At 57.9% G+C, this 137,406-nt stretch overlaps 3 protein-coding genes and 1 long non-coding RNA gene across 7 annotated transcripts; 2 read left to right on the forward strand and 2 right to left on the reverse strand.

Annotated features, from left to right (window-relative positions):
- Positions 1-5,501: 5,501 nt before the first annotated feature.
- On the forward strand, positions 5,502-21,002 carry BGN (biglycan). The gene is made up of 8 exons (XM_074358908.1): positions 5,502-5,660; positions 15,754-16,005; positions 16,280-16,392; positions 16,974-17,187; positions 17,697-17,807; positions 18,054-18,147; positions 18,269-18,407; positions 19,778-21,002. Exons 2-8 carry the CDS (start codon positions 15,765-15,767, stop codon positions 19,973-19,975), a joined length of 1,110 nt encoding a protein of 369 aa, XP_074215009.1. The 5' UTR covers positions 5,502-5,660; positions 15,754-15,764; the 3' UTR covers positions 19,976-21,002.
- Positions 21,003-24,735: 3,733 nt separating this feature from the next.
- Positions 24,736-92,564, forward strand: ATP2B3 (ATPase plasma membrane Ca2+ transporting 3). 3 transcript variants are annotated; one of them, XM_074360071.1, is made up of 24 exons: positions 24,736-25,443; positions 25,534-28,405; positions 47,183-47,369; positions 47,840-48,184; positions 51,781-51,978; positions 52,156-52,413; positions 52,790-52,915; positions 53,068-53,193; positions 56,541-56,582; positions 57,788-57,952; positions 58,318-58,532; positions 59,256-59,498; positions 59,874-60,115; positions 62,233-62,467; positions 66,795-66,974; positions 67,109-67,196; positions 67,773-67,879; positions 68,645-68,836; positions 70,400-70,613; positions 71,333-71,544; positions 72,743-72,850; positions 74,454-74,636; positions 79,573-79,659; positions 89,826-92,564. In XM_074360071.1, the coding sequence occupies exons 4-24, from the start codon at positions 47,977-47,979 to the stop codon at positions 90,150-90,152; spliced, it is 3,756 nt and encodes a 1,251-aa protein (XP_074216172.1). In that variant the 5' UTR covers positions 24,736-25,443; positions 25,534-28,405; positions 47,183-47,369; positions 47,840-47,976; the 3' UTR covers positions 90,153-92,564. The 3 variants fall into 3 exon arrangements, with proteins under 3 accessions (XP_074216172.1, XP_074216173.1, XP_074216174.1); XM_074360073.1 differs by having other exon boundaries at positions 24,737-25,443; positions 25,538-28,405; positions 79,573-79,726; positions 89,826-90,001; XM_074360072.1 differs by lacking the exon at positions 79,573-79,659 and having other exon boundaries at positions 25,538-28,405.
- Positions 92,565-94,366: 1,802 nt separating this feature from the next.
- Positions 94,367-105,240, reverse strand: CCNQ (cyclin Q). Of its 2 annotated transcripts, none has more exons than XM_010964103.3 (5): positions 104,924-105,240; positions 102,218-102,401; positions 100,665-100,797; positions 98,553-98,780; positions 94,367-94,917 (listed from the first exon to the last, which is right to left on the reverse strand). In XM_010964103.3, exons 1-5 carry the CDS (start codon positions 105,039-105,041, stop codon positions 94,828-94,830), a joined length of 753 nt encoding a protein of 250 aa, XP_010962405.1. In that variant the 5' UTR covers positions 105,042-105,240; the 3' UTR covers positions 94,367-94,827. The 2 variants fall into 2 exon arrangements, with proteins under 2 accessions (XP_010962405.1, XP_010962406.1); XM_010964104.3 differs by having other exon boundaries at positions 94,367-94,857; positions 104,924-105,237.
- An 11,436-nt stretch (positions 105,241-116,676) lies between these two features.
- LOC105076088 (uncharacterized) lies at positions 116,677-121,804 on the reverse strand. The gene is made up of 3 exons (XR_006728081.2): positions 121,669-121,804; positions 117,355-117,607; positions 116,677-117,007 (listed from the first exon to the last, which is right to left on the reverse strand). It is a non-coding gene; the product is annotated as an uncharacterized LOC105076088 (long non-coding RNA).
- Between the last annotated feature and the right edge of the window lie 15,602 nt (positions 121,805-137,406).

The following is a 137,406-nucleotide window of genomic DNA, read 5'->3' on the forward strand; positions in this document are numbered from 1 at the left end:
AGGAAGGAGTGTGTGTTAGCAGAGGAGGGCAAAGGATGTGTCAGGCGTGGTGTGCCTCCCTCCGGCCTGTCAGCAGGGCCACCTCAGTGGCACGCAGGGCCAGTCCCGGAGACGCTGGCTGCCTGGCCCCCTCCCCTGCACCTGCTCTCACCCACTGCCCCCACCAGAGGCTCCTGGTCCTGCAGGCAGCAGGAAAATCAGACACTGCTCCTGGGGGCTGACCTCCCCCAGGGGAAGCCCGTGGGGACCCCAGGGTACATCCTGGCCTCCCTGTGTCTCGCTGGCTTTGCAGGCAGCCCACAGACACCTCCCTGCGGCACAACCCCCTGCCCACCTTCCCTCATCGGGCCGCACCCCAGACCGTGCCTCTCTAAAGATAGCTAGACGCAGGCCGGCCTCCGCGGAGCCCCCTTCAAGCCCTGAAATTACAGCCCTCACGGCCCGGGGCAGAGAGCCGCTGTGTGATTATGTCCTGAGGGGGAGGTCAAAAAAAGCTCTGGCGTAAAGAGTGCCAGCTTTCACCAGCCACGCCTCAGCCATCAGCACTGGGAAACTTCCAGATAGCAGAGGGTCGGCCCGATCCGCAGTAGCTCAGCTCCATCTTAGGCCCATTAGCATGAGCCTCTTCCAGAATGACCCCCTCGATCCTAAGGGTCACCTGAGCACAAGTTAAACCTGCCGCCTCTAGGGGCTCCAGGATGTCAGGGCTCTGGCCTCAAGGGATCAGTGAAGTGGGCGGGGCTGCCCCCTAGTGACTGTAGGCCTGGCCCTGGCCCTGCCCCCCCGCCCAGCTCCTGACTGTGCGATGAAACCAGTAGGCTATGAGTAGGGCCATGCAAGGCTGTGAATCTGGGGGTACCGGCTCGGGTTCAGCTGCTGCAGTGCCTGGGAGCTCCGAGGGCCCTCTCCCAGCTTTTGGTTGAGTTCTGTCTGTATGTGATGTGTCCCTGCCTGGGAATTCATCCTGGAGGCCTAAGGGGGCTCCTGTGGGTGAGATGCCTCGCTCTGGGCTGGCTCTAGAGATCCGTGTGTGAGCGCCCCAGGGAAGGGCTGGAAGGCAGCCCCAGGGCGCCTCCTCCAGAAGTCCTCCCCTGCGCCACACCACACTGGGTCACCACTCTGCTTCTTCACATGCATGTGCTCCAAGGGGGGCTGGAAGTTGTGGCTGACTGATTCAGTGCCCAGGGAAGGGACAGAGATGCAGAGGGGAGATCTGAGAAAGGAGTGGAGAGCCCAGAAGAACAGATAGGGGAGCACAGAGGCAGAGAGGAGCGAGCAGGGGACCAGCCAGACACAGCAGGGCAGGGGGGCCAGAAAGGCCTCAGAAGGGGACTGAGAGAGGGCCCCTGAAGGTCAAGGCCAGGCTGCTCTTTCCAGGCCCCAGACATTCATGGGACTAGCTGCTGGGTGACCTGGAGCTTGGGGTTGGAGGGGAGCTCTCAGCTGCTGCCACCTCTGTAGGGGCTCCCTCTCAGCTTCTGGAGCCCTGCCCAAGGGGCCACCTCCAGGCTGCCAGGCTCTGCCCTTGAGGAACCCGCACCCAAGGCGAGATTTTTTGCCCAAAGGGGAATCAGAGACTTGAGGTCTGCCTTTTGGGTGCCCTGCTTCTCTCCTGGGCCTCCCCCTCTAGCTGTGAAGCCAGGGCACTGACAGCTGCAAGCCAGCTGTGGGGACGGGCCACAGCTGACTCCAGGCCCTTCTTCACACACAGGCCTACAGGATGGCAACAGGCTTAGACCGCCTTGCCCAGGGTGGCCCCCACATCTGCTCACCAGCCCGGCCTCCCCTCCTCTCAGCTCCCTTCCCTCCTACACACTCTTCTCCTTGGGTCTTCTGAATGCCCCCCACCCCCGCCCGCTACCTGCCAGCACCTGCCCTGGGCTCTGGGGCTCTGGGCGGAGCACTGGGGAGTTGGCAGGGGCAGCAGTGACCCAACAAGTGCTAGGTGAGGACTGGCTGCTCCATGGCCAGGGGACCTGAACAGGGGCAGGGGTGGGGGCCCAGGGCAGGACACTTTCCCGGGAAGCCTGAGCCACCACCAGGCTCCTTCTCAGGTCCAGAGGGACACGTTCTTGGCTCCTTCAGCGCCTGCTGGGGTTTCCAGGTTGAGGGGTGGGCTGGTGCTTCCAGGATCACCCAGCACTCCGCAGTCCCTTGGGGCAAGTGTCCAGGCTGGGGCTTCGGGCGCCTGTCCAGTGGTGTCCCAGATGCGCAGGGCATGCTGGGAGAGGGCACTAGCGCTCCTGCTGGTGGAGGCAGGCTTCTGCCTCCCACACCCCCCTGCACCTCCAATCACTCGGCCAGCTCCATCTGCCACTCTTGTGGAGCTGAGACAGCTGTGCATCAACCTCCTCCAGAGCCTGGGGGCCTCAGGAAATGCCTGCTCTTCCTTCCTGCCTTGCCCCTCGTGCCTGTCCTCCCCTGCCTCCTGCTGCCTCCTCCCAGCCCTGAGAGGCCAGAGGGCAGGAGGTCTCTGGCTCTGCTAGCCGGCAGGGACATGCTGTCCCCAGCGCTGCTTGAGCTGGGGTCCAGGTTTTCCCCGCACCACCACAGAGAGAGCTGAGGCCTGGGAAGAGGGAGGGGCGAGGGGGAGGCTCAGGACTGAGGTACTGCCCAGCTGGTCTGGGAGTGGCTCCCAAATTAGAGGGCCAGACCAAGTGACTCAGTGGGCCTTGGGCCGGGCACACAGTTATGGCTTATTGCAGACTGCAGACCACAGACACAAGAGCCTTTCAGGCGCGAGAACCATATTTATGGAAATATTGCCTTAGATGCAGCCCGTCAACTGCGGGGAAGAACTCCAAGGTGCATATGTGCCCTGTGCAGGGTGTCACCTCACTGCCACCCCCAAGCCACCTCCAGGAACTCGCTGTGCAGGGGAGACTGAGACAGGCCCACCTCATTGCAGGAGACTCGCTCCTCCCTGCTCCCCACATCCTTCACACCTGGCCCTGTACTCTTCCTTCCACCACAAATGTCCCTGTTCCCTACTTGTCTGTTCCAAGTCACCTCCTCCAGGAAGTCTTCCTGAGCCTCTTGTGCTGTTTATGGCCCTGGGGAATCCAGAAACCAGAGTGCCCCACTTCCCTTGCCACAGAGCTCAGAGCCCAGCCCCTGAGCTCCTAAAGTGTGTTTTCTCCAGCTAAGCCATGACCACTGAATCTACAGTTCTTTTACCCCCGCTGGGACTCCTGGAGGCCAAGGCCCCTGAGTGATGGTTCCTAGGGTCCCAGCCCTCAGAGCAGTGCCAGGCGTAGTGGAGGGCTGGCTGCGAGCATGAGACCAGGTGGGGCCTTATTCAGTAAGCAACTTGGTTAAAGTCTCTTTGGATAACGGGCATGCCTTATGTGCTTCTTTTTTTCCATTTTTTAAACAGCTTTGTTTGTTTGAAAACATAATTTACATACCATACAATTAGCCTATTTAAAATGTACAACTCAATGGGTTTTATTGATACATTCACAGAGGGCGCAGCATCATCACAGTCATTTTGAGAACATTTTCATCACCTTGAAAAGGAAACTCATACCTGTAGGTGTCACCACTCTATCCCCAATGCCCTAGGAAACCACTGGTCTACTTTTTGGCCTATAGATTTACCTGTTCTAGACGTTTCATGCCCAATCACACACTATGTGGTCTTTTTCAACTGGCTTCTTTTGTGGAGCACAATGTTTTATACATGTTTTGGATCCTCTTTCTCCTGCTCCCGGGGCTTCACTATATTAGTCTTTCTCCTGCCAGACGGGTTTGAATATGTCTCCAATAAACAGGAAAAAAAAACCCACAAACAAACAAGTAGACAAATTGACCCCCTTTGTCTGGAAGGGCAAATGTTCTCTCCAATCTCCTGGTCCCAACCATGTGGAACTGCCTCATCCACGAAAACAAGAGGAAGCCAGAACTCCCAAACTGGACTCTGCTTTTCCCATGCCTCTCTCATCTTTGGCCCACACTGGAAACTTCTCGCAGGCAGGCCCCACAGTTTGGGCAGGCCACCATTGTGTCCCAGGTCTGACTGGGGGGTCCTTGAACTGACACAGGTGCCCAGACAAGGAGTCCAGTCCCAGCCACTCCCCACGTCCTTCTAGACCCCACCTGCACGCCAGGCCTCAGCTGAGCATGAAATGCTGACCCACAGCTGGCTGAGTGGGCAGGAGCCTCAGGCATCACCCCTGTTCGCCTTGTGTCGGACCTGCCTCTCCCTGGCCTGGCCCCACCCCTGCCCTATTGAGCTTTTCCTCTCTCTATGCAGTTTTCTTTTGGTCTCAGTGGAGTTCTGTCCTGTCTGGCATTGCCTGCCATCATTTCTCCCCCTCTCAGTCTCCTATTCTCCCTGCCTCAATTTCTCGCCTCGTCTAAACCCTCCCCTTTGTCTCCTCAAAGTTGCTCCTGCAGGAATCTCCCTATGACCGAGGCTGGGCACACGGGCCAGGGGAGGAATGGGACCACAATGGACAGGGAAGAGGTGTCGTGCTATGGCCCTGGGCCCCTGCGCATGTAGGGCTGGGCTGCTCTGGACCCTCAGGAAGTGGCCAGGCTTCCAGTGGTTCTGTGGGTGTCATGGCTGATGATGGCCTCTTCCTGGGATGCTTGGTGGGCTGACCCAGTGAACCCCTGTAAGTGGCCAGCCCTGGGCTCAGCCCCGGAAATGCCCACCCACAGAACAGTTATTGCATCCTTGGGGACCTGCACAGATGGACCAAGAAGGATGACTCGCTAGGCTCCTCCTCTCTGAATCAGCTTCTCCAGACCTCAGCTCAGAGCAGACGCGCTAGGGAGGCCCCTCAGAATCTGTGCTGCCTCACGCCAGCTTCTAGTTGAGTCCCATCCTGAGATCGCACAGACAGGACCGGCTCCTCTACTTTTAGGGAAAAAAGGCTGGAGTAGGGTGGGAGGTGGAGCGTCCAGAGTGCCTGGGAGCCTAGATCAAGCCTTTCCAGAAATCCACAACAGCTGCCTCCCTGACCCCAGAGAAACACTTCCTTTTTCAGGCCCCGGCTGCCACAGGTTCTGGGAAGACTGGATACAGAATTCCAGGGGCCACTCACTGGACTGGCCCCTCCTTTGTCTCCCCTTCCATTTCTGCCCTCTCCCCTTCCTCTGCCCGGCCTAGTGCCAGCAAGCCAACTCCCGCCCCTCTTTGGCCCTCAGTGTCCCCATCTGGACAGTGGAAAGTTTGAATTTCTGAGTCTGTGCCTGCCAGAGACGCCAAGGGTCCTCGTATGAGTTAGTTTGTGTCCCTTCACTTTGTGCCCCAGGATGAGGGGGTTGGGGGAAAGTCCTGGGGGGATGCAAGGGGGAGGGGTGCAGCTAACCCAGCTGTCTACAAGAAAATTGCTCCCTTTGAAGCTGCCAGGGGGGCCGGGAAGCCTGCCCCCTCCCTCCCTCCCTCCCTGCCTCCCTCCCTCTCCCCCCCACTGGCCCCCTCCCTCCTTTCCTCCCTCCCCGCCCTCTCCCAGCCGTCCCCTCCTTGTCAGCCGCCCGCCCAGTCTTTAGCCTCCCTCCCACCACCGCCTCTGTCTCTCTCTCTCCGCGAACTGCCCAGGAGTGAGCAGCTGCTCTCAGACGGACAGCCTGACGGAAGACGGACGCACAGACTGCCCGACCCCCAAGCCTGCCAACTAGCCAGCCCGCGCCCAGCTGCTTCCCCTCCCCAGGTAGGGCCCCCACGCCAGCCCCACACCATCCCCGCTGTTCCTGTGCTGTCTGGAGCTGCCTTCGCTGTTTCATCCCCCTGTCAACTGCCCCCTCGCTGTCCTCAAGATGCCCCCGACCCTGCTCCTCCCACGCTCACCCTCCACGTCCCTACCGCTGTTCCTCGCTGCCCCCCTTGCTGCCCTCTCCTGCCCCTAGGCTGCTTGCAGATCCCCACGAAACAACTGCTTCTCCCAGTCAGTGCCCCTTCGTAGCCACCTTGTGGCCCCCTTGGTCCTTGTCCCATTTCTGCCTCTTCTCCCTTCCCTCTTCCAGGCACCTTCTCCAGCCCCTTCCCTCTCCCCTCTCCACGGCTGCCCTCTCTGCCTCCCTCTCCGGGTACTTCTGAAAGCATCGTCAAGGCATGGCTGGGTGGCTGGCACCGTGGTTCGGCCAAAGGCCCTCTCCCCTCACTGCAAGTCCTGGGTATGCCCTGCTCTCCCACTGGCCCCACTCTGCGCTTTGCACTTGGCCCTGGTTTGAAGGACCTCTGGGCACCCACTCGAGCTCAGCACCGGGGAGCAGTGCGCCCTGCCCAGGGCTAGTCCTTGGAGTGGGCTCAGAGGCTTGGTTTCCCAGGCACGCCCCAGGCACCCTGCCCAGATGTTCCTCACTCACCCACAGGCGAATGCCCTGCCTCCACCTCCTCCTGGCCGAGGTGTGGGTCCACAGAGCCCTGGCTGTGGGGGCCCTGGGTGGGGCTGCCTGGGTGGTTCAGCCCTCTTGGATTGGGGCTCCAACAGAGAGGGGTGTGTTGCAGAGACAAACTCAGGCAACTGTAGGGTGTTAGCCAGGCAGGCCTGGCCTGGGGCCCAGAAGGCTTCAGGGAACCGTGGGTAGATGTGAGGACACCGTCGTCCCAGGATGGGTACCTTTAGGGAAGGCTGAGGTTCAAGAGCTCCAGACTAGATGCTCTGTCCCCAAAAGGCAGCCCCCCACTGCATTGAGGGCATCTCTGGAATGGAGAGAGCCCAGGTCTGAAGCAAAGTGTAGCTGCAAGGTTGCCCCCCAGGGCCCTTTTGGAGGGGACGCGTGGCTCCTGCTGGTCCTATCCCCACCTCATCCATTGTACAGAAGGGGCGGCGAGACCCAGGGAGGGGCAGGAAGCTGCCCACGGTAGCACTGCCAGTCAGGGACAGAACTGGGGTCAAGACCCCGGGCTCCTGATGGGCAAACCCTGGCTATTGACCCCATAGCTCCCAGGGAGCCCTCCAAGTCACCTGAGTGGTGATGATGATAGCTTATGGTCAACTACAGTGTGTGGGGATTGGAGTGGGAGGTGGCCGGGTCACTGGCCCCTGTCCTACAAGCTACCGAAATGGCTGGCATGCCGAGGGGTCCACCAAGAGACCCAGGAGTGGAGCAAGGAAGAGCGGAGCTGGCTGGGTGTGCCACCAAGTGCCTTGGCAGGCTGGGGGATGGGAGCACCACCCTCACTGCTCCAGGGGCGGGGCTGGGGCCTGGGCACTGGTTGGTGAGTGCTTCCTGAGTTGGTTCTGCTGAGTGGAGCAGACGGCCCAGGGTCCTCCAGGGCAGAGCGGTGGGTGGGTGGGGGGAACCTCACTCAGGCCAGGGAGATTGTTCCCAAACGGGGGAACAGTCTTCAAAAGGGCCACTCAGGTCACCAATCGGGTGGCCAGTTTTGTCCTCCTGCTTCTGCGCACTGGGCCATCCCTGGCCGGCCAGCTCTCTGCCCTATTAGGACTGATTGGGATTGGGACAAGCTGGGGATGCTCAAGCACACTCCCCCACCCCTGCCCTCAGGGCCAGGAAGGAGGGTTCCCTAGCATCTGCATCCAGGGCTGCGGTTCTGCAAAGAGGCAGACTACATAAGCGCAGGTGAGCGCCTCCTGGCGACACACAGCTGCCTGTGCCCATCCACACCCTGGGAGGGCCGGTGGCCAGGCAGAGGCGCCTTTGTGAGGAATCTGCCCATGTCCGGCTGCCTTGGGCCAGCAGGGGTGAGCCTTTCAGGGCAGGACTCTGTGAGTACACCGAAGGGAAGGCACAGGGTTGCCTCGAAGGCACGGGGCCGGGCAGTGGGAACAGGCTGGGAGCAGGGAGGGCTCTCATAGCAAGCCAGCCAGCAGCTGAGTGGCTGCCCTGGCCACCTCGGCTGGCTCACCCACTGACCCACTTTCAAGCCCCAAGGACCCAGGTCATGGGAGCATTAACCATCCTACTGCTTCTGTCTGCCCCAGAGCAGGCACCAGGGACCCCACTGTACATGTACAGGGGGAGTCCAGGGCCCAGCCCCTTCACTGGTGGGTCTGGTGGCAGTCTGTGCCAGCTCATTTCAGGGACCCAGAAAAGTGAGTTGTTGGCCTTCTGACCGTCGTGCAGGGTGAAACTTACAAGCATCGACCAGAATTTCTCCCCAATCCCACCAGTGGCCCTGGCCCACTGGAAAACCATGAACAGAAAGGACAGGAGAGAGGGTGTCTGTAAGACAAGGAAGAGTTTCCCTTCTTTAGCAACACTACGTAGGCACTCAAGATCACAGAGTGTCCCAGTGCCAGCAAAGTCCCAGAGGAGGGATCTCTATTGAGCCTGTGTGCAAGAGTCTGCAGTGGTGCCTTCCAACAAGGCATCCCATCCTTCTGCTCCCCTGCATCCTGGGCCCACCCACCACCATCCCTCCTGCACTCCCCGGAGAAGCCCACGGAGACAGTGCAGCTCAAGCCTGTCCCAGCAATCACTTGTCTTTGGCCACCTGGAGACACAGCTTGAGGGAGTGGTCAGCCCCCAGGGCCACCCTGGGGGACATGCATGTGAGCAGCAGGCAGCAGCCCAGTGCACAGACCCACAGCATGGCCGGGTGCTGTCACCCAGCCCCAGGTCCCAGGCCTCTGAAGCCCCATCTGCTAAGCCACTGGGCAGTTTGTTCTTTCGGTGGCCCATCTGGGGCCCCTCTCCTTCTTTGCTTATCTGCCAACACCCTGGATTGTTAGAAGGATCTTCGCACGCCCACGATGACTCCTCCCCAGTCTTCCTCATCCGCTACCCCAGGGCGGGGGGGCTGGGTCCCTGCTCTGAGCTGGCCACCCCTTCCCAGGCCTGTCCACCCTGCTGGTGGGAGGGGACACACCAGCCCAAGGGCTTAGTTCCAAACGAGGAGCCAGAGGGTGGGGGTGGCTCTCCTGGGCTCCCTCTGAAGGCAGGCACACAGGGGTCCTGCCAGCTCTGCCCCTCCTGCCGGCTGGTGCCTGGAGCGGTCAGAGCCCCTCCTGTCCGCTCTGTTCTCTCTGCTCAGACACTGGGGCCTGCACTTCGGTCACCCACAAAATCTTTTCTGTGAATCTCATTTTAGTGGGATGGGTGGGCAGAGGGGACTGAGCTGGGGGATGGGGGGGTGTCTGTTCAGTCCTGCCCCAGGCCGGAGGCCGGCTGAGGCTAATTGGCAGCCCTCTAGCCAGGACCCCTTCTCCAGCCTTCCAGAACCAGCTTCCCAGTGCTCTCTGGGACTGTGGTTCATATCCCCATCTTCCAGATGGGAGGTCCTGGGGTAAAGGCCCTCCCGCCTACCTAGAGCCCCCAGTCCAAGGGTCCGTGGGACTTCCTTCACTCCCTCCAGGACCCCAGGCTCCTGGGAGCACCATAGCTCTGCCTTGTTTGGCTTGTCACCCATCCTCTCTGCTCTGGGGCAGGGCAGCTCCTGGGGTGGCCGTGGAAGCCACCTGCTTGCCCAGAGGCCACCAGCCTCGGCTCTTCCGGGTGCTGCTTGGCCCCCATCACAGCCTGCAGAGCAGTGGCAGCTCATGCTCATTGGCCCACCAGCGTCACTGACATTCCCAAGCCCACTGAAGGTGCCAGGGCCTCAGATGACTCACTCTCGTCCCCCGCCTGTGATGAGAGAGAGCGCTGAATCCTAGACAACCAGGGGTCCCCTGCCTGTGGTGACACATCCCTCAGGTTTAGGGGCCTGGAGGCTCTACCCAGCCTCCTCGGACCCAACCCTCCTGGTCTGGGGCATCTGAAAGCCAAATTCAGCAGAAACAGCAGCCTGGCGCTGAGCTGCAGGACAAGAGGCTGCGGGCTGGGGGAGGTCCCAGACTCTGTATGACTCTGAACTCGCCCCTGCGTCCCCCCAACCAGCTGCCTCTAGACCAAGAGGGACACAGCCATCAGAGGCCCGAGTGGCCGAAGGACTGGGGATTGGGGGAACAGAGGTCGGACTTGAAGGAGAAGGGCAGAAGGCAGAGAGAGGCTGGGGAAGTCTGGGAGGCGGGTGCTACTTCCATCGTCTCACAGTCTGAGTTCTAGCTTGGCTCTAATTTTGGTCCTATAGGCCTTACAGTCCGCCTGGCTGCAAGGAGGTGTGCATTGCCGGAGCCCTGGGAGAAGCTGATGGTGAACAGGTCCCGTTACCTCCCAGGCTGGCCACAGAGGGCTAAGTCCCACCCCAGCCAGAGCCCCTGGCAGAGAGAGGAGGACCCGGTTCAGGAAAGGGTCTACAGGAAACCTTGGGCACAGGAAGGGAGAGGGCTACAGGGCCTCCCTCCTGGGTGTCTGGCTGCTCTCCAGCCCAAGCAGTGGGGCCAAGCCCCCTTGCCTGGGCCAGGCTCATGGAGAGAGCAAGGCAGACAGGGCCTCAAGCTCTGGGAGCCAGGCTGAGAGCATCTCCCTGGGGGGTCTGGTGCCTGCTGGGACCTGAAATGCTTGGGGGAAACCCCTGGCCAGGCTAGGATGATGGCTTTTCCAGGCAACTTTTCTGCTGCTGGAGGCGGAGGCAGTAGGGCTGGGGCTGCCCTGGTGGTGCGCTGGGGCCGAAGAGGGGCATCTGGCCCTGTGGGCTGAGGGGAGCTATTGACAGTGAAAGCTAGACAGAGACGCTATGTTTCCAGAGGATTCAGGCTGCAAGTTGGGGAGGAGGTGCAGGACGCACAGAGCAGGGTCTTGCGCACCACCAGTGTTACCTCCCAGCCACAGTGAGGGAGCTGGCAAGGAACCATCTCCATGGACCCTGGGACTGGCCCAGCCCCCTGTGCAACCCAGGGAGTGGGGGATCCCGCGGCTTTGGAGTCTGTGGCAAAGTCTGCATTAGTGGAGGATGGAGCCAGACACATGGGCAGGTAGACAGACAGATGCTGGAGTCCCAGCTCTGCCATTTCCTCACTACGCGGCCTTGGGCAAGAGTTTCAGACAGACTCTGGGCCTCACTTTACCAATTCATCAAGCGTAGAAACAGCACTCTTCCCCTGGCCATCAGCTGTGTTAAGAAATCACTTGAGTGCCCCCTCCCACCCCTGGGAAGGGAAGGCATCCTCCTCTTCAGTCAGGATTTCTTCTGTGAGTGGGAGAAGGAGGAAGGGCAAACAGCTCAGGTGCGGAAAAACCAGGAAATCCAGGACCCCCAGCCGACCTAGGTCCTGGCTGCCTGCCTCCTGGTGGGGCGGAAAGCCAGCAGAGGGACCCTCCTGCTTTCCAGAGGTTTCCCAGCGGGGTTGAGGGGGTGTGCGGAGGTGGATGGCTCTCCTCAGTGCTGTGGGGAGAGAAGTCTGGCCTGGCCAGCACCAGCCCCCTCACCACCTCCCCAGTGCCAACACTTTGCAGCTGATGGGCTGGCTCCCTGCTGGTCCCCTGCAGTCTCCAACACCCACCTCCAGGTCAGTTCTGTCCCCCAAAGCCTGCGGGAGCACAGGACCCAGCTCCGTCCAGTCATCCCAGCAGCGCCAGGGCTGCGGCAGGAGGGAGCCGCCCTGGCCAGCCAGGCTTGGGGCTGGAGGGCGTGTGAAGGCAATGGCGGTGGGCTCAGGGGGGCGGGGGGGGGGGGCGGCACAGATGGGGCAGGGCTCAGGTCCATCCCCTCCCCACTCCAGCCACCAGCCCCTCACACAGTCACTGCCAAACGCACGCACGCACACACGGAAGTTCAGGAGACACATGGATAGCACACGTCCCATCTCTCTGAGTGACACCCAAGTGCAGACTAGAGCTGTCGGGCAGGGGTGGGGGATGCTGGTGGGCTGGGGCCTGGGGGTGGGCAGTGGGGAGTAGCCAGCATCAGCCTGTGGGGCGGAGCTCTGGGCCGCGCCCCTGCCTCCAGCCTGCTAGTCAAAGCTGGGACTGGAAAGCTTTGGTGGACAGAGGGGAGGGAGGAAGGGCACCCTGCAGTCCTGGGGACTGGCAGGGCTGGGTGGAAGATGGCATGTGTGTCCGAGTTCAGGTAGGGTTGCTCCGTGGGGCCAGACACCCAGGCTGAGACTGCCGGACAGCATCCGGCGTCTGCGACTTGGCAGCTGCAGGCCACACATCAGCAGGCGAGCGCCCAGGGCCTGCCAGACCTCAAGTCCCGCCGCCCTTGGCCTGGCCTGAATGCCTGGCCCCTCCGCGTTCTCAGGGGCTGCCAGGGTGTCTTGTTTGGCTGTGCCCTGGAGCCATCCCACTCAGAGGACTGGCTGGTTTTCAAAGGGCTAGACAAGGAGGGCCCTATTGGGTGTGCGGTGCAGGCTCCAGGAAGCCCAGCCTCTTCTCTCCCTCACACCTGTGGGCGCCAGCCTGAGGCCTCACCGCCATGACCACTTCTTTCCTTTGCTCTGAGGAGGTGGGGCCCATCGAACTCAGAGAACGCTTTGTGGGGCTCGAGGCTCTCCTTGAAGCCCTTGGGGCCACGCCCAGGGAGGCTGATGAAGGGAAACAGGCTCACTGGCTTGGGGAGCGTGGGGAGGAGGGCCTCGGGGGGCGTGCCATGGGTCTCACAGCACCCGTCTCTGGAGGGCTCCTACATGTGTGTGCAGGGCGGGGCCCCAGTGCGAGGAGGTGGGGGGAGGCCGGGCTGCGCTATCTGCAGCCCCTACCCCAACCACCAGCCACCTCAGATTCCTCCCCCAGGCTCCCTGTGCTGCCCACGCTCAGTCAACCAGCCAGCCACCTCGAGACCCCCATCGCCCCCTGCTGGGTCAGGAGCTCCGTGGCTGAGGCCTGAAAGCCCAGGGCCTGGAGTCGCCTGAGCTGGGCTCCAAGTCTCAGGCTGAGTGACTCGGGGAAAGTTGGTTCTTCTCTCTAGGCATCCCTTTTCTCTTCCATAAAATGGAGATAACTAATTGTGTGGAAGCAGAGAGACTTCCTCCAGAGCGCCCTTTCATGGCCCCTCCCTGGCTCCTTCCGGCTCTGTGGCGCCTTGCCGCCTCCTGTGTGCTGGGTGTCAAGCCACCAGTACCCCTGTCCTCCCCCACCCAGCTCTGGCCGCTGAGTCCAGTGCCAGCTCTCCAAGGGCAAGCAGGGGCTATGCTGGAAAGCCCGCCAGCCTGCACAGCTCCTGCGCCCAGCCAGGAGCCAGGGAGAACCAGCCAGACCTTGTCCTCTGCTCTGTCACGGGGCCCTGGTAGAGGGCTGCCAAGCCCTCCGCCTCCTTCCCCCTCAGACTGAGCTGGCACTGGAGCCCGCCCTTCCCAGCGCCCCTTCCTCAGCTTCTGCAGGGGCCCCAGATGCAGCGATGCAGCAACAGCAGGCACAGCTGCTTTGAGCTGGTTCACCTCCTCTAGAGAGCCTCCATCCCCCCAGGGAGGGTCCCGTGAGCCTCTGGGGGCCCTAGTGCCTAGTCCTGCTGTGGCTGCCCTTCCCAGCACCTATCCACCCTCTCCCATGCTGGAGGGGCCAGAGGCCCGGCGGAGGTTCCTGGCGGAGGCCCACAGCCCTCCCCAGTCACACCAGGCTGGAAGAGGCCTGTTTGCACCCGTGTCTCCCCACACCCTCCCCTGAGCCTGGCCAGACCACCCCACCCCACCCCTACCTGCCCAGGTGGACAGTGGCTCCCAGAACCTTCCAAGGCTCCCACTTGGCGTTCCAGGCCTGACTCATTCCCGCTGTGAGGCAGCGGCTTTGGCAGAGGTGCCGGCAAGGGGGCGCAGTCTCCTCCCTCTCCTGCTCCATCTCACCCTCCTGCCTTCGTCCTCCCCTTCCTGTTCTCCCTGCTGCTCTTCCTCCTCCCAGCCCTGGGTGTCCAGTGGCACCTGGGCAAGGGGCGTGCGCAGCAGCAGCGAGCTTGGGAGGCCTAGGCCCGCCCTGCTTTGCCTTGGGGTTTGCAAACTCGTGGGAAGAAGGAGGTGCCCTCAGTCCAGGTAGGCAAGCCTTCTCCCCAGTCTGTGCCATGGCCCTCTGGGGGCTCCCCAGGGTCCTGCCCAAGGTCCAGCTGGGGCTGGCAGGACCTGGTGTGTGATCATAGGGTCTTAACACTGGAAGGAGCCAGGGAAGCTGGGTGCTCCCCCAGCCTGAGGGCTCCCTACTTGGCTTTGTCACCTGGGGCAGGCAGGCAGCTTTTCTGAGCCTGTCCCTGGGAGCTCTGGGGCTGACTCCACAGCCGAGACGGCTGAACCACATCCTGGGCTCCCCGGGCTCGGCCTGCCAAGCACACAGAAGCCCCGGTGACCAGAAAGGCTGCTCTGGTCCCTCACGCTGGCAGCTGCAGCTCCGTCCTCAGGTGGGTGGGAGCTAGGACAGGCCACGTGACCGGCTTAGGGGTGCCTGAGCGGGGCAAGAAGGGGCAGCGAGGGGGGATCAATGGAAACCCGAGGCACAGAGCTGTGGTGCCCAGGTCTGGAGGTGGCAACAGGCCCCCAGCCTGCTGGTGGAAGGACCCCAGAGTAGCAGCCCCCACCCTCAGCCTCTATGCGGGGGCTCCAGATGGCAGCCAGCCCAGTCCCAAGTCAGCGGGGCCTGCCCAGGAAAGCAGCAGTCCAGGCCAAGCTGCTCAGAAGGTACTCCTCTAGGGGGACAGAGCCTCCACCCCTAACCAGGGCATCCTTCCACCTTCGCAGCCAGCCCCACCGAAGCCCCCAACAGCCCCTCCCCCGGCCAAGATGGGCTCGGAGTGAGGACTTCCCAGAGGTGGGGCCGGTTCAGGTCTGCACCCAGGGTGACCCCAGACACCTCATGCCTGGGAGAAGAGCAGGACAGGCACTCTGATTCCTTTTTAATGCATGGGAAAATGAGGCTGGGCTTTCCTAGGAAATCTGGGGAGGTGGGGATGGTGGGAGAGGCAGGAGCCTCTGGATGAGGGGCAGACTCTGCCAGAGGAGGAAGGAGGCAAACTGATGTGGGCACTGAGGACAGGTTCGGGCAGGGCAGCTTTCCCCCCAGCCCCACCCCGCTGCCCGGCCTGGGGGGCCTCCAGACAAGCCTGACCCTGCCTGCCACCCTGGCAGCAGCCTGCTCCCCTCCGGTGGCCTCTCCAGGGGGCCAGGCCGTGGGCAGGAGGAAGGGTGGAAGCAGATGTGGAAGCCCTGGGGCTCCACTGCCTGAGCCAGGGAAAGGTTTGTGGGCCATGGGAGGAAGCCAAGGCCTCGGCGAGCAGCAGGGAGGGCAGGAGGGCAGGCGGGCAGGCGGCTGCGCCCCCGCCATCTCTGCAATCTCACCCGCAGCCTGGGAGGACGCTCCTCTCCTCCACTTTACCTCCAGGGCTGGCCCAGCTCTCCACCCAGCATGCCCAGCCCTGTGCCTTGGCCCCTCAACTTTCTTAGAAAAATGTAGGTGCGTTGCAAGGGGGACTCAGGCAGGAAAGGAAGTGACTCGTGGTCGCCTAACTCCACCCTGAGTGTACCCACGTTGCCCTGAGCATGTGGACTTGTCCCGGACCTCAGTGGTATCTTTAAAACTGAATTATTCAAAGCATGTGGGGGGTAAATGGTTGAGCTTCCCTCTCCACCTCCTCCATTGGCCTCATCGACCCCCGAGGCAGGCTGCCAGCTGACTTGGTGGCTTGTGTGTATGTGTGTGTGTGTGTGTGTGTGTGTGTGTGTGTGTGTGTTTCTGTGTGTGTGTTTCAGGGTTGCGGACTCACTAACTGGGAAGACACTGCATTGCCCACTGGGGCCAAGTCCTGCCTGGGAATGGAGGGGGGTGGAGAAAGCCAACAGCACCCCCATCCTGCCTGGGGCTTCCGCCTGCACCTCCATCCCTGCCGCTCCCACCCCAGGGTCTGGCTGCCCCCCTCCCCGTGAGGAATGAGGGGCACGAGGCCCACACATGCAGAACCCCAGCCCCTGGGGCTGGGTGGGTAGATGGGAAAGGGCCCAGTGGCCCGGCCCTCCTGACAGCCCCTCTGCACTGGCCTCGCAGGCACGCCCACCATGTGGCCCCTGTGGCTCCTCGCATCCCTGCTGGCCCTGAGCCAGGCCCTGCCCTTTGAGCAAAAAGGCTTCTGGGACTTCACCCTGGATGACGGGCTACCCATGCTGAACGATGAGGAGGCTTCGGGCGCGGAAACGACCTCAGGCATCCCGGACCTGGACTCTCTTCCTCCCACCTACAGTGCCATGTGCCCTTTCGGCTGCCACTGCCACCTGCGGGTCGTTCAGTGCTCCGACCTGGGTCAGTCCTGGGGGATGGGCACGGAAGGCTGAGGGTGGGTGTGGAGTGATCCCAAGCTGGCTGGGGGAGCCTGATTTCAGTGGGAGGGTGTCCATCTGTCTGGTTGCAAGCAAGCAGGGAGCAAGAAGCACCTCCTGCTGCCGGCTCCAGAGCTGGCGCCCATCAGTGGCCGAGTCCTCGGGCGTGGATCTGTGTGTGAGTGTGTCTCTGTGCCCCACACCACTCTGGGGCCGTGGCCGTAGCTCACACTGGTGACAGTGGCACCGGCCCCCAGGTCTGAAGGCTGTGCCCAAGGAGATCTCGCCCGACACTACTCTGCTGGACCTGCAGAACAACGACATCTCCGAGCTCCGGAAGGACGACTTCAAAGGCCTCCAGCATCTCTATGTAAGCTCGCCCCAGCCCTTCCAAGCCGCTGCCAGAAGGTGGCAGGCCTGTAGCCGGGGGGGGGGGGGGGGGGGGGGGGGGGGGGGGGATTGGGCCCAGATGGGTGTGGGCACGTCCGGGTGGAGTGCGAGAGAGAGAGGACTGGGGAGCTGCGGGAAGAGCTGAGAAGTCTGAAGGCGGCTGAAGCATGAGCACCCAGGGTCACTGTCACGTGTGTGGGTGTCAGAGACCATAAGCACAGTGCAGAATCATTCAGCCTAACTCCCTCTTTGGCTGAAAACTTTTCATCTTATTGGTTCCTCCCAGTAACACGGGAAGAAAAGATTTCACCATGCAAGAAAAGCTTTCAAGGTGCAAGTGGGAAAACAGAGGTGCAGAGAAGTGATGGGATGGACTAGGCAGAGGCTTTGCTGGGCCTGAGTGCCAGCCACCTGCTCCGCACTCTGCCCGCCAGCACAGAGCTCCTTGAGGCCAAGCTGGGGCTCAGACATCCAGCTCAGGGGGCAGGAGAGGGAGGGAAGGGGGAAGGCGGACAGGATGGAGAGCTAGGACCCTCACTTCCGGCCCCTGCCCTGCCTCAGGCCCTGGTCCTGGTGAACAACAAGATCTCTAAGATCCACGAGAAGGCCTTCAGCCCCCTGCGGAAGCTACAGAAGCTCTACATCTCCAAGAACCACTTAGTGGAGATCCCTCCCAACCTGCCCAGCTCCCTGGTGGAGCTCCGCATCCATGACAACCGCATCCGCAAGGTGCCCAAGGGCGTGTTCAGCGGGCTGCGAAACATGAACTGCATCGGTGAGTGAGGCCCTGCCCCCGGTGGTCCTCACCTGCGCTTAAGTGTGGGGTTCTACCAGCCAGAGCCGCTGGGTGCTGGGTTGTCTGCGACAGCCATAGACAAGCTGGATGGGCCTCCTGGGACTTTCCAGAGGCTGGGCTGGTCTGAGAACTTTCCAAGAGCTGCCAAGGCCACGTGAAGAGAAACCAAGGGCCTGTAAAGAAAGGGAAAGGAAAAGGCCAGTGCAGCCAAGCAGCCAGAGGGGCTGGACTGGGCGGGGGAGGTCTTGCCTTGATTTCTGGCTCCTCTCCCTTTCTCTCTGCTGCCTGCCCCCTGAGGCCGATGCTAGGGGTCTTGAACCATGAGGAGTCCATGAGGAGTAAATTAGTGACACTGCCTTCAGGGGAAGATGGACTGGGTGATGAGCAGGGCCCATCAGGCCAGCCCAAGCCAGGAAGCTGATGGGCCCTCGGGTGTGTGGGCAGATGCCCAGCCTCAGCTCCAGGACTGAGGGGTGTCTCTTTCCTAGAGATGGGTGGGAACCCCCTGGAGAACAGTGGCTTTGAACCTGGAGCCTTCGATGGCCTGAAGCTCAACTACCTGCGCATCTCCGAGGCCAAGCTCACCGGCATCCCTAAAGGTATGAAGGTGGCCCTTGCTTCCCACACTACCTGACCTTCAGGGCACAGATGGGCAGAGGTGGGGGGCTGGCTGCTGGAGCCATCCGGAGCCAGCCAGTCTACTCAGGGAGGTCTCTGGTGGCCCTTCTCCATCCTGCCCCAGGGCAGAGCTAGGGTCTCTGCTCCCATGGATGAATGCCAGCACCAGCCCACACACATGGCTTCCTCTCTTGAGCTGAGCTGAGAGCATCCTCTTTTCCTGGCAGACCTCCCCGAGACCCTGAATGAACTCCATCTGGACCACAACAAAATCCAGGCTATCGAGCTGGAGGATCTGCTCCGCTACTCCAAGCTGTACAGGTGGGCTGGGAATCTGAGGGGGGTGCCTGTGTCCCCCCCAGGGCCATGTGGCCTGTGGGCCCCACCCCACTGTCCTTTTCTCCTCTGGCCTTTCAGTATATCTCACCCATCCCCTTCACAGGCTGGGCCTGGGCCACAACCAGATCCGCATGATTGAGAATGGAAGCCTGAGTTTTCTGCCTACCCTGCGGGAGCTGCACTTGGATAATAACAAGCTGTCCAGGGTGCCTGCTGGCCTCCCGGACCTCAAGCTCCTCCAGGTGAGAGCCGGGGGGAGGGGCAGCCCCTGGTGCCAAGTTCTCTAAGACAAGGGGAGGGGAGCAGCCTATGGCCTCAGGGCGGTTCCACAGCCCGTGCCCCTCCTTGCTCTGGCCCAGCACGTGCAGGGTTAAGGTCCAGGCTGGAATTGAACCTCGCTGTGCAGCTAGCCAGATGCGTGGTCTGGCCAGTTACTCCTGCTTTCTCAGCCTCTGTCTCCTCACCTGGAAAGGAGCGGTCACAAGGATCCCTCCCTCAGTGCCGAAGATCCGTGCTGAGGAAGAAGAGAGGGAGGGCAGGGCAGAGAGAGAGAGGGAGAGGCAGTGAGGGCTGAGCAGGAGTTGGCCTTGTAGATATTGGATCTCTCAGGTGGGGTGCGACACCATGAAGGTGTGTGGCAGGGCCTGAGAGCTCAGGGGACAGTCTGGGCCTGAGGGTACAGAGATCTGTGGCAAGAGAGAGACAGCCTAGGGCAGGAAGTGGGCTGATGAGGGGCTGTCAGTCACACAGGTGAACTCGGCCTTACTCACCCTTGCTCTGGGCCTCAGTCTCTTCCTCAGACGCATTCTCACATGCCAGGAGCCCGGCTATTCTCACGAGTCCACTCGAGAGCCCTGTATGGGGACAGCCCAACTGCAGCGGCAGCGCCACCCTTGCCGGGCTGAGCGCGCCCTCTAGCGGCTGCGTGCTCTCCGCCTCTAGAGGGCGCTGCTGCAGTCTGAGCGCCTTCCGGCGGACTACGGGTTACTTACCCGCCCACCTGTCCCCTCTGCTTCTCCCACAGAGCCAGACTTCAGGGAGCTGGGGCGGGGTGGGGCGGGGCTGGGGTGGGTGGCGCTGCTGGAGGACAAGTGCCCCTGAGGACTGGGAGGAAGAGGAGGCTCTGTCTCCACTTAGGCTTCTGGGGTCTCTGGAGTAAGAGGCTGCTTCCCTGGGGGGCGGGCCCAGAGCCCAGGGAACCCAGATGGAGAGCCAGGGACTTTATGTGAGCCCAAGGTGCCAACTTTTCTGCATCGACACCCACCACACACCCACCCCCACCAGAGGTCCTCATCCTGGCCCCTGGTCACACATCTGCGCCTTAATGCTGGCCAACACCCACTCCCACCCTGAAAACCATACCCAAGCCTTGGTTTGCTCCTCCTGACAATGGGAGAATCATCTGCAGTCCCTCAAAGGGCCGTGCAGATGCCAGGCAATGAAATGACACCACCAAAGCAGTTGTGTGGGACTCAGCCAAGAGGGAAGGCACAAGCCTCTGTGTTCTGCCCTCTGCTCTGCCTGCCCAGGCAGAACAGACTAAGGGAGGGTGGTCGTGGGGAGGCAACTGGGCCACTGACATTGAACCTGAGCCACGCCCCTCTGCCCCCAGGTGGTCTATCTGCACACCAACAACATCACCAAGGTGGGAGTCAACGACTTCTGCCCCGTGGGCTTCGGCATCAAGCGGGCCTACTACAATGGCATCAGCCTCTTCAACAACCCAGTACCCTACTGGGAGGTGCAGCCGGCCACCTTCCGCTGCGTCACTGACCGCCTGGCCATTCAGTTCGGCAACTACAAAAAGTAGAGGTGGCGGCAGCTGCCAAGGTGGCTTGGGCGGGGTCTCTGGGGAGCACAGAAGATGCCCTGAAGGGGGATACAGAGCAAGGGAGTGAAGCCAGTGCCCAGCCACGCCCAACCCAGCCCCACCCTTGATGCCCAACCCCCACTCACTGCCCCCTGATGCCTTCACCCTGGCTCCCAAGTGGGCAGTGGGGCATGAGGCCTGACCCCCATCACTGCTCCTTGGCTTCAGAGCTGCCCCTGCCCCTCCATCATAGCCACTCAGAGCCCCACCCCCTCCACCAAGCTTTCTTCCCATTCACTCCAAAACCAAATTGTCTGAGGCTCCAGTCCAAGGAAAATGGTCCCCGGATCTGGCGGGCAGGAGGGAGGTAGGGGAGATGGAGATAGCGGATCCCCCTGAGCCCACCCCACCTGCCTGGCACAATCCCTCCTTCTCGTGTACTTCCAGCTTCCAACCCTCCTTGGCCTGGCCTGCTACCCAAGTCCTCCCTGTCCCCTGCCATCCTTCTGCAAGTTCAAGGCCCATCCATCCGATCCTCCTTGTTCTACTAGTCCCTGGACCAGTCCTCTTTCCCTCTCTCTCTCTCTCTCTCTCTCTCTCTCTCTCTCTCTCTGTCTCTTTGTCTGTCTCTCCCTCATCCTCCCTCTCCTCTCTCACATCCTTGGGCTGGATCTGGACCCATTCTCACTGGGCCTCTGCCCAGCCCCTACCCAGGTAAGCTGCCCCCTCAAGCCTGGATGATCCTCGAAGATGTTGGTAGGTGGAGGCACTGCACCCCCCATATGCTCCACAGTCAGGAGGGGAGCGCTGGACTCAGACCCTGGGAGTCTGCCCCTTGGGAGGGACCCAGCATCCCGCCGGAGTCTCCAGTATGCTTTTCATTGTCCCCCCCATGATGGCTAAGTCTCCCCTCCCCTTGCCTTCCAGCCCCCAGTGACGTGGGGGTTTCGAGCAATCACACCCAGCTTGAGGAGGGGCTGCTTCTGAGGTCGGTTGTGTCTTTCAATTAAAGAAACACTGTGCAATACGGCTCTCTGTGCCACCATTCTCAGGGTGGCCTGGGGACCCAGAAGAAAAGACAGCCACCGGGGCCACCGCAGCAGGCTCCCAGATTCTGCCTCTCCATGCCCACTCTGAGCCTTGGGCTGCCTATTTGCTGCCTTCCCTGCCTTAAAATGAGGGTCCTCAGCACCCCCGGGTTTGGGACTGGGTAAGGAGGCCCCAGGCAACCAGGCAGAAGGCCTTAGGCTGAGCCCTTCCCCCCTCTTCTAGGCACTTCTGTTGCCCCCGCTAGCCTTAGACTGGGCTCCTGGAGCTGGCCCAGCCAAGGTAGCACCTGCCATCCCAGAAAGGAGCATTTGCCGAGCACCTGCCCGCTGCAGAGGACCAGGCTAGTGCCCCTCCACAGAAAGAGGAGCCCATGAAGCCTAGGGGTCAGGGCCTGCCTGTCTTGATGGGGTTTGGGGGCTCAGAACAATCTCCGCTGTGGTCAGAGCTGTGTGCTACACCCACGTCAGCACCAGGGGGTGCACCCCCAGGAGGGCCAGGTCTCCGAGGGACAGGGCAGAGTGCTGTGCACACCCACCCAGGCTGGCTTGGCCTGGTCTTCCAGCCCAGGGTCCCCCTAGTGGGTCACACTGTCAGGCCAGCTGAGTCAGGCCCAGGTGACAGCGTGCAGGTACTGGCTCCGAAGAGAGAATGCGGGGCACAGCTTGTGAAGCTGGCTCACTGGGGACACAGGTCTGCCCTGGAAACAGCAGAGTTAGGGGTCAGTCCCCAGAGTGAAGCCCCTTCGGATGGCAAGCCCAGAGGGCTGAGCAGATGACAGGCTATGGCCTGGCTGCTCTTCCTTCGTCCCACACAAGGGGCCTCTGTCTCGGGGGGTGGGAGCCAGGGCTTCCCTGGGTGGCGTGGGCCACCCACGAAAACAGAGCAGGCGGGCTCCCCGCTCCGGGAGTGCCAGCCCAGGAGAGAAGGAGCCGGAGGCACCGTGCACACAGAGCCATGCACCCTTCTGCCTGGCCTGGCACCAGGGCACCCGGAATCCCCGGGTTTCTCCTTTTGGGGATGGGAGGCACCGCTCAGGGTGGCGGCCCAGCGATAGAATGTCACCCGTCGGCATCATAGCACTATTCTGGGCCATGTGCTCCATGGCCCGACAATCTCTGCTGAGCTGGGCAGGCTCAGGGCAAGGGCACTGGACGGGGGCCAGGAGTCAGGGCCTCAGTCAAGTCCCCTTGCTGGTGGGAGGAGGGGCAGCCAGCACAAGGGCCTGGCGGAGACAGAAAAGTGGGGCCCTCGGGCCGTTTCTCTGCGGGCAGGTCTGGGGCCCCATGTTGTGTGGGTTCCCAGCCTTCCTGTCCTTCTTTTCCCCCCTGTCTCCCTGCCACTTGGGGACACAGGTGTCATGACAAGCTTGTGGGACAGGCATCATAGTGGTGGTAGGCACAGAGGAGAGCCCCTGGCTGGGCCTCAGGGAAGGCATCCTGGGGGCCTGGTGGGTCACTCCACACAAGCAGGGACAGTGCCCTGCAGGCAGGCCCCACACTCAGCATAGACCCACGTGTGACTGTGAGGCACCCAGGGGAGAATTCGGGCCCCACAGCAGGAGCCAGGGAGGTGACCAGGGCCACACCCTGTAAGGGTTTGTGGGTGGTGGCTGGAAGGGAGGGCTTCATACCCAAAGCAGCTGGTCAGCCTCACTCTGCTACCACGTGTGTCACAAGCTCAGATAAGAATAATGACAATACAGAAGTTGAGGCCGATTGGGCTTTGGAAACAAACCTATGGCAATGTCCCTGCCAGCCAATGGCCCCTCATGTCCTCTTCCACATCCTCAGGCAGCTCGGGACCCAGCTGTAGTCCCAGGGAGCCCCAGGGTGGCAAAGCTGCAGAGGGCTAGGGTCCTCCCCTGTGAGTTCTGGGCGGCTGGATGGGCAGAGGGGGTGCAATCAGAAAGCCTCGGGTAACCATGGGGAAGTGGCAGGAAAGATGTGGGGAAGGGCCAGGTTCCAGCCGATGTTGAGCTGAGTAGGAGCCCCTGGACTTGGGTGCAGGATGGACGTGAGAGGAAGGGAGCGGCTGGGTGGGGGTGGTGTGGTGCCCCCAGGGTCTGAGGGATGCTGCTGTGGGCCAGGAGCACCCTAAAATCTGTGGGCTCACGGGGATAGCTCAGAGGAGGAGTCTGATCCAGAGGGAGAGCTGGGACAGCCGCACGCGTGCGCGTGCACACACACACTTGCACGCGCATACACAGGGTGAGGACAGCCACGGGAGTGGCTCCCTGGGGGAGGGCTGTCCCATTAAAGGAGAGGCCATGGGGCTGGGGTAGGGGACATTTCCAAGGACTTATTGCAGGTCAGGTGCCTGCTGGATGTGGCAGGGCCCAGCTGGAGCCTAAGCTGAATCCACTGCTTGGGTTTAGACGCGTCAGGGCTTGTCAGAGGGGCAGCCAGCCAGGTGTCCGCAGGCCGTGGCTGAGGATGGGGGCAGGGCACCTAAAGGGACAAGCCCTCCTTGAAGGGCCTGAGGGGTGGAGGGGCAGCTCTGAGATCTTCAGAGGGAGGGAAGTGGTTCATCCATCACTGGGCCCACCCTTGTGAGCTCTGGACTCCAGGCTCCAGTCTCGGGAGGGCAGGGGCTGCAGGAAGGGGCAAAAGCCAGCTCCACTCTGGACACGTGGAGCAGGGGACCATCATGTGGGGTGGCGCAGAGCCGCTGTGGCCCTGGAGAGCCCAGGGCCACTCCAGCACTGGAGGGCAGCCCGTGGGCTGCCAGGGCAGGGGAGAGGGTGCCGGGGGGGGGTGAGCCCACCCTGGAGGCTGAAGCCTTGCTGGCAGAGGGAGTTGTGCTCAAAGGGCCACCTCCCCAGAGGCAGCCCTGAGCTGTTCCTGAGCATGGAGAGGCCACCCTGGCTTTGCAGAACCTCTGGAGTGGGGGCTATTGAGGCTGAGCACATGGGAGGCCAGAGGGGAAGGGCAGGGTTCTTCAGGGCCAGGTCAGGGCTGCTAGGAATTTCCCAGGGTTGCCCTAACAAAGGACCACAAGCAGGTGGCTTCAAATGGAGATTGATCCTTTCACTGTTTCTGGAGTTCACAAATCCTCTGCACTCCCTCCAAAACCTCTAGGGGAGGCTCCCTCTTGGACTCCCCCAGTTTCTGGTGGTTCCAGGCATTCCTTGGCTTGTGGCTGCGTACCTCCAGCCCCGGCCTCCATCTTCACCAGACCTCCTGCTCTGTCTGCGTGTGTCAGATTTCCTCCTGCCTCCTTCTTGTAAGGACACTTATCACTACATTTAGGGTCTGCACAGATAACCCAGGCTCGTCTCCCCATCTCAAGACCCTGAACTTAATCACATCTGTGAAGTCCCTATTTCCACATAAGGTCCCAGTCTAGTTCCGGGGGTTAGGATGGGCACATCTCTCAGCGTGCATTTCAGCCAACCCCAGGCAGCAGGGGAACCCTGGTCTGGGAGGTCCAGGCACACTGGTGGCCCCTGAAGCCGGGGGTGGTGGCTGTGATCTCAGCCAAGGAGAGAGTGGGCATGAGAGGAAGAGGGGGACCCGGGCCCAGCCAGAGCACCCCCACTTCAGGGCTGGGCTGAGGATTGCTGTTCCCAGAGGAGCTGTGACAGCCACACTAAAAGTGTCAGGAGCGAAACCGGACCAGGGAGGGGTGGCAGCTGCAGGTCCCACAGAGAGGAGGGGCCTGGGGACAGGTGGTGGCCAAGGACCAGGGAAGGAAAGCATTTAGGGAGTGGGAAGGAGAGTGAGGGCAGAAGACAGCTGGAGGCAGATGACAAGAGAAGGGGGTCAGTGGGAGAATGGACAGCAGGTCCTGTCCGCAGAACGTGGGTGTGAAGGTTGGAGGGGCACAGGCCGGAGGGCGGGCCACTTGTTCTTGCTTTATGTCAGGCTGAGAGGTCTCTGAGGTGGTCCTGGGAGGAGATCGTTGACAGGGAGCCACCAACAGTGCAAGAGTGAAGGGCAGTGACAAAGGCCTGAGGCCGCCGAGGAGGCACCAGGGGCAAGCGCACAGTGGGGGCCGGGTATAGGACCAGAGGAAAGGGATGGGGGCAGATACAGGGAACAGGGAGGCCATGGGCCTCCCTGGAGCTACTCCCTAAGCATTTCCAGTGCAGAGGACAGGGCTTGGCACAACGAAGAACTTTGTAGGGGAAGTCTTCCCACCCACATCTGTACAGATGAAGAAGCCAAGAAGGTCACTGGTGACACTGGCAGAGTTTGCCTGGCACCCAGGCTCCCTCACTCCTGGGCTTGAGCCCGCCCTCCCTCTTGGCCTCAGGACCCCAAGCCAGGGACCAACTGACTCAGAGTACAAAAAGGAGGCCATGCCCTGCCCTGGCCCATGAGCTGCACGGGGACTGACAAGTTCTAAAAACTGGAGGACCTTCATGACACCTTGAAGGACTGTGGCTTTGTCTGCTTTTGCAGAAGCAGCACCCCCAGGTCAGGGGAGGAGGTGAGAGGTGGCGGGGGGGGGTGGTTCCTATCTCTGACTTTCTCCCCCTACCTTCTTCTTCCCCGTGGTGTTTGAAGACAGCCTGAGCAAGAGGGAGGCTGTGCCGGGCGCAGGGAGAGGGGCCCAGGTCACCGCCCAGCCAAGGCAGCCAGCCCTGAGCTCTGCAACGGGGCGAGCTCCCCGTGCTGCTGCCAGGGCCCCGTGCGGACAGCCGCCATCGGTAAAACGAATACCCCTCCCTGGGAGCGATCAGCATGTCCCCTGGTCCCTGAGGGAAGACGGTGACACGGTCTAAAGTGAGTCTTCTGTTCTTCAGCCTCTCTCCCAAAAAGCCTGCACAGGTGGGCACCCCCCTCCCCTCCCCAGGCCTCCCCTCCCCTCTCGGCCCCCATTTCTTCCGACCTCTGTCCTCCCAGAGCTGCTAACATGTCTGCTAAGAGGCTGGCCAGTAACTGAGGTGTTCACTCTCAGCCAGAGCATACTCCAGCCTCAGAGAGGCTCCGGAGGGGAGCCAGGGGAGGCCAGATCAGCAGCCTGCCCTGACCTCCTCTGGCTGTGGGGCCAGGGGCCTCCGGCCCAGGGACTGAAGGACAGAAAGACGTGCCACCAGGCCAGACGCCCGGGATCCTGCCCTCATCGTGGGAGGCCAAGAAGGGAGCAGCCTGAGCCTGGGGAGAAGGGCCCTCAGGAGGTGCTCCCACCGCTCTGGGCTCCTCTTTCTTGTGTGGGTGCCCAGGGGTGGGCGGGGCAAAGGCAAGAAGAACAGCACCACGACACAAGGCCCCATGGGCAGCACGGAGCTGGGGGTCCACGGTCAGGAAACTGTGGGCTCCCTTCGGCTGTGATCCTCCCTGTCCCGGGCTGCGGGTCAGGTGGGAAGGGGGCACGTGCGCAAGTGAGCATGTGCGAATGAAGTGGGTGTGTGTGTGTGAGGACAACCATGTGAGCCCATGTGAGTGTGATGTGTATGCATCCCTGAGCGGGCGAGAGTGGGTGGACGTGTGAAGAAACGTGAATACCTGTGTGTGTAAGTGTGAATGCAGGTGAATAACTGAGAGTGCGCACATGTGTGTGCGCTAGTACGCGACTAGGTGTGAATAATTGGGTGCAAGTGTGTGAAGGCGCATGAACAAGTGAGCACGAAGGGCGAGCCTGCATGAGTCATCGGGTGTGCATGTGACTGCGTGTGAGTGTGACCGAGCGCACGGAAGTGTGCATGAGTGAGCACATGAGCGCGTGTGAGCTTTGGTGTGAAGGAGAATGAGAAAGGCTGTGTGTTGTGAGTGTGTGTGTGAACAGGCATGAGGGTGTGTCATCATGTGTGAGTGTGTGTGCGCACGTGTGCGGGCTCGTGTGTGACCTCTGCCTGAACTGACGGGTCCCAGATCTCAGAAGCTGTCCATGGAACAGCTGCTTCCGGCAGAAGGGACAGACCATGGGGAGGTGTGATGGTCCCCCAACCCACGGAAGACCCCCTGGAGTGCCTCTGTGTCCTTCAGATCTCTGTCGCATGGCGCCTCCTCACAGAAGCCTTCCCTGAGCTCCCAGCCCCGTCTTTCATCTCTCCTTACTGATGGCCTCTTGGGGCCCTTATCCCAACTGCAATGTTCACTCTCTGCCTGCCAGCCCCTTGTTTTGGGGTCCCAGCTCAGCACCCAGCCCAAGTCTGGCACACAGGACACCCTGGGCCCCTGTTTGCCCAAGACAAGAAAGACTTTTGCTCTTTCCAGGCTGTGTCCCGGCCTCTCCTACCTGCTGGCCCCGGGCTGGTGATGCTCACTGCCAGTCCGTCATTTCCCTCCTGCACACTCAGCCCCCTTCCTGTGCCACCCCCGCCCCCTTGCACATCTGCTCGCTACTCATAAATAGTGGCAAAGGCCTGATCTGGGTTCGGAAGCACTCACTGTCCCAGGAGCTGGGAAGTTTGGGGCTTTAAAGACAAGGGGCCTGTGCCGGCCAGCTCCCGCCTGGCCACTGAGTGTCCACGGGCACACACCTGGGTCTCTGTCCACAGATGTGCCTGTGTGCATTTGTGCACATGCGGGTCTTCTCTGCGTTGGGGTTTTGTCTGCGTGTCTGTCTCCACTTGTGTCAGGAACCTGTGTTCCTGTGTGCCTGCCTCTCCGTGTCCTGTATAAGGGTGTTGGTGTGATAACCTTTTGGGGTCACTGACTTCGAGAATCTGTCCCAAACTCCAGCTTTTTGTTTAGATGTCTTACACCCAACAGTTAGCCGGCAGTTTCCTATGCCTTGGAGGCCACGGACGTTGGGGTCGGGGGTTGGGAGGGGAGGTGGTTAGCGGGGTGGAGGGGTCATGGGCCCCACGCTACAGATCTGCAGCCCGGTTCCACATCTTATTTGATTGTCAGGGAGACGGACCCAACAGGCAGTGGCCTTGAGAGGGCGCGGCAGCCTGCGGGCTCACTGCCCTTTCTCTGAGCTCCCTCGTGCCAGGGCCCCCTAGTTTCCAGCCACACCCACCCCCTCCCCTCGGGCCAGCACCCTCATGGGACGCCCCCCTAGGCCAGGAAGGGCGCGCACCTGCGCACGTCCTGGGGGACAGAAGGGCGCGCCCCGGGCGCGCAGCTCGGGAACCGCTTGGCTCGGGAGCCCCGCGGCCCCCGCGCCGCGCGCCGCCCCCCGCGCCCGCTCCCTCCTCCCTCCCCTTTCCCCCCGCCTCCCGCTCCCTCCCTCCCTCCGCGCTCAGAGCTGCGGCTGGAGCCGAGCGCGCCGCGTCGCCCGCCGCCGCCGGTGCGGAGCGTGGGGAGCACTCGGCCGCAGCCCTCGTCCGCCGCGGAGGGTCGCGCCCGCGCTGCCGGCCAGGCCGCCCCGTGCCCGGGCCTTTACGGTCCTCCGAGCGGATCGTTGCCCGCCGGGCGCCCGCCCGCAGCGACCAGCGACAGCGCCCGCCGGAACCGAGGCCGCGGTGGCGGCCGTGCCCATGACCGGGTAAGTGGAGAACCGAGCGCGCGGGCGCCGCCGGGGTGGGTGCCGGGGCGGGCGGGGCGGGCGGCCCGGCAGGTGGCGCGGCCGGCAGGTGGGGGGACACAGATCCCCGCTCGCGGCACCTGCTTCCCGCGTCTGGCCTGCGTGTCCTTGCGGCGCCTCAGCCGCGCGTCACCCCCTGGGTCCCCCGGCCGGCGGGCAGCGCCCTGCAGCCGGCACCCTGCGCCCCGCATCCCGGGCGCACGCGCATCTGCGTCTGGGGAAAAAGGCCTCTGGGGGCTGCGGGCGGGGTCCCGGGCGGGCACAGCCGGGGGCGCCGGGCCTGGGCCGGAGCGGGCCGCGCACGCACCTTCTCGGAGCCTTGGGCACCCCCTCCCCCCGCACTCTCACATTGTGTCATCCTTCCCGGACACACAGCCTGAGAAACCCTCACACGTTCCCACAATGTCCCCCGCACGCCCACATAGCCGCCCAGCCGACCCTGCCGCTGGCCTGGTTAGTGCTGACGGCAGGCAGCCCCGCCACACTTGGGTAACTCCTTCTCCATCCCTCTATGCACAGCGGTCCTCCGCCTCCTCACCTGTGTGACCTTGGCCAGACGGCTTCTCCTGCCTCCTGCCGGGTCCTCAGTTTTCCCACGGGTTTAGGATTCTGGAATTTGGAGCGCTGGTGTGGCGTCTCCCAGAGGAGGGAGCCCTGGGTCTCCCCCTTGGACAATCCAATTCGCTCTCTAGGACCTGGTCTCCTTCCTTCTGCTGGCCCCTTTAGGGCATAGCGGCCTGGCCAGCTTGGGAGGGAGGCACACCAAGGGGCAGGGCAGGACTGGAGGGAGCCTTGGAGAACCCAGGGTGAGGGTCTGGTGAGGGGCTGGGAGAGAGTGTGGAAAGTCTCCCTGAGAGGATGGGGCAGTGCCAACATCCCTCAACTAGGCACTCGGTACTCCCCGGGCTGGGGTAGGGGAGCGGGACCACTCGGTATTTCAAAGGTGAGGCCACTGGGCCTCTGACCTGAAGTGGGTCTCTGTCAGCCACATAGTCAAGTCCAATGTGACCCCAACCGTCCCATTCTCCCTTGGCTCCCCGCAAGGACTTGGGTGCCAGCCTAGCAGGCAGTCCCCCTCATTTGCCCATAGCTGTGGGCCCTCCTGACCCACTGCAGTCACCCTTCAGATCTGTGAGCATCTGAAGGCAAGGACCAGTTACTAATCTGCACTGGCTGCTGGGGTGCCCTGCACAGGCCTGGCTCAGAGTGGGCACAGGATTCTGTGTGGCACATTCACGACCTTGACCACATAGAATCTGCAGAATCACCTGGTGAGGGAAGCAAGGCCTGGATTTTTGTCCCCATTTTTTACATGGGATAGTTGAGGCCCCAAGAGGGGAAGGGACTTGCCCCCGTGTTGACTGGTTAGGCGGGTGGCTGGGGACACTCTCATGGGCCTGGTGAAGGGAGCACCTCCCAGCTGTCCTGTCATGGTTCTAAGCAGGTTCCTAGACCTTCCAGCTGCGTCTCACTATCAGCGCCACTGCTTTCATCACCCTTTCTCAGCCAAGGAAACCAAGGCCACATGGCTCATGAGAGGGGAGCTGGGTTGCAGACCTGGGAGTTGGGAACTCCTGCCGGCTCTGGCCTGCAGAGGAGGCTGCCCAGGCCCCTGAGGGCCTCAGCTGAGGCTGGACAGGGGGGTCCGAGGATGGAGCCAGCCCCTGGAGAGTGAGCCATTTGGAAGCTTGTGGTCCAAGGGTATTGACTGTCCCTGCTGCTGGCCTCAAGGAGAGGGAGGGCCAAGGACACAGCCGGTCTTGATCAGACCAACCTGGTCCATGCCCAGTGCTGCCAGGTGGTTTGAGAGAAAGGGCAGGCGTCTCTGGCACAGAAGGGGGGAACACAGGCAGATGGAACTGAGGCGGCGTGGGAGAGGGCTCTGTGCAGAGCCAGAAGGAAAACCAGTCCTTTGGGGAAGGAAGCCCAGGAGGCTAAGAGCGTGCTGGGGAGACGGCTACCAGGCCATGCCAGGCCGGGGAGCAGGGATGCTGCAGCAGGCCCCTGAGGGGCAGAGAAGGTGGTGGGAAGTGTCTTGGTCATGTGGGGAGCACCCAGGTTGGGGGCTAGCTCTGGGCTTGATGGTCTTTGTGACCTTGGCTGAGTCTCTTCCCAGCTCCAGGCCTGGGGAGCGCGGGGGTGGGCCTCGGTGGACTCCACTGACATTTCAGGATTCCGAGCTGGAACTTCAGAGGTTGAATCATTTGCGGGCGCGGGGAGAGGCCAGGGTGTGAGTCAGTGAGCAGTCTTTATCCCAGAACATCTTCTTCCAGCCCAAGGAGGCAGCCGAAGGGTGCTGGGGTCAGCTGCAGCCCCTCTCCCCCTCCCCCAGCATGGCTTTTAGAGAGGAACCCTTGCCTTCTTGGTGGACAAGATGAGAGTGTCCTGGGCCCCTGGAGCCTTTGGGAGCTTAGCTTCATCGGAGACTCTCGAAGCCAGCAAAGCCGGGTCCAGCTTCCTCCCCCCACCTTGCAGAGCAAGTTGCCAGCACACATGTGGGCTTTGCCCCTCGCGCTCCCTTCTGGTTTTCAACCGAGGGCGTGGATATTTAGCTGGTGGCTGCCATCTCTGTCGGAGGTTACCAGCACATCAAATAATGGCAGTAGTGACAGTAATAATAATGGCGTTCATCCTATGCCAGACACTGCTCTCAGCGCTTCGCAGACATTCCCTCACTTCAGTGAGACAACCACCACAGGAAGCCATGGCTATCACTGTCCCCATTTTGCAGATGAGGTAACTGAGGCCCGGAGAGATTAGGCAACTCGCCCAAGGTCCCACAGCCAGTAGGTGGTAAAACTAGCATGGAAGGCAGGCCGTCAGGCTCCTGAGTCCGGTTTGTGTATGTAGCCACTGGTTCCGTCCTCTCTAGAAGTCTGTGCTGAACTCAGCAGAATGCAGCATTGTGTGAGTGAGCCGATTGTCAAGGGCACTTCTATTCTTTGGAAGACCCTGAGCCCACCTCTACCCACTGAGAGAAATGGTTAAACTGTAGATTGGTATCAATCCGAAGTTGGGGGACTACCCGTCCTCCAGTAAGTCTTCCCCGTGACCCCACCAGGGCACCTCTGTGAAGGGATTATCTCAGTGTGTCTAAATGGCTGCTGAGAGATGGAGACCTGGGCTGCGGCACCAAAGGCAGATGCTGAAATCTAACAAAGGGCGTGCTGCCCGAGAGCCTCACCAGTGCCATCTTGGAGATGGGCACAGGGGCTGGGCTCAGGCTGTGACTTTGCTGGGCACGGTAGGCAGACACCTGGCAGGCACAGATGTCTCCTCCCCACCCCACCCCCGTCATTTCCCAGAAGGCCACTTCTTTAGATGGGGCCCCAGTTCCTCACTCTTTCTCCGTTCCCTGCCCTGGCTAAGCTGGCAGAAGCCAGGCCAAGCAGGGCCCGGCTGGAAAGCCCTCCCCTGCCTGTGCACCTTCTGTTGGGTGGGAGGTGCTGGAAGTGGGCCTGGGAGTGCCGCCTGGAGAGCAGGATCTAAGCCCACACATCACCGGAACAGAGGGAAAGATGCTGTCAGGCAGAGGAGCAAAGACTGGGTGTCCAGACTGCCCAAGGCTGGGAAGGGGACGAGATCAAGGTCACAGGACTGAGCAGGTGACAGAACCCAAACCAGAGCCACAGGGTGCCGGGAGGAAGGCCCAGAGTGGTGTGGGAAAGGGCTGGAGGTTTCTCGGGATTCCCACCTCCGAGGACTGGCAGGGGATTTGGGGCACCAGAGGATTCCGGAAGCTCGGGTCCACATCAGCACTGTGCAAAGGGGGTGCCTTGGCCACCGTCCTGGGGGAGCACCTGATTTAAAGGGACCCTGAGCCTGCCTCTTTGTTCTGTAGGTGAGTCCTCAGTAAAAGGGAACCCTTTTCTTCCAAGGAGAACTGCTGTCTGCAGCCATGGGCTCAAGGTGCTTTCTGGGGTGGTTTTTTTTTTAATTTTTTTTATTTTTTTTGTTTTCTATGGGGGAGGTAATTAGATTTACTCATTTATTTTTAGAGGAGGTACTGGGGATTGAACCCAGGACCTCACTCTACCACTGAGCTATACCCTCCCCTCGAGGTGCTTTCTAGAGTGGCGAGATTTATTGTAGTAGCCACTAGCCACAAGTGGAGATTTAATTAAAATTAAGTCAAGTTTAAAATTCCGTTCCTCAGTTGCTCACCACGTTTCAAGTGCTCCGTAGCCACACAGAGAGCATCTCCGTCACTCCCGGAGGTGCTATCATCCAGCGCCACTTCAGAGCCAATGCAGACAACCCTCACATGGACCCCAAGGCCACTCCCATGCCTCTTCCCCCATGGTTCCTTGAAAGGGACTGGGTCAAGCGGGTGTGGACGCCTCGGGGCAGCCTGTCCGCCACCTGAAGAGTCTGGGGGGCTCTGCCACACTTGCTAAGGCCAGCCCAGGAGCCCACAGACTTGGGCAAGGGAGGGGAGAGAGTGCCTCGTTCCAGGAGCAGCTCACCGCGTGGTGGGGACGCTGATTCCAGCTGCCCTGGCGCGTAGCAGAGGCGAGCCTGGCTCTAGCCCGCACCTCGTGCTCGGGCTCCCTCACCTGGGGCAGGCGGGGGCTCCTGGGCAGCCCTGCAGACGGGGGAGGCTCTCGAGGGTTGTTGCCTTTTTTTAAATAATGTTTATTTCTTTCATTTAAAGATAGCTCTTAACATGCATGCTCTTTGCAGAAAATTCGTGAACCGCTGAGAAGTAGCAGACATAGGAACCCCCTCCATCCTATCACCAAAATGCCAGCCAGTGTTTCCCATTTCATTGGACGCGTCTCCGCTCCTCTTTCTCTGCATAGGCTATTTATTTTCACATTACTGTAATTATACCATGGGCACAATTGTGTAATCTATTTTTTACTTCACACAAGCATTTTCTTTATTAATGTAATCCCTTTCTAAATGAATTTTTTTCAAAATGGGTATAGTTTAATTTTTTTAAGATTATGAAAGCAGTAAGTGCTTTATTGCAAAACATAAAGAACTTGAACCGAGCAATGAAGAAACTACACATGATCGTTCGCTCATTCAACAGCTGTTTATCAAGCACCCAGGATGTATCGGGGAGGTCCTCTGGGCTGTAATTACAATTTTTAATGGCTGAATAATATTCTCTCAAGAGATTGTAATTCGCTTAATTATGTGGCTATTTGTGGAGATGCAGGCCGTCGGGTTTGTTTTGCACTCCTATGTGAGGCTCTGCTGAGCATCTGGGTGGGTGACGCTCGTTCCGTCCCAAGGAGAGAGTACCCAGACGGAAGCTCATTTTGCCAAATTCTTCTCCAAAGGGCTTTTCTGGGCGTCCGAGGGGCCGGCCCACTGCAGCCCTGCCAGCCTTGGGTATTGTAATCAAACAACCTGGCATAAGTGTCTAGACCCAAAATGTCTACTTCGCTTTCTATTCCTTGAATTGTGCCTGAGAGTGAGCGCTTTTCCCCCTGTGGATCGATGGCATCTCTTTTTGTTAAGTGATCTGTCTGTCCCTCTCCTTTATTTATTGAGCTCCAGGTGTTTCTCTTGTGGGTCTGAATAAACTTTATACGTAAAAGATTAGTTCAGCATCTTTGTTGCAAATCATTTTAAATCCTCTTTGTCTTTTGCCTTTTGCTGTTTTCATGCTAAAGTTAAACACTTTTCTATTTCACTGTTTTTTTGTGATTTCTTCCATTGCTTGTCAGCTTACAAACTCCCTTACAGAAATCTGAGAACTGTCCCTCTCTGGGTTGGCCATATGTCTGTGTGTGTGAGTGACTGGATGTGTAGTTGCATTTTTAAGATTTTTAACTCTTTAATGCAGGGGTGGGCAGACTTTTTCTGCAAAGGGTCAGATAGTGAATATTTTCCACTTTGCAAAGGATGCAGACACGCCGGAAATGTAGGGATGTGAGTGTGCTGATAAAACTTTATTCACAAAAACACTTGGCTGCCAGATTTGTCCCTGTGGCTGGAGTTTGCCGAATCCTGTTTAATCCAAAGGAAATTCGTAGGTGAAGACCTAAGGTACAGTGTTTTCATGAGTGGTAACCCATCATTCCCATTTCTTTTATGAAATCCTTTGTCTCCTGGCTGATTGCGTGGTCCTGGTGTGCAGCAGGGCCTGTGTCTGGGCTGTCTGTCTCACTCTGCGGGCCCGTGCATGGGCTCCCACACTGGCAGCATGCTTTTATTTCTTACACCTTGCGTCATTTGATACCTGACCTGCAGGTCTCACCTTAGGAATCTTAAAGCAAAATCAAACTCCTTGCCTCTTTGTCCCCTGAACTTTAGACCCATTTGCCAAGTCCCCCAAATCAAGCACTCGGCCACACGGTCCTGGGCCTCTTTAGAGTTCAAAGCAGCAGGTGAGTCCTCGCCAGCTCAGATGGCGTCTCGCTCTCCACAGACGCTGTGTGTTTTCCTCACAGAGAGAGACACAGGGGAGGCAGGTGTGGGCAGGAGAGCGTGGTCCGAAGCAGAGGCCCACAGCAAAGGATGCCCAGACGGCCAGGATTCCCGGACCCTCCTGATTGAGAAACAGGAAACCAAAGCTGGCAGCCAAGGAGGAGACAGGGAGATGCGGGGGTCACTGCCGGCCAGCTCCAGCCCGGCCACTGTGGACCTCAGAAGACAGGGCTTTGGCCCTGGTGCTGTTCTCTGGGAGTCTGGTCTCCGGCTGGCCTTGAACGAAGGTGGACTCAGCTAAGGTGACTTTTTCCTGACTGGCCCGGGAACGTCATCGGTCCCCGGACTGGGTGACACCGGGCACCCCTACACGCTTGCGTTCTGCCGCAGACCCTGAACTGGGCTCGAGTCTGTGGAGCAGTAGGCGGGCTCTCTGAGGAACCGCTGTCCACAAGGCCACAGGCGTGGCTCGTGGTGGTGCACAGGGCACCGCCTCGCAGGGAGGGCCCTTCTCCACAGAAGGACCAACCCGGCCGAAAGCACCCGGTGCCCTCGGCGCCTAGCACGGGGAAGGGCCTCCACCTGCCACGCCAGGCCCGGGGGACCTTTCCCGACACCCTGCCCACCCACAGGGCTCAGCTTCGCTCCTCCCGGAAGAACTGGGGCAAACTGTCCCGTCTTGGTTTGGAGCCATGGGCCTGGGAGTGACGCTCATGGCCCCTGGCCAGGTGGGCCGGGGCTCCTCGGGCTGCTGAGGTTCCCAAGCACTGCCCTTCCTGTGGGCAGGGCGGCCCTGCAGGCAGAGGGAGGCTCCCACATGATGGTGCCCGGGACCTGGAGCAGCCCGGGAGGGAGGGCCTCGGGCACAGACACGACCCGTCCTGGGTGCCCCTCAGCCCACCCGGTCCCAAGCTCCCTCCCAGGGCCCCTGGCCGGATGGCCCACTGGGCCATGGCCAGTGGTCAGGCCTCTTCTCTAGGACACCTCCGTACTGGGGAGCAGAGCAGGGTGAGAGTCACCCTAGCCCCTGCCATCCATCCGTGGGGCCAGAGGCCAAGGGGGCCGGCATGAGGGCTGCTGGCATGGGGCCTGGCAGCCCCCAGAGAGGCCCATGTGGCTGTGGCTGTGGGGGCAGGGGCCACAGGGTCAGGGCTCCCGGCCTCCCTCTTTGGACCAGGAGGCAGCACTTTCATTGCAGCTGGTGCCAGGCCACGCCCCCCCCCATCTCATCCCCCACCATCCACCACTGCCTTCCTGGCTCTCAGCCTTAGTGGACATCTGGCTGTGAGCAGGCTGGGGGAAGGGGCACCACGGACGAGAGGGTCCGGGACCTGGGGGAGGGGCAGCCTGGACCCTGATGGGCTGCGGTGTGGGGCTCGCTGAGGGGGGACTCTCACTGTATCTTGTTGTCACTGAGGCCCTGCTGCTTCCACACGACCCCCACGCCTCCCCACACACCCTGGGCCTGCAGGAGCTTTGTGGTGTCCTCTCAGGGCTTTGCCAGAAATGCTTTAGGATTTGTGTGCTGGTGTCCTCCTCCATCAGAAATAGCTTTTCAGGACCCAGCAGGGCGCGGTCTGTGTGACTCAGATGGCGGCCAGGCCCCTGCCGTCTGGTACCGTGGTGACCTTCAGGTCCTGCCATCGCTGCCAGTTGGGGTTGGTAAGGATGCTGGAGTGGAGCCTGGAGGCCTTGCAGATGCCCCTCCCTAAGCTGCAGCTTCCGAGGCTTCCTCTCGAGTGGCACTAATGGCCACTGTCTCCTCCGCTGTCCGTGCATTTGGCAGCAGACATCCCTCCACGGTCAGCCTGGAGAGGTGGCACATACGCTCTGGTGTGCTAGTTCTTCGTGTCTGGGTCACAGAAGGCCAGCTACTGTGGACTCCCATCTTCAGTCTGAGCACGTCTTCTCTGCTCCAGCCAGCACTCATGCCACTCTCACCTCCCAGTGGGATGCCCAAGACCAAGGTCTTTTCCACGTACTCAGAGTGGCCTGTGCCCAGGGTCCCTGTACGGTGGCGGAACTCATTAGCTCTTTCTCCACGTTGATTTGGCCCTGTGGGGGAGTCAGCCAGGTCTCTGGACCTGACTCTAACCTCCAGCCAAGCTGAATCCTACGGGAGACACAGGAGACCAGCTTTGCCAGCACTCAGAGACCCTGAGGTGGAGCCAAAGTTAGCTCACACAGCTCTGGTCTCCCACTGGGAGCCTGGCCTTCTGGACTTTTTTTACTGGCCACAGAGAAGTGGGCGTCTCTCCCTGACAGTTCCCTAGCCCCTGACCTTCACCTGAAGAGTCTCTCCAAGCCTGTCTCCCCAAGGGCTTCAGCCAGTTTCCGGAAACCTGGTCCTCTCCTCATCAGGACCCACAATCGGGGCCCCATGGAGCCTGTCCTCAGGAGGACACATATGTCCCAGCAGTCTCCTTATCTAGTCACCCTGGGCCTGCAGCTGTCTGTAATTTCCTTAATTACCTATTTAAGACTTGGCTGCTTCCGGTGGCTTCGAGCTGGCTCTGGGGATTGGAAGCTGGCAGGGGTGCAGTGTGGTACCATGGACAGAGCCAGGGAGACACGCCTCCCCTTTTTGGAGTGGGGGAGGGCTGGGATTGAGGGCCCCTCATTCTGTCCACATGTTGTCCCGCTATAAAAGCCTGGAGGATGGGGCCCTGTGATCCCCTGGACCCCAGAGGAGTCTTCTCGGCCCCTTTGGGGGCTGGAGGCATGCTCCAGAGGCCAAGCCATGGCATCTCTAGGTCCCTCCACCCCGCCACTTCTGAGACCACAGGCCAGCCATGCTCTGCTCGCTGGGCAGACCCGGGACCTCACTGCCTGCCAGCTGCTCACAGGGTAAAGCAGGAGGGGCGTGGGCCGTGTGCGCCAGCCGAGTGCGGGCGAGGGGCAGCTGGCTCGGCTCCCTGCTGCGGCGCAGCTCTCTCCTGCACAGCTCCAGCTCCAGCTGTAATTGGATAATTAGTGTCATGATGCTTCCTGCCCATCGGCTTCTCCCCCTCCTGCTCTCCCGCACTCTCAAGCCTTCGCTGGCAGGAAGCAAATGACTGACCCCCCCAGGCTAGAGTCGTGACCCCCAGAACTACACTTCAAGGCCCCAGGAAGAAAAAGGTTCCAACTTTCCTCAGGGACAGAGGGGCACCAGGTGCTGTTGAAGGGCTTCCCTCCAGGAGCACCTTAGGGAACTGGCTGCTGCCCCGGGCCCCAGCCCCCGCTCTGCTTGGTGCCTAGCACTCTCCAGGAGAGATTCAGGGCCTGGACCTGCTTGAGGAAGTCCCCGGAAACAGGGGAGCATCTGAGAGGCCCATGTGGTCAGCCCCCAGCCAAGCAGAATGTTCTGGCCTCACTGGTGGAGCCTGGTCCCGAATCCTGAATTCTGGGGTGCAGGCAGAGGGAGGGCAGGCATGGTAGATGGATTGACTTAACAAGAAGCGTTCCAGTCATTCATCTTCCTGCGGAAAGTCTGAGGGGCACGAAGAAGCCCTCCAGGGAAATGGGCCCCCAGGGCCCTTCCTCCGTATGTGTGCGTGGTGGCGCCCTGTCCTCTGGAGTTTACGCCCACGCAGCCAGGAGGAATGAGGAGCCATTTCCTAGATTCAAAAGTGGAAAGCAAGCGAGGCTGAGTGATCTGTGCCGGTGAGCGCTGCCAGGCCTGACTACGGCACTTGCACTCCCAAGCCCTGAAGTTTAAGGGACAGACTTCCTTTCTAGTCTCTTCGTTGAATTCTTTTAATTGGTTTTAATCCTGTGTTCATTACTTTTCCAGGGTTTTTTGGGCCGTCACTTGGCAGAGGAGCAATGTAGAATTCTCTTGAGCCAGACCACCTGAGTTCTCACTGGCCTCTGCTCCTCGCTGGCTCTGTGATCTTGAGTGAGCTCTTTAAACACTCTGTGCCTCAGCGGCTTGAGGCTCAAGTGGGGATAATCACTCCTCCCACCTTAGAGGCTTGGAGCGCACGGGGTAGGGGGGTGGAATTCCACCACAGCGTGGAGAAGGGCACTGGGCGTTGCATGTGACCAGATTTTTATTTGGCTCTCCCCCCAGTACACCCATTGTTCTGTCTTCTGCTTTGGCTGGGATTTCTAGGACAATATCAAATGACGCAGGTGAGAGGGGGCCCAGCTCTGAACCATCCCACGTTCCATGGAGCCCCTGGACGTGGCAGGGGTTGGTAGGTCATGGAAACTTCAGGGATGCCTCCTGGCTCTCCCAGAACCAGGGCTGGCTCCGGGTATGGAGGGAAGGCAGGCATCGTACCTGACGACAGGCTGGGTTCCTTCCTGCACACCTGAATTACCTGAGAGACGGGCTTGACTTCTTTAACAGACCCAGCTTAATGGAGACACACACGAGAGAGATGATTTCTTCTGTTCATAAAAGTCTAGGTAAGCAACTAGGGCTACTGGGCTGTCCGGGGTCAGGGCTTCTTCGACGGTGTTGCCACATCCTCAACATGTGGATTTCGTGTGCAACATGGAGCAACATAGCTGCTCCTGCTCCTGTCTTCACATCAGCATTTCAGCCGGCAGGAAGGAGGAGAGGGACCGGGGGTGGGGGGGAGCCCGTTCCTTCCCTTTAAGAACACAACCCTGAAGCACCGTCCCATGTGCTGAGAACCCCCCTAGTGTTGTCCAAGAGTAAGGCGGTTCCCTGTCCCTTTTGCTCACATCCCATTGGCCAGGACCTAGTCACATGGCCACAGGTAGCTGCCCCTGAGTTGGGGGAATATAGTCATTAGCTGGGTGACAAGACACCTAGCTAAAAATTAAAATACACTTGGGAAGACAGGAATAGAAATCAGGGAATGTCTGGCAAGTCTCTGCCACAAGCTCCGGGGGTTCGAGCACCTTCTAAAGCCATACTGTCTGCACAGAACCTGCAGTCGGGAGACCAGGCCCTTCTGACCTCCCTTTCCAGTTCCTTTTGAGGTGGGGTTGGTGCCTCTGAGGAAATGCATACTAGCAGCACCCAGAAGGGGCAGGCGGGGGAGCCCTGAGGGCCACCCTTCTTTCAAGTCGGAGGGCGAGAGCGCTGGGGGTGGCTTGTCAGCAAGCCCGGCCTCTCAGCTCATCCGCTCCTGTGCCACCTAATAGGGCACCCACCCCACTAAGGCGGGGTGCGGGTGGTGCTGAAGGTCACTGAGACCAAAGGCTGGAGGTACAAAAGGTCTGCTTCCAAGTCTTCCAGATAGGGGATGCTCCTGAGAGTTACCATCAGCCTGGGCAGAATGGTCAGGGAGTCAGCCAGGCTAGACGCTGGAACTCCTGCGGTCACCATGTGGCCTGGTGCACCATGGGAGGCTACTCTGGACACAGAGCAAAAGGGCTGGTAGAGCCCGTTTGGTTTTTTGATCGTGGTAAATTACACGCAGCATCACATTTACCGTTTTCACTGTGTTTAAGTGTATTGTTCGGCGGCATGAAGTACATTCACACTGTTGTGCAGCCGTCACCACCGTCCATCCCCAGAACCCTTCATCTCCCCCAACTGAAACTCTGTCCCCGTTAGACACGAACCCCCTCCCCCAGCCCCAGGCCCCCACCCTCCCGCTCTCTGTCTCTAGGGACCTCATAGAAGTGGAATCTACAGTGTCTGTCTGCATCTGACCGGCTGATTTCACTGTCCTTAGGGTCCATCCGTGTTGTCAGAGGTGTCAGAATGTCCTTCCCTTTTCATTCTAAATAACAGCCCACTGTATGGATGTACGCATTTTGTTTATCTGTTATTTATCCATCGATGGACACCTGGGTTGCTACCACCTTTTGGCTACTGTGAATAATGCTGCTGTGAACTCAGCTGTACAAGCAGCTCTTTGAGACCCTGCTTTCACCTTCTGTGCATATACCCAGGTATGGGATTGCTGGATCCTGTGGTAACTGTATGTTTAATTTTTTGAGGCACTGCCATGCTGTTTTCCCATAGCGGCTGCACCATTTTACATTCTCTGTTAGGCTTGTCTACACTGGAGAATTCTGAGCCCTTCCTGGAGCCTCTGGAGGCAGGCACACGTGTGGTATTAAACCTGGCTAGGCCTCGGGATCCTCTTCGGGAGCTTTATAGGGTCCCAGTGCCGCCCCCAACCCTGACTGGGAGGCTCTGACTGGGACTCTGCTTCTATAAAGGCCTCCCCGGGGGGGGGGGGTGCCCCTCCAAGTCTGGCGTCCATCCGCTGCTCTAGATTAGACTGAAGCACCGGGCCATCAGTTAGGGAGGGATACTGAGGAAATTCACCCATCCCAGGAGGGCAGGAGCTGAATCAGGTAAATCCTGGTTCCCTGCCACTTCCAGGAATCTAGACTTGTGTTTCTCTGGGTTCTAGAATTCTCCTTGAATGGACTCTAATTAGTGAGGACTTCAATGCCCAGAGTCTGTGCATCCATCTTTCTGTTGGGCTCAGATCATCCTTTGAGTCTAGACCGGATGCTGGCTAGGAAGCATCCTTTGGCCTTGCTGGCAGCCCTGCATGGGTGCGCTGGTCACAGCACGACAGGCCCTCCCTAGGGGCAGCTCTGCAGGGGCGGAGCTGCGAGTGGGTAGGGATGTGCAGGAGTTTTGGGAGAGGGTGACTCCCACAGCGGTGGTTGACCCTTTATGCTGTTATTGTTCTTGCCCAAAGCTGTTCCCTACGAGAGCCACTTGGCATGTGCACAGATTGTACCAGGAACAAGGGGAGGAAGGAACGGAGGGGGGAGGGCTGTCCCTTTAAATCTGTTTTCTCTGTTTTATTTCCTCCTTTTATTCCATCCTCCTCCCTCCACTAGCACAAGTGGCAGAGCTGTGAGGGCCCAGGAGCTGCAGTGACGGCGCCTCTGAAATATTAATAAGGCTGTTCTCTGCCTCTGCTCCTCCCCCCATGCCCCCCACCCCCACCCCCGGGCTCCCTCCCTCCTCAGCTGAATGCAGGCCTCGCCCTTGGAGACCTCCTTCCCCCTGTCTGGTGGTCGCCACCTCCTCCGCTGCTTGGAGGTGCATCAGAGCAGAGGGGAGAGGGTGGGGCCGGTGGGAGGGAGAGAGCCTGGTGGGGGAGGGAGCAGCGCAGGAAGTCAAGGGTTAAAGGGGTGCCTGGGCCACCTTCCTCACCTGCCAGGGACCAAACTGGGCCCCAGAGAGGGCCAGGGGCACCTGGAGGCCCTGCTCCCAGCTCCCTGCCGCCTCCCAGCAGGTCTGCAGGTGCCAGTGGGGCCTCTGGCTCTTCCTCTTCCTGCTTCCGTGGGGCCTGGCTAGGGTTCCAGGTGCCTGGAAGTGGAGAGAGGAGGGGACTGTTATTTTAAGGAATCCCCACAGTGAATCACTTTGCTCAGCCGGCTGTGAGTCCTTCTGGAAGGCGAGCCCCTGTGGCTGGGTTAGTCAGGAGGGCACATGCCCAGCGGGCTGCAGGTCTGCAATCTCCTGCCCTTGGACCCTGCCTCAGAGGGGACTTGGGATCAGGGACATGGCTGTGGTGGGTTCTGCTCCTTCTTGCCTCAAGGTGTGGTGTCCTGGGCCTGTGGGAGCCTGCAGGGCAGGACCCGGCCCTTTCCGTCAAAGAGGGGGAATGTTCTTGTCACCAGTTCAGTGCGCTGACAGGAGGGCTGAGGGCCCAGTGACTTCTAGCTGGTGCTGCCGGCCGGGATCCATTCATCCCAGGGAGACAGTGGTACCTAGCAGCAGGTGCCCCATCACCAGTGTGGGGACAGATGTCCACTCAGACCCTAGCAGCTTCAGACAGGTGTTGGACATGTCTCCCGTGGGCTGTGCTTCCACAGTTGTGACCAGTGGGGAATTCTAAGGCCTTGCAACGTCTGACTTGGGAGACGGCGGTGGGTGTGGACCTTCACCCCTTGTGCCCTCTGTAAAGGCACCGGGTAGAGTGCAAGACCAAGCCCACTGGCAAAGCAGAAGGGTTCTCTCTCCCGGGAGCTAAGGGGCTGAGCTGCCCGGGGTGTCATGACTCTCTCCTCGGGAACGTGGAAGGCAAGGCCAGGAGGTCTGGATGCTGGAACCTCCCCGAGCCTCTGTTCCCCCTCTCTGAAATGGAGAGAAGGTGTCTCCTTGCCCTCCCAGGGTGTTTGTGAGTTGCAATGAGGGAAGTGTCTGAAGCAGGTTCACGAAAGAGGGGAGCTTGGAAACAGAGGTGCCCCCACCTCATTCAGGAAGCTCCTAGCTAAGGTGGCCAGGGAGGGCTGGCACAGATGGACGAGGACTCCTGGGTTTCTGGTTTGGTGGACACAAGTCACGACTGTTAGAATGTCTTCGGCGATCTCCTCTTGGAAGTCACAGAGCAAGGGAGTAGCGGGGCCAGGGAACCCACAGGAGGTCTGCTGTCACCACCCCCACCAATGCTGGCCAGTTTGGGCCAGGATGGAGCAAATAAATGCCAGAAGGTCAGAGTCCCCCTCTGTGGAGGTTTTCAATTCAATTAAGGCAATGAAGCTTTGAGGGATGAAAGAGTACAGAAATGGTATGTTCCTTGCCCTTTTGGTGCCTACAAACCGTTCTAGGCAGCCAGCCCAGGCCGGAAAGTCTCTGTCGGGCCTGCAGCACCGATAGGCCCAGTCACTTCTGTTCTTGGCCATTTCGGTGATGTCTGCTGTCCTGATTCAGACTGAGGGAGGCCATCGGCCAGGCTTACAGAGAACCCAGGGAAACAAGAGTATACACCGTTTAGTCTCTGTAATGGCCAGCGCTCACTCAAGCTGGACCTTGACTTTACTGATAGCTCTTGTGCTGGTGGCCTGAAAGAGGTTAGCACGAGCAGTCTTTGACTTCAGCGGGCCCCCAGAGCTGGGGGTCATGGGCGTTCCCGCCTGTCAGCCCTGCACCCCACCATATGCTCTCTGGGACAGCGATCGCCCACTCCCAAGCCTCCCGGCTCCTCCTCGGCTGGCTGGGGCCCCGCTCACTCACTCCTCTAGGCCCCTGTCCCCATCCAGGGCTGACAAGGCAGTGGACTTCCCACTGACCCAATAACCATGTGTTTTGAAGAGCTTCCGACCCCAGAGCAGGAATGACACGCTCATAGGTCATGGCAGTACCACGCAGAGCAAAATAGGAACGGTCATGGGATTCGAGACTCTGCGGCCATCAGTTTTGGCAGGGCCTTTCTGGAGAAGGGTCCCCCTGAAGTGCTGCACAGCTTCGTCCAAGGTCGTCGGGTGGAGAGGGGATAGAAGGGAGCACAGGGCAGGCGCGTGTGGAGCACTCGGAGCTGGCCAGTGCACGGCACTGCCGAATGGCCAGTGCAGGACAGGAACTGTCAGGTCCTTTGAAAGAATGTGGCTCTTGCTTGATAGGACAGGGGAAAATGGAAACAGAGGGTGTGCCTTTCTGGCGGCCAGTGCGGCTTGGAGGCAGAGGGAGTGATAACACCTGAACCAGGCGATGCGGTGACTCAGAGCAGGGTGGCGACCAGCTACCTGACTGGAGGGAGACCCTATATGAGGGTAGGGGAAGAGGGGCAAATAGTCACCCCAGCTGCAGGCAGGGTACCAGGGGACAACGAGGCGTGGAGGGACAGCAGGGCCCGCCCAGGAGCCGTGGTGAGGGCCAAGAGCACTTTGTGCCCCAGCCAAAGGCCAGGCCTCGACTTCCTGCCCAGTCCCCTTACCAGGAGTCACCTTGGGCCCGGTCGGCCACAGCAATGACACCGCAACAGTTGGAGCAGCTCAAGGACCCGGCGTGGCCCTGTCTGGGCCACGGCTATTGCTTACTGGAAGGGAGTACCACCCCTGGGGATAGGGGCAGGGAGCAGGAGGGGGACGGTAGAGCTGCCCTTGGGTGAGCCCTGCTTGTCAGCAGCAGGGTGCTGTGCTGCCCGCCTGCAAGGTGCCCCTGCTCTGAGTAATGGGCGCTTCTGTCAGGCCCTGCAGGTTGTATGTGTGTGTAAGGGTGCGACCTCCACCAGGATGAGCCGTTGGATCCCAACACATGCCAAGAGCCCCCCACCCCAATTATGGGCCATTGGCTAGGTCACCCCTTGGAGCCCACTCGTGCCATGTTGGTGGGGCTGGGTGCCTTCCAACCAAGTGAGTGTAGAGGCCAAAAGGATAAAAGGGTTCCCAATGAACAAAATCATTCATCTGGCTTCTCTTTTAGAAAGAACCCCTGTGGAGGCCCCAGGCAGCTCAGTAGGGCCGTGCACACACCCAGCTTGTCCCTGGGGCCCCAGAGGCGAATTTGCAAGGTCTTGGAATGCAGGCCAGTGGCCTGCCCACTAAGGGCGTCAGAGCCTGGGATGAGGACTCTTCTCAGGGACAAGTGACTCACATTTTTGCTGGATGCCTCCCACCTGCATGGACCTCACAAGGCCTCTCTCAGCCATCCTGCCTGCCTGGGGCCTGGAAGCCGACTCCCAGTGGAGGGCGTCTGTGCCTGTCAGTGGACCCGAGGCTGGGGCCTACACAGAAGCACCAACTCCATCCCTCCCCCCCAGCTGGGGGGCTGGGAGACAGCCCAGTCCTGCCAGTTTCACCCAAATTGCTGTAAACTGGGAATGGTGAGGCACAGGGCATGGAGCTCAGGGTCAGAGAAAGGAGGGGAGGGGTGCATCTAAGCAGAGGTCTAGAGTGGGGAAGGAAGCAAGGGAATACAGGCACAGAGTGGGAGCCCCAGGTGAGGCTGTCTGGAGAGACCGAGGAGCGCGGGCCACAGTCAGAAGCTGCCTTCGCGGCCTCCAGTGGTTCCTGAATGGCCGGGCAAGGCCAGCGGTCAGAAGCAGGTGACCCGGGTGTTCTTGGGGCTCTGCTACTTCACCTGGCCAGGCCTCCGTTTCCTGAGCTGGCAAATGGGACAGTGATTCCTACTGTGCCCACCCGGGTGGGTGGATGCGTTCACAGAGCACTCCAGAAGGAGCCAGCCCTGCCTCGAGCCCCTGGAAAGCTTCACTTCCTTCAAGTCCTGGGCACTCTGCTGCCCCACGCAGCCCTGAGCTCAACCCTTCAGGCCCCTCCCTCATCTCCCCACTTCAGCCCCTACAGTCCATCATCACCCAGCAGCCCTGTGCTCTGTGCTGGCCCATGTCACCGGTGGCCCCAGGGGATCTGCAGCCCCCTCCCTTACCACCCTGTCCCCTTACCTGCCTCCTTTCTCACATCACAACACTGTTCCCTCCAGAAGAATGGCTCACTCCTCCATCTCTCTCACCAGCGGGACCTACGAGCTACCCATCTCCTGGCCAGATAGAGAGCATGGGAACTCACTCAGCACTGTCACCCTCTATGCCCAGCATGGATGACTAGCGCGGGCATAGAGTAGATGCTCAGTAAACACTTGTCAGCTAGCAAACGGGAAGGACGGGCCATGGGAGCTGCGTGGGAGCAGGAGAGGGCAGTGTACACCTAGGTGCCCAAACTTTTACAATCTGGATCACCTTGGCTGGTCTAAGGTGCCTCTCTGCCAGGGACTGCCCTAGGTACACGGGATTTTTCCTGCCAACATGGGGCCAGTATCCAGAGGAACTGAGGCCACCACCATGTTCTGAGACCCCCAGGCCCATGGGCATGGAGAAAGGGCCTTGCTTCCCAGAGACCCTGGTCTCATCCTCTGAGGACTGTGGCATGTCCCTCCTCCTGGCATCCACTGGCCTCTGAGAGAGACACGGGAGCTCTCCTGAGAGCAGAGGACACGAGGCTCTGGGCTATTGTGTTTCCATGGGCAGTTCTAGAGCAGAAACCCGAATTGGTGGCCAAGTTCTGCTTCCAAGGGGATCCTTCTGGGCCAGGAGCTTCCCCAGAGGTGAGGGATCGGGCCCAAATAAGCCATGTTGCCAGGAGACTTCTTTGCCAGTGTGAAGGCCAAGGCCATGTGCATGGAGACTAGTTTGGTCCTGGGAGCTTAGCACATGGCCTTGGGGGATGCTGCCACTCAGGCACCGGCTGCAAGCTGGGAAGGAGAGGTAGGGAGAGAGCAGCAGGAGAAGCCAGGGGCCCAGGACAGAGCTGTCCAGCAGCCACCGTGGTCCCCACCACTAGACTCTGTGAAGGTGCAGCTAGGGTGCCAGTGGTTCCTTGGGTGGGTGGGGGTGGCAGTGGCAGAGCGTGGGGACAGTGAGAGGGTTGACAGCTTCGTGATGCTCCACAGTGGAGGCAAGGCCATGTGGCCAGGACTTGGCCAGCTGCTGCTAATGTTAGGCGACCCCAGCACCTTCCTTGGTTATCTGGAGGGCAGAAAGGTGTGGAGGGGAGTGGGTGGCATCCAGCTGTGGGACAGGGCAATGGAGACATCACCAGTGACCTGTGGCTGCTCTTGGCTTTCTGCTCTACCCCTCCCCTTCCACTCCTTCCCTTCCTTTCTTCCCTTCCCCTCCTTCTCTCCCTCCCCTCTCCTTTTATCCTCCCCTCCTCCTCCCTTCCTTGCCCGGTCCCCAGGTACTCTCAGGGCAGCAGAGACATTCTGTGTGCTAAGCCTTGACCTAGCGCCCAACTGGATCTGTCCATGCTCCCTGGACCCCTGTGCAGCCCTGGGCCTGAAACCTCCAGCCGCAGAGGCCACGCCGGAGGACCACTGCCACGGGGATTTATAGCATGCCGGCTGCACACCGCAAGTCTTAATCAGGCAAGAGCAGGAACGGGAGGGAGCAAACGAGAGAGAAAAGCTCGCGGTAGGATGGGGGCACAGATTATCCATCCGTGCCCAGGCCAGACCCGCACTATTCAATCCCAAGACATGGCCCTTGCTTCAATATGGGTTCCGAAATAGATTCGGGGGGGCAGTGAGCACCTCTACATCCCAGGTTGGCTAGTGTTGGTGCAGCGGGATCGCAGTAGGAGGCTCCAACATGTCCTCCTTCCCCACGTGGACAAGTCCTCCAGGCCTGGGCGCTCCTGGCGGGCAGGACCGTGGGGTCCCCTGGCAGGGGAGCCTGGTGAAGCCTGAGGGCCACTGGCCCGGCCTGGGAGGGGAATGTTGTACTCAGTGAGTCATGGCTTGGACTGAGTGCAGATTTGCAGAGAATGTTCCAGAAAAGCGAACCTTGGTTTTTTCTCAACTGCGACCCTGGCTTCTTCTCCCCTCCTTCTCCCCAGGTGTCTGTGCTTGGCCACTTCCCGGCTGCCATCGCGTCCACCACACCTCATTCAGGCCCCGGGACCTCAGGTGGCTGCCTGTCCCTAGCTGACGCCGCACCTGCGAGAACGCTCTCCCCTCCTGGGAAACAGGCAGGATGGGTGACGTTGCCAACAGTTCCATCGAGTTCCACCCCAAGCCACAGCAGTTGCGGGAGGCCCCCCATGCAGGTGGCTTTGGGTGCACGCTGGCTGAGCTGCGCTCCCTCATGGAGCTCCGAGGGGCTGAGGCGCTGCAGAAAGTCCAGGAAGCCTACGGGGATGTCAGCGGGCTCTGCAGGAGGCTGAAGACCTCGCCCACAGAGGGTAAGTTGGCTGCAGAGCCCCCGCACGGGCCACGTGTGTGCCAGGGGTGCCGGGCCGTGTGCCACCCGGCACTCCTCCCTGCAAACAGTCCCTACCCCCAGGGCAGGCCGAGTCAGCCTGAGCCCCTGCACTTGAGCCTGACCCTCCACCACCAGCAATTCCCACTCGCATCTCCTCTTTGGATTACGTAGAAATCTAGCAACAGACCAGAGGAAGGGAGAAGATAGCACCGCATCAGTGCAGGCAACGGAATGGGCCCCAAACTGAAACCCTAGAAGCTCTTCCAAAAAGCGAGAGGGGCTGTCCCTGACTGAGTGATTCCCAGTCCCCCATGTGCTCAGTCCTTTGTCCAGTTGGGAAGTGGAGGAAAGGGTGTGGGGTTTGTGCTCTCTGGGTCGGGAGTGGGGGTAGAGGTCAAATTCTGAGGCAGTACAGCCCTGAAGAGTTCTGCTGCAGGGAGCCACTAGGGAGCCTGGGTTGTGTCCTCCAGAAGGTTCTGTGGGTGGAGGCCAGTGGCTCTTTTCTCCTGCCCTGCACCAGCCTTCCCCAGTCCTGTCTATTGGGCCTTCTGGCAGGCCAGGACCACCGGGAGCCAGGCTTGGCCCCAGATTGCACGAGCTGAAGCGTTTTCTGGCCCCCTGGCGTCTCCCTGGCAGGGCTGCTGGGGCTGTCCCAGCTTGGTGCCAGGCCTGTTCCCGGCGAGCACTGATTGATCTAAACTCCTGTCTCGGCCGTCACACCTTCGTCCACCCAGGGCCCTGGCCACCACCTGTGTCTCTTGCCCCCTGGCCCCATCTGTTTGCAGGTGACACCTGGGCTGGAGTGGGGAGAGGAAGTGCGTCCCCCAGGGGAGGTGGCCCCAAGGCCGGATGAGAGGGCACCCACTCGGCCAGGTCAGGAACGCGGAGGGACCACCTGGGTCTCTCCTGCTTTGTGCTCTAAAGGGACCCAACCTGGCGCGGGTGTGTGACCAGGGCAGATGGCTTGGCCCAGGGCCAGAGGATGTCTCTCCTTCCCTCCTCCTTGCCCCCCCACCCCGGGACTGGGGCTGGGGGAGGGGAGGCTGGGGTAGAGGGCCATTTAGCCACGAGGGCTCTGGTCTCTCCCAGATAAAAGCAAGCAGATGGGCTTCAGCTGGCAGCTCTTCCCTCTGCCTGTCAGGCCTTGTTAAATATTTAAAATGTCAAGGCCCCTGGGAACGCCCCGCTTCTGCCCCAGTGGCTGTGGCGCTCACCCGGTGCCTGTGGAGGGACAGGCGTGAGGACAGGCAGGTGCCCGGGTGGGTGGCCCAGCCCCAACTGAGGGAGCCCGCTGGGCCAGTCTGCGTCCCACAGAAGGAGTGCTGCGAGGACCACCCTCCCCTCTCTGGCCCTGGGAGCCCTCAAGGACCCCGAGTTCTCACCCGACCACTCCTGCTCCTGCTCAGACACAATGGCTTGAACTCCTGGAGGAGCTGGCTTAGTTGCGCCCCAGGCCCCACGCCAACACCCTGGCAAGGTGGTCAGACTTGGGGGTGCCAGCAAAGTGGCACTCTGGGGTGGGCGAGGGGGTCGGGGGGTGCGTGCTTTGGGGAGCAGGGGACTTTGTCTTCTCCTGGCAATAAGCGCACCCATGATCTCCACCTTTTTAGTGATCCAAGAGGGTTCCAGAAGCCAGGGAACTTGGGTCTTAGGCCAAGCTTAGGGGGACCTGGGCCCCAGCCCTGCCCCTGTGTGTGCCCCACTGGCAGTCTTGAAAAGGAGGGGCAGGTTAGCCAAGAGCCGCCCGATGAGGTCCTAATGCAATTCTGATGGCATCTGGCCTCTGCTCTGGGCACAGTGCCCATCTATGTCCATGCCAACCAGCCGACTGCTGCCCCTGCACCCTGGACCTGGGCCACCTCAGGGGCCTGCTGGACCAGCACTTGCTCAGAACCAGAGGGGCTGCAGCTGCCCCCGCCTCCCCCCCCCCCCCCGCCCAATGAGTGCTTCGGCCACAGCAGCTATCCGGACCCCCGAGCCCACAGGAAAGCCAAGGCCTCGGGCTGGCCTAGGGCAAGGGAGAGCGAAGCGTTGCCGCAGCACCAAGGGCAAAGCAAAGCCAAGGGACAGGCTGAGGGGAGGACGGAGGTCCTGGGGAAGGGACCCTGAGGGCCCAGCTTTCCTTGGAACAAGCTGGGCCTGTGGCCAGGACGGGCAGGATGCAGACTCGGGAGGTATGACGAGCAGCCCCGGGCTCTCTAGTGGGCGGAGTGGGTCTCTGTCATTCCTGGGGACTCCAAGACAGTGTCTTTTCCCAGGGCAGGGGGAGTGGATACCCTGCATGTCTGGGAGACTCAGGGTTTGAAGGCCCTCGTAGTAATTACCCACCTTTTCATACCTCCAATAGGTCAAGGACACAGGCTCTAGTCAGGAGTGGGGTGTGGGCCCTCACTGGGTCCCCAGCCCTTACAAGCTTAGGTCCTGAGCTTCTCCCAGACACCCAACTGGGAGGCCACGTCCTCCAGAAACTTGAGCCGTGGCGGGGCGCAGACACAGCGAGGCCGGGGAAGAAAGGCAGGGACAGCTGTGTGGGGAAGACGGCGTGAGGTCAAGGCCTAAATCGGAGGACGTGCCCAGGTGGTGCAGCTGTGAGCTTTTGTTCTTGTCATTCCTTCCCCTCAAAGGGGTCTCTCCCCTTCCCCTTGTTCCCCCAAAGCCGCCCTTCCCTGCCCAGTACACACCCGCCCTCCTTCCTTCCAGCTCCTTCTGCACCACACTTAGCACTTTCTTGTTCTCAAGTCATCAGGGGCCCGGTCTTGTGTGGCTGGGATCTGGGCCCTTCTGGCTGCCCCTTCCCCCACCCCCACCCCCAACCCCTCAAGAGACCACAGGTGTTGCAGCTACTCAGGGCACTAGGTGTCAGTGTGGGGCTGGGCAACTGGGGGCAGAGAAGCCAGTGGGCAGGGGGAGTCCTGGGGATGGGCCTGGAAGGAAGCAGAATCCTGTGGGCTGAGGGTGGGACCAGGGCATTGTGTCGCCCCATTGCCTGCCTCTGGGGAAGATGGCCAAGTGGATACCTGGCCTTGGGAGGCACTGACCCGGATGCCAGTCCCACATGGAAGCTTTTGGTACCTTCAGGCCTGAGGACATTCATACTGTCGAAGCAGAGACCCAGAGGCCTTGGTACAGGCCTGGGTAGGAGGCGGGTTGTCCCAAGAATAAGAAGTCAGGGCCCAGCTTCCAAATGCTGGGGCTGGCCCCTTTGTGGGCGTTGGTTCTGAGCCCCTGCATCAACCAGGCCCGCCCTCCCTCCCAGCCCCCGCAGAGCAGCTGCTCAGGGATGCAGAGGGGGCTGTTGTTCCTAGACCTCCCTGGGCAGATCAGGAGGATAGTCCAGCCCTTCCTCCTGCTTGGGGCTCTGCATTATCATGTGTTTGTGCACCTGTGTGGTCCAGGCAGCTGACCCCAGGGTTTGCAGAAAGGCTCCATCCAGGTGCCAGGCTAGTGCAGTCCCGCCTTGCGAGAGCTCTCAGTCTAGAGTGAAAGACAGGCATGGAGAAGGGAGCAGGAGCGGCAGGGCCAGCCTGTCCCATCCTCTGCCTCTGTGCCTCTGCTCTATGTCCCCGCACCATGCAGGCCTGGCCGACAACACCAACGACTTGGAGAAGCGCAGGCAGATCTACGGGCAAAACTTCATCCCTCCCAAGCAGCCCAAGACCTTCCTACAGCTGGTGTGGGAGGCCCTGCAGGATGTGACCCTCATCATCCTGGAGGTGGCCGCCATCGTATCCCTGGGCCTCTCATTCTATGCGCCCCCTGGAGAGGAGAGCGAAGGTGGGGAGCCAGAGCTGGCAGGGGGCGGGGCAAGGGCGGCAGCATAGTTGGGCTAGCAGGAGGGGAGGTGTGGGCCCTGAGACAGGAAGGGTCACAGGGCAACCGGGTCCCAATAGCAGGAAGGAGCCAGCTGAAGCCCTCCTCAGCCACCTCTGTGCTTCCCTTCTCCTCCCGCAGCGTGCGGGAACGTGTCAGCTGGGGCAGAAGACGAAGGGGAGGCCGAGGCTGGCTGGATCGAAGGGGCCGCCATCCTGCTGTCTGTCATCTGTGTGGTCCTGGTCACGGCCTTCAACGACTGGAGCAAGGAGAAGCAGTTCCGGGGCCTGCAGAGCCGCATCGAGCAGGAGCAGAAGTTCACCGTCATCCGGAATGGGCAGCTCCTCCAGGTCCCCGTGGCCGCGCTGGTGGTCGGGGACATTGCCCAGGTCAAGTATGGTGAGCTCGCCCATTGTCACCCACCCTGTGAAGGAAGCTCAGCTCCCATTTCAGGGGGAGGATGGGCCAGAGGAGCCCCACCACCACCACTAACTTCTCCCCAGGAGTGAGTGTGCCTCACCTGCGGGGGCCTGAAGGCCGGAGACTGGGCAGGAGGCAGAGCTAAGAGGGAGAGAGTCAGAGGTTCAGAGCCCCAGAAGCAGGCTGTCCCCAAGGCCTGTCGAGGGCTTCCCCCAACATCTTTGTTGTCCCCATCCCTGGGAGCTGGGGTGAGTGGGTCCCCCCAGAAAGGACAAGATGGGTCTTCTCTGGGGGAGGTTAGAGGTGGCACAGACAAGGGCCACCTGGATCCACAATCTGTGCTGGCCCAACTTAGGGGACCTGCTGCCTGCCGATGGAGTGCTCATCCAGGGCAACGACCTCAAGATTGATGAGAGCTCCCTGACGGGCGAGTCGGACCACGTGCGCAAGTCAGCGGACAAAGACCCCATGCTGCTCTCGGGTGAGGCCTCAGGGCACGGGCTGAGCCCAGAGGGGAGGGGGACGCTGGGTGCCTACCTCTGAGATTCCCAGGAGGAAACATGGAGGTGCTGAGACTGCGTCCCACCTAGCAGTGCAAATCTCTGTCTTGGTCTCTCTGTGTTGCTGGGCCAGGCACTCATGTCATGGAAGGCTCTGGAAGAATGGTGGTGACAGCTGTTGGCGTGAACTCCCAGACAGGCATCATCTTTACCTTGCTTGGAGCTGGTGGAGAGGAGGAGGAGAAGAAGGATAAGAAAGGTAGGCGCCCTGACCTCCAGTCCTGGAGCGGGGGTGGGGCTGGCCTTCCTGTGCAGCCCACTCTTTCTTTCTTTTTTTTTTCAATCACTGATGTATGTTTGTTTGTTTGTTTGTTTATAATGAATAGACTTTATTCTTTTAGAGCAGTTTCAGGTTCAGAACAGAACTGAGCAGAAAATACAGAGTTAGCACATAGCCCTCCCCACCCACACATATATACTCCCCTACCCTCAACATCCCTCATCAGTGTGGCATACTTGGTACAATTGATGAACCAACATGGGCACATTATTATCAACCAAAGTGCATAGTTTACATTAGGGTTCACCCTTGATGTTGTAAAAACCCGCTCTTTCTTCTACACCTGCCGCTGGCTATCCCTCACTGGCCTCATCCCTGTCTCCGGCTTTGGGGAGAACCAGACCTCGAGGGGGGCGGGAGGCCATACCCTGTCTTCTGATTCCTTCTGGAGATTCTTCTTTTGGGGTCTTTGCCTCAAAGCCGGCAGGTTGGGGGCCCCCAGTTCTGTGTAAGGGCAGCTTCCCTCACATGGCCCTTCCTGAAAGGTTTTGGGATGTGGGTGCTAGGGTATGCAGAGTGGCCTGCCTGGGTAGAAATGGGGCTGGAGGGACAGGGACCAGCCACCCTGGCTTGGGAGAGTGCTGCCGGGGTCTCGTGCCCACCCTCGGTGAGGTGCTGAGGGTCCCAGGCCAGCACAGCAGCTGGGGAAATGCAGGTCACATGGCCAGAGGTGGAGGGCTCCCAAACGGAAGGGACATCCCGGGCTAGAGGAAGCTGAGATGGGGTGGGTTCTCCCTCCAAGGGAGAGCAGTGCAGAGGGACAGGTGGCTTCCAAGAGTCCAGCTCTGTGTCCACCCTGGCCTCCCTGGCACATAGCTATCCTGCTGCCTCCTTTTGCCACTGCTCTGAGCCCCAGCATGGCCAGCGGCCCTCCAGTCCTTGGAACAAGGCTTACAAAGCTACAGAGCTGACCCTGACCTCCCCCCAGCCCCTCCCCATCAAGACCCCATTCCCTTCCATGTCTCAGGCCTGCATCTGTTCCCAACTCACCTTGCTCTGACCTGGGTCTCCCCTCAGGCCACTCCTGTGATCACACCAAGTGAGGGATGATGTTTTCTAGCTGCACACTTGACCTCTGAGTGAACCCCCTGGGCCCGCTAGAAGGGGCAGTGAGACGCCAGGGCTGCTGAGCTGAGCAGGGGATGGAGGGATGCCGGTCACCAGCTCCACCTCAGTCAGTCACCTGGAGAGCAGGTGGGATCGGTCTGCCAGCCCCAGCAACACAGGGACAGATCAACATCAGGAAGGAGGCACTAGTGTCCCCAGCCCTGGGCCACCGTGCTGCTGGAGGCGGTGGAGGGAGGAGATGGATGAGTCACTGTGGCCTAGAAGCTTCCATGGGCACCATCTCCTAGCAGCCTGGGCCCAGCTTCTCGGCAAGGGCTTCTCCCTGCTCCTGGCTGGCCAGGCCTGCCCCTCACAGCCTGCCAGCACCGGTGGACCCTTGTCTACCTTTGCCACACCAACGCCTCTTCCCTGCAGGGCTCAGCCCAGTGTCTCTGCAGTGAGCACCCTGGGGCCCACCGGAGGGCAAGTGGGTGGGTAGGCAGGCCCTGGCCTCGTCTGGGCGGGACTGGAGTCCCTGGTGGCCCTCCAGCGACACCCTGATGGCTGGCTGTCAGGGCGCCCCTCCACATTCCTTTCCAGGCTCCTCTCCTCCCTCCAGGTCCCTTAAATGTCAGTGCCCTTCAGGACTTGGTCCTAGGCCCATCCTCTCCAACCTTGACAAGAGCCCTCCTCCCCCTCCCCAGCCCCCAGCCCGGGCCCCTCTCTCCCCCTTGCTGCGCTACTTGTGAGTCAGAGGAGGCGCCCCACCAGCCGGCTTCCTGGAATGAGGGGACCCTGAGGGGCCCTGGACAGGGAGCAGAGCTGACCAGGCACCCACGACCCCTCACCAAGGTCTCTGCCCGAGGCCGCGGGCCCCTGTAGAAAGAGGAAAGTGGCCACGCCCAGTGTCTCCCTCTTGCTCCAACCCTCGCCCTCACCGCCTCCTGATCCTTGTCTAAGGGCTCAACGCTCCCTGCACCCAAGGGGCACTGCTGCCCACCCCCACCTATTTCTTGCCTTTTGGCCTTTCCTAGTCATCCTTCTCCTTGGGGTGGCCTCTTACCCTTCCTCCTCTTTTCAGGCCAGGCCCAGCCCTCCTCTGGCAACACCCTCTCACTGTGCTGTATTGTCACCCTGTGTCTGCAGGTGTCTCCCCTCCTCACCCTGGAAGTGTCCTTCACCTTCGAACCACCTCTACAGGGCCAAATCCACACCCTACTGGGGCTGAGGGGGCCTCTCCCTCCTCCCTTGGGCCCCCAGACCAGGCCCCCTGTCTGGGAGCTGCCTGGCCCCCATCTGTGTTCCTGGATCCTGAGTGACATGAGCTGCCGGGTGGTGGCTGACAAGCCAGCTTCCTGCCCCGTGGTGGTCATCTGCCAATGCGTATGTGGCCCTCGGGAGAGCTGCTCAAACTGCTTTCCCAGGCCCCTCACCTGTCGGGTCTCCTGGACCCTCCCAGGGTTGCAGTCCTTCCTGGCTTTGGAAGCCAGAAACACGGCCAGCACTGTTGACCTTGGCCTTGGGAAGCAGTCACTGCCATCATCCTGAGCACCAAGCCACAGGCTTTGTGGTGCCCGAGCACTAGCTTGAAGGAGTCCCGGCACAGGTCCGCCTGGAGCCCAGCCCGTCCCGTGGCCCTGCCACTCCCTCCCCATCCAGTGCCCTAGGTGCCCAGTGCCCAGCCAGCGCTCTGAGCCTGGCAGATCCCTAGAGTCTGGCTCCCTCATTCCTCTAAAGCGCACCCAGAGCCAACCGCCGGCCGTGCTGCCCAGAAAGCTCATCTCTAGACCGCCAGGGGTTAGGAACCACCTAGGTAAACCCCTCGCGGTGGTTCTGCGGGGACTGCACATCCTGACCAGGGGTCCCTGCTTAAGGCAGCGGAGCTGGGACCGGACACCTGGCAGTTCTCATTACTCATGGTGGTGGCCCTTCCAGAAACCTCCCACTGCCAGCCACACGTGACCCAGGGTCTGTCCAGGACTGGCTTCAGGGGTTCGCTGGAGGGCTAGGGACAAGGCCAATGGGAAGCCCAGCGTGCTTGTGGCCCCCACTTGCCGGGAGGTGGCAAAGGGCCCTCTTTCCTCTCTCTCCCCCCTTTCCCTGTGCTCGCTGGCTGCACTGTCTGTGCCCTGCTGTCCTGTGTGTGTGTCCACGTGCATGTGCCAGGGCCACGTGGGTGTTCTCAAGTCTCCGTGTCTGTCATTCCTCTTCCGTTGTAGGCAAGCAACAGGATGGGGCGATGGAGAGTAGCCAGACCAAAGGTAATGCGCGCCCTGTGCTCAGGGTGGGGGGCAGAGGGGACGGCACGGGGTGGGGGGCCGCCCGCCTCAGTTGCAGGAGCAGCACCAAGAGGTCAGGTGAGTGGGGTGGGGCAGCCTGTCTGCAGACCCTGCTGGACGCAGCAGAGTTGGCCCGTGAGCCGGCACCCTGGGGCCGAGACTGAGGCTCAGGAAGGGCAACTTGCCCCAGGGGCCGGGGTCTCGGCTGGAGCACAGACTGCCAGTTGGCAGGTAGAGGCTATAGTAGCCCAGCTGAGTGGGGCTTTGAGTGCTGCTGAAGCTGTGGCCTGAGGCTGTGGCAAGCAGCAGCTGTCGGTGAGTGGTCTCAGGGGAGAAGGGGTGGGTGGGCAGATGGGAACAAGAGGGGGCAGCTGACACAGGAGGCTTGCAGAGGCACCAGGAACCCCATTGGGTGGGGACAAGGACGAGTGGCAGGGTTGAGTGTCCCCTCCAGGTAGGGGATGGAGAAAATTACGCAGGGCAGTGTAGTTGGAGGCCCGGCAGGCCATGGTGTGCGTGAGGTGACGGAGGGGACAGAGGCAGGGTGGGGGACACACCACCACCACAGGAGGGCCCACCAGGGGAGCTGTGAGGGGGAGAGGCAGCTAGGGAGGAGTAGTGAAGGCTGCATGAAGAGAGAGAGGTGCAATGCTTGCCCACTGGCAAATGGGGAGTGGGCTGAGGAGGGTGCATGGGGTGAGCCCAGGCCCTGACATGTCTACTCAAGGGGCGGGCAAGAGAAGAGACAGCCCGAGCAAGAGCAGAGGAGGAGAGTGCAGGGACTCCTGGGCCTCCCTGAGGGGAGCAGGGATGTGGCTTGGACACCAGTGGGCCAATGAGTCAGCTCAGGGTTCTGGAACGTTCCATGGGCCCCAGACCTATGCTTTCAGGTATTGAGATTTGGGTTATAGGACTGGCCACGCTGTCTGTGTGCCCAAGTCACTGGTGCTTGTGTCTGTGCCCTCTTTCCCTGTGAGGCTCCAAGAGAACCATCTCTGTCCTGCTCAGGACAGCGCCGGAGCCACTGCCCACCTCAGGAGGGCCTGGGCTGACAGGACAGGAGGGAGAGGACAAAGCCCTCATTTCCTCTTGGATGGTGTGGCATGTCTTTCCCTCTGAAAGCCCCTTGTAGCTGTCACCCCAGCCGCCAGGCCCTAACCTTGGCTGTGGGGTTCCTCTGTGTGCAGCTAAGAAGCAGGATGGGGCCGTTGCCATGGAAATGCAGCCCCTGAAGAGCGCGGAAGGCGGGGAGATGGAGGAGCGGGAGAAGAAGAAAGCCAGTGTGCCCAAGAAGGAGAAGTCAGTCCTTCAGGGAAAGCTCACCAAACTGGCCGTGCAGATCGGGAAAGCAGGTAGGGGGCACCGAGGGGGCGGCCCTGGGGCCACCGACAGGCGTGGAGGGCACTGGGCTCCGGGACATGATGCTGGGTCATGGAGAACACGTAGGGAAGGGATGTGACGGGCGTGCGGGCCAGGCAGCAAGAGGCCAGGCCCGGGGTAGGTGACGGCCTTCAGGGCCAGGTTCAGCCCCAGTGGGTGAGTATGGATAGTAACCCTCTGTCAGGCTAAGGACAGGGAGCACCTCCTCTGACCTGGGTTCAAGCTAATGCTGGCCACAGCGTCCCTCACCTCTTCCCTCTTGCTCTCTCCCTCCCTCGCCCCCTGCTGACCCCGCTTCCTGCCTTCACCCTCTGTGGCCTCTATCATGGCTGGGCAGGGCTGGTGATGTCCGCCATCACCGTCATCATCCTGGTCCTCTACTTTGTGATCGAGACTTTCGTCGTGGACGGCCGGGTGTGGCTGGCAGAGTGCACGCCCGTCTACGTGCAGTACTTCGTCAAGTTCTTCATCATCGGGGTCACTGTGCTGGTTGTGGCTGTCCCAGAGGGCTTGCCTCTTGCTGTTACCATCTCCTTAGCTTACTCTGTCAAGGTAATAAACACAATAGGAATAAGAATCCTTTGATACTGGGATACAGACCCAGGAACTGGGGCACAAAGCCGTTAAGCAACTTGTAAGAAATGAGGACCAGATAAAGTTTGGGGTCACTCAGGGAAGAGTGGGAAGGCTGAGCAGGGACACAGAGCCGGGCTTGGACACCATTCCCCACCCGGCTTCCTGGGAACAATGAGATGAGCTGGCTCCTGCAGGATGAGGGCGGGAGTACTGAGGGGGAAGGGAGTTGAGGTGGGAACAGAGAGGAAGGGTGACCACTGGGAGACACTGGGCAGAGCATGGCAGAGATCGGGTGGGCAGGGAAGCCACGGGGCCTGTAGGTGACCGAAGAGGGGTCTGTGACATCATCCTGGGCAGTGGGGAGGCCCCAGTGGAGCTCCAGGGAGAGCAGCTGCCCAGATTCCACTGCTTGGACTGTCTGATGAGAGCCCTTACACCTTATAGCCTGCTGCCTAGCTTTGCCCGCCACCCTGCTCCCTTTCCAAGCTGTACCCTTGGGCACTGCTGTCGGCCCAGTGGTGGGGGTGCGTGCCTGCTGACCGAGGCTCCCCGGGCTGTTAGTGCTGCTCGGAGAGCTGGCTGGGCCAAGCACAATCATACGTGATGCTGTATTGATGACCTCTTGCTCCCCCACCCCGTGGGCCAATCCCTGCCCCCAGGGCAGCTGGCTACCCAAGCTTCCATCTGTGCCCTTTCCAGAAAATGATGAGGGACAACAACCTGGTCCGCCACCTGGACGCCTGCGAGACCATGGGCAATGCCACGGCCATCTGCTCAGACAAGACGGGCACGCTCACCACCAACCGTATGACCGTGGTCCAGTCCTACCTCGGAGACACCCACTACAAAGAGGTTCCGGCCCCCAGTGCCCTGACCCCCAAGATCCTCGATCTCCTGGTCCACGCCATCTCTATCAACAGTGCCTACACCACCAAGATTCTAGTGAGCCGGGAGTGAGCGGCAGGCGGGCCGAGGTGGGGATGCGATGGGGGAGGGGGCCTGGCCAAGCCACGGCCTGAACTATCACCACAGGCTCACTAAGCTCTCTTAAGAACTTTCACCCAGAGCTACAGTCATTTCCAGGGTGCTGGTCACCCTCCTCATCCCTGGACGCTGGGCAGGGCTTGCAGGTTCTAGAACACTTCCCAGCCTGGTGCATTGTGGGAAACCTCCTGGTCGAGTCCGGGCTGGAGACCTGCCTGGCTCCCTGCCTCCACCCCCAAAAGACGTGGTGGCCGAGGCTGGGCCAGAGCCCCAGGGACAGCAAGGGGGTAGCCTTGGGTCCCCGGGGCCATGCTGGTTCTCCTCACCTTGCAGCCTCCAGAGAAGGAGGGCGCCCTCCCACGCCAAGTGGGCAACAAGACGGAGTGCGCCCTGCTGGGCTTCGTCCTGGACCTGAAGCGGGACTTCCAGCCTGTGCGGGAGCAGATTCCTGAAGAGAAGCTTTACAAGGTGTACACCTTCAACTCGGTCCGAAAGTCCATGAGCACAGTCATCCGCACACCTGACGGCGGCTTCCGCCTCTTCAGCAAGGGTGCCTCAGAGATCCTGCTGAAAAAGTGAGTGGACGGCAGTACCGAGCCTGGGGCTGGGGACGCCAGGGGCTAGGGGCTAGCTAAAGGGTAGAATAGACATGATGTAAAATTGGCCATTTTAATCACTTTAAAGTGGGCAGTTCAGTGGCATAAAGTGACATTCAGCGACATTCACAAGGTTGTGCACCATCACTGCCATCCAGTCCCAGAACAAGTTCATCACCACAAAGGAGATCCCGTGCCCACAAAGCAGGCACCCCCCTCCCCACTGCCCAGCCTCTGGCAGCCACCCGTCTGGTTTATGTCTCTGGATTCACCTGTTCTGGACATTTCTGGAATCATACAGTATGTGGTCATTGCACCTGGCTTCCTTCACTGAGCCTCACGTTTTCAAGGTTCATCCAAGTTGTCCCAGGGCTTCCTTCCTTTTTGTGGCTGAATAATGTTCTATTGTATGGCTGGACCACATTCTGTTTAGCCAGTCATCCACTGACAGACACTTGGGTTGTTCCCACCTTTGGGCTACTGTGAATCATGCCGCTCTGAACATTCACATGTAAGTTTTTGCTTGAACACATGTTTTCAGTTCTCATGGGTATATTCCTGAGAATAAAATTGCCAGGCTGTATGGTAATTCCATGTTTAAGTTTTTGAGGGACACCAAACTGTTTTCCACAGGGGCTGCCCCATGCTACATTCCCACCAGCAGTGCAGGACGGTTCCAACTCCTCATCTTCACCAACATGTGTTGTTATCTGGGTTTTATTATAATGACGACAGTGGATGTAAAGTGGGGTCTCACGGTGGGTTTGATGTGCATTTTGCAGATGGCTAGTGATGTTGATGCCTTTTCATGAGCTTACTGGCCATTTGTTTCTCTTCTTTGGAGGAGTATCTGCTCCAGCCTTTGCCCGTCTTTGACGTGAGTTGTTAGTCGTTTTACTGTTAAGCTGTAAGAGCTCTCTGTATGTTCTGAATACTGGACTCTTAACACGTACCTGATTTGGAAGTGTTTTCTCCCATTCTGTAGGCTGTCATCTTTTCACTCTCTTGAGAGATTTCTTTCTTCACTCTCTTGATTCGTCCTTGGATGCACAAATGTTTTCCAATGGTGAAGTCCAGTTTATCTCTGTTTCTCTTTTGTTGCTTGCGTGGGGTTCCTTTTAGAGGTGATGAGAATGTTCTAAAGTTGCCTTTGGTGGTTGTAGCATGACTGTGAATGTACTGAAAGCCGTTGCCTTGTAGGTTTTCAATGGGTGAATCATGTGCTCTGTGAATTATATCTCAGCAGAGCTGTTAGAAAAATGGAGGCAGGCGGCACGCAGGTCCACGTCCAGTGCCCCACCCCACAAGCCTGCTCAGCCTTCACACCTCCCCTTGGCCTTGTCATCTCTCTTCCCCAGTACTACAGCAGCCCCCATATGCTCTCTCCCACCCACCTGGCTCCCCATCCAAAATGCTTTTCCCCGAAAGTCTGCCCAGGTGCAGCCTCCCCAGCCCAGGGCAAAGGCCACCTCCTCCACTGGCCTCCACGGTAAGTTCCCGTCTTTCTTCACCAGCCTGTTCGGGGCCCTGTCCGTCCCTCTGCCACACTGGCCTCTGCAGCCTGCGGTTCCTTTGCTCCGTCCTCTTCTCCATCGGAGTCCTGCCAGCCCTCCCCGGCCTGGCCCCTCTGTGGCTGTTGCCTCGCCGCCGCCCGGCCCCATGGCACTCAGTTTTGCTCATGTTCCACCTCTTGCCCTCAATCCCAGGGCTGTGCTCCCTCCGAACCCTTCCTTGTCTCTTCCCACTCTGGTGGTGGCTGGCGGCTCTTGGCCTTCCTTGGCTCATAGATCCAGCTCTCCGGTCTCTGCCTCCATCATCACGTGGCCTTGTCCCTGTGTCTGTGTCTCTGTGTGTCCTCTTCTCTCTTTATAAAGACATCAGTCATTGGACCAAGGGCCTCTTCTTAACTTTGCAACAACCTCTTTCCAAATAAGGTCACATGCTGAGGTCCCAGGAAGAACATGAATGCGGAGGGCGGGTACCATGTTAGGCCCCGCCCAAGCCAAGTGCCTCCCCACTTGGAGAAGCCCCTCTGCTGTGTCAGGTGCAGGGCTCAACTCTCTGGCGCCAGCTCCTCTCATCCTGTCTCACCCCAGGTGCACCAACATCTTGAACAGCAGTGGCGAACTGCGCGGATTCCGCCCTCGGGACCGGGACGACATGGTGAAGAAGATCATCGAGCCAATGGCTTGTGATGGCCTCCGCACCATCTGCATTGCCTACCGGGACTTCTTGGCCACCCAGGAGCCCGACTGGGACAATGAAAACGAGGTGGTGGGCGACCTCACCTGCATAGCTGTCGTGGGCATCGAGGACCCTGTGCGGCCCGAGGTAGCCAGAGCCCCTCCGGGAGGCCCGGCTTGTCCGGATGGGTGGAGGGGGAGCCCTGCTTCCCAAGTGGCCATAAAAATGCAAGGAGGGGACCGCCCCTTTTTCCTGCCTTCCTGGCCACCACAGCACTCCCTGCCCGACTTTATAGGTGGAACAAACTGGCCACCCACCACAGTTGGAACTACTGGGTAAGGTGGGCGATGGCGGAGCACTGGGCCTCCTTTGTCCTCGCACCCTTGCACCCGCCCAGAGGCTCTGTCCTGCCTCCGCCAGATGAGAGAGGGTGGCAGTTAGAACCTCAGCCGCAGGACGGGTGGATCAGAAGGGCTGGTGAGGGAGAGGGAGGAGCCGGGGAGAGCTGGGTGAATGGTGCTGCCATAACTGGGCTTAGGGGGCTGGGGCAGGGGAGTGGATGGTTGGGGTTGAGCAAGGTTTGGGACATCCCCACAGAAATGTGAACAGGTTAGGTGGCTGTAGGCATGGAGAGCTCGGTGCAAAGGTCCTGGCTGGAGAGAGGTTCTCCAGAAGCGTCTTTACATGACTGACAGTCGTGGGGTGCACTAGAGCAGAGGTGGGAGGAGCCTGTGAAAGAGCCTGCAAGGAAGGGGCCAGTCAGGGAAGGGAGACTGAGGAACATGTGGCCAGAGCAAGAGGGCAGCTTAAGGCAGGTCATGGCAGAGGCGGGCCCTGGATGTTGGAACATCACCTTGCGATGGTGCTTGAGGGGCCAGTGTGTGGACACTTCACCCGAGCTTTCTGAAGAAGGAACAGAGACAGGGCAGAGGCTGGTCAGGGTATAGAGTGGAAGAGCGATGGGGAGGGTTATTGGTCCTTAAAGATGTGAGACCCTTGAAGGAGGGAGAGCCTCGCGGGCGGGCCCTGGAGTGGGGAGCCAGGCAGCTGCAGGACACTGGGCCCAGAGGGAGCGTGCAAGGCACCGAGGGTGCAGGTTGCGAGGCAGGGAAGGACCCTCTCTCTCCTCCCAGGGCCTCTCCGGTGGCACCCACTCATGTCAGAAGCAGGACCACCTGGGTCCTGCCACTTAGCCTGAAAATGTATGTGTGGGGGCCGGGGCGTGGGGTAGGGGAGGGGTGCTGAGACAAGGGGGAAGCTTCTCGGCTCTCCTGCAGGAGCCCCACATTTATACACTGGGTCGGGTACCAGAGATCCTCAATTCAGAAGTCAGTCCTTGCCGCAGCTAAACACCGGCCGTGGGTCATCAGTGACAGCACGCCCCCAAATTCCCAGGAGACGGGGACCTCGTGTGCAGAGAAGGGACACCTGGAGTCAGCCCCGGGAGGAAGCATATGGTGGCAGAGTTGAGGTGGAGAGACTTTGAGCCAGAGGAACAGGCCTGGAGAAGGCAGGGGGTGGGAGGAGCTGCCTGGGGGTGCTGCTGAGGTGACAGGGCCACCCCCAAGGACACAGGGACCGGCCTTACCCTTTGTTGCACCAAGGAAAGACTGAGGCAGAGAGGCAGCTGCGTCCATACAGCCAGCCAAGTCCTAGAGCCGCGACGCCCTTACACAGACCCAATGGCCTCCCCTCTGGATAGAGCCTTTCACCCTCACCCCTACCCACAAATGGCTGCCAGCCCCACATGGGGTTCTGTGCTGCTCCTTCTCAGAAGGCATCGACAGTGGCAGCTCTAGACTTTTCTACACAGTTTACTGGGGCTGAGGGAAGATGCTGGAAGGCTGGAGCTCCTGTTGAATGTCTCACAAACCCAGGAAGACGACGTTCCCGGACTCCCAGGGCCGTGGTCAAGTCCATTTCCTACCAGCTTCCCCTAATTTCTGGCATAAATATTTGTTGCAAACTGAAGCTTGAGTCATAGATGTCAGCTTGGAGGCACAGGTGTATTCATAGATCTCCAAAACAGAACTGCAGCAGGCACCTTTCCATCCTCTCATTTACAGAAGTGCCAATGAGGCTGGATGGGGTGGGGGTAAGATAGAACAGTCCAGAATAGCTGCACATGGGTGGGGCGAGGCCCAGCCCTTCTCCTGGTCAGTACTCTTCTCACTGTGAAGGCCCAGCCACAGTGGCTGCCCCGGCAGGTGGAACCACAGGGTGGGACAGGCCTCGAGGCCAGGCAACGGGCCGCTCATTTAAGATCCAGAACCAGCCTTGGTAAAAGGGCCCAGGGCACAGGATAGCGCCTCTCTGGCTTCACAGTGGTTGAGTGAGAGTCTGGATGGCAGATGACACCAACACGGCCCGGCTGGGGAAGCCCAGCAGACCCCATGGAGACTGGCTGGCCGGGTGGTGGCCAAGGAGGGACCCCAAGGGCCCAGCAGAGTCCTGGCCTCTGTTGCACTTGCCAGGATGCTTAGGGGCATGGCACGGCTGCAGCTGGAGGAAGCCCTAGGGGGTGTCTGCCCTGGGGTGCCGCATGAGACCAGAGGCAGGCTGTATTTATGCCAGAGGGGTGCAGGGGCTCTGGCAGGCACTGCACTAGCTACTGTGCTGTCTGCCCTCAGTCAGCAGGCAGGGACCAGGGCTGGGCCCAGGGGACAGCAGAGAGGCAGCTGAGGAAGGACAGTCGCCTGATGAGGGAGAGGGCACTGGTGGATGGCAGGAGCTTCCCACCACCTGGCTGGGAGGCCTGGGGCCTTGGGGACCAGAGAGGAAGCCATGCCTGGGCTGCACCTACACAAGACGAGCCAAGGCTGGGTCCCTTGTTCACCGGGCTTGGGCTCATCACGGCCACTTGGTGGCAGCAGAGGAGTGGCTTCCAGGCACTTCAGAGCCAGGAGGAAGCTGCTGGAAGGGCAGTGTCTCCCTGGAGCTCATCACTCAGCACCCCACAATCCCCACAGAGCAGAAAGAATCCCTGAGGCTGACAGCAGGGAGAGGCCTATGGGGGTGTGGGATGCAAGCGCCTCCTGGGGGCTCGGCCTTCTAGGCCACTTGGCAGTATTTGCTACAGGGATCATAGGGTCACTGTGTCACAGGCCTGAAGTGGGGGTGCTCTGGCTGGGCCCGGGTCCCCCTCTTCCTCTCATGCCCACTCTCTCCTTGGCTGAGATCACAGCCACCACCCCCGGCTTCAGGGGCCACCAGTGTGCCCAGACTCCCAGACTAGGGTTCCCCAGCTGCCTGCCTGCCCTGGGGTCTCCCAGCTGCCCTACCTCCCATACCGCCTGGCTCTGGCTCCCCCGGCCACCGCACCCCCTGGGCTCCCAGGCCCGGCCGCTCTTGCCATCTGTCCTCGTGCCCAGACTGTCACTGGGGCTTCGGTCTCAGCCCAGTGGTACTCACTGGGAGCCCGCAGGCGGGGGCGCTGGGCCCAGTGGACAGAGCAGGGAGCCGGGTCTCCCCAGGCTGTACCCCTTGTCGGGGCTGCATCTGGGCATCTCACAGGCCTAGGTCTGACCTCTTAATCCAAGTCCCTCAGCTCTGAGCCCGCTCCTCCTGCTGCTCTCCCCTCCGCACCCCTCAGGCACCGTCTGCCGGGCTCCCCTCCGCAGAGCCACCTCCTCACTGGGAATGGGAGTATCTCAGTTCTCTGGGACATGCTGCCACTTCCTGGCTGGTCTCAGCTCCTTTCAGTGCATTTTGCACTCAGCACTAGAGGGGTCTTTTTCTTCTCCCTCTTCTGGAATCTAATATTATATTTGGAAAATGGAGGTGTGTGCTAAGTCATCAAAGCCACGTTCCATTTCCCCTAAATGAGCACCTTATCATGTAAAGCCTACGGCTCTAAATCTCTTAGGTTTTGTTTTGTTTTGTTTTTTTCTTAAATGGCAGGGCAACAAGTGAGAGCTGGCAGCCGGCAGCCCGCCCTGAGTCAGAGCCCTGGAGGGCCCGGGCTGCAGTGGGGCCTGCTACCTGGCTGGGCAGCTGGGGCCAGAGGTTCCACTCTCGTCCTTCCAGAGCCAATGCAGCAGCTGCCGGCTGCCCTGGCTCAGCTGCTCTGGGTCTCCATTTCCCAGTGGAAAATGGGGTTGAAAGAGCAGGGTGATTTCTCTGGTCAACCTTGGCCATGGCTCTGATGCAGCTCCTCAGCAGGGTAAGAGTTTCCACTGGCTCCTCCCAGCCTTGCTCGTGATGACAACTCCTGGATCTGAGTCGTCGCTGGTCCCCTGACCCAACACAGTGAAGGAGGCACCTGGGGGAAGCAGGGTGGGGGACTGGGGAACTGAGGGAGGCACCTTGCTCCCTGCAGGCTAGGCTGACTGTGATGGCAGAGCAGACAGGCTACTTCTCTCCTCCAGGCCCCGTGCTGGGGGCAGGGTGCTGCAGATCCAGATAGAGCAAAGGGTACAGCCCGGACACGTGTGTCTGGCCTTGATGGCCCCACCCACGATCTGGTTTCTTCCAGGTCCCAGAAGCTATTCGCAAATGCCAGCGTGCTGGCATTACGGTCCGCATGGTGACTGGGGATAACATCAACACAGCCCGGGCCATTGCAGCCAAGTGCGGCATCATCCAGCCTGGGGAGGACTTCCTGTGCCTGGAGGGGAAGGAGTTCAACCGGCGGATCCGGAACGAGAAAGGCGAGGTAGTTCCAGGTCCATCTGCCCTCCCGCAGGCCCGGGCTTCTGGCACTTTCTCCACCCCAACCCCTCCTGTTCAGCCCTGTCCGTCCGCCCGCCCACCTAGGCTCTGCAGCTTCTGTGTTCTATCCCCTCCCAGATAGAGCAGGAGCGTCTGGACAAGGTGTGGCCCAAGCTGAGGGTCCTCGCCCGATCGTCTCCCACTGACAAGCACACTCTGGTCAAAGGTAATGGACTTGGCTCACTCCTGCTCGCCCTTCCCTGCCCCTGCCCAGGTGGCATGGCGCAGGCTGCCTGTGGCCATCACCCCCACGTGTTGTCTGAGCTTCCGCCTAGGAAGTGCGGTACTCAGCTCTGGACCCATTGTTGCAGGAGACTTGTTTTGTGTCTCAGAGAAAGTCACTGGCCCTCCCTGAACCTCAGTTTTCTCATCAGGAAAATGGAGATGATAATGTTAACACAAATGGAAGAGGCTGGGGAGACTGGTCTCTCATCCTAGCAGATGGGGATACTGAAGCCCAGGAGACGGAAACGTCTGTCCCAGTCACACAGCGCTGAGCCCCTGCCTTCTAGAAATCACAGCCCCACCCCATGTCATCTCACTGGGTGATGGGCTGGGGTAGGAGAAGGGGGACAAGCCTGCCAGTCAACACACAGGGACTTGGTCCCAAAGTGACAGAGAGCATGGAGGCAGTAGCACAGTCACAATCCCAGAGCCAACTGGTCCCCCCCACCACAGCCCTGGGCTGGTCCCACAGGAACACAGTTTGGCCGCAGCCCTGCCCCGCCCTACTGTGTTCCAGGCATCATCGACAGCAGCACCGGCGAACAGCGGCAGGTGGTGGCCGTGACCGGGGATGGCACCAACGACGGGCCAGCCCTCAAGAAGGCGGACGTGGGCTTCGCCATGGTAAGCCACATGCTGCCAGCCTAGTTCACCACACTGGTGGAGGCGGGTGCTTCTTAAGGACATAAGCTTTGTGCAGGGATGTGGGGGCTAGCATTAAAGCAAGTTGCAGAGTGCCAGAAGTTTCTTTCTCTCATATCCTGGCCACCTGGGCCTCGGCAAGCTCTGCCGATCAGGGGACACATGTGCGATTTATTTAAAGGTATTTGGTGTGATGATGCCAGAGGTGACCGCGGGGCCCGGCGGCCCTGCTGGGGGTTGGGGGGTACTGGTCAGTTGTGCACCGGCCTCCTCATGTCCCGGTCCAGTCTCAGTGAACCTCAGTCACAGGTGTGGTTAGCACAGTCCCCAAATGAGCTCTTCCTCTGTGCTTCTCTCCTGTTGCTTTTGTGGACCTAATTCTTCCAGTAAAATCCATCGAGCAGGGTGGCGCTGGGAGCACAGGAGGCTGCTCAGCTGCTGAATGCAGAGACCCAGCCAGCCCAGCTCCCACCCTGCCTGGGCAGGCACAGGGGCACAGGCCAGTCCTTCCGAGAGCCGGACTCCCGGGCGCTCCCCACACAGCAGGCTGCTCTAGTGTGGAGAGACCGGGCAGAGACTAGTAGGCGACCCAGCTGTGGCAGTAGGGCAGCCTCCTCTTTGTCTCTGAGCAAAACTGTTCTAGTGCAAGGACTCGTTGCATGGACCAAGGGACTCGTTTGGAAGGGAAGGATGAGTGGTTGTGGGGGGCTGGGGAAGGGGCCCATGGGCTCTGTGTGTGCCCCCCAGGGCATTGCAGGGACTGACGTGGCCAAGGAGGCTTCGGACATCATCCTGACCGATGACAACTTCACCAGCATCGTCAAGGCAGTCATGTGGGGCCGCAACGTCTACGACAGCATCTCCAAGTTCCTGCAGTTCCAGCTGACTGTCAATGTGGTGGCCGTGATTGTGGCTTTCACAGGCGCCTGCATTACTCAGGTAGGCACTGGGGGCCACTGTGCCCGAGGAGGACCCTGAGCCCCTCCCACAACCGAGGGAGAGTGCAGGAGGCAGCTGGCTCCCCGGGCCCCTCCTGCCTCGTGCACCCGGACTCCTGTGTGCAGAACAAGCCCAGGGGACCCTGCTCCCAGCAGCGTGAGGGCCAAAGAGCCCCTGTCCGAGGGCGCAGTTGTGGGAGTCAGGTTTTTCTTTGCTCCAGAGTTTTTTGGTTGAGAGAGAATCCATATACCAAAAAATCCACCATTTGAGTATACAATTCAGTGATTTTTAAGTACGGTCACAATGTTGTGCAATCATCGCCTCTATGTAGTTCCAGAATGTTTTCATCACCCCAAAAGGAAACCAAGACCCCATGAGAAGTCACTCCCCTGCCCCCCTCCCCCAGCCCCTTGCCCCCACACATCTGCTTTCTGTCTCTACAGACTTACCTCTCCTGGACATTTCAGATAAATGGGATCAGAGCATATGTGGTTGTGTCTGGCTTCTTGCCCTTAGCACAGTGTTTCCGAGGTCCATCCATGTTGTAGCAGGTACTTCATTCCCGTTGAAGGAGGACTGATGTTCCATGGATGGAGAGAGCACGTTGTGTCGATCTGTCCTCCATCAATGGGCATTTGGGTTGTTTCCACCCTTCGACTGCTATGAACACACGTGTGCAAGTCTGTGTGGATCTGCCTTTGCACTTCTCTTGGGTCTGCTGGCAACTCCAGAGCTCACCTTCAGGGGCGCCTCTTCCCCTTCTCTGGTGGTCCAATTCTCCCCATTAGTGAGTGTCCAGAATTTGTCTCCCTTTCAAAGGTGTTTTTTAATTGAGATAAAATCCACGTAACATAAACTCTCCCGTAATAACCATTGTAAGCATTTTGAAGTGTGCGATCCGGCGAGTCTTAGTGCATTCACAATCTTGTGTGACAGTCACCTCTATCTCATTCCAGAACTTTCTCATCCCCCTTGTGCCCACTCAGCAGCCACTCCCCACTCTCCCCACCCCGGGCCCTTGGTGCCCGCTCATCTGCTTTCTGTCTCTGTGGATCTGTCAGTTCTGAAAGTTTCCTAGGAAGGGAATTGTACAGTATGTGGTCTTTTGTATCTGACCTCTGTAAGGCTCACTTTTAACCAACTGAGAGGCTGTGAGAAGGAAGGTCCAGTGCAGTTTCTGCCTCTTCCCACTCCTCGGGTGTGCGAGACGGGAGAGCACGCATCCTCTGGGCTCTTGGATGCTCTGGGTCAACTGACGGGGGTGGGCAGCTTCCTGCTAACAATCTGGACCACACCTTCTCGATCCCTGCCACCAGGTGAGCGAGGAAGGGAGACTGAGAGCATTTTAAGAGCAGGAATCTGAAAGCCCAGCGTGAACCCTCTGCTACCCTTAAGAAAACATGGGGATGGAGGTGGCACGTTGTTGTGGGAAGACTGGATTTGTTGCATTTCACTTGAATTAAATGCCAATGACATTGCCCCCCAAGCTGAGTTTCTTACCAGGAGTGGGGGGGCCAGTGGGGTTTCCTATCCCATGGTGGGCTGACTGCCTCCTTTCCACAGGACTCTCCTCTCAAAGCCGTGCAGATGCTGTGGGTGAACTTGATCATGGACACGTTCGCCTCTCTGGCCCTGGCCACCGAGCCGCCCACTGAGTCGCTGCTGCTTCGGAAGCCATACGGCCGGGACAAGCCCCTGATCTCACGCACCATGATGAAGAATATTCTGGGCCACGCAGTCTACCAGCTCAGCATCATCTTCACGCTGCTCTTCGTCGGTAGGTCAGCCCGGGAGCACACTGCGCTGTTGCCGGCCCTGTGGGTTCTGACACTGTCTAGCAGTGGCAGGGACGGACGGGCTCCTGGGGACCCCATTTCCAGTGAGAACCCCCTTGGCCCTCCCCTCCCTGTGGCCCTGGGAGCTTTCTTCTGCGTCCTGCCTCAGCTCTGTTCAGTGGATCCCTTCCTTTCCTTGGGGGCAGGTTTGTTGGTTGGTCTGTGTGTGGCTGCTTCCTGACATGAGGACGCTGTCCGCCTGTCTGGGGACCCTTGACCAGGAGGTGGCTTGGCTTCCAGCCCATGTTTCCAGGGGCAGGCTCGAAGCTCAGTGCAGGGATGGCGTTTGCTGAGGGGCCAGAGTCACGCGTGGGGGCCCCCCAACGTCAGCATCTAGGGGTCCCCTTATGGGCTTTTCTGGAACTTCTCAGGAGCAGAAGCCTCTCGTGGTTCCTCCTCCAGCTCGAGCCGGTGCACAAATGGGTCTGAGGCGTAGATAGTTTAGAGCCTTGTGTCTCATTGTCTTCGCTCCTGTCCCCGGGGTTTCAGTGCCAGACCCCTGGTCCAGCCCCTGGCCTTGGCTGTGGGCTGAGGGACTCGTTACTTTCTCCTCACAGTCGCCCAGCAGTGGCATCGGGGCTGCGGCGCAGACCCCAGCCCTGCCTGGGGACACCGGTCCCACTCAGGGCCCGGCTTCCCTCACGGGCCCCTGGGCTTGCAGGGGAGCTCTTCTTTGACATCGACAGCGGGAGGAACGCGCCGCTGCACTCTCCACCCTCCGAGCACTACACCATCATCTTCAACACGTTCGTCATGATGCAGCTCTTCAACGAGATCAATGCCCGCAAGATCCACGGCGAGCGCAACGTCTTCGACGGCATCTTCAGCAACCCCATCTTCTGCACCATCGTGCTGGGCACCTTCGCCATCCAGGTAGGATGGGTGGCTCCAGTCCTGGGAAAGGGGTGGGAGAGGGGACCACCCCACCCTGTGCTCTCCACACCAGCCTCCGCTTCTCCCTTCACAGAACCAGCTCTGCCCGCACTCCCGCTGTCCATCTTCCCAACACCCTGGCCTTGCCCTGGGTTCACTCGCTAGCTTCCACAGGGCTTGAGTGTGCCCGCCTCAGAACTGCCCTTCTCACAGATCCTTCCAGGTCTGCTCCTCCCATTTCTAGCCCTTGATTCCTTGGCAGGAGGCCACCATCACTCCAGAAGTTTCCTTTGGAGATGCTCTCTGTCCCTGGTGTTGACACCACAATGCTGTGGTCAGGCTGGTCAGTCCGCTCTCCATGAGGCACTGAGCACTCAAAACAAGGGTGTCTTCATGAACATGTGAGCTCTAGAGAGGCCACCAGGTCAGGACAGTTTGTTTCTCACAGAGGAGGGGGCCTGCCACTCCATGGGGGGCCACCAGAGGAGGCACCTGGGTTGATCAGTAGCAGAGAGAGGGCGGGGAGCCCTGGGCGGGACAGGACCTTCAGTGCGCTCTCTGGCGGAGGGCTGGGAAGGTGAGGTGAACAGGCCCAGGGCATGACGGTTGTGAATAATGTCCAGGCTCTGGGCTGTAGGGCCTGGGCGATCAGGGCAGGCGCACGGTGGCCCAGAACACAGAGATTGGAATGTGGGCTCTAGTTGGTCTGCAGTCGAAAAGCTCGTCCCTGGGAAGAGGACTCCTCCCACGGAGGGGAAGTGAGGCTCCAGGAGGCCCAGGCAAGGAAGGTGAGATGCGTTATCGGAGTATCTGGCATATGTATGTTAAACCATCACATTTACAGAAGCCACAAGCACTGCTAACACAGCTGAACCACGCCCAAAGGCTGGAAAAGGGACAGTTCAGGGCCCCTGCATCGGTGGGCATCTGGCACCCAGCGAAGCCACGCGCCCGCCTGGCGTGGCCCCCACGGCCGGTGGTCAGCCAGTCTGGGAAGGCTTCTTTGCCCCCTGGTTGCGGGAGGAAGGAAGGGCAGGAGCCCAAAGCAAGGAAGACTCCCAGGGAATGGCTTGTCTACCTGAGTGAACCAAAAACCCCTCTGACTCCCAGAGCAGAGCACCAGGCCCGCACGGCAGGGTGTGCCCCGAGGGCTGCAGATGCCAGCCAGACCCACCTCCCTCCCACCCCTCTCCTGCAGATCGTCATCGTCCAGTTTGGCGGAAAGCCCTTCAGCTGCTCCCCTCTGTCTACGGAGCAGTGGCTCTGGTGCCTGTTTGTTGGTGTTGGGGAGCTGGTCTGGGGACAGGTAAGTATCTGCCTTGGCAGCTCTCAGGGCACCGCCCCCTTCCTGTTTGTCCATTCTGGGACAGCACTGGTGACGGGCACAATGCTGGGGAATTGTGGGCAGCCCAGGGATCCCTGCCTGGCTCCCTACTCCGGAGCCTCGGAGCCCACACCCTGAAAAGCCCATGGTGTGTTGGCAGGGGGGCTGCACACCACGGGTCTCAGGCCGGGGACATGCCATTCCCTAAGTACCAGGCCACAAGTGACAGCATCCACAGAGGGAACGCCAAGGGCCATGGCTGGGATGTCACAGGCCCTGGCAAAACCACCCGCCATTCCCCTTTCCATGGTAGGAGCTTGGGAAACACTCACCTATTTGAAACTAAACTGCACCTCACTAAACCCTCCCCAGGGCAGAGGCTGGAGGGAAACGAGAACATTCTTTGAGCTGACGAAGGGCAAGCCTTACACCTCAGGCTCTGCAGCTGTGGCTGCAGCCAGTTCACAGGGCCAAAGGTCACCTCAGGAAGGGAGACCTCGGTGCTGGGGCTGGGCAGAGCCCAGGAGGGGCCAGACCAGGCCGTGGGCCCACAAGAGCCCTCTGACAGCCTTTCTCCAGAGTTCTAGAGCATTAGTGTAGGAGGCTGAGTCCAGGATCCACTTTGTCCTGTACCTTAGCCACCTCAGGCCCCCACACAAACTACCCCGCACCGGGTGGCTTCTGTGGCAGATGCTATTCTCTGGAGGCTGGAGGTCCAAGGTCACGCTTAGGTACAGCAGGTCCAGGAGAGACCAGGTGCGAGCTCCCAGACCCCTGCCAGCCAAGTTGTGGGACAGCGGCCTTTCTCCCAGCGGTGATAGGTGACAACACGCACGGGCTGCTGTCACCAGGGACGCTCCCTGAGCGCTGCTGTCCAGGGACTTGATGGGGATCGGTCCTGGAAGCCCGGAGCACCCGCCCAGCTGACCTGAGTTCCTGGGTCCCTGCACCCTGGAGGTCAAGCTGAGACGTGTGGCCCGAGGCCCCACCAGGAATCATGCCATTGGCAGAGACTGACTGGCAGGGCCCTCGGCCCCAGGCAAACCAAGACCTTCTCATCAGGCAGGACATGCCAGGGCCTAGAGGTTCCCTCCCAGGAGCTGGGGTCCAAGGCCAGGCCTCTCTCTGCCTTACATGCCACGTAGGAAGGCCGCACTGGCTGCTCCTCTGGACGCTGATGGAGGTGGGCCCATGTACAGGGACACGGGGTCCCTGCAGGCCCCCGCCCAGGGCTCTGGGCTCCAGCTACATCACTGCCCCCTCACTGGGAAACGCTCCATGGCCCCCAGTGACCTCCGATCTCAGTACCCGCTTCCACAGGACTGCTTTCCGCCTGCTCGCTCCACTTAAACACAGAAACCCGCAGTGTCCAGGGAAAGAGGCGGCCCCTCCGTCTGAGGAGCAGCTGCAGGCCCCCGGGGCTGCCCCTCAGGAAGATGCTGGAAGGCGGGAGGCATGGGCACCGGCTTTGGCGTGCGTCAGACAGAGGGGGACACTCTGGGCTCCTCTCCGGCCCCAGCAGACCTTCCACCCCGAAAAGCCCAGCCCAGCCCAGCCCTGACAGCCACCTCTGCCTCTTGGCCAGGTCATCGCCACCATCCCCACCAGCCAGCTCAAGTGCCTGAAGGAAGCTGGACACGGGCCCGGACAGGACGAGATGACGGACGAGGAGCTGGCGGAGGGCGAGGAAGAGATCGACCACGCCGAGCGCGAGCTCCGCAGAGGCCAGATCCTCTGGTTCCGGGGCCTCAACAGGATCCAGACGCAGGTAAGCCGCCGTGCCACTCACCTACTCTGGCGTTCCTGCCTCCAGAGGGTGGCAAGCCAGCAAGAGGCAGAGAATGGGCGAGGCGAGCCCGAGCCCAACAGGGATGCCCTGGGGTCTTGCTGCTACGACCACAAGGGCAGCTGCTGGGGGTGTCCAAAGACCATCGAGGCACTGAGATGGCTTCTCCCTGACACCTCCCCCAGGGCCCAGGCGGCCCTCCCCGTAGTGCGCGCAGGTGTCAGCCAAGGGCACGCGGTGACTGAGAGCTGTGTCTCGGGGCAGTGGGGGCTGTTCGAATAGCTGCTGGGATTTGTTTTATTTGCTGGGAACTCTCCCAGGTCATGGGGAAGTGACATTCTCAGGATGAGGTAGGTGTTCATTTCAAACGGCCTTTGGCGAGCTCACCACTGCTGGTTGAAGCCGAGGCAGTCAGCAGCAGTCCTCTCCAAAGTCAGGCGGTCACAGCGACCGCCCAGCTGCGGGCACTTGCGAAGGCTTCACGAGAGTCCCCCTGATAGAGCCACTCTTGCTCCCTGCCCCTAACTCTTCCCGGCCAGCCTTCTTGCCAGAATATTCCACGCTCACTGTTTCCCCGAGGCCTTCCCTGGCCCTCACTGGTGACTCCACCACAGCCCGGCGTCTTCCCTCAGCACTCGGAGGCAGTTCTCACCAAGGTCTGCTTGGAAGCTGCCTCCTAGCGCCTTTCCCTGAAGCGTGGTCGGCCCTGCTTTCCTGGTGGCCTGCTGTCCCTTCTATCTCGCTGCCTGCCCTTCATCCTTGCTGGCCTGTGACTCCCACCTCCTGCTAAGACCTTGGTCTGTCCTGTTTCAAACTGTGCAGCTTGCTTGCTGAAAATCCCACGGACCAGGGGCGCTGGTCTCTGCTTGCCAATTCCTCACAGCCTGGCTCTCCCTTCAGTTTCCAGACGGCGTCCAGGCACCCCTCATGCAGCACCTCCTCCTCTGCCCGGCCAGGAACCCCAGAGTGCCACACCCACACCAAGAGGCACCACAGCACCCACCTTGGGCTCAGCTAAGCCCAGACCACAGGCCCCACCACCCCGAGCACACCTCCTCCCAGCCCCCCAGCTCCTGATGGAGATGGTTCTGTTACTTCCACTGCCAGGGACTGGTCCCAGAGCCTCTTCTTGTCTCCGCATCCACCTGGTGCCTTCGGCTCAGCTCTACCCCCTTCCATGCACATCCCCAATCCAAACACGCCCTCCCTGCACCCCTCACCCAAAGTCCTCCTGGCCCAGCCACCCATGTCTATGCCTGGAGGGAGGCTCCCTGTGTTCACCCTGAACACCTGCAGCCGCCTGGTGACACCCATCACGCCCTGCCCTGCCCTTCCTGGGCTTCCTCCTGCCCGGCCACTGGCCTCTAGCTATGCTCTGTCCGGGACCCCCAGCCCCTGCCCTGACCCAGCTCCAATTGCTCCTTTTCCTGGGGATTCCACCATGCACCCGGCCCGGCCCTTCTCTGGAGTTTAGGCAACTTCCTGCCGTGGGACCCTTGGTCTGGGGCAAGACCTGAGACCACACCTCTCCCTAGTGTTTGCCTGTAGAGTCACACATGATCACAGGTTCATTCCAAAGAATCTTCCATGCAAGGCACACAAAGCACCTCCCAGTGCACGGCTGCTCCCACACAACCCCCAGGAGGCCAGCCTCTGGGCTCCCCTCCTCTCCTCCCCCAACAGAAGCTCCACTGAGTTTTGCTCAGCGCAGCCCCTCCAACACCACCTCCTGCTCTGTGGCCCGTGTAGCCTCTCTCCTCATCCTAAGGGTGAAGTCCAGGGTCCTGACTGTGGCCTTCAAGCCCCTGCCCCTTAACATCTCCCCCAACACCCTGTGCCCCATAACCCCTGCTGCCTTTCCAGATGCCTGCTCTGCTTGCCCACTTGGCTCAGTGTCTGTGTTGGCCACTGTCTTGGCCTTAGGCCTCCCCAGGCCCCACTGCGTCCCCCGGGGGTCCCCCTAATCCTACAGCAGCCTGCTCAAAGGCTGCTGCCTAGTGAAGCCTTCTCAGAGTCCTCTCCGTCCGGCCAATGCAGCACATGCGCTTACGACAGCCAGTTCTACATGCGGGATCTGTGCTCCCAGCCCAGGGCACTGGAATCACTGAGGTGCAGACTGCCCCGGGGAACCTTCCAAGGCTGCAGAGCCCGGGCTGCCCAGAGCTCCGGATCCTGTAGGGCTGGGTGAGGTGGCTCATCCCTCCTGGTGTCCCAAGCACGTCGGCCCACGTGGCTGAGAAAGGATGTCTCAAGTCTGGCAGGAACATTGAGTCCCCAGTAGAACGGAGTAGCCCTCCCAGCCAGCCGCCCCGCTCTCCCCCACTGTCTGCCCAATGTTCGACTCTGAGCACCCCCCTCCCCGCCCCGTCCTGGCCCCAGCAGTCTCTCGGGTGTTGTGCTGGGGTCTGGGGCAGAGCCGGAGCCAGCTAAAGCCCGCTCAGCCCGTCTCCTTCCGTCCATGAGCCTAACTCAGCGTTAGCTCTTTAGCAGCTAAGTCCTCAGCCCCGCCCCAATGTGAGGTGTCTGGGAGGAGGTCGGTGGTGCCCCAGCCAGCTGCGTATCTGTCTCCTTAGTGCCTGCGGCCTCTTGGGCTGACACTGCTGCCTGGTTAGTAGAGCGGGTCCTTGCAGTCGGAGGCTTGGAGTTCCTGGCCAGTCAGGTCCCTGCTTTGCACACGAGGCAATAGGGCCCAGAGAGAAGGGACTGGCCTGAGGTGGCCCAGGCTTCCCTCTCCTATCCCTTAGCCTTGTCCTCTCCGCAGAGGCACTCATTTCTTTGCAGGATCTTGATTTTGTCCCAGCAGATTCACCGCGCTTCTCAACAATACTGAAGCCATGGGTTACTTGAGCTTACTTTGCAAAGCCTTTATTCTTTTTGAGTCAAAATACCAGCTTGAAAAACAGAAAGTCTGGGAGAAATAAAGTCTCTCAGCTTGTAGACATCCCAAGCCGAGAGGAACTTTCTCGAGGCAACCAGGCCTGCATTTCTGAGGTTTCAAAACATGAAAGTGCTCCCCAGATTTCAGAGGCCCGCACAGCTTTTTCTGTTGCTCAGGGAAGGCATTTCCTATCTGCTGTCACCTCTGCCCCATGCTAATGTAGCAACACACCCGGCGGCTAGGGTGTCGTCCAGAAACAGGGTCCTCAAAACTCGGAACGTGGAGAAGCTTCAGCCATGTTCCCAGCCCAGTGTGTGGGCTTTCAGGGTGGGCTGGGCGACAATTCTGCAGTATTTAGACTGTCCAATCGTGCCACCACACGGAGAGGCCAAAGCAGAGGCAAGAAAGGCATCTTGCCCTTCCCTCATCACCTTTGCCCCAGAAAGAGTCCCCTCTTGAGACAGACCTGTCTCCAGAGCCTTAGAAACACCTCAGTCCGGAGGGGAGACCCCCCCCCCCCATCACGGCTGGCAGGGGTCACCTTGCTGCGGTGCGCTGGGCGCTCGGCACTGTGCCAGTCCCCTGTGGGCACTCAGTACACCTGACTCACGGGCCTCAGTCCCAGCACGAGGGTCCCCTGCTCTTGAGTGGGATGTGCTGGGCAGAAGAGGGAGCTCAGCGGCCGAGCCTGTGACAATAAGTCTGTCTCACAGCACGTCTGGGGGTGGCAATGACGGACATCCTCATTTTGGTTGGGGTGGGGGGAGTCTGAGCACTCGAGCTGCCTCCTTCCAAGAGCCTGGGCCCGTGGCAGACACACCCCTGAACCTGGCAGCTGCCATGTAGCTACCTGGGGGCCTGGGGGTGGGGGCCCTGGCGCAGAGCCCCGAGCAGACCGGCAGTGTGGTCTGGTCTCCAGAAGTACATGCTTGCCCTGCTGATCACATTCTCTGCGAGGGCTGTAGTGCCACAGCAAACTGCAAGGCACTTTCCAGACGTCAGAGCCACCTTCTAAGGCCAAAACTCCCCTCCCTCCACCACCGGGGGGCATTCCGAAAGAAGCAGCCAATAGTGCACCACACTGGGCTGGCCTCCCGGAATCTAGGAACATGCTCTGCAGATAGGGAGACATTCACTGGGGCCACCTAGACACAGTTCCGCGGAACCCCAGGCCTGGGTCTGATCCGCCCCCAGGCCCCTGTGCCAGTCAAAGGCAGGTTTAGGAAGTCCAGAGACACTGCGTCTCCCATCAGGTTCACCCATGTGGCTCTCATTTCCCCAAGACCCACCTCCCTTTGGACTCTTAGGAAGGTTGAAGGGTGGGGGCCAAAGCAAAAGCCATCTCCGCTCTCCCTCCTGCCCTGCCTGGGGCTCTGTGGGAAGGCGAGCTAAGACAAACCAGTGCTTTGGGGAACCCCCTTCCCGCTCTTAAAATCCATTCTTCCACTGAGACTTCCCACAAAGTCACCCTCAGTCACTTGGATGAGCTGCAGGAGGGGAGTGGTGGCCCCGCTTAGAGCGCTGGAAACAGGACAGGCCCAGGGAAGGGCCCCTGTCCCCACCACCAAGGAGCCTTGTTTCTAATGGGAGCGTGTCACATCCCTCAGGTGTGTTGGGGTGGAAAAAAAAAGATTGAGAACTACTGACCTAGGATAACAGAGTATTGCCAGACACAGGTATTTATGGACCAGTGGCTTGCAGTGAGCATATCGTGAATGCAAATGGCTCATTTTAAAATGCTTGCAGTGTGCCCGATCGATCGTTCCCCGCCCCCCGCGCGCCCCGTCTTCTGAGCACCTGTCTTTGGCTCAGCAGACCCTCTCTTGGTGGATGACATAGAGGCCGGCCTCGGCCTGGGCCAAGGCCCCGTCAGAAGCATCGTCAGCTCCCAGGGAGCAAGGCGGCCTAGAGGAGGCTTTGCTGTCACGATATGTGTCCGCTCTGTGCCCAGTGTGGCCCCTGTCCTCGCCCAGCCCCACCCCCGTGCGGTAGCCGGGACAGCAGTGCAAGCCAAACTTTATCTCATTTTCTCTCCCACAGATGGAGGTAGTGAGTACCTTCAAGAGAAGCGGTTCATTTCAGGGTGCCGTGCGCCGGCGGTCTTCGGTCCTCAGCCAGCTCCATGACGTAACCAATCTTTCTACCCCTACTCACGTAATTCTCTCTGCTGCCAATCCCACCAGTGCCGCTGGGAGTGAGTCTTGAGTCCCCTTTTCTCTCATAAATGGCATCTCGGGGGGAGAAAAAAGCCTCCCAACTCTTCCTTCTCTTTTTTCCAGTCTTGCATCCTCTGCTCACCGTGGCTTTTCCGTTCTTTCTTTATTGCCCTGTCCAGTCCTTCCCGCCCAGACGGTGTGTCTCTCCAAAGCCATATTCTCTTATGAAATGTATTGAATCCATGGTACGGCTGGACCATCTGTTTTTTTTTTTTTTTCTTTGTTTGGTTGGGGGAGCTTTTTGTTGTTTTTTTGTTTGGTTTGGTTTTGGTTTAGTACTCCTTCTGTCATTGGTATTCTTTTCTTGAACGTGTCTGCATCTGCTGATGGTTCTTCATGAACTTGGGCCGCTTCTGGTGGTGTCTGCTGTCAGGGTGGGGCCTTGGTCCGTGTTCTGTGGGGCAGCACAAGGGACGCACGCAGGCTCAGGGCCACCCTCCAGGACTGGAAGGAAAGGCCGGCGTCTTTTCAGCATCATTCACAGCAGAAGAACGCAGCCCACCTCCTTGGGACTTAAGGGGCAGCTTCCAGAACTCTCCTTGAGGTGGTTTCCAAAGGCAGTAGATGTGCTGTGGGCTGCAGGAGGTTGCTGACATGTGTCCCCAGGTGTGCTCGGTGGTGGCCAGCTGCTCCTGCTCAGATGCTATGTCCCCTGTCAGCCATTGTCCTGAGCCACCAGGAGTCAGAGGTGTCCTGAGGAGCCCTCCTCACGCCCCAAGCCTGCACTCTGCTGCATTCCCATTTGCTCCCAAAGCATCTTCGCTCTTTCCAAGCAGGCTTCGGGATTGGAAAGTTTTAACCTGGTCTGGTCCATACTCTCTCCTCCTCCTTCCTTTGAGAAGCTGGGCAAAAGTGATTCCTTTCTATACGCTCCACTGAAAAATTCTCGCCATGTTGATCACAGTTTAAAGAGAACCCAGGGGTGTCCTAAAGAAGTATAAACTTCCATATTTGCTCACATCTTTTTACAAAGACAAAAGGAAAGCCACGAGACTGTTGAACCAACTGCCCCATGGTCCCCACAACCAGAGACAACGCAAGCAACCGTGTGGGTACCCTGCTCGCTCTGGGGCCACCTGCTTCTTGTAACAAACTCGAGATCTCAAAAGCCAAACAGTAAACCTTCAAGTGTGAGCCCAGAGCCCCTGCCTGGATGGTTCAATGCTGCATCTTTCCTTTCCTTCCAGTGGGACCCGGCAACTCTCAGCTCCGTGAACATGTCACTCCCCGACAAACAGGAGTTGTTAACTACGCTTTTTCCCCCCGCCAGATTCTGGGATTTTCTTTTTGCTTGATTTCCCTTCTCTTTTCCTTTTTTTCTTTTGCCTTGTATTTTCTTTATTTGTTTTTTCTTTCCTTCTTCTTCTTTTTTTTTTTTTTTTTTTTTTAGGAACTGGTGACAGGTCCCCAGTGGGAGGCATTCCTCCTCTTGTTTGAGCTGTCGTTTCAGGCCCCTCTGCCCTTTAAGGAGGGGATGTGGGCTGCACTGGTCCCCGTTGGGGCCACCCTGTCCCCTTTGGAAACAGCGTGCACATGAACACACACCCGAGCGCGCAGTCCCGGTACCACAGGCCACACCCACCCCCAGCTCGGCACTCACTGAGCCACCAGCCCGGCCATAGATACTGGCTGACAGCCATCCCAGTCCACCCAGAGAAGTCTGTACGAGGCTCGGCCACAGTCGGTTGAGGACAGAGATGGTCCTTGGCCTCCCTGACGGGCCTCAGCCCGGGCCCGGCTGGGCCACAGCACACTCCTTCCTGGGAACAGAGGGACAAGAGGGGGCATGCGCTGACCTCTCCTGTCCCTCCCTCCCCTTTGACTTCCTCCATGTGTTCCTTTGCCATCTCTCTCTGTGCTTCCTCTCTGTCTGCCTGTCCATCTGCCTTCTCCACACTCCTGCTGAGGTCACACTCTCTTGACTCCCTGGAGGTCCCTCTGTCTCTTCTCTCTCCCTCGGCTTCCAGCACCTTCCCTCCTTCTGTGGAGATCAGCAGTTCTGGGTAAGAGCCATGGGAGAAATGCCACCCCTTCCATCAGTCACAAGCCACTCCCAGGGGACCTGACTCACTCCTGGCTGTCCCTTCTCACCACGTGCCGCCTGGGAGAGGAGCAGGCAGCAGAGCAACCAGTCATTGCTGAGCATCTTCTGTCTGAGAAGAGCGCTGCTGTGCCAGAGAGGGGTTCCCAATGTCCTGACTCACAGTAGGTGGCCGAGAAGGCTGATCCTGGGTGAGCCACAACACCTAAGAGAGGACCCCCGCTATGGAGGAAGATGCTGGATGGAAGACCAGGTGACACCGGTGGGGCAGACCTGCTTCCAGAAGCTGCCGACCAAAACTGCTTCTTGCCAGCAGCACTGTGAGGCAGGTTGCTTTGGAACTCTGAGCCAGCCCCCAGTTGGAGCTTTGAAGACCCCAAGAAACCACCAAGCCCAGAACCCTCATTGTACGAATCGGGGGAAGGCCTGGCAGAGTGCAGGCTAGCCCCAGGTCCTCACTCTCTCTTGGAACTTACCAGAAGGAATGCAGGGAGCAGGCCACAGCAGAGCTTCCAGGCCAACTGAGAGGCAGGTGCCGTGGTCATGGGGCACAAGGTTTCCTAAGGAAAACCCAGCTCTTACAGGAAGGCTTCTGTCCTCCCTGCCCGACACCCGGCCAGGCCGCACTTCATCCTGCAGTGCAGCCAGTCTCCGGCCCCACGTCACTTCTGCTGAGAACCTCAGGCTCTCTAGGTGGGAGGCCCAGTTGGGGATGTGGACAAGGAGCCTGAAGGCCAGAGTGATAGGTGACACTGCTCACACAACACAGGCCCTGGCACATGACACCAGTGCAAGAAGTGGCCAGGGAATGTCCCCAGAGCCGGAGGGGGAGAAGAGCCCCTCCAAGGGGTGATGGGGAGATGCAATGATCCTGGAGGCTCAGCGCACCCACATTCACACCCACCCACGCTTTCTAGTCAACCTCTGACCCTCCCCCAGGCTTCCCACACCCGCATGTGCACACAAGTCTTTGCTGCTTCTGGATTTGGGAGTCCCAATGTGGTCCCTGCTCCCCCGATTGCACACAGTGACCTCCGGCTCCAGGATGGCCTTGACTACCTCCTCCCGGCTCACTCAGCCATTTCTCCTCCTGCCTGGCTTGCCAGCCACCCCTATCACAGCCATTTCATCCTTGGCCCGCCACCTCATTTCATGGGACCTCAGTCATGAACGACCTGGCGGCCACCCATCTGAGTGTCCTAGGATGGAGCGGTCTTTACCGAGCACTTTCAGTCTTTTGGAAATGAAGGGGGCATGGACTCCTACCTCTCTTGGCATGTCAGTCACTCCCATTCCTGCCCCAATCACGCCCTCGCACAGTGATGCTCCAAGAAGCTCAGCATCTCCCTGGCTAGGTGTCAGGACCCCCAGGATGGAGCCGGAGAGGGCTGTGCTCTCTTCACTCAGGTTTACTAATGAGCAGCGAGCCCAGGGCGCCAGACGGCTGACCCCTGGTGTGAGGGAGGACACACAGACACACCCCAGCCCCTCCCCATCCACAGTTCCAAAGCCTGTCCCCCAGCAGCCCGGCCCTCCTACAGTAATGCTGGGCCTCTGCTCAGACACGTGTGATCGTGGGGATAGGTGCTGAGCTTGGTCAGACGTGACCAGTAGGTCTTCACAGGGCTGTTGAGTTCTGACGGACCGCGCCAGAAATAGATCACGACAGTCACTTTATTGTAATTGGCTTTTGCAACATGAAAACCTTTCTTCCAACTTGGCAAAGTCCAGCCAGGTGAACCCCCAGGACTTAGGTGGACACACCTTTCCCAGGCCTGGGGAGACAGCCTCCTCACACAATCAGGAGCGACCACTCCCGGAATCAAGCCAGCCCCACGAAGGAAGGAGCCCTGTAAAGTGAAAGCTGTCTTGTTTGCTGGACTTTGCCTCTGTTTCAGGAAATTCACTGACTTTGAGCCAAGTCCACTCACTTGGGTTTCTGGGAAGTGTACTGGCGTTTTTTTCTGTGCTCTTTGACAGTGTGCACATGGTCTCCATACTAGGAACGGTCTCAGCCCTGCCTGAGACTTCCTGCACCCCTGGCCCTAGCGCAGGGAAGGGCCTCCCAGGCCATTCCCAGAGCACACGCCAGCTCACAGCCTAAGGCAAACCCTGGAAGCCCTGCTCTGGAGCCCTCCCCAGTAGGCACTTCCAGGCCGATTCCCAGGACTGGGAGCCAGGGCCTAGGCAGCTCAGGAGACTTATTTGAGGCCCCACAGCTGGACATGGCCGGGATGAGAGGCAAGGCTGAGCCCCTGAAAAGCCTGGGGCTCTCCATGCCTGGGTCAGCTCAGTGCGACATCCTATGGACACCAGCCACCAAGTCAGGGCTGTTCCGGTCCTGGGCACACATGCGTGCCCACAGAATGGGAGGTGATCTTCACAAAACTCACCAGCCACTAGCATTTTCAGCTTGTCAACCTACACAAAGCCATGTCTTTAGCTTGACTTGGGATTCACTCCCTCAGTGAAAGGGCCAACTCTGGAGTTGGCATTTCCACATTTCCTAACTCCGTGGTGAGGAAATGGACCCTGCCCCTTGCTGCCCTTTTGATCGTGGGCACGTCGGCCCACACCTCTTTGTGTGGCTTTCAAGTCATGACTCGCCCCTCCACACCTACAGGGAGGGCTTGAGGCGTGGGGACCCCAAAGTTCATGGAGTCTCCATGGCGCTCCATGGTGGCTGTGTTGGGAATTTGTGCTAAACCCAAAGCCCAGGTGCCAGGGAAGCTGACAGGTCCCTTCCTGCTGCAGAAGGTTCTGGATTAGCAGTTGGGACAGAGACAGGCATGTCCGTCAAGCATGCAGGGACTTTGAGGGAGCAGTGGGGGGACAGGGAAGGAGTCGGATGGAAGAATTCTGAGTGGTGTGAGCCCCGCAGTCTGCCGGGCGCAGAGGGCGGAGGGGGTGACTGCTCCCCAGGGCACCGTTTCCCTTGTGGCCGTTGTCATTGTTGTTCAGGCGCCTTCGCTCTTCTTTTTCTCTTCTCTTCTTTCCTTCTCCTTCAGTGGGGTGGGTGTTCCCGCAGCCCTCCACTCTCCTCCTGGCTTTCCCCTCCCTTCTCCACCTCCACCATCACCTACGTTGCAAACTCAAGCTATTAAAGCTCACGACAAAAGCAGGGGACATCCACTTTCAGCCGTGACCTTCACTCCCTCTGCTCTCAGCCTAGCCATGCATCCGTGGCACAGTCACCCGGCAGAGTCTGGCTCGAGCATCCGTTCTGCTTTGGCTCCATGGGGCTGGGAGGGCCCCTGGGGCTGGAGCATCACCTGCCCTGTCCCCACCAAGGGAGCTGAGGTGAAGGCAGGCCAGGGCTCACGTGCAGGGACAGGGCTGGGCAGCGGACAACCAACAGACAAGTAAGCCTCAGAGAAGGAAAGAGAAAAATGAATGGCACTATTTTGGATGCAAGGTGTCCAGGAAAGCCTCTCGGAGGGTGGATGTGTGAGCTGAGTTCCAAATAAGAAGAAAAGGCCAGCTTCAGATGGAAGAGCAGTCTGGGCAGGGGATTGGCAGATGCGATGGCCCTGGGGGAGACTTAAGCTAGTTGTTTGGAAGTGAACCGTACTGGGGAGGAAAGGAGGCAGAAGAGGTGTAGGGGTGCTGAGGGATCTGGATGGATGGTGACTGTAAACGGCAAGAGGTGAGGGGGAACCCTGAGGCTCACTGGGGAAGAGCTTCCACAGCAGACGAAACAGCCAGTGCAAAGATCCTGAGGCAGGAATGTGCCTGGCGTACTTGAGGAAAAGGGAGAGAGTAAAGGAGAAAGAGGAAGAGCACAACCCACAGCCGGCCCTGGAGGACTTCAGGTTTTCCTCTGAGGGAGACACAGCTATTGAAGGGTTTGGACTAGTGGAAGGTATGACATGCTCTGACTGAAAAGATTGCTCAGGCTGTGAGAATAGACTGCACAGGTCAAGAGTGGCCACAGGGAGACAAAGCGTGGAGGTAAATTTGAAGAAGCAGAGCCTGGAGTCTGGAGAGAGAGTAGGGGACTCATCAGCAGACAGATGGACAGAAGGATCCAGGAAATGCATGGATGTGGATGGATAAGAGAAAAGGTCCAGACAAGCCCAGGGGCTCTTGGCCAGGAAGGAACGGGGAACGGGGAGCGACAGGAGGAGGACCCGGAGGCAGAGGTGTAGTGCACAGAGCACCGAGCGCCCAGGTGGAGAGGTCCCGGGGAAGTAGGGGCAGAAGAGAACAGAGTGAAAGGATGTGGGGGTCCTGAGTACTGACAACCCTCTCCGGGCCATCAGCAGCAGGTGGAGGGACCACAGCACCAAGAGAGGGTCTCTTTTAAGATGGGACAAATGAGTAACCTAGGCAGGGGCAAGGGAGCTGGTGGGGCGATGCACCCAGGCGGTGAAAGGGGAAGAAGGACTGCATCGCAGATGCCAGAAGGTGAGGGGCATGTCGGGCCTAGCTCGGGATGAGACGGGAAGGCACAGTGCAGCCCTCCCCCCTCCTCCGGCCCAGCCAGACCCACTCCTTGGCCTTCCCAGACACCTCGGCCATAGCCCTAGGATAGTGTCATCTTTACTGGACAGTGCTTTTTGTGTCTTTTACTTTTAAATGATCTTACAGTATCATGGACTTTGGGGGGTACCATGCAAAGAGTTCCCACAGTCAGGACCCAGAGGAATTTGATCACATGCTGAAACATTTGGAGTCCCCACGTGGTAGACAGTGGAGGGCACAGCTTGACTCAGTGGTCAGAGAGAAGGGATGGGGCCAGAGACCCAAGGGACATCAGCCACATAGGCGGCAGCTGGGGAAAGGCAGAGCTGGTTGTGGGTCCCTGGCAGACACGATACCACAGCGGAGGTGGGGAAGGTGCCTCCATGAAGAGGTATGGGCCTGGGGTCGGGGGTCTTGGTGCCTCCAAGGCTCAGCTGGAGCCCCACACTGGGATGGGAAGACTAGGCGAGAGTCAGGGTTGGAGCAGCCCAGGCTGAGGGTCCTCCTCGACCCCCTTCAATTCTAGAGTCCTGTTAGGCACTGTGGGGAGATGAAGGAGCTGAAGCTGCTGGGAAGGGTGGGCCCTGGCCGCTGACACAGGTGGAGGTGATGCAGACGGTGTTCACGGCATCAAGGTGGGCGATGGGCGGCACTGACAGCGTTGATGGCAGTGAGGTCCATTGGGGAGTTCCAGAGATGGAGAGGTAATCTGAGGACCCTGCCATAGTCCTGGGAATAGCCCCAGGACAGGATAGGAGTTCCAGGAGGCAGTCAGGGCCACGCACTGGGAAAGGACACTGGGTCCGCTTGGCCATGACTGCACTTTTGCTGGGACACACTAAACTCTGCCGTGGGGACATACTCGGCCCCAGTGTGCGAGCTCAGGCCCTCAGGGCAACCCTCTCTTAGAAGCAGTGGCCAGTTCTCACCAAACCCGTGTCCCGGGAATTGACTGTGCCCAGTAGCATGGGGTGGCCTAAAACCAATCCGAGTCATTTGTTAGGAGCCCAAGACTGGAATGCAGGGAAGTGGAACCTGGAGGGAAACTGGCTCACCGTCAACTGGAAGAGGCTCGGGATGACTTGCACCAGCGGCAGCATGTTTGAGCCCACGGCCCTGGCACCTTCCGGCTTTGGCAATAGGCAGCTAACAAGGCAGACACCACCCCTTGCCTGGTGGCTAGTGACAGACGTCAAAGTGAGACTTTGATTATACCCAGGAGGACTGTCCTGAAGGAACAGAGGCTAGGTAGGGAAGAGCTTGGAGTTCAGCTGGGGGCAGGGAGAGCAGAAAGGATGGAGCCAGGGGGACCAGATCGTGGCTGGCAAACTGACCACAAAAGATCAAGAGCAGCCGTGTGCCAGGGGCTCCCCAACATTTCTGGCATCAGAAAAGGCCCAAATAATGAGGCCACAGCTGCACCGGCTACAAAAAGTGAACTGGTTTTTTTCCTTCATTAAAAAATGTCAAGTGATTCTCAGTTCCTGTGTTACCCTGAGCGCAGAAGCCAGTCTGGGGACTGAGAGCAGATAGTGGCCATCTGCCATCGGGAAGGTGTGGCTTCACCAAATTCAGAGAAAATGCTAAGTGGATTTAAGATGCGGAATTAGAAAATTCTAAATGTATGGAGCTCTTCGGCTCACTTTTTTGCACTTGACTGTGAGGGTCTCCTCGTTTAAAGTGATGTAGGAGCACTATGCTTGGCTGAGAAGTGCTGGCTCCGGGGTCCAGATGGCGGAGGGTTGAAAGAGACTCACTGTCAACAGTGCAATTCATGGGCTAAACCAGGGGCAGCCAACTTCTCCCATCAAGGGCCAGAGAATGACTGTTTCTAGTTTTGTGGGCCAAGTCTCTGTCCAAAGTACACACCTCTGTCCTTGGATCTCAAAGATAGCCGCAGACAATGCATAAAGGAATGGGCATGGCTGTGCACCCAGTCAGACTGGATTTCCAAAACCAGGTTGAGGGCCAGAGTTAGCTCGTGGGCCACAGTTGGCCAACACCTTGTCTAAACTGAGGAAACCAAACCCTAGGACCTTGGACCTGGAAATGACTTCAGAAGTCAGGTTGTGTCCACTCACTCACATCAGGACAGTCTGGCTTCCCCACTTCAGCCCAAGGCCAGCTGGCTAGTGGAAGGCAAAGGCAGAAGGCTTTGCATCGACTCTGGCTTCTGGAAGCAAGAGGGAGCCCACGCTGGGGGGCCAGGGAAGGAGCAGAGAGGAGCAGCAGCTCTGTGGCTGGTAAAGCTCATGAGATTCAAGTGCATGTGTAAGGCAAAGGGGCAGCAGCCAACAGAGACAGAGCAGGGTCCTGCGGGCCTCAGGACTTGGGGCACCTGAACTCTGCTGGGGCCGTGGGCTGCCATGGCCAGAGAGCAGGGCATTGTGAGAAGCTCTTCCCTGCAGGGAGTTATGCTGATCTGAGGTCTGCAGATACCAGGGGGGTGGCCAGGGAAGGTGTAGAAAGCCTGAGTGGAGGGACAATATGGCAGATTCTGGGGACTGAAAGAAGCTGTCTGGCTTGGAGAGTGAAGAGGAGGACCAGCGTCAGGTAGCAGTAGATTGTGAAGGGCCTCTGGTGGCAGGAGATGCAGGATGGAAGGGTCTGTGAAGGGAAATGAGGACCCAATCCAATGCACTAGCAGCAGGCAGGGGGCGGGGCTGAACAGGACAAGCTCAGTGGGAGCAGATCAAAAGTGGGACCATTGTCCATCTTGGATGCCTCTGGATGGGGGACTGGCAGGGCCTTGGGCCTGGAGCTCTGAAGAGGGGCCTGGGCTGCAGTCCCTGGTTATAGCCAAATAAGCCCCAGAGCCGTGACCAGGGCTAGGAGGTGGGGCTGGGGGTGTGGACAGAGAGGAGGAGGATCAGGGCCAGGCCAGGGTTCTGGGGACCCTGGGACAGAGGAAGGAGCAATGGAGGAAACAGAGACAGAGAAATTGGTGAGGCAGGAGGAGGGCCACACAGGGGCAAAGTCAGGGAAGCCGGGGCAAGTTTCTGGAAAGAGGGGCAGTTGGCCCCTGAGAGATCAGATAAGATGGAGACACAGGAGGGCCACTGGACTTAGCTGCAGGGAGACTGATGGCCGGGTAGGCCTGGGCATGGCCGGCACTGGCTACAGCCACGGGAGTCAGGGGGGCTGAGAAGAGGACGCCAAGAAGCCAGGGAGAGAGACCCACTCAGGAAGGGCCTGCAATGTGCCCTTAGGCTGGGGGCTTTCTCTTGCCGGAAAGTCTGAAGAAGGGAAGGTAGAGAGCCCACTGGCCACACCCTCCCTTTTCCAGGTCTTCTTTCTGTGCTCCCACGTTGGAATTCAGATCTGGCTGAGAGCCCAGGAGAAGCCCCAGCAACGGCTCCCTCCAGTGCAGGGACAGGGGGTGAGACCCAAATGTGAAACCCTGCCCACGGCCAGGCAGCGGGCCCCCGTTGTTCATGAACACTTGTCATGCAGTGACCCCCTGCCACGGATGTGGGTGGAAGCCACCAGCACCAGCCAGCCACTGACTGTCTCCTTCCTTCCTCCCTCCCTCCCTGCTCCCACCTTGGGCCACCCCTCCCCTACCCCTCCAGATCCGGGTGGTGAAAGCATTCCGTAGCTCGCTCTATGAAGGCCTGGAGAAACCGGAATCCAAGACCTCCATCCATAACTTCATGGCGACGCCCGAGTTTCTGATCAATGACTACACCCACAACATCCCCCTCATCGATGACACGGACGTGGACGAGAACGAGGAGCGCCTGCGGGCCCCCCCGCCCCCCTCCCCCAACCAGAACAACAACGCCAACGCCATAGACAGCGGCATCTACCTGACCGCGCACGCCACCAAGTCAGCTACCTCGTCAGTGTTCTCCTCCGGCCCCGGGAGCCCGCTGCACAGCGTGGAGACGTCCCTCTGAGCAGAACTGCCCTCGGCGCGCGCGCACCCACACACGCGCGCACTCGGCCGGCGGCACCAGCCTGCGAGGAGCGCCCGCCAGGCAGCTGGAGACCTTGCTCGATGGCACTTGCGAGAAGCCTATCCTTTCTAGGCTTCTTACCCAGGACGGAGGAGGAGGAGGTGGAGGGAGAGACCAGAGAGCAAGAAGAGTGGTGTCCCCCCCACTTTTTCTATCGAAGCTTTTTTTTTTTAATGAACACTGTAATCGCACCAGATGTTCACTGTTTGGGCTGTGCAATGAGGCAGGGGCTGGTTTTGATTTATTGGGAGGAGGTTCGTGGCACCCTCTGCGGAGCCATTGGAGCACCAGATTCACACAAAAAGAGAAAAGGCGAGCAGCCCCACTCTGCAGGGCCAGGAGTATTCTCTGCCCGGACAGCCCCCCGTGGGAGCCGCCTGCAAACACAACCGCGTCGCCCAGCACCCCAGCCCCAGGACACGTGCTGCCAGTCTGCGTGTGCGTGTGTGCATAGGCACGTGTGTGTGCGTCTAGACATATACGTGCATATAGGACCAGATGCATCTTTAAAGAATAAGGAACTATTTATCGGCATGATATCTCCATTTTTCTTATCAGGTGTTTTCATTTTGAAATTTCATTATTTATTGTGGCAGGGGTTTTTTTTTTTGTGGGGGGGGGGAGCGCGAGGCCGGAGCAGTTGTAATACAATCGGAACATTTGGAACATTTGCACTTTGAGACCCCTGCCTATAGAAGAAGAAAAAAAAACCTGTCGATGGAATTTTTTATTTAAAAGGAAAATACCAAAGTATTGATGAGAACGACCTCCTCCAGTAGGCGGAAGGGGGAGGTTTGCTTTCAGTTTCCTTTGGGTCCAACTCCAATTCCAAGTCCTGAATTCTGGCTGGTGGGCTTTCTCTGTCTGCACCCCAATTGCAAGAGCATAAGACTCCGCCCCCAGTGGTAGCTGACATCCTGGAACAATCCAGAACCCCCGAGCAGCCCCGGGAGAGCCAGGTCTGCCAGGTGGGGACGGGGAAGTGTGCCAAGAGTCCGAAAGAAAGCAGAGGGAGAACAACCATCGAAACCTAAGAGGAGCTGACAAGACCACAGCGCAGACCCCAGTGCCCTCAGCACCTCCACCTGGATTCCCACTCCGCTTTGGCAAAAGCCCAGAAGTTCTTGCTGAGGGAGCTGCAAAGCGCCTGGGAAAGGTTCTCAGTCACCACCGACCAAAGCGCTCTCCTGATCCTGGTCTTCTCATTCAAGGCCAGCTCTGACCACAAGGGAGGGCATGGATGTGTGTCTTCAGCCACCTCAGGCACCCTCCGGGAAGCAGACGCAAAAGCAAAGCTCCTGGGAGCGACAGTCCCCATCTCCATGGCCCTCCTTGCACCTGTGGCTCTACCTCTTGGGGCGGAAGGCTGAGGAGGTCAGCCGGCTGAGCACCCAGTCTGCAGGTGGGGAGAGCTGGGCCTGGGCTCCCCAGATGGCTCCCTCGGGAGCCTCTCCTTGGAGTGTGGGCACCCAGCGTGCCAAGCCTCAGTTTTCCCTGAATGCGTGATAACCAGGAAGGAAAATGCAGAAAAAGCAACGGTTCCTTTACCTTCTGAATTCACCTGCCTCACTTTTTGCAGGGAGGAGTTTGAGGTGCAACCTGTCACTTGGGCCTGGGGCTGAGCCTCTGGGGGACAGCTGGGAGCTGAGGGACCAAGGGTCAGAACAGAAGGGCAGATGTGGAGGGGCACACTCAGCAGCTGAGCAGCAGCTGGACTGGTGGCCAGGCTGGTTCACCCATCACATCCCCACTGGCGGCGGCTTGTCTCAACTTCACCTGCCTCTGTGAGCATCCGGACCACCGTCCAAAGTGCACTCTGTCCCCACTGTTAACAATAAGGCCATGTCACCCCTGAGCAGGTGTCGTCCAATCTTGGGCAAAGGAATTTCGGTGAGAAAAGCAAATCCCACTTAAAATGCCAGCTACAGGTAACTTAAAGCCATCCCTTTTTTCCAAAGGGCACATTGAGAATGTTACCCATTTGTAAATTGTTCCCTACTGTCCTTGTTTAAACAACAGCAAACAGGGCAACTCAATTTGTTGAGGGTCTGTGTGTTCGGAAACAAGAAGTAAAGCTGGAAATGTTTAAATTGAAGCAAATCAGCTACTCTCATGGACTTCTCTTCATTCTCCATTGTAGACACATTTCTAGAACAAATGGTCGACATATAGTCAAACCCTCACTGATGCTGTACAAAGTTGCCTAACGTACACGTCGACTGTTCAGTCCCCAGGCTGCCTTTCCACAGGGTGTGGGGCTCAGATTGCTGCTCTGGTTTCTGTACAGGTTTCAGGCCGAGGGTCCTGTCTCATCAGGAAGCCCCTCTCTATAAAGCATTATATTATATGGAATGGCTTGGTCAACTGTGTTTCAGTTATTAACTCAGTTTTACATTTTTATCTGCCTGTTATAAAGATGAACAAAAATATCTTAATGAGGAAGACCACAGATGCATAATAATTTAAAGTCTGTAGTTAAATTTCGTAATTTAAAGAATAGACCAAAATTTCTGTGTATTAAAAAAAAATGAAAGGCTCCTACAATCCCAGCCTGGGTAACGCGTATGATTTCTTACTGGGTAAAGTCTCGTATGGAACCCAGGAGAGGTGTTTTCCTCCCCTTTACCAAAGTGGGGTGAGCCCTGTGGGAGGCGGGGTTCCCTGAGCATGCGGCCACCTTTCTGATCCGAAGGGAAGGAGGAAAGGGCTTGCCCACCCCGGGGTCAGAGGCGCTCCTAGCAGAGGTTTGCATGGTGGTCCTCCATTGTCCTGACCCAGAAGGGCCTGGCCTGAGTCTCCAAGCTGGCATCCTCGGGGTGGGGGGCACCCAAATGCCCGAACCCTGGCACACTTGCAGACTCCCTCTTTTTTCATTGTGATAAAATACACACAGTATAAAAGTTGCCATTTTTACCGTCTTTAAGTGCACAGCTCAGTGGCACTAAGCACATTCACATTGTTGTGCAACCATCCCTGCAATCCACCTCCGGAACTTTTTCGATCCTCCCAAACTGAATCTCTGTCTCCACAGAACACTGACTTCCCCAGCCCCTGGCCCCACCCTCCTACTCTGTGTCTAGGAATCCGGCTGCTCTAGACATCTCATACAAGTGGAATCATAAACTATTTGTCCTTTTATGACTGGCTGATTTCACTGGGCATAATGTCTTCAGGGTCCATCCATGTTGTAGCAGGTGTCAGAATGTCCTTCCTTTTTCATTCTAAATAACAGCCCACTGTATGGTTGGAGCACAGGTTGTTTCTCTGTTCATCCAGCAACGAACATCCAGGGGTGGTTTCCACCTTTTGGCTACTGTGAATCATGCAGCTGTGAACAAGAGTGTACAAACATCTTTTTGAGTCCCTGCTTTCACTTCTTTTGGGCAGATACCCAGAAGTGGAAGGGCTGCATCCTATGGTAACCTGCTGTTTAACCTTCTGAGTAACCGCCAGACAGTTTTCCACAGCAGCGGCACCACTTTATATTCCCCCGAGCAGTGCTCAAATGTTCCAACCACAGATTTCCTCTTTAACCCAAAGCCATGGAAAGAAAACCCAAGATTTTCAACTTATTCACTTGCTCCCATCCCTTCCTTCACTCACTAGGCGTCTTTGAACACCTGTGTGTGGGGACATCCACAGCCCAGCCCCTCTGCTCTGCCAGCAGAGCCACGAGGGCAGCTCTGGCCCAAGATTTGCCAATGACTACCACGGCGACAGTGCCAAGAGTCCCTGCATCTCGTTGCCTCATATTGCTATTCCTCCACTCTGCATGTCACCCTTGTAGACTTGGCAGTGCCCGGGGAAACATTTTCCAGGGAAGCTGCCAAGAAATGAGAAACAGGATTTTTTTAATTCAAATGATACTCCTTAACCCCTCTTTCCAAAACGGATGCTCACTCACCAAGGAGAATGACTGCCAAGCCATGCAAGTGCCCCAGTGGAGGAGCACGAAGGACACGTGGGCTCCTACAGGGGACATCCCACACTGTGCCTTCGTGCCTTCAGGGACTGATGGAGGGCCTGCCCCAAGAACATGAGGCACACAAAGGGCAGTTCCACCTGCACAGCACTTTAGGGGAAACCGAGTCTGTACAGCACCCACAAAGCCCCCAGGGTGCACGGGCTACAAAGCAAACACAGAGTATCTCTGCTGATTTGCATCATCTTTTATTACACAAAAATAAAATTCCATCTATGTGGCACATTCATACTTGCTATAAATCTGGCTTTTAAAAAATCCCCAGGGGTGCAGTCCCATTCTTTCTTTGATTTTCCTTCCTATGGCGTCACGCCTGGACAGCAGTTGGTGTCCTCCCAAAGGACAAAAGCAGACACTCCGCTGACTCCACAGGCCGCCCCACGTGGTGCGCTCCCAGCCTGCCAGCTGGAGGCGCCACTTCCATCACCATCTGGACCGCGGCTGCCGGGGACACTCAAAGCATGAGAACCAAGTTGGCAGCACACCATCGCCTTCACCAGCCCGTCTCCAGCAGCACACAACCAGCCCTCCCAGCTGGTCCTCTGGGGGCCGGCCTTCACGGCCCTGTGGTGGTGCCGTCCCCAGGCAGCCGGGCGCCCCGGGCTTCTCTTTGGGCAGGCCTGGACCAGGGCCTTAGGGGATCTCTGTGTCCATGGTATAAATCTGAATGAGATCAGACACAATGTTATCAATGATTGGCTTGGTAAGGTCTTCACTAAACACCTAGAAAGGAGAAGGAAAACAGGTTCCGATTAGACTCCCTCTGTGCTAAACAAGGCACCCGTCACTAAGTGCACAATCACGTGGCACGGGGGGATGGCACGGGGACCTGGCCATCGGAAATGATGGTGGCTCTCTGGAAAGCCAGTTCAGTCACAGTCTGCCAGGACTGGTCCCAGAGCAGAGAACACTCCAGATGGAAGAGGCCTTGGTGATTGTCCAACTCAGATAAGAAAGGGGACTTGTCCCAGGTGACACAGGAAGTCGGTGACAGAGCTGGACACAGAGCACAGGTTCCTGCCTCTCCCCAGGGCTCTCAGGTCCAGGATCTCGGGTGGGGAGGGGAGCAATAGGAGAGGAGGGAGCAGGAGTCTATTTCCATAAACAAGCAAGAGAGGTCACCTGGACCCCACCCCACCCTTGGGCACCCTTGGCCACCCCCTGGGAAACATGGCCCTGCTCTCTGTCGTGGACCAGACTTCCTCTTGACTCGGCAAGGGAGCTTAGAAAATTGTAAGGTGAGTCCCCAGGGGCCCAAACCAAGAGGGCTAACCCTGCACATTTCTAAGGAAGGTCTGGACCTGGCCTGGCTCCTGGGAGGGAACCTCTAGGCCCTGGCATGTCCTGCCTGATGAAAGGGTCTTGCTTTGCCAGGGGCCAAGGGCCCTGCCAGGCAGTCTCTGCCAACAGCGTGATTCCTGGTGGGGCCTGAGGCCGCACGTCTCAGCTTGACCTCCGGGGTGCGGGGACCCAGGAACTCAGGTCAGCTGGGCAGGTGCTCTGGGCCTCCAGGACCGACCCCCATCAAATCCCTGGACAGCAGCGCTCAGGGAGCGTCCCTGGTGACAGCAGCCTGTGCATGTTGTCACCTGTCGCTGCCAGGAGAAAGGGCACTGTCCCACGACTTGGCTGGCGGGAGGCCCGGGAGCTCGTGCCTGGTGTCTCCCGGACCTGCCCTCCGCCCCTTTCATCTTGGCTGGTCTCACCCTGTGTCCTCCCCAGTGTCTGACCCTAACACCCGGAACCACGAGAACAGCTTTTCTCAACTCTGCGAGTCCTCCTGGTGACACAGCGAGCCCGAGGGAGCCCCTGGGGACCCCTGATGACACGGGAAGTAAAAAGTAAATCAAGGCACCCCTGGTTGGATGCTGTGGCCCCTCAAGCCAGGGGCTTGCTGCGTGGGTGTCAAAGTACCACAAGGGTCAAGGCCTGGGGCTGAGCCAGGGCCAAAGTTGGACTGAGTCCACCCCCTCCATGGTCACCAAAGAAAGCTCAAACCTTCCATGGGCTCCCATGTCCAGTGGGGGCCAGTGACTGGGAAATGCCTCCAACCTCTGGCTCAGGAAGATCGGTCATCTCCCCTGGACTCCAGGTGGAAAATAAACACTTGAGAAATACGGGCTTACTTGTCACGTCCACTACCTATGTGACCCTGCAGACCCCAACCCGAGAAACGACCATTAAAAAGTAGTCCAGGGCCAAAAGGTGGAAGCAACCCAAGCGTCCATGCACAGAGGGATGGACAAACACAATGTGGTCCAGCCAACCCATGGAACAGGACTCAGCCTTAAAAAGGATGGAAATTCAGACACCTGCTGCCACATGCTACTGCAACCCAGAGGCCCAATGCAGCCTGGCACAAAGGGCTGCTCCGCTACCATCACGCAGACAAGCAACAACAGAGAGGCCAATCCACTAGAAGTGGCGGCTAGGAGAACACGAGGAGGGCCAGTGCCTCACAGTTGGGGAAAGCGCCCCAGGGCTTGCGGGCAGGGTGGAGGCAGCTGCCCATCACTGAGCAAGCGGCCCTGTCACCTCATATGCCCAGAGGGTTCCCAGATCCCCATGCACATAGCCCAGAGCAGCCCAGAAAGAGTGAAGAACTAGGGAAAACGTGAGCTTCTCCCCAGCCTGAAGAGGGATGTAAGTCTGTGCTGCCCAGAAAACAGGCACTCTTCTGTCATGAGGGCCAGAGCAGAGGGGAGCAGAAGCAGCGCAGAAAGGCAGGCACGTGGAGAAGCCATGACAGGAAACAAGTGACGACATCACAGATTCAAGTAGCCCAGGACCAGGGCCACCGTGTGCACCAGATGCCCTTGAACAGCAGGGCCAGGAAGCAGCAGCCCCTTCTGCCATCACCTGATTCAACCAAGCGCGGACACCATGCTCATGTGATCCGGAAGGCCCTGAGAAGCACAGTATTGTCCGCAACAGTCAACCTTTGACCCCCATGCTGCCATGGGGGTGTGTCAGGCCCGAGGCTGGGGTTACAGACGCGTCTGTTCAAAGACACTTACACACCTGCTCCCTGCCAGGCCCAGGCGCTGGACGTGGGGAGGCTGATAAAGCGGCCAAGATCCCTGGCCTCCAGGTGCTTACAGTCCGGGAGACTGAGGGCAGGGGGGCGGGGGGTAGTGTGCGGAGTTAGACAGGCCATAAAGGACAAGGAAGCAGAGGGCAGGAAAAGCTGCGTTCTCCCGGGGAGGGTGTGCAGGCGGGGGAGGCTCCCTCCGGAAAGGGGGTGGGGTGCCATTTGAGCCAAAAGCTACAGGAGGGGAGGGGCCAGGAGCAGGCCCAGGAAGGCGCCCAGGGAATACTCTGTTCAGGAAGCAGGTGGCACACTTGAGAAGACCTCTGGCCACTGTGGCTTTGCAGGGGACAGGTGGTACACAAAAAGGAGGAGACCTCAGGTACCTCAAACTCTGCTTACACAGAATCTCATTTGAGGGCAAGGGCAGATGATGAGGTGTTGTGAAGAAAGGAAAGTTCACATATGGGAAAGGAAAAACTGAAAATGATCTCAAAATTCCCTTTTGAGAAAGAGGGGGACTACTCAGGGAAAACCAGCCAGTACTGCAGCCCATCCCACAGACAGAGCTCAACTGCCTGTCCACACACTGCTCTTCAGCTTCAGGAGGTCTGGGGGAGGCAGGGGCTCCACCAGTCACCGTACAGGGGCCTTGGTAATGCCTTGTCATGCCAACGTCTGGCCCCGAACAGCTTCGGTGCCCTTCAAAATGGACCACAACCGCCCCATTTTTCCTAAGGGGCCTGTGCAACAGCGAGCACCGATTCCAACTGTTCTGTGCTTTATCACTAGCTGGTTCCTTCTCTCTCTCACCTGTCACCCCTCCATGAACATCTGCCTACCCTCCATCATGTGCCTAATTCATCCACCCCCACCCCTTACCAGTCGTCCATTGGTATCTGTCATCTGTCTACCCACATATCATCCACCCGTCTTCTTGGAGCATCCCTGTACCTCTTCCACTGAGAAGCCAAATTTATCAACCTCTGATCTATGACAAGAGAAGCAGCTCTCAACCCGGGGTGGCCTCCACCCATGACAGCTGGCTGAGTCTGGGCACGGTTTTGGTTGTCAGGACGGGGGGCAGGATGCTGCTCAACAGCCTGTAGTGCCCAGGACAGCCCCCAGAGCCATCTGGCCCCGAATGTCCACAGGGTCGAGGGGGAGAGCCCACCTCGGACTGTCATGACAGTGTATTTTCAAGCTTCAGCATTCCCAAGTAGCCCACATCTTTCTTCCTGGATAACTGAACACTAGGCAGGGGGACCTCTGAAAGTCCCTAGGCAAAGAGAAGGGAGATCCACACCAGTGCACAGGGCAGTCACCTCACCTGCCACCACGGCTTCTCGGCCTCGGCCTCGGCGGGCACCTCGACCCCATAGGCCTGCAAGGCCAGGTGAAGCACTGCCACAGCTATGTGCTGAGCCCGGAAGCGGAGGCACAGCCCGCCATGGTAGCTGTCCCGCAGCAGGGCCCAGGCAGTGACGGAGACGGGCGTCCGCTGCCAGCTGTACCGATTCAGCCAGTTCTTGAGGGAAATCAGGTAGTGGAGCAGGTACTGCAAAGACACGCCAGTCAGCCGGTTGGCCTTCGGGGCTCCACTTCCCCCCACCCCTGTCTCCTTACTGTGAGACTCTGTGGCCCCTCTGCCCGCTAGCCACTCTCCCCTGAGCTGTCGCACTGTGTATGAAACATAGATCGGATTGAGTCACTTCCCTGTTCAAACCCTCCAACAGCTCCCAGTGTCCCTTAGAAAAAGCCCCAGTGCCTTCCGCTGGCCTCCAAGCCCTGCCTCTCGGGCCTCACACCACCCTCTCTCCTGCCGTGTTTGACTCAGCCAGGCGCATCCCACCCAAAATCACATCCACCCCTGCCCAGGCCCCAAGTGCCCGCCCCTCTCACCCTCCAGTCCAGCTCCTGAAACCCACCTGGGCCACTCCTGATGGCCACCCCCACCACCATCCCTCTCCATCGACGTGGCCCTGCTCTGGCCACCATCAGAAATCATTCTGCTCATCCCCTTGGCCCAACTCAAACATAAGGTCCAGAAACAGCACCCTCATCCGGAGAACAGAAGACTGCACCCCTGCGTCCAGCCTGAGGCTTGAGGCCTAGAAGCTGGTGACTGCAGTTTTCTAGCAGTGCCACGGCCAGTGTCGCCGCAGCGGCATCCTCGGCCGTGAACTCTTCCTGCCTCCCCAGCACAGCTGTCTGTCAGCTCCCGCTCTGGGAAGACGGCTGCTCCGCCTGAACATCACACTCCTGAACAGACCAGTGAGCCCACTGGCCAGGCTGGGGCACAGACGCTTGGGACTCCAGCCGCCATCGTACACCCCGTCCCCACCCAATGGAGGGGAGCCCCACTCCCATCCACAGCCGGCCCAGGGTGGCCCCTGCCTTTCAGCTGCACTCTGCCCTGAAAGGAAACACAATGGTGGGAGGACCCCACCAGGGGTTTCTGGGATTAGGAAGGCAGTGGGGTGAGATTCTAAGAAAGGCAACATGAGGGCCTTCTATGGTGACAGACCTGTTTTCCATCTTAACTGTGGCGGTAGCTACAGGGAAGTACGCACCTGGGACAAGGGCACGGTGCTGGATTACACAGCACCACCAGGACAAGTCACAAGCGAGCAGCGCCCAGACTGGGGGGCAAGGGTAGGCCGCAGGACACCCTGACAGTTAGACTGTATCAGAGTTTTGCAAAATTTGGGAGACTGAGCAGAGTCTCTATCTCACACGGGGTCTCTGCACTATCTCTTCCAATTGCTTATATATCTACAATTCACTCATCAAACATTTCAGTTAAAAAGAAACAAAATCACAGAGCAGAGCCCCACGTCACAGCCCCTCCCCCACGTCTCTGTAGGCCACCCTCGCACGCTGCCAACACGGGGGGTACAAGGCCCCCAAACAGTGCACCTATGTGCTCTAAGGGTTCATGTGTCCCTTTTGCTGCTGTTTGAAACAGTTCTTCTGTCGGGACTCACGTGTTCCTAGCCGTTAAAAATGAGTGACTCGGCTTTTCTCGTAGGTTCCTAATAAGCACAGCTGAGCAGGATGGGAGCCCTGAGGCAGAGCAGCGACTGTTGGGGACAAGGACTCTGGCAGGTCACGAGAGCAGCCCTGCCTCCCCATGGCTCACTGGACACACAATTTGTATAGGTCTGGGGATCCGCATGGGCTTCGGATGGTCACAGAGATCCCGGCTTGTGGCCACAGCTGAGTGGGCGGAAAGGCGGAAGCTGAAATCAGAACTGCCTGGGAGAACCCAAGAGGGAGCGGGGACAAGAGAGGTACCCGAGCTGGTCCCCATGAGCAGCAGGAGCGTGCTGCACACTGCTCTTCCCCAGGCACCCCACATGGCGTAGGGGTGCACACTTTCCAGACAAAGAACAAAGAGGTTCGTGCCTCTGGATGCTGTCGCCAATTCCCTAACGTGTACCTTGTGTGGGTGCTGGAAGGAGACTTGGAAACGCAGGACTCTCAGCACAAGAAGCTCGCACTGCACGATGCTGTCCCGGAGCTCCCAGAAGCGGGAGTCCAGCTCCAAGGGCTCACCGCCCGGGTGAAAGTACCTGTGCAGAGAACGGGTGAGGCTTACAGTGGCCAGGGAGCCCCTCAAGCCACGTGATGCCCGCACGCAAACGCCAGCGCCCTTCTGCCCTCGGTTAGCACAGGGTTGCTCTGCCCACACTTTTATCACTCGCCCTTCAGCTACATGACTAGTGTTCAAGAGGGAAACAGTAAGCAGCAGAGGAAAGAGGCCGGCTTCTAGCTGCCACCCTGACGGCCTGTCCCGCATCGCTCAGCAGGACATCTCTGCGGTCGCTGTGGAGCTCCCGGAAGCCGCACTTCCCGCCCGGTTAGCCTGGCACCTGGGACGGTCCCTGCAGCAGGGATGGCAATGCCCAGGGCTCTCATTCTGGGCCCACGGAGGTGTCTGAACATAGGGATGATGCATTCGGAAAAGCAAATGCATTTCCCAGATTGTCCTTATTTACACCTTAAACACCCACAACACTCGCACCTACGCAAGACCTCCAGGATGTATGGGAACAGGATTTACACCCAAGTGATGGAAATTCTCTGCTGCTGCCTCATCTTCCTAGCTCCTCACGCCTCTTCCGATTTCCCTGCAGACCTCCCCTCCATGCCTACTTCTAATTAGTGGTCCACACAACGTCCGCCTCTCCCCATCCTTCCCGCTGAGCCCGGCAATTACAGGTGGACTCCAGCTGCCCTCCCTTGCTTCCCTCCCCCGTTTTTCTCTTGGTCTTTCGCAGTACACCGAGAACCTGTCATGTTTACTGGGCTGGGAGTGCTTTTCCGCTACCTGTTTATTAAAAGAGAAGCAGCACAAAAGAGGCTTCTTTCCTAACGATTAGAGTTCTTGGAAAGGCTATGACCGCCACTAGTCAGTAACTTTCCACACATCGCCTTCTCCTGGGCCCCTGGGCCTCAGCAGAGCCTGCCCAACTAGCTGGACCCACGCATCCCTCCGAGAGAGGAACACAGCTGCTTGGGCTCAGCACTGCAAGAGACGCTCCTTAGCAACTCTGACTCAGTTTCTCACACCATCTATAAAAGACAATTGCCCCAGCTGCATGGCAGACCAACCTCTGAGGCCCACAGAGCCCACCTGGTTCGATCCACCCTGTCCAAGACTCCACAAGAATCTTCTTTGACCCACCTCTCCAAGCTCCCTCTGCTCCAGCTGTACCCCACCCATGATGCCAGGAACTCTCTTACCCATCCCCCTCCACACTCCATCCGGTCTTCAGGCTTCCCAAAATCTGGCCCGAGCTTCTCTTCCACAGACGCCCCAGGCTTCTGACAGTAGGCTCACTCCCTGCCTGTGCTGTTTGTGCTTCTGACCCTAGCTCAAGGCCACCCAGGCACTTCCTTCCCTGGGGCACAGGGCCAAGCGGGACCTTTCTCTGCCCTCCCACTAGAACAGACATGAGGAATTCCTCCCAAACACCTGGAAACTATTACCTGTTGGAAACGTTGATGATGTCACGAGTACGCAGGTGCTGCTCCTCCACTTTGCCAGCCAAGTAAAGGGAAGACATGGCGACCAAGTAGGGGTCATAGGCGTCCAGGTTGATCTCGCAGAAGAACTTATGGTAAATGGTACAAGCGGTGGCGATTGGAATTGACTGCATCCCTAGCTTGACACCTACCGAGAGAAAGCAGGCAGGAGAGGACTTCAGGCAGCGCTCGCCCCCGCGGAAGTGCAAGGGGGGCCGCTGGGCCGGGCCCCTAGGGGTGCACAGCCCTGCTCAGACAAGACCAAGCGCTTAGCGCCTAGCTGGCGGGGGCTGTGGAGTCTCTCGCTGGGTCCTCCACCTGAGGGACTGAGAGCCAGGCTTCTCAGATTCTGATGGGCTAAGAAGCCACTGGGGTCGTGCTCCAATGCAGCACCCCCTCAGTAGCTCTGCGGATTCCACACCCCTCACTCCCAAGTCCCCAGGCCATGGCCCAGCCACGACCGCAGAGCACACTAGGCGAAGACTGCAGACTACCGCCCAGTAAGCGCCAGGCCTACGAGTTTCCGCACACCTCAGAACTGAGGTGGCTGTCCACTTTCACCTTAGCACGCATTTAACTAGAGGTTGCCCCTGCCTCTGCAGCTCGCCTAACCAAAATCCTGCCACGGTGACAGGAGGAAAAAAGGCCTCTTGAGTATCAGAGGCCACAAGTCCCGATGCTATAGTTCACGATGATGCTCAGCACTGGTCTACTCATCCACAGTTTAGAAAAGGCAAGAAAAGCGAGCAGGATGACTGCCAAAGGCAACCATGGGCAGAGCAGGAGAAATGCAACATCTATGGCCACAGCCAGGGAAGAAGACCAACACACCGAAAAGGGCACATAACTCAAAAACCAGAGCATGGTGGGTTGATTTTAGGGTTCAAGGCCATTCCCCAGACAGCACCTAAGGAAATCATTGGAGCACAGAACCAAAACAAATTCACAATGACCAGGGTTAACAAGAGAAGGTTAAATGACATCCAACAGACTGAAAGAAGGTGGACAACCACCAATCAACAGTAAGATTAAGTTCAACATCCTCTACCTCAGAGAGAGTACTAGTTCCACAGAGTTGCTGTAACAAATTATCACAAACTAAGCGGCTTAAAACAACACATTTTTTTTTCTCTTACAGTCCTCATGGTCAGAGGTCAGAAATGAGCCTTAGGGGGCTAAGCTCAAGGTGTCGGTAGCACTGGTTCCTTCTAGAGGTCCCAGGGAACAATCCATTTCCCTACCCTTTCCAGCTTCCAGAGGTGCCTGCAGTGTTTGGCTCGTGGCTCCTTCCTCCATCTTCAAAGCCAGCAGTGCAGCATCTTCTATCTTTCCATCATCAGATGGCCATCTCCTCTGCCCATGCACTCCTCTGGCCTCTCTCTTTAAGGATGGGTGTGATTATATGGGGCCTACCAGATAATCTAGGATAGCTCCCTCATATCAAAATGTTTCATCCCATTTGCAAAATCTCTTTTGCTACTTGAGGTAACAGTCACAGGTTCTGGGGATTGGAATGGGGACACCTTTGGAAGACCAGTATTTAGCCTCACACAGAGGGCAAGGGCATTGCAATACATTTTATAAAGAAGTCCTTCAAAAGTGACATCTAAAGTGCTTTTAGCATTTCAAGGTTTAAACTTCAGTTACACAGACAGTTCTTACACGGGACCCCTCATTCTCAGAGATGTCAGATTAGGTTGTATTGCTGCACGAGACCGTCCAAGTCTTTTTCTACATAGCAAACTCGCGAAGGGCAGCATGCTTCTCTGGTTTACACGGACCCTCCAAGCAGATGCAGGGCAGCATTATAAGGGGACGCTGCCATCCTTCCTTATATACTTTGCAACTCTTCTTGGAAATTAAATGTACAAATCACTGAGAGTAATGATCCTGCATCATTCCTCTAGACTCTTCCCACCTTGACTCGAAAGCCGACTCACCCAAATCCCTCTCCCCTAGAGTGCACACAAGTAACAAAGATCGGAAACAAACTATCTGCCAGTGGAGAAAGATACTACTGACAGGCAAACTGTTTCTACAGGAATCCAATTGGCTTCATTGTATGGCCTTGGGAGGAGGGGCGCCCAATACGACGGTGGACGCCCTGGCAGCGTTCAAAACGGGAGCTGCGCCCTGGGTGCTTGGTGTGATGGGACCTCGTTAACAAGGCTTGTCACAAGCCTCATCGACGGCGTGCTCCAAAATCCTCCGTGAGACCAAGTGCCAATACCCCCGTATGCTGGGAGACAGGTGTGGCAGAAGGCGAGGTACACTCAACCCAGATACGGGCGCCCCGACTCCTCCACCTTCTAGCTGCAGCTAGGCGCTTTCCACGTCCTCTCTTTGGACCTACACGCCCGAAAGTGAAATGACAATGTCCGCGTCTGCCTCGCATCTCAACCTAGGACACAGGGTGTGGAGGAAAGGCAGAGGTCGAGACCCCTGAGCTGGGGCTCCCAGCCTCCGCTAGGACCGGGCAGGCCCGGTCTCTTGCCTCCGCTCAGCCGTGATAGCTCCGCATCTGGCGGGTCCCCTCTTTCGGGAAGCAAGTCCCCGCAACACCAGCCCCTGCCCGCCCGCTCGGCCGGCTTGGTGAAAGTGCAGCACTGCAGCTCCGGCCTCCACGTCCCGTCCGCGCGGGGACCTCCCCCTCTTCCAGGTGGCGATTACCTGCCTCCATGATGAACCTCGTCACTCGGAAGTGCACCCTTGCTTCGGGTGCCGGCCGTCCCTCGGTGCCCGGCGTCTCGCCCCCTCCTCCGCAGGTTCCCGGGCCAAAGGCCTCCATGAGGCCCCGCCCCACGGCGGCCAGACCCCCCACCGGAAGGAGAAGCGTTCCCAACGGGCGGAGGTCAGCTCCCGGGGTCCTCGCGGCGGGAGCAGAGGTCCCGCCCCAGCCCGCCCCGGCTTGCCCGCCCCCAACTCCCCCACCCGCCTAGGTGAGCGCGCGCAGCTCTAGGAGAACGCGGGTCCGGCTGAGTGCGCAGGCGCAAGCTCAAGCGCAGGCTCGGAGACCGACGCTGCCCGGAGGCTGGCGTACGCCTGCCCCGCCCGCGGATGCGGCACACCGCGCCCCTGGACCCTTCATGCCTCGAACTAGAGAGCCGACGCTCCGCCCCTGCACGCCGGACGCAACCCGCCCCGCCCCTGGAGGCGCACGCTCCGCCCTTGGGAGCCTCACGGCCCCGCCCCCTGGGGAAACGGCAGCCAGAACCCGCGAGGGTACTCCTCCAGGGCGCAGCGAGCTCGCCGTCCGGGGACCAGGGCACAAAAGTACCCCCGAGCACCTGAGCTGCAAGTCCCTGCAGTCTGACTAAGGTGTTGCTCCTGGCTGGTGGCCCCCCCGTAGTTTAGGACGGGAAGACCTGACTGTGGCGGCCGAGCCGGGTCGGGGGTGGGGAGGGGGTGTTGCCTACCAGACCTCAAGCTGAGGCGTCAGTGGCTCCCAACAGGAGAAGGCATGGGATTCCATGTCAGTATTCGTAAAACCCGAATCCAGGTTTGCCAGAGTTTCCCACACCTACAGATAAGCCCCGAAGGAAGGGCTGTACACAGAATAAGGGCCTTAGAGTTGTTTGTGTCGGAGTTTCCAGCGGCTCTGCATCCCTAGGGCATCTGGTTGCTGCTCGCCTTTCCAGCCTGACACTCAGTAGAAACTTAATACATGTTTGCTGAATACCCAACTCCCAATGCCATCCCGCATTTCCTCTGTGTCCAACAGTAGGGAATTGTGCATCAGGCATTAGGGATGTAGAACAGCAAAAGGACTCCTAAGCTAGTGACAGTCACTCTGGTCATTCTGGTACAGTCAGACAGTTGGTATGATTTGAGAGGAAAAAGCCACCCCCTCTCACCTACCCAGGCCAACCTTGATTCTCTTCCGCAGCTCCCATTCCTCTACTCAGCTCCACTCCCCCCCAGGCCTCTCTCCACACCAGCTGGGTTGGTATCCTATGCTGCTGTAACAAAGGACCGATAAACTAGGTGGCTTAAAACAGTAGAGCTTTACCCTCTCACAGTCCTAGAGGCCAGATGTCAATTTGCAGTCCTTAACTGAATTACATCTGTGAATCTGCAAAGATGATTCTTTTGCCAAATAAGGTCACGTTCACAAGGTTCCATGGATCAGAACATAGACCCATCTTTTAGGGGGACTGCCAAAGCCCACAACACCAGTCACCAAAATCGGCTCCCAAAAACTTAAGGCTGAGCAGACCCTGCCCTCCATAACACCCTCCAGGGCCCCATCCCCTCCAGAGAAAGCCCAAGGCCTTAACCTGACATGCTAGTCCAGTGGAGTCACCCTGTTGACTGGCCACTCCTGGCAAAGGCCCTTGGCAGCTCCCTGAAGCCCGAGGTCTTCACATATGCTCCGCCCAGTGAAGGAATTCCTGCCCTGCATCCATCTCCCCGCGTGTGCTGTCCAAGGCAAGGGGCAGGCACTCTGGGCTGAGTAGTGCTGTGCGTGTGTGCGTGTGTGGAGGGGCTCAGGGCCCCCAGCCTCCTGTGCTGCTGACCTCTGTCATACCTTGAACACTCTGTCACTGCTGTCTGTCCCTGGGCTGGGAGCAGCTCCACCGCCTCCCCACTTGAAGGGCCTGTGGATCTTAGGAGATGAGACCACTGCCTCCCAGCTTCCCACATCCATGCACAATGCACACGCCCCCTCCAACGCACGCACACACAGATGCACACACTCACACACACACGTCAGACACTCCCCTCACATACACTGGGGTGCACACATGCATACAGACACATGCACACACCCAAACCGTATCATTCTTCTCTCTGGCCCCTGGCCAATGGCCTGCCTGTCACTTCCTCACCCACTGGGTTTGCTGGTTAAACAGCGCCGCTGGGACTCCTCATTCTCCCCAGGGCCTTCTGTGGTGTGAGGAGTCTGGGCTCAGCTAGTCGCAGGTGCCTGTGAATGCGAGTCGAGGGAATGACTCAATGAACACATTAATTTTTAAAGCGCCGGGTCACAGGGCACCCTCCTGGCAAGCAGCCTGGGCTCAGTGGTTGATAAATGAATAATTCACCAGCCACCAATTGGAGCCAGCAAACCACTAGGCAGCGCCTCCTCTCCCACGGGCAAGCCACACCCACCACCTGGGGCCCCGCCCCCTTCCCTGCCACAGGTCACCACTCCCAGAGGCGGCATCTCCCGTCTCATCCCCACTACCCCAACTTCACCTGGGGCTCATCTCCAGGCCCAGCACAGAGAAGAGGGTCAATAAAGGTGGGGCGGACGATCATATCTGAAGAGGATTCTATGATGTTCGCCAATGCCTCCTTATCGACCCCCGACTGTGTGCCTCCCGACACTCAGTAATCGGCAGCCTCCTTCTCACTGTGGCACTATCATCTAACGAGTGAGTGAGTGATTGAGTCAGGCTGAAGGTCAGAGGATGAGGCAGAGAAGGGGGAGAGGCATTTGGGATGCAAAGGAAAACCAGTGCCCAGGCAGGGCCTCGGGAAAGCCAAGGGGGTCTTCAAAGGCAGGGGTGATTTCCAGAGTGCACGACTGCCCACCTCCTCCCCAGTGGCCTTCCCCCAGCAGTCAGTTGAAAAGCAGCCTGGTCCAGGTCCAGTCCTACCACTTGTCCTTGGAAGCTTCTCACTCCACTGTCACCCTGGCTTCCCCCTCCTCCTTCTCACCACAGGCAAGTCCAGCAGCCTCCCTCAGGGTCCCCCTCCCTGCCCTCACTGCCCTTTGCCCACCCACCCTTCTCAACGCCACATCCCTGAAGCCACTGGTGTCCCTGGATTCCATGCTTTGCCCTTGGCCCCCCGTATACGACCCTGCCCGCAGTAGACTGTCCCGTCACCCCACCCTCACCCCCGTCCTCCTCTTAGTCCACTCAGGTTGGGGGCCCTATAAACTGCAGACGTTGGTTTCTCACAGTGCTGGAGGCTGGAAGTCCAAGATCAGGGTGCCAGTGTGGTTAGGTTCTGGTGAGGATCCTCTTCTGGGTTGCAATGGCCAACTTCTCGCTGTGTCCTCACATGGTGGAGAGGGTGAGGGACCTCTCTGGAAACTTTTTATAAAGACACTGATTCCAGGAGGGCTCTGCCTAATCACATCCCAGAGGCCCCACCTCCCAATACCGCCACCTTGGGCATTGGAACCTTATCATATGAGTTGGCGGTGGGAGTTGGGGGTAGGGGCACATTCAGAGCAGAGCATGCACCAAGGTCATGAGCAGCAGCACTCGTTGCAGTTGACCGCTTGATAATAAAGGCTCTGGCTCTGTACATTGGTGTCTGACTGCTGTCCCCTTGTGCCCCGAATCTGATTAGACAACCCAGGTGCTCCCTCCTTTGGCACCAGAAGGGAGTCCAAACCCCACACAAGACCCCTCACCCCAACCACGACAAAGAGCCCTGCCAGTGTCCTTTCTGTGACCCCTCAGCCCTTTTCCCACCATCTTGGGGACCCCGCCCGCTCTCGCCCGGGAAGCCTCAGTATAGAAGTAAGGAACCTTTTCACAACCCCTCGGTGGGTGTGGCGCCATCAGTCCAAACCAAGTCTGAGGTGGGGCTCCATCCTGTTTCCGCAAAGTGACCACAACACCCCCGCTCCTGCCCCAAACGCTTTCCTCTGGTGGATTCCTGGATTCTGGCCCCCTCCTCCAGGCTCCCTTCCTCCCTCCTGTGTTGACCGAGAGCCCAGGGGGCCAGGCTCAGGCCCGGTGCTGGGACAAAGCAGACAAGGTGTTCCTTCAGTCAGTCTCCTCGCCCTCCTCCCCAACCTCTCACACTCCAGACAGAGCGACCTTTGTAAAACCAATGTCTGACCTGGGTTTCCTTCTCCAAGTCCCGAGAACCATGCCAACTGCCAGGATGTAGCTCTATTTACCTGGTGAGTAGGGGTTTGGTTTTACTAAAGATGGTAGAAGTGGCCTCACACGTGGGGACAGTGGTGGGATTATGGTTCTTGGTTCATCTACTGCCTGGCATTACTTCCTTTTAAGTAAAAGAGTTTTGAGTGAAAAACAGACTCAGAGAGAGCGAAACGGAGTGAGCTCTGAGCATCCACGGGATCTCAGGTGCGCCCAGGTGGGACCGCGGGAGAAGTGCTGACTCAGAAAACCCGTCCAGCAAGAGGGATGCACGAACAGCTGCTATGAATTCTGAGACAGAAAGTGAATGAGTGGGGGCCACAGACTGGGGGAGCAACGAGGGTGACTGCGAATGGGGACGGGGAGGGGTGATGAAAAGGTTCTGGGATTAGATGCTAGTGATGGTTGCACAACTCTGCAGATGTTTTAAAGAAAAACATTGAATTGTACAGTTTCCATGAGTGAGTTTTATAGTATGTGAATTATATCTCAACAAAGCTGTGTTTTTTAGAAATTACCATGGATGATTGTGCCATCAAGGACCAAGCCCTCCGGTGGGGAGAAGGGGTTTCAAAAAAAGAGCCAGGAGGCTGACCAGCAAAGAAAATCAGAGGGTGGAGCAGTGCTGACAGAAGCCGGGCACTTCTTCAAAGAGCAGAGACTCTACAGGGACAAGGCCCACGAGGACATCAGCAGTGGGACAATTGCCATGAGGGTGGTGATCCTGTGCCACAGAAAGGCTCAGGGACCCTGAAGACCAAGAAGACAGAAAGGACAAGGAGGTGCAGGGAAGACCCACGGGGGTGCCCTCAAAGTCCTGAAATGGGGCAAATGGTGTCAGTTCTGCAACACAACACTCTGCTGTGCAGAGCCCCTTGGGGAGGGGAGCTTGAGTAGATGGTTGGAGATGCAGGAACACCCAGGTCTGGGGGTGCTGGCACAGAACTCTGCTCTAAAGTTCCACACACCCAGGGTCCGCCAGCCAGAGTGGGGCTGAAGGAGACATCTTGACCTGAGTCCATCTCACAGGTGGCCTCCTTGACCCTTAAGCCATGTGAAGATGGGAACAGGGCTTAGAGTGATGTGGCCACAAGCCGAGGGATGCCTAGAACCATCAGCTGCTGGAGGAGACAAGGGAGGGTGACGAGATATTCAATGGGGAAAAAATAGTCTCTTCAACAAATGGTGCTGGGACAACCGGTAGCCACACACCAAAGAATGAAGTTGGACCCCCCTACCTCACACCATATGGAAAAATTAAGTCAAAATAGACAATAGCATTTGTGGTATAGTGGTGAGCATAGCTGCCTTCCAAAATAGACAATAAACCTAAGGGTAAGAGCTAAAACTATAAAACTTTTAAAAATAGTCATAGATCTTTATCAACTTGGATGAGGCAATGGTTTCTTAGCTATTATACCAATAAATAACATAAGCAACCAAAGAAAAAAGAGATAAATTGTACTTCATCAAAATTAAACAGTTCTGTGCTTTAAAGACCACCACCAAGAAAGTGAAGAAACAATTCACTGAATGGGAGAACCTATCTACAAAGCATATAGGCAATAAGTGACTTGGGTCTAGAATATGTGAAGAACCATTACAACTCAATAATAAAAAGACAAATAACCCAATTAAAAAGGGGCAAACGGTCTGAATAGACATGTCTCTGAAGATTATATACAGTGTGCTATGAGTTCATGAAAGGATGCTCATCACTTGACATTAAGGTAATGCAACTCAAATCTACCCGATACCACTTCACAGCAACTGGGGTACCTATAATTAAAAAGAGATAATAACACAGGGAATTATGTACAAGATCGTGTGGTAGCTCACAGCAAAAAACAAAATGTGACAATGAATATATGTATGTCCATGTATAACTGAAAAATTGTGCTCTACACTGGAATTTGACACAACATTGTAAAATGACTATAACTCAATAAAAAATGTTAAAATAAATAAATAAATAAATAAATAAATAAATAAATAAATAAAAATTTTTAAAAAGAGAGATAATAACAAGAGTTGTCAAGGATGTGGAGAAATTGGAGAAATTCCCACGTTGCTGGTGGGAATGTAAAATGGTGCAGCCGATATGGAAAAGTTTTGATAGTTAAACATGGAGTTACCATATGCCCCAGCAATTCCATCCCTAGGTGTACACCCAAGAGAAATGAAAGCATGTGTCCACACAAAATCTTGTACATGAATACTCACAGCAGATTTATTCCTGATGGTCAAAAAGTGGAAACAGCCCAGTGGCCATTAATAGATGACTGGATAAACAGAATGTGGTCTATCCATGCAATGGAGTATTATTTGGCCATAAAAAGGAATGAAGTACTGAGATAGGCTACAACACGGATGAACTTTGAAAACATTGTACCAAGTCAAAGAAGCCAGACACAAAAGGTCACACATTTTATGATTCCTGTTGTCTGAAGAGTGAGGATAGGCAAATCCGTGGAGACAGGAGATTCAGAGTTGCCGGGGGCTGGGGGGAGGGGCACTGGGGAGTGACTACTTAGTGGGTATGAGCTTTCTTTTGTTGGTGATGAAAGCGTTCTGGAATAAGATGGGGTGATGGTTGCACAACCACATGGTGATAGTAGCGAATATTCTAAAGCCATTGACTTGTGCACTTTAGATGGGTAAGTTGATATGTAAATTGTATCTCAGTAAAGTTGTATTTTTTGTTGTTTTGGGGGGCGCAGTAATTAGGCTTATTTATTAAATTTTTTTTAATGGAGGGACTGGGAATTGCACCCAGGACCTCGTGCATGCTAAGCACGTGATCTAACTGAGCTATACCCTCCCCCCACCAGCAAAGCTGTATTTTTTTTAACGGAAGCCAGAAGAGAATGCTTAAATTGTTACTTCCCTAGGGTAAAGGAGTTGTCCTGAGTGAAGGCCACAGCGTGTGTCTCAGAGACACTGTATGAAGACACCAGACACTGACCTCGGGCTATCTGGCTGTCACACTATAGTTACGTAAGGGATCATCATGGAGGAACCTGGGGAAAGGCACTCAGTACCTCCCTGGGCTGTCTCAGGAACTTCTTGTCAATCTATAATAATCTCAAAATAAAAACAAAAGGTGTCAGATGGGCCTGGGCTCTTATCTGGAGGCTCTGGAATATTCTGTTTCCAAGTTCATTCAGGTTGTTGGCAGAATCCATTTCCTTGAGGCTGAGGGACTGAGTTCCGTTTCCTTGACTCCTGGCCCCTTCATCTCCAAGGTAGCAATGAAGCTCTGCTTGTTAAGGGCTCCTGTGATGACACTGGGCCCAGCCAATAAGCCAGGCTGATCTATCTCTGTTCAAGTCAATTGGTTAGTAACAGCATTAATTACATCTGCAAAGTCTCCTCAGCCATGCAGTGTGACATATTCATGGGAGTGACATCAGAGGGCAAAGGTCGCTGGAGCCAAAATTCAGCCTACCGCGAGTGGATTATTTAAAATCAATTCAGGATGTAAATCCCTCAGGATGGGTCAGGAGTTGGGTGTTGGGGAGGAGGAGGGGAGCCACCAAGGAGTTGTCTCAGTTTGGGGCAGCTGGAGGGAAAGGTCTGGACAGCCATTAGAGGGGCTATGGTCACCCAAGGTGAAGGTGGCAGGTGGAGGGTGGAAAGAATGGCCTGGCAGAAGTCAGCTGCGATCCCCTTCTGAGATGTTCTCTGAATGTTCTCCCACCCCAGACTTAGCCTGCAGTTTTCTCCTTGGACCTAGCATCAGAGGACCAGGCCCTTGTCTGTCTCCATCTCTAAAGACCCCTGGGTCAAAGCTGGAAGGAATCCCAGTGAGTTGGATGGCAGCCTGCCCCCTGAGCCCGGTGTGTTTTGATCACAGCCTGCCACTAGGGGGCAGGGTCGCCTGCACCAAAGACCACATAGCTGGACTGCGTGTGCGCGCTCGCAGGCACACTGGGGGCTTGCTTGGTGTTGGGTTGAAGGACCTCGACTCTCTTCCCCGACCATGTCAGAGCCTCCTCCCCGTGATCAGGGCAGCTCAGAAGTTCCTCTCTGCTGGAAACAGAGAAACAGGCTCTCAGAACAGGAAGAGGTCACGCAGTGAGGGGGATCCCTCAGTGGATCCCGGTTCCACCCCAGTCACACCCAAAGCACCCATCTGCTCCTGTTCAGGCAGAAGAAGGGATCTGATTGGGTGCTAGAGATTGAGTCTTGTGGCAGCACAAATGGCCTTGAAGACTGGGACCAGGAGTTGAGTCTCCTTCAGAGAAAGAAGGTGAACAGGTCACTTAACCAACACCGCCCCCAACTCAGGCCCAGCATCCTAAAGCCAGCTCTCCAGAATTGAAATTCACATCAAAATGCAGAACTAGTGAATAACTGGGCTCAGGTCCCAGAAATAGGCTGCCCTTTCTACGGGGTGACGGGAAGATCCTCCCTGCTTCCTGTTGCCATGGTTTCCACTCGGCTACCAGGCAGCCTGCACGGTGGAAGCCATTTCCCGCAATGGGATGCTGGCTCTGCCTGGGTGTGTAGCTGTGGCAGCCAAAAGAGAGCAAGATGGTGAAAAAAAAAACCCTAGTCCCAGAGATCCCCGCACCCCCTGGCCAGAGAGTAAACATCAGGGTGTTATGTACTCCTTGAGCATGCAGATCAAGAGGCCTTGAAGAAAGACTACACAGGAAAAAATTGAAAATGCTGAAGTCAACACATGCTTGGGCAGAAGGTGCCATTGATTTGGACCCTGAGCATGGGTTCTTGGGATGGAGGAGCCCATTTTTCTTTTGGCCCAGAGCGTAGTGAGAGAGGAGAACCTCTCAGCTGTCCTCCCCACGAAGGGGCGTCTTGGGGGTCCCCAGCATGCACAGCACAACAGACTCTGCAGTCCCATTCTTTTGTGCCCTGCCCTGTAGAACCTAGGAAATTGCTAGCAGGTCTGAGCTTGGGGCCTCATGGGCTGCAGATTCCCTGTTGGGCCCAATCTGTTCTCCATGGGCCCGAGGGTCCCCTGCAGGCCTGCCCACCCTTGGCAGCCCACCACTCTCCCGGGAGAGCAGACAAGGCTCTGAGCCCCTCTGGTTCCCAAACCTGCGGGCAGCCATTGTGCCAACTCAGGGACCCTCTCTGGCCCCCATAGCCTCAGTTATGGGAAGGACCGTACTCAACCTGGCTCGGCTTTCAGAGATCCGAGCCCCGAGCCCCTCCAGCCCCCAGGCCCCTGTCCTGGCTGCCTTTTGGGGAAGGCTCCTGGCCCCGTGTGCAGTGCTGCTCCCTGCTCTGCCGTGGGCTGGCCCCATCTGAGGGGAGAGGTGAGGAGGCCGCCCCAAGGCCGGGCCTGAGGCTGGGCCCACAGAACCCCAGCACAGGAATCATGTCTAGGCTGGCAGCCCCTCTGGCACTTCCTGGGGCTCTGTCCACCATTCCAGACCTCCCCACACATCCCTCCCCACCCCCCACTGCCGCTGGCTGCTCTGACTCAGATAGGGTCTGTTTATGCTAGTCACGGTGTGTTCTGGCGCCTCCCCTCACCCCCACCCCCTCACCCTCCGACCATTAACTTTTCTGATCCTTTGGGGCAATTAACATTCAGCCCAGACTCACGCCCCATTTGAAGCTCTCCATCCCCATCCCCAGGACTGGAATTGACCGGAATGGACACAGAGTGCTCTGACCTCCCCTCCCCTCCCAACCCCCCTCCTGGGGCTAGGGCCAGCCAGCCTGGTCTGGTGCCGAGGCCCAAGGTCAAGCCGAGCGGGGTGGTTGGGGGCTGCTCCATCTCCACCTGTGGCTGCTGTGGGTGGGGGGGTGTCACTCCTATCCCAGGGTTGACTCAGCCCCTCCTGGATCAGGACTCTTTGGGGCTGGCCAGCCTTGTCCTCTATGGACCCCACATGTGTCCACAGCCCAGCCCCCTCTCCAGGTGGGTTCCCCCTCACCACACCTCCTTGGCCTTCTGGCCCCCAAGCTTCCTGATCCCAAGGCAGAGGAGACCTGGGGTACAAGTGCCCTATCCTCTTCTTCTCAGCACACACCCTCCATCCCTCCTGGCCCAGCTGGGCAGCTCTCCACCCAGCCTCCCACCTCCAGAAACTCCAGTGAGTCCAGTGTGCACCCTCATTCCTGGGGCCACGCCCCCAGCTCTCCCCAGGACTCACTTCCTGCTTAGGAGGCAGCCAGGAGAGAGTGCGGATCCTTCCCCCCAAGCCACGCTCTGTGAACTGTCTCCTCCTGGGGCTAGGGGCTACCCTCCCTCATTTAACCATTAAAAGCTTCTGTGTGAGGGAGCAGGGAGGCAAAAAGAGGGGCACAGGCCTTGCCATCCGAAGATGGTGGAGGCTCATGTTGGGGGATACAGGGTCCTCAAGGGGAGGGTGCTGATGGAGAGAAGGATCTAGAGATCTGAGTGGAGCTGAGGGAAGGGCACAAACTAGTCAAGTCATAGGGAGGAAGGGAGGTTGCATTTGGAAGCTCCTTCGAGGCTGGAGACGCCCCTCCCCAGCTCGAGGGGCAGCGGGCTGGGTCTGCATCTATGTCAGGCCTGATTTTCTCCCAACTTTTTGGCATTTTAAGATTTTTTTTAAAGAAAAATAACAAAGGATTCCTCTAAGGGCAGCTGGCTTTAATCTGTGTTTCTAAAGCAGTTAAAGCGAGTCTCCAGGCCAGCTCCATAGTAAACAGTGACTGGATTAACCCGCTTACCCCCCACCTATCTGAAGGACACACCACTGTCACCCCATTGTACCAAGGGGGAGGCTGGTGTGATCTGCCCAGGGTCACAGGCCAGGGACAGCAGAGCCGCTGGGTCCAGGCTCATCCTTCTCTGTTGTCCCTTCTCTGGAGTCCTTTAAGGACTTTTTGGCCTTTTGATATAAAGAGTTTTTCCTAAGGTTGTTCTGTCCTAGGAATAAGCATATTTTATTAAGATATTTGATACTTCACTTCGTGTCTCCCGTTCTGGTTTCCCTTTGTGAATTGGATACAGTGACACATACCCGCAGCCGAGGGCAGAACCTCACTGCCCAACTTGCCCTTTCACTGGGCAGAACCAGGCCAGCAGCGGCAGGGCCACCGTGTGTGTCACCCGGGCATGTGCCCAGCTGCCCCCAGAGCCCAGCCAGAGGGAGGCAGTGCCAAGTCCAAGGGCAAATGCACAGCTCTAGGAAATGCATGTCTGCTTTTGAAAGAAGAAAAAGCCCCCAGGAGAGCCAAGCAATCTTTGGAAACACACCACAGAGACAGAAGGGCCGTCGGTGAATTGGTTTCAAAATGCTTAATTTTTGTTAATTAGGCAAATTGATCATTAGAGAACTGATTAAGCTGGAGCCACTGTTGGAATAAAAGGTGAAAATAAACTCCTTCATTTGAATTCCAAATTCGCGCTTGGAGGTGACCTGGTAATTAGGCCAACCAGTGAACTGGTTGTTAGGCAAACTGGCTGTGGACGGGGGGGGGGGGGGGGGGGGGGGGGGGGGGGGGGGGGGACAAATCCGGTGGGCGGAGGTAACCTTGAGCCTTCTCTCCTCGCAGAGCAGCCAGTGTTCCTCGCCCTCGACCGCCCTCGACGGGGGGGGGGGGGGGGGGGGGGGGGGGGGGGCGCAGGGAGGCCGCTCCGGGGGCTGGAGCAGGGTCTCAGAGGGCCTCTGCTGTACCGGCTGGTGCTAGTTACAGGATCAAGATGTGGGCGGGGGACCAGCAGGTGTGGAGCATTGGAGCTGCCATTTACCAGTGGGAGCAGAAGTATTTCAGCACTTTAAGCACGGGTACCCACCAGCCTGGGGTTCCAACTGGCCTGACCAAGGCCTCAGGGTCAGAGCACTGGGCCCTCCAGCTCCCTGGCGAGGCAACAATGCAGACAGGTTTCAGGCCAACACAGGATCATGGTGTCTCACCACAGGTAATCCAGCAGAACTCTTCATGTTTAAAACCGTTTCTGTTAGGTATGCAGAAGACACAAGAGAATATTTACAAAATACATGTGAGTAGGAAGACCACCACCACGAGCCCCTGCGTGCTCACCGCTCAGCTTGCAGAAAAGAAAAGTGACGTTGCCCATGAGGGACTCTCACGTCCCTGCCCCGTCCGCTTCAGAGGTGGCCTCTTTCTTGAATTTGGCATTTATCACCCCCGGGTTCTTTATAGTTTCGCCACCTCTGTGTGCATCCCTGCATGACATATTGTTTCCTTCTGCCTGATTCCAACTTTATATAAATGGAATCGTGCTGTGTGTATTCTTCTGCAAGCTACTTTTTCATTGAATGTTGGAATTCCAAGACTCACCCATGGTGCTCCGTAAGAGCTGGGGTCCCTTTGTCCTCTGAGCATTCTATTCTGCTGCAGGACTGACTTCCATCCATTTAGACCCATTGCCAGCTTGATGGATGCTGGGGTTGATTTCACTTCTCATGCTGTTACAAAGATGGTTGCTCTGCATGTTCGTGGCCATGTGCCCTGATGCCCAGCACAGGTCTCTCCAGTGATCACATGCAGAGGGAGGTCCCTGGACCACAGGAAGCACGCATCCTCCACTCTGCTAAGGAAGGACAAATCACTTTTCCAAGGGTTGCACCGATTCTCAGGTCTACCTGCACGCACTATCTGAGTTTTCTTGTGGTTCCCCAGGCTTGCCAACATCTGATGTTATCAGACTTCATTTTCCACATGGAGAACCAACTGTCCGAGCATCGCTCACTAGGAAACATCTACTTTCTCCACTGACCTACAGTGTGAGCTTCGTCACACATTGAATTTCTCCATGAGCCTTGTGTGCTTCCACATTCTCTCGTCTGCCCCACTAGACTGTGTGTCCCTCTCTTTGCTGACAGCACACCATCGCAGATGCAGGACCTCTAGGACAAGTCTCAGAACCTGCCAAGGCACAGCCTCACCTCTTTCTGTCTTAGCTATTCCTGGCCATTTGCTTCTCCACATCCATCTGAGAAGTATCTTGTCCAGCTCCATTTTTAAAATGGTATTTAGATTACAACTGTATTCAATCTATAAATCAAATGGGAAAGGACTGGCATATTCAAAACATTGACTTTTTTGGAGAATTCTGGGTAGCTAAAGTAATGGCAGCTGTATAAATCTCAACAACACTTCCAAACAAAAAATCAATTTAAAATTGAAAAACAAGAACAAATAAAACCAACTAAAACCCATGCCTTCACCAATGTCCACAAGTGCCCTCAAGGTGAAAGTTGGCCTCAGTGTTCTGTTTACTTCTCTGGGTTCCAGTCTTGATTTAATTTTTGGACTCTGGAATTTCTTACTTTTTCTCCATCTAACTGGCTCACTTAAAAGGGTGATTTTTAAGTCTTTCATTCAGCAATTTTAGCTATTTTCATCAGAAAGGTCACTCAGAGCATCTAGTGTATAATACTGAAAGAAACAAAATCAACTTGTACCTTTTTAAAGGTCATAAAACTTCCATGCACACAGACATAAAAATGCTTTCCTTCTTGGTTTCCTGACTACAAAAATCTGAATACGTTCATCTAAGATTAATTTCTTCTTCTGTCACTCTTGGTTTTTCATTGAGAGGGCAGCCTTGTGTTTTTCTTTCATAGTTTAGCAATAATAATAATAGTATGTCATGAAATGGCTGCCCCCCACTAGAAAAGGACAGAGACCACATCTCTTTGGTTTTCTTTTTTTTAAATTTGTTTGGGAGGAGGTAATTAGGTTTGTTTATTTATTTATCTGATGGAGGTACTGGGGATTGAACCCAGAACCTCATGCATGTTATGTTAGGCATGCACTCTACCCCTGAGCTACACCCTCCCCAACTGGTTTTCTCCTCTGTCAGTTAGGATTAGGTTCAGTTACGCATATGAGAGAAAACTCGGAATAATGGTGGCTTAACCAAAGGAGACATTTATTTGTCTTGTGCATTAATGAAGTCCAGAGGTAAAACATTCTGGACTAGTATGGATATTCCAAAAAATCATTAGAGATCAAGACTCCTTCCAAATCATTCCAACTCACTGCTTTATAATTCCTCGGGTGTGGCCTTTATTGCCTTGATCCAAGATGGTAGCCAGAGCTCCAGCCATAACACAAGAATGGAGATGAGGGAGAAAACAGAGGAAGGGGTGAACAAGGAGAATCCCAGCATTTCTGGGAACAAAGAGTTTCCCAGAAGGAGTTAGACAAGACTCCCAGTTAAATCTCACTGACCAGAACTGGTCACATGACCACACCCAGCTGTGAAGGAGGTTCGGCAATGTAGTCTGTATTCAGACAACCAAGGGCCCAGCTAAGGATCTGTTACCAGAGAGGAATGGGCAAACAGGCACTCGGGAAGCAAGCAGCAGTCTCCACCATGATCACTGCATCCAGAGAGCCTGACCCCGCATCTGAAATAACGAAAGAAGCTGGGAGTCTTACAGACTGGTCAAGGGTTGGTATTTGTCAGTAACAGCAAAGCACTGGCAACGACTCCACCGTCTGTCACTCCAGCCTAGTTGAGTCAGCTGGATAAAGGGATGAGGAAGAGCTCCAAGCACCACCTACCCCCAGGATGTCTCCAGGAACATAATGATGTGTCCAAAAGCAAGGCAGAGAACAATATGCTACCTTTTGTAGGATAAACATGAGGCGATAACTATACAGGTATTGTTTCATGAAAATGTTCTGTGTCATTTGAAAAAATAAAAAAAAAAAAACCAGAGCAATCCCAGAGAATCAAAACCAAACAGAAACAAATGAACATAAGCATGTCAAGGTGGCGGCGTAGCTGTATGAAGAAGTATTTCATGTGTCTTGAAAACATGATATTTTGATTGTACCTAAAGGGATATAGCTTAGGGTAAAAAGAACTGCGAGGAAGTGGTAACTGTATTCAGCAGTGCCTAGTGTGGTCTCTGTGAATACCATTTCCTTCTTGAAGGAACGGGGACTCCTTGGAGAAATGTGCCAATCTAGGTCCAGAGCAGGAAATGTACAAGATGGCCCCAGGATATCCCACTGAGGCAGGAAGCCCTCAGGCCACTAGGACTGTATCAGGGGGACATGATCACCTATGGCTACTAAAACCATTGGGTGGAAATGAGCAGGCTCCAGTGACCCCCATCTGCACCTACCGATCCAGCTTAACTTTGCAAGGGGGCAACTGGACAAGCCCCACCTGAGGAGTCGTCTTAGCCACAAAATTTAACCTGAATCTGATCACGTCTCTTGCTTTACCTATTTGTAAGAAGTGCAGGGGACAAAAGAACATGGTAGACATCAGCAGGATGCCATCAGCCACATCCAGCCTGTAAGGAATGCTTCGGAAAGAAGGACTTGGCTTTTTCGATAAATAGATGGCACAGAAGAGGGTAGAAGGAGCTGTTCTGGATTTTAAAAGACCTAAGAGGCAAATCAACCCCACACTAAGTATGCACTTTGTCAGCACTCGGAGCTGAACAAACCAGCCATCAGAAGGCATCTTTGAGACAATCAAGGAAAGTGTGACATTACTAGGTGACATTAAGGACTATTGCTAATATCGATCATTAGGTGTGATAATGATTTGTGACATTGTCTTTACAAGCCCTTATCTGTTAGAAATTCATAGGTACGTCTTTATCTGTGAAATGACATGATGTCTAGCATTTATTTCCAAATGCCCCAGATGCAAAGCACTGTGGGATCCTGGATGGGATCCTGGAACAGAAAAGGACATGAGTAGAAAAACTGGGGGAATCTGAATGAAGTCTGGAGTTTAGTTCTGGTATTGTCCCGATGTTCACTTCTCAGTTTTGACAAACATACCTTGGAAAGGCCAGGCGTTCACGTGGGGAGAAGCTCCACAGTACAACAGCAAACAATCTACTTTGAAAATGGACAGAAGCGGGGAGGGTACAGCTCAAGTGGTAGAGTGCATGCTTAGCATGCATGAGGTCCTGGGCTCAGTCCCCCGTACCGCCATTACATACATACATACATACATACATACATACATACATACATACACAAACAAACTTAATTACCTCCCTCTCCCCCCAAAATAGTGGCAATGGCCAACACTGTTGAGGACGTAGAGAAACTGGGTCCCTCAGCCCTTGCTGGTGGGCATGTAAAATGGGACAGCCACTCCAGAAAACACATCTATAAAGAGGTAGCACAGGGGAGAAAAAGCCACAAACAAACTTATTAACAAAATGGAAACAGACTCACAGACTTAGAAAACAAACTTACGGTTACCGGGGTGGGAGGGGGAAAGGGACTGGGAAGGGATAAATTAGGAGCTCGAGATTTGCAGATGTCAACTAATATATATAAAATAGATAGACAACAAGTTTCTACTGTTTAGCACAGGGAACTATATTCAATATCTTGTAATAATCTAAAAAGAATATGAAGAGGAATATATGTATGCATATATATGACTGAAACATGATGCTGTACATCAGAAATTGACACAGCATTGTAAACTGGCTAGACTTCAATAAAAAAATGTTTTTTAAATAAAAACAGGTAACACAAGGATCTGAGTAGTGATTTGTGGAGGGGGGCACCAGCTTTGCTTTGCAACTTCCTGTGAATCGAATTATTTCAAAATAATCAATTCCCCAAAATCTTCCCGGAAGGGTATAAATGAAAAAATACCAGCAAATTGTTGATGACTGTTGACACTGGCTGATCAGTCCCCGAGGTTTCATTAACGATTCTCTCTCCCTTTGCTCATGGTTGACATTTCCCACCGTAAACAGTTTTCTTAAGAGTCACTGCTAAACCAAGTCTGTTGAATGAATACATGAAGGGTTAATGAGTAACCCAGTGGTAACCTGTGGTTCTATAGATAATGGAAACAAGACTTAGGGAGGCAGAGGTCTACTCAAGGCCACACTGAATAGCAGAGGCCAAGCCAGGCATCCAAGCCTCAGCTTCTCAACTCGTCTCACTCTTTTTAAATATATTTGTAAAACTTTGCACAAGCAGTACACACACACGCGCTTATTGTAAAAAAAAAAAAAAATCGTGGCAGTGTAGGGGAGGATTGACCAGAAACTGAGGGCTCCCACACAGCGGAGCAAGGGACTGAGGGCTGCAACATGTGGTGGGGGCCTTCCCCAGGAGATGGTAAAGGGACATTCAGGTTGCCCCCTGCGCCCAGGGACAGGGCGTAGGCAGTTTGAGAGCCTGCAGCCAGTCTGACAGCCTGCAGCCAGTCAGAAGGCTCTGCCGCAGAGATTTGCTTCAAGATGAAATCCCTTGAATGCCTGGTGTGTTTGAATGTCTTGAGAGAACATTTACACACTGGGACGAGTCTAGGGTGGAATTAGTGATAAGTGATGGGAAACAGTAAGCCAAAGGACAATTATTAACTCCTGGGAAAACAAAATGCTGGGCAGGAAAGAAAAGCAACCACGGCTTAACCGCGAATGGCATTTACATGGCTGCATAATTTTCAAGGTTGGGGGATCAGAGGGGGAGGGGAGAGCAGAGTCTTCATCTTGAAAAGAAGCAGGAAGCAGACTGGGGTTGTAAGGGCAAGGGGCCTCCTGCTGGGGCAACCTCGTGAGCAAAGGTTTGGGGGCAGGACAGAAGAAAGCTTACCAGAAGGTTCTCAAGACACGGCTGATCCCTCTTGCAAAATGCTCAAGGGTTCAAAGGACCTTCCCTTGGCTCTGCACGCTGCCCCCACCCTTGCATCTCCGGGACCCATTCTGCCCTTCACTCCCCCCTGTCCCTCCCTACGGCCTGTCCTTGCTCCCATCTGGCCCTCTCTCAGTCACACATGGAGACCTCTCAGGCCGCAAGCTGTGCACGTGCCCAGCTGCAGACACACTCAGGCCCCTCTGGGGAGGGAACTCCTGTCCAGCTACATGCTGGATAAGGGCTGGGTGACAACCCCTTGTAGAGAGGAACACAGGCTGGCGGGGGCCACCCAGGAACTCCCACAAGCTGCTGTCCTCAGAAGTGGGCTGCCTGTGAGTGTGCCGCACTGTGAGGGTGGTGGCCCCCCAAAGATATGTCCACATCCCGGACCCTGTGAATGTGACCCAGTGAGGACCAAGGGTCTTTGCAGATGTCACAAGGTGAAGGACCTGGAAAGGAGGTCATCCTGGATTACGAGGGTGGGCTCAAAATCCAGTGACAAGTGTCCTTATAAAAGACGAGGGAAACAGAAAGCAGGTCGTCTGAAGACAGGGTGGTGTCTATAGGCCAAGGATGCCTGGAGGCCTCATGAGCTGGAAAAAGCAGGAAGGACCCCTCGTCAAGCCTCCGGGAACCACCCCCCCAGCACCTTGATTTCCGACCTCTGGCCTCCAGAGCCATGAGAGGTGACCTGTGTGCTGTTTGAAGCCCCCAGTCTCATGCTAATCTGCTAGGTAGCCCCAGGACATTGCAATGGGTGGAGGGGGAATGGGGGTGTGAGAAGGAGCCCCTTGAGATGTGGGGAGGGTGAGGACCGCAGGCCCTGGCAAGCCCACCAGGGATTCACAGAAGGGTGCTGCTCCAGACCTGAGGGACAAGAGCAGTGGCCTTGGTTCAGAAAGTGTCCTGGACCCCACATGCCACCCAGCGAGTTCCCACTGACCATGAGGGCCAGGCCACTGGGAATCAGGGCAAGAGTGCACGAGACCCCCTCTAGCCACCACTGTCTTGCTCATAGGCCTCTGTCTACCCACCCCTCTTCCAATGCTGCTCTGGCCAAGGCCGCTGGTGCCCTCCAAAGCTGGTGGCCTCAGCCTTTTCCTTTCTGTCCGCAATGGCCCTCCTCCCTGTAGGCCCGACAGCCCATCTGTCTGTCTGTCTGCAGCTTCAGCCCCATGATCTCTGGCCTTGATGGGATGGGGGAGCAGTAGAGACCCAGGGCAGCCTGACAGGCCCATTCTCTGAGGCATCCCTGGGTTTATGTGTCAGGATGGGGAGACTGGGCAGATGGCGTGGATGGCAGGAGTGATGGTCGTAGCCAAGAGACAGAATGTCTGTTTAATCCGAGGTACAAGGAGGGGAGGTTCCCATGTGGTGGCGGGGCGCTGCAGAGAGCAGGCTGGCCTAGGGGAGCCCAGGGCTTCCAGACCTGGGTGGCCTCACAGCTGTTGGGGCACTATCACCCAGGGCCCACTGGTCACCAGAGGGCAGGGCATTGGAGAGTCAGGGACCTGCCACAGCCATGCTGGCTCCAAAGGGCTCTGGGAGGGTGCCTGGGCTCAGGTCCACCCTGAACTCTGGGAAACTTGCCTTTTATCTGGGTAACCGACTGGCTCCCTGGCTCGAATGTCAGCATCTTGACAACAGTCACTTGCTTTTGTTCACTTTTCTGTTAGCACCTAGCATGGCACATAGCATGTCAGAGGTGCTTTGCTATTGGTGGAAGGAAGGAAGGAAGGAAGGAAGGAGCCCATCATTCCCGCAGAGCAGGGAGCGGAGGGTGGTCTGGGCAGCCCCTGCAATGGGCCCCTGCCACTGAGGCATGGCTCCTGTGCCCTCTCCCTCTTGGAAGGATGTCCTGGGGATCAGAGCCGTGGTTGACAGGGCCCCAGGTGCAAGGAGCCCATTTGAAACCACGCAGCCTGGCCCCAGGAGACACATCACCAAAGCCACGTTCTGGGTCCTCACTGTCCCTAGATCCAGGTCTCCTCCCCCCAGTCAGGTCTCTGGCCACCTGCCAGGCCACTGACCCCTAAGCCAATGCTTACCAGGCATGGAGGCCACACTCCAAGGGGCCACGGCCCTATAGGCTGCCAGTCCCGAGGGAGGGGAATGAGCAGGGGTGAAGAGGAGCTGCGGGGGAAGAGGGGCTGAGGAGGCTCCCCTCCCTGCCCCGGCACCCCTGGCTGGCCCTCTCCCCATTCAGTCGGCTGCCACCCGCAGCTCCGTTCTCCCCTTGTCTGAGGCTGGCCTAGGACAGGCAGTCGAGGCAGCCAAGGTTCAGGGGGAGTGGATGCTGGGGACACTGGTCAGACCAGAGGCAGCTGAGGACCTGGGGGGCAGAGGAGGACCTGGGGGCGCCAGCTCTGCAGCAGGTCCCTGTGACTCCAGCAGGGAAGGGGCCTAGAGAAAGGGTCCAGGGTGCAGTCAAGCCATCAGTGGTAAGTGAGCGAGCCCCTCCAGGGAAGAAGGGTCCGAGCCAGCGGTGGAAGTCCAGGCCCAAGGAGGCTATGGGCCCACTTCTCAGGGGCAGGAAGTGGACGCCTCCCCCAGGGCGGTGGAGGGAGAGTAGAGGTCCTCCTCAAAGTCCATACACACACCAGGCAGCTCCGACAGCAGTCCACACAGGGCCAGCCCACTCCATCTCTCCTCTGTTCACTTCCCCTTATTGTGACCAGGGGGCCTGGAACCTTCTTCGAGAGATGCGGCCTTACCCACTGTGGTGGTGATGGTGCCCCTAGAGAGCTCTGGCCCCCTTCTTCACCAGCCAGGGCCACCGGCTGGCCCGCAGGGGAGCCAAAGCGGAGTTCGGGCTGCTGGGTGGGGGCTGCCCAGGAGCTTTGAGTCCACATATCAGCCCCTGGTCCCCATGGGACCAGGTCAAAGCTGGTGAGGGTGGGAGGTGTCTGCCAGGGCCACTGGCAGAAATCAGGGTCCTGGGCTGGGGGCGGTTCCAGATAGTCATTGCCCACCTCCCTCCAGCGTCTGCCCACACAGGGAGGCAAAGTCAAGAGGAAACAAGGTCATAACCAGAGGAGGCAAAATGTGCGTCAGCTCGGTGCAAAAGTCAGGTGTGACTGGAGCTGGAGCCTCAAGGGGCGAGCAGGAAGGAAGCCAGGCACACTGAGCCTGCAGCACTTGCCCCAGCTGCCTGCAACGTGCTGGGCCTGGCCCGGGCTTGCAGCCAAGTCCCAGATCCGTGGACCCAGCCAACCACCCACCATCTCACAGGGATGTGAGGGCACCCCGGGAAGGCCCAATGTCCACCAGCCCAGACCTGCCTCCCTTGCAGGGATCCGTCATGCAAATCTTCCCCATGTCCTCGCCCTCGCTCAGCCTCTGAGCCGTCCCATCCTGCGGTGCCTGGCTCCTGTCCGGCCGCCCATATCCAATTCGAATGCAGCTCCAGGTGCAAAGGCTTCCTTCTTCTTCCTAGGTGCTTCCACTTCTCCTCCCTCCGCAGCCTCCCTAGAGCACGTGTGCAGGCCTCCAGCCTGGAGACTGGGTGATGGCCATGGGACCCCAAAGCCCTGCTCCCTTTAGTACAAATGCAGGCTGTTTGGGGGTTTCTGAAAGGCTCTGGCCTTGTACACTCCCCCAGCAGGCCCACCCCACCACACTCCATCAAGGACCAGGCTTACTGGGCCCCGTCCTGCCTACCTTGCCCAGCCACCCCTCACCCACCCCTTGGAAGGTACGGAGAGCCAAGAGCCAGCACAAGAGGGGACCAGGGAGGGGGCTGGCCCGAGGCAGCTAGCTAAAATTGGCATCCCAAAGACAAATGTGTCTGCTTTCCACTCAGCAGAGGTAAAGACACGTGTGTGTCTGCGCGTGTGTGTACACGTATATGTGTGCGTGTGAGCAGCCGCACAGAGCAGGTGAGGCGGCATGCGTGAACGTGTGGGAGTGCATGCTGTGATTGCAGGCAGAAGTGTGCGGGAGGGAGTGGGAGTGGACGAGGCCCAAGAGTGTGCGTGTGTGTGTGTGTGTGTGTGTGTGTGTGTCCCAGGGGCTCTGGGAGATGAGCTGGTATTTGGGGAGCATCCTCAGGCTCTTGAACAAAGGAGGCAGCCTCTACCCTCTCCCCTATCCCCACCCCCAGCCCCTCTTCTGATGCAGCAGCCATGTGGCTGTGCACGTCTGGTCCCTCTATGCCTCCAGCTTCATTTTTACGCCAAAAAGAACACATGCATACATGCCACAAGGGGTCTTTTTTAGGTCCCTGAACAGGTTAAGCATTTTCATGTTTCCATGCTCTTGCGCATGTTCTTCCCACCTGGCACAACTTCCTTCCCTGCTCCACCTGGTGAACTTCTACTTCATGGCTCAGCTCCAGGGCCCACCCTTTCCAGAGCTTTCTCTGGTTCTGCCCAATCTGTGAATTTTTGGCCACTTGTTGAAGGCAGTCTACTTCCTCCTGGGGCCTCAGTTGCCATCTCAGTAACTATCCCCAGACCTACATCATCCCTGGGAACCAGTCGAATCTGTTCAATCATTCATTCCACAGACGTTTGTTAGATGCCAACTAAATTATGCTTTCTCTCTAAAGATAAGCTCTTAGTTAACATAACTAATTATCAATTACTATGTTGGGATGCATATTTAAGAAAAGCTGTAATTTAGAGCAGGGTTTAAAGAAATGCCATTAATTAGTAATAAACTCAGGACCTGGTTTCAATGTCAGCTATGAACTGCCCCTGTTTGTTAAAGCTGGGTCTGGCTTAGAGGTAGAATAAGCAAACACCTCTTCATGGAACTCCAAGTTTCTTATCAAAAGCCCCAGCCCCATCCGTGCCTCTGCTATGTCGGAGCTCCCAAGCAGGGGAGAATGTTCGCTGGTGGCTTCACCCCTTTTCCATGGTGAGGGGCAGAGAGGAGTGAGGCTTTCCTTCCTTCTCCTTAATCTGGGTCTAGAATAGCCAAAGAGAGTGGAACTTCCTCCTCTGAGTTGAGTTCCCTTTCCCTCCAGGATCTTCCTCTGCTGCTGGGCCCCCTATGTCGTGAAAACTATAACTGGTAAAAAGAAAAAAATCATCTGTGTAAAAATAAAAAAATTCATCTCAACAACAAGAAAAACTTATCATGATAAGTGATCAGTCCACCTAGAAGACAGAGCAATCCTAAATGCGCACCAACCACAGAGCTGCAAACCCGGTGAAGCAAAAACAGTTAGAACCAAAAAGAGAAATAGACAAATCCACAGTTATAGTTGGAGATTTCAACATTCCTCTCTCAAAAATTGGCAAAACAACTAGAGAAAAAATCAGCAAGGATATAGAAGAACTCAATAGCACCATCAACAAAGAGGATCTAATAGACATTTATGAAACACTCTACCCAATGATAGTAGATACTCATTCTTTAAAAACACCATGGGACACATACCAAAATACAGCATATCACAGGCCATGAAATAAACCTTAACAAATTGGAAAGAACTGGAATCACACACAGTGCGTTCTCCAATCACAAGAGAATCAAACTAGAAGTCAGTAACAGAACGACAGCAAAAAGGATCTCTAGACACTAGGAAACTAAACAACACACTTCTAAATAATCCATGGGGCAAAGAGGAAGTTGGAAGGAAAAAATTTAAGTACACTGAAGTGAATGAAAATAAAAGTACAACATAGCAAAATTTATGAGGTGCAGCTAAAGCAGTGCTGAGGAGGGATATTTATAGCAAAAAAAGAGAAAGATTGTTTCTCTCTGTGAAATAGGAATCAATTTATCCAAGGTAGGATAGTGCATAGAGTAAGAGTGGACAATTTGCCTTCACTCACTCAATCTACAGTATCTGCCAGGCCCAATACTTCAGAAATATACCGTTTAAAATACAATTAGTACCTGGCTGTATCAGGAAGCTGGGAGACTTTAGAGCTCATATGTTTTTCTGGATCTAGATTTAAAATCGAAAGAGTTGCTTTGAGTCCTGGGTCTGCTTCAAACTGACTGAATTACTCTGAGAAAGTCACTCAAATGTTCTGAATCTCAGTCTCCTCATTTGTGGAATGCGAAGCCCATCTGCCTCATTGGGATACTGTACTTTGAATGACACAGTAGATGAGAAGGCATTTTGAAACTAGTAAGGTTCTCCATTAGTCTGCTAGAGCTGATATAACAAAGTACCACATACTGAATGGCTTAAAACAACAGACATTTATTGTGCCACAGCTCTGGAGGCCAGAATCCACTTGTCCGCAGGGTCTTCCTGGTGTCGCCCTAGCTCCTGATGCTGTGCTAGCCATCTCTGGTGTTCCTTAGTCTGTGCAACTCTGCCTCCAGCCTCACACGGACTTCTCCCTGTGTGTGTCTGTGTGTAAATGTCCCCTTTTCATAAGGACACTAATCATATTAAATCAGAGGCTCATCCCGCTCCAGTATGACCTCATATTAATTACATCTACAATGACCCTATTTCCAAATAAGGTAACATTCACAGGTACAGGAAGGTTAGGACTTCAACATATAAGTGGGGGAGAGAGGAGCAATTCAACCCATAACAAGCTCTATACTAAGCTTATATTAGAACATTTTGGTCTTTTTGGTTATTGTCCCTTTTGTTGGCTACAGCTTATGTGGTCCAATTAAATCTTAATTAGATAGATATGAGTGTGTGCGTGTGCGCGGCTGTTTCAACCTTGGCAGGCTCCCTGCCAATCTGCCTGAATGGCTGGGGAGGTGAATTTATGCCCTGTGAAGGCTGGTGTACACTCACACGTGGACTCCATGTGACTGCCCCGGGTCCAGGTCGGCGCTGCCACAGCACTGCGGATAGAGCAAGTTCTAGTGCTGATGCAAGGAGCCAGCAGGGCCAGCCAGCCTTCCCCCTTGGCCCACCCCAGGGCCCCTGCAGCCCTGGGAGTCAGCCAGGCTCTCGGCATACAACTTTGGAGCCATCCAGTGGGATTCCGTGCCTCCTCGTGGGCGCGCTGTCCTTCATCATCTGAAGAGGCGCACTTTGCTCGTTTTCTCCCTCCCAGGTGGCAAGTGCTAACCCGAGGCTCCAGTTTCTGCAGTGACCAAGGCCTGTGGCTGACTGGTCACGGAACCCGTGGCAGAGGTTCCCCAGGGATGGCCAATGGGCTGATGGGGCAGCTCATCCCACTCCCGCCCCTGCCCACCTTTCCTCTTCAGCCTGTGCCCAGTAAGCACCTCGGGGTGGGACAGGGGGTGGCCAGCGCAGTCCTTGGAAAGTACACTCAGCATTCTGAGCACAAATAAAGACAAGGCTAGGAGCAGCCATGGGGCTCTGGCTGGCTGCCTGGAGAGGAAGAGGGATGGGACGGGCAGATGAGGGGCAGTGGGAGACAAAGCTAGGGGACGCCTGGGGCCAGCAGAGTGCCAAGGTTACCCAAGGGTGCCTGCAGGCAGTGAGGCACACCAGAGCACAGAGACAGGACTCAAAGGCACTTATCTAGGCTCCACCCCAGGAATTCCGAGTCCTCACCGGCAGGCAGGATGAGGCCACGGGAATGAGGAGGCAGCACACCGCACACCAGGAGTGCAGGAGGAGGAGCAGGGGGGCAACCCGGGCAGGGAGGGGCCCTGACAAGTGGCAGCAGCCTCAGGAGCCAGCCAGGTAGCCAGACAACTGCGGGCCAGTGCTGAGACCCCAGGATGCACCTCGAGTCCCACACGTGAGCAGTCCTGGTTCTCTGTCTTCAGGGCCAGCAACAGAGTGGGGTGCTGGGAAGGTCTGGGTGGGGTTACACAGCTATCCCGACTCAACATTGCTCATTCAGGAGACGTTTGTGGAGGGCCTGCAGTGCCCAGGCCCGACACCAGGTGAGCCGGTGCACAGAGGCATCCACATTGGCGCTGGGCTTGCCAGCTGGCCAGGTACAGGAGACAACAGACAGGGAAGCTCTGCAATGCATGAGGGGGAGCAGAGTGACACCTGAAGAATGTGCTCTGAGCTGTGGGGCCAAGGGGGAGGACAGGGACTCCACAGGCAGTGGATACCCTGTGTGCCAGGACACCAAGCCAGGAAGCAACCCGGTGTGGGTAAGGCCAGGCCAAGTGCAGCCCCAGGGTGTGTGGGGAGGCGTGGGGGTCGTGTGGAAGCAGCAGGGCCTCAGTGACAACAAGATACAGTGAGAGTCCCCCCTCAGCGAGCCCCACACCGCAGCCCATCAGGGTCCAGGCTGCCCCTCCCCCAGGTCCCGGACCCTCTCGTCCGTGGTGCCCCTTCCCCCAGCCTGCTCACAGCCAGATGTCCACTAAGGCTGAGAGCCAGGAAGGCAGTGGTGGATGGTGGGGGATGAGATGGGGGGGGGCGTGGCCTGGCACCAGCTGCAATGAAAGTGCTGCCTCCTGGTCCAAAGAGGGAGGCCGGGAGCCCTGACCCTGTGGCCCCTGCCCCCACAGCCACAGCCACATGGGCCTCTCTGGGGGCTGCCAGGCCCCATGCCAGCAGCCCTCATGCCGGCCCCCTTGGCCTCTGGCCCCACGGATGGATGGCAGGGGCTAGGGTGACTCTCACCCTGCTCTGCTCCCCAGTACGGAGGTGTCCTAGAGAAGAGGCCTGACCACTGGCCATGGCCCAGTGGGCCATCCGGCCAGGGGCCCTGGGAGGGAGCTTGGGACCGGGTGGGCTGAGGGGCACCCAGGACGGGTCGTGTCTGTGCCCGAGGCCCTCCCTCCCGGGCTGCTCCAGGTCCCGGGCACCATCATGTGGGAGCCTCCCTCTGCCTGCAGGGCCGCCCTGCCCACAGGAAGGGCAGTGCTTGGGAACCTCAGCAGCCCGAGGAGCCCCGGCCCACCTGGCCAGGGGCCATGAGCGTCACTCCCAGGCCCATGGCTCCAAACCAAGACGGGACAGTTTGCCCCAGTTCTTCCGGGAGGAGCGAAGCTGAGCCCTGTGGGTGGGCAGGGTGTCGGGAAAGGTCCCCCGGGCCTGGCGTGGCAGGTGGAGGCCCTTCCCCGTGCTAGGCGCCGAGGGCACCGGGTGCTTTCGGCCGGGTTGGTCCTTCTGTGGAGAAGGGCCCTCCCTGCGAGGCGGTGCCCTGTGCACCACCACGAGCCACGCCTGTGGCCTTGTGGACAGCGGTTCCTCAGAGAGCCCGCCTACTGCTCCACAGACTCGAGCCCAGTTCAGGGTCTGCGGCAGAACGCAAGCGTGTAGGGGTGCCCGGTGTCACCCAGTCCGGGGACCGATGACGTTCCCGGGCCAGTCAGGAAAAAGTCACCTTAGCTGAGTCCACCTTCGTTCAAGGCCAGCCGGAGACCAGACTCCCAGAGAACAGCACCAGGGCCAAAGCCCTGTCTTCTGAGGTCCACAGTGGCCGGGCTGGAGCTGGCCGGCAGTGACCCCCGCATCTCCCTGTCTCCTCCTTGGCTGCCAGCTTTGGTTTCCTGTTTCTCAATCAGGAGGGTCCGGGGATCTTGCTGATTTGTCTATCAATTCTAGCCAAGCTCTTGGATTCATTTGCTCCTGGGGGTCTACACACATTACTTGAGCCCCATCCCAAAGCCAGATGAAAAGCGTTGGAGACAGACACCAACACACAGCATGGTCCCTCTCTGCCAAATGTTCTGTCAGCTCAAAGAGAGGAGGCTTCTCGGCCAAGGGCTGCAGTGGTCCAGGCCTGAGAGGACACGGTCAACCTGGGCCAGAGGGATAGGATGATGTGACGGTAAGAGGTGGAGGCACGGCAGGTGAAGACTTTGGGGGATGTCAGGACGGTGGGAATGTATTTTGCACATGGGCTGATGTAAAGTGGGGCCAGAGAGTTGCCCCGCAAAATGTGTGTGTGCCTTAAGCCTCCGAATGTCAGCTTATTTAGAATAAGTGGATAGGAGACAGCTGGTACATTCTGGCAACCACCAGTAGTGAGGGGGACCAGAGGAGTGTCCTGGGAGAGAGGGGTGGGGAGGCAGCAGGAGCCGGTCACACAGGACCATGTGAGGTGGCCAGAGTGCTTGGACTTTGTCCTCAAGGCCACTTGGGGCCACTGAAGGGTGCTGAGGTTCAGAGTGCCTGATAACCTCTGCCTTATCACAGTTGCCACGTCCGCCGTGCGGGGGATGGGTGGGAGGGCTGAGCAGACAGCAATGGGGCAGGGCCTGGCCAGGGACAGGAGGGTCTGCACCTGTAAGCTCCTTAAGTTTCAAACTCAGCAGAAACCGGCATGCAAGGGGGTGGTGGAGAGAAAGGGGAATTGAGTACAACCCCCAAGGTTGGGATTTGGGCAACCAAGGGAGACAGTGAGTTCCCTGTAGGCTACCATGCACCTGAAGGGTCATAGGTCATCCAGGTGGCAGTTGCCAGCCGGCAGAAGTTGGAACTGTGGGCCTGGCCCTTGGGAAACCCAGATGTCACAGTCATCATCCAGGAGAGGAGCTGAGGGTATCCAGTGGGAACACGTAGAGGGAGAAGAGGACCTGAGAGCCTGAGACAGACTTGACAGAAATGGCCAGAGGGGAGGGAAGGAAACCAAGAACGTGAGATGTCATGGAGGGCAGAGAGGGTGTGAGTTTCTGCAGAAGGTGCCGAGGGCCAGAGTAAAAGCGAGGCAGAAGCGGGCACGTTGGCAGGTGGCATCTGGGGCAATGGCTGAGGGGATAGGAGGTCGGGCCAACTCGAGAGAGGAGGACCCCACCTCTTCTGAGCCTGAACACCAGGTGGCTGGGACAACTTCTAGTGTCTTTGACTCAGGAAGGGAAGGAAATGCAGGTAGCTCTCACTGGACCAGCCTGAACATGCTTGGTAATGTGGGTGGCAGAGGCACCCACTGAGAGGGACAGGCCAGAGCTGGGCTCCCGGAGACTGATGGAGCTGGGGAGTGGCCGCTGAGGATTGTGGGAAGGAAGGAAGGTAGCCAGGGGCCAGTAAGGAATTCTATAGTGGGGCACTAAGTGGAGATGGGGCCAGGATCACCAGAGAAGCATTGAGAAGCACGGGTTCAAATGGGCCATCATGAGGATGAGGGTGGGCCTGGCAGGACGGAGGCCATGAGCCCAGACCCAAGGCCCCGGAAGTGGATCCAAAACCAGGGAGTGAGGGATGCGGTGGCTGAGAGGAGGAGCCTTGAAGGTTCTGGAGTTTGACAAGAAGGTGGACAAGTCACATCTAGAAGACACCACCTTGGGAGGCAAGGTGATGCCAAGCAGCCTTGGGCTCCAGGAGGTGGACGTGGGAGAACACGCAGAACTCGGAGGCCAGAGCTCAGGGGTGTCTCCACCCCAAAGGCACAGAGCATCGTGGAAGGGTTTCGGAGAGCCATTTAGGTACTTGGGTGGAGGCAAGGCTGGTGGGACAAGAGGACACAGTGGTGAGAGCCATGGGGGAAGGGTAGGCTTGGCTGACAGTGTTCTGAGCCCATGTCCACCTTCCTGAAGACAACTTCTGGACACTTCTCTCCCTAGTTACCATGGTGAATGGGGCCGTTACTGAGAACCGGAGCCCCAGAAGCTTGCATCTGGGCCATGGTGACTTCGTTCTGATGATTGCCTTATAGACTTGGGGACTCCATCTTTGACCCCCCCCTTTCTCCTCTGGGGCTGCGGAGAACAGGCAGCTCAAGCCAGGTCTGCCATGGGGAGGCTAAGGCTACCATCACAGTCCCTGTGGCTCTGGTAAGGTCTCCAACAGCAGGTCCCAAGAGCCAAGCCTTGCAGGTTGACACATCGGGCTCTGTGTTCCCTTCATGGCCCCATCCATGCCAGCCCCAACAGCTGCCCTCGAAGTAGGGGTGCAGCGACGAGAGACTTTCAAGGGCTAGAAAACCAGTCTCAGGCCATTGCTCCGGGTTGCTGACGCTGCAAGTCCTCACAGGCTGCGCCTTATCTCTCTGTAACAATGAACTGCTGCTGGCAAAAGAGGGGGCCCTAGCTCAAAGGCACCGAGTGCTCACCACCTGCCAGGTACCAGGCAAGGCCCTCCCATGCCTGTATCCCACGGGAGAAAGTGGGTGCCGGGAGTGATCCGCCACACTGCCCAGGCCCACGGTGAAAGATGGAGATGGCCCTGAGAACTATTACCCTGTCATCAACAGGCAGGATAGCGAAGACCTCGGCAAGGAACTCAGTGACCGCTCACAGCCTCCTGCTGAGAGGGCCAGCTTCAGGTGAGGGGCTGTGGCTGTCCCCTTCCTGCCCGTGGTGTCTCTGGGACAGGGGCTCGCTGGCACCCACTTCCCAGTAGACAAGGAGACTGACCCCCTCGCTTCACTGCCATCGGGCCCTAGTTGTACCCCACCCCGTCCCTGCCCAGGGGCCGCTCTGCGCCCTCCTCTCCGTGGGAAGCAGGTACTGCGGGCTAACAGCTACTCTCTAAATTTAGATGGGAAACATCCCCACGGAGTTGGCAGAAATATCTGCGCCTTCCTCATGTCAAGTCTCTCAAGCAGGAAAGTGGGGAGGGGGCAGCGAAAGCAGAGTGAGGGTGCTGCCCGGACGGCAGGGGCAGGGCCAAGAGATGGTGGCAGAAGAGAAGGCCCTCATCTGGGCTGGAGGGCACCTGCTCCAGGGATCTCTGTCACCCTTGGGCCACAGCCTCAGGCCCCACCCTGGCAGGGCTGGCCTGGACTCCAAGGCAGACCAAGCCCTTGCCACCGCAGCTGGCTCATTGCCAGCTCGGGCTGTGTGAGCAGCTTTTAGGGCCCCTCTGTGACCAGGAGCTGCATCCTTCCCTGCTCTGGCTGCATCACTGGCCCCCTCCTGCCGGCCCCCAAACCTACAAGAAATAATGACCTGGATTAGAATCCAAGCCCCCAAAGGCAGAGGCAGTCCGCTTTTTGGAGGCTGGGGCCTGGCTGGGGTCCTTGGCCTTGTCTCTCTGTGCCTTGGTTCCCTCAGGTCGAAGGCTCCTTGTCCTTGTTCCTAGCACAGTTATGGGGGAGCTACCAGTTCTCATTATTCGAGGGTCTTGTGACGATGTCTTCCTTGCAAGCATGTAAGGCTGGCTCCCAAACTGTAATTTGTCAGCTGGAAACTTCGGTGACAGTAGTGCTTCAAAAGGCTGCATGACTCGGCTTGGTAGGGCCCCACTCCAGTCTCCCTCCCAGCTGCCAAGTGGCTCTGGGAGCCCACCCTGCCTAGCACCCTCCTGAGGCCCAGGCCCCGAGGGCCCGCCCACAGCGCCAGCTTTGCTGCTGGCTCCTGCTCTGGAGGGTGCTTCCTACATGCAGCTCTGGGTTCAGGCCCCGGCTTCACTACCGCTGCTGCGGGGCTCTGGCCAAGTCACTGCCCTGGGCCTTAGCTCCCTCCTGCCTCCACCTACCTCAGTCACTGTGAGGGACGGACTAGGGCTTCGGTGCCCAGAGGGAGGCCTGCAGAGAGGCTCCCAGACCAGCCCGGGGGTGGGGGGAGGGGTGGAAAGCTCCAGCAGTGGGAGGAGAGGTACAGATGGTGTCAGGCCTCCGGCTGGGTGCGAGGAGCCACCAGGGGCCCAGGCTGGGCCTTGCAGTGTTGGGAGGAGGAGCAGGAGGCAGCAGGGGGAGGTGGCCAGACAAGGAACTCCTTGCTGCCATCAAGAGGGCAGACCCCGGAGGATCAGACGAGAAAAAGTCCTTCAAAGAGGACTAAGCTGGGACCAGGAGTCAGATTGAGCCCCCACCTGGGTCGGACTTCATGGCCTGCTTCCTGTAACCTTTCCTGTGATGACATGGCCTAACTCAAGAGGCACATTCCTGGAGGGGGATGGAGAGATACGGCCAGAAAGCCAGGTGGGCCCCTCACAGAGACCTTCATCAGAGCCATTGGCAGGAGTGGCGGGTGTGGAGTCCCGCAGCAGAGGAAGGGCTCCCTACAGGCCCTCTGCACCCCGAAGCTCCTGACCTGCCCCTCCACCCTTGGTAGCTCCCCTCTCTCCTGGCCCCATTCGGCCCTCTCTCTCCTCACTTTCCACCACTCTCCCCCTCTTCCCTCTCGCCTCCCTTTGCCAGTCCAGCCAATGGGTGTGGGTGTCTGGCTCTCTCCCGGTAAAAGGATTATCTCATCTGTAATGTATATCCAGACCCGCGCACTGCTTCTTGGGAGGACAAGACAAGGAGAGGGAGCCTGTGCAGCTGGCTGGAGGGGGTTTATAACCAGGTTATTGAACCTGAACCTGAGCTCTCCCGGAATGGGGGTGTTAATGGCTCCCGAGGTCCTGGCCCCTCGGAAATCAATGGCTGCTGTGCTGCACAGCTCGGCCCTCCCCCCTCCACCGCTCCTGGCCCCGCCTAGCTCCTACCCTCACTCTTTCACCTGGGTTGCAAGTGGTGATCTGAGAGCCACCCCAGGGCCATTTGGTTAAAAACGCCTGGCTAGCTGTGGTTCTGCTGGGAGCTGCAGCAGGCAGGCGGGATGCTCCGGAATAAGGTCTAGCATGTGCCCCTGAAGGCATGGCAACTGGTAGGGAGACGTGTCTAGAAGATGCTGGCTAAAGTGCCTCAGATGGGGGAGGGGTGGAATGAAGCCTGTTACCCAGTGGCGGCCTGGGGGGCGGTTGTCATGTGAGCAAATGGCTTCAGTGGCAGACGCTGCTCTGTGGGACCTGATGGTTGCCCAGAAATGAAACCTCGCTTGTGTGTGCACCCCAGTGCCTGAGCCCCGGGTGGGAGCAGGGGGTCCACACAAGGACCAAGTGGAATGGGCCTCTCCTCAAAGCCACGATTGTCTGGAAAGTGACCCGGAACCAGGACCTGAACAAGGTGTCCCTTCACTAGTACAGCCATCTTCAGCCAAAGGCCCACCATGGTACACTCGGCCCAGCTTTCCACCCATGCAGTTCCCTCCAAGCCACAGGGGGGTAGGGGG

Source organism: Camelus bactrianus, chromosome X (assembly GCF_048773025.1).
Source record: "Camelus bactrianus isolate YW-2024 breed Bactrian camel chromosome X, ASM4877302v1, whole genome shotgun sequence".
NCBI lineage: Eukaryota > Metazoa > Chordata > Mammalia > Artiodactyla > Camelidae > Camelus > Camelus bactrianus.

Excerpts from the sequence above, each read along its gene's own strand:
- BGN (XM_074358908.1), top strand. The coding sequence starts at position 15,765 with ATGTGGCCCCTGTGGCTCCTCGCATCCCTGCTGGCCCTGAGCCAGGCC. Across the intron at positions 17,188-17,696 it reads GCGAAACATGAACTGCATCG|AGATGGGTGGGAACCCCCTG; the intron begins GTGAGTGAGGCC and ends TCTCTTTCCTAG. Across the intron at positions 17,808-18,053 it reads GCTCACCGGCATCCCTAAAG|ACCTCCCCGAGACCCTGAAT; the intron begins GTATGAAGGTGG and ends TTTTCCTGGCAG.
- ATP2B3 (XM_074360071.1), top strand. The coding sequence starts at position 47,977 with ATGGGTGACGTTGCCAACAGTTCCATCGAGTTCCACCCCAAGCCACAG. Across the intron at positions 58,533-59,255 it reads CCTTAGCTTACTCTGTCAAG|AAAATGATGAGGGACAACAA; the intron begins GTAATAAACACA and ends TGCCCTTTCCAG. Across the intron at positions 62,468-66,794 it reads AGGACCCTGTGCGGCCCGAG|GTCCCAGAAGCTATTCGCAA; the intron begins GTAGCCAGAGCC and ends GGTTTCTTCCAG.
- CCNQ (XM_010964103.3), bottom strand. The coding sequence starts at position 105,041 with ATGGAGGCCTTTGGCCCGGGAACCTGCGGAGGAGGGGGCGAGACGCCG. Across the intron at positions 100,798-102,217 it reads ATCATCAACGTTTCCAACAG|GTACTTTCACCCGGGCGGTG; the intron begins GTAATAGTTTCC and ends TTCTCTGCACAG. Across the intron at positions 98,781-100,664 it reads CCTTCCAGCACCCACACAAG|TACCTGCTCCACTACCTGAT; the intron begins GTACACGTTAGG and ends GTGTCTTTGCAG.